The sequence below is a fragment of the Sinohyriopsis cumingii genome, chromosome 3 (assembly GCF_028554795.1).
Source record: "Sinohyriopsis cumingii isolate HCF-2022 chromosome 3, ASM2855479v2, whole genome shotgun sequence".
NCBI classification, from domain to species: domain Eukaryota; kingdom Metazoa; phylum Mollusca; class Bivalvia; order Unionida; family Unionidae; genus Sinohyriopsis; species Sinohyriopsis cumingii.
The window spans coordinates 135,849,335-135,993,513 of NC_142963.1; the positions used below are offsets into that span (position 1 = coordinate 135,849,335).

Sequence of the window (144,179 nt, forward strand, 5' to 3'; positions counted from 1 at the left end):
TAAGTCATCAATGAAGCAGCCGCTATTTGTCAGCATTTATTTCCCGGTTGAGTTAGGTACAGCAGCATCTATCGGGAATTTGTCGACGAAATTACCGACGATCACTAGAGCGATTGATCAATTAGATCGGCGATAACACAAATAACATGATTATACCAAGCCCCAACGTGGAGATGAAAACATAAGGAAAATAAATGTAGTTTAATGTTTATTTAGAAGGATCGTCCAAACGCTATTCTCCTTGCAAAACAATTGGGCGTGAATGCAATTGAAGTTGTTCGTGATAAGGGTATTGGCATTATTGGTAATGCCGCTGGTAAAGCATTTTCAACGATCAGGGACAGACTCATGGGATTAGTACAACGAAAAACAGAGGCGGTAAAACTGCCCAGCACCAAAGTGATGCCTGCCAGTGTCAGTAAAAAAAAAAGTCAAGCTCCAAATGAGTGGTTGAAAAAATTGGCTAGTGGTCCATCTATGACAAAAAAACAAGCCACAAAGAGAGAAAAAAGTGTTACCACAAGTCTGATAGCGTGAAATGGCCTGACTTGACGGTCATTTTAAGCAACAAATAATATAATATAATGTTCAAGCGTGTATCTGATCTCGCATTTCACATAGACGCGTCAGCACGCAAAGATTAATCGGTGCGTGATTATCGTTATGATGCGCTTGTATCTGACGCACGTGGACAAATCGAGCTACACGTTTATATAGAAGCAGATAGTTCTTGCCCGCCGAGACATTTATTGAGATGGAAGGAAATCATTTGAAAACGGATGATATAGCATATGGAATTTGAGATCGAGTTGGTTTTGTTAATATAGGTGTTATGGCGTTGTTTAACAGTGCCACGCACAACATCGACGGAACGAATATTGAACCATGTCTCGAAATTGTTGGCTTTGTCATGACTATATTGTGTCTGACAAGATATTCCGATGTATAAAGAAGTAATAGGATTTACAACAATTTATAAGAGAATTTATGTCTATGTTTTTGTTGAGAGAATCAAATAATAAACATTTATGATATAGCAATATCAGATGCATCCATGTCGTATATAAGAGTCATTTTAAACAGGTTAATATTTTATAATGGTAGCTATTTACGGAAGATCTGCTCCGCACAATGCTCCATCGACATTGATCGGTCAGCGTATGCGAAATGCTATGAACATGCTGATCTTATATGTCTCGCTGGGGTTGATCTGGATGAGATTGTTGATTTTAGGATCAGCATGGGCGGGTAAAGACGAGCAATATCAAGTGGGTCGATATTATCATGTGAGTCTCAGTCGGACGATAGAATAAAATTTTTAACGTGTTACTAAAGCCTGCGATATTATGTCTTGTAAACTCTGAATGATCGGTTATTGAATTGCTAATTTGAGAGAACCGGAATCCGACAATGTCGCTGGAATAAAGAAAATACTTGGACAACAACGACATCGCGATAATGACCACTTTTTAACAATCAGTGATCAACTGGCCACATTCAGATCTGAATATAATAATAATGTAGCCGCGTTTAAAAATTTGCGCCGAAAGATAAATAGAGTAGCTAATGATTTCGCTAATGATTTCTTTGGAAATCCCCTGGTCGCCGTCTTTAAGCTCGCATAAATCTAAGAAAAGTCAAAAATATTACTGATGGTGTAGTTCATAAGACTCCGTTAATCAACGCGGTATACACATTAACGTCTGGATTAACAATATGGTCACAATAAAACAACTCACAACGGTATGTTGACGTCATCTGTACCGATGTGTACATGCTGTCCGTATTGAACATATGGCGAAATTTCACTGATTGATTTTTTCGAAACCGCGTCAGTTGTGTTAAATCAGAATCCAAAGTAAACTTTCATATTGGAACGAGCAGATAAAGATAAAGACTTACCTGCAACGGCGTTTTGGTGGCGTCTTGAATTCGTAGCAAAAATACCTCATTTGGTAACTTTGCACCAGATTTATAGCAACAAGGAATCCCACACAATCCTACATATATAATCAAGCATGTACGTGGAAGGCATCGCTGGAAGAAATCATCGAAGGAACACTGCAAAACAACTAAGTAATCCTGTTTACTTACGATGTCATAATCCATTGATGTAACGAATACGTTTTTGTATTACCAACCAAGATTATAATTTATTAGACACGGGTGGAGAAGAGTTAATTGTTATTTTTTATGTGCGCGATAGGAACTGAAATGCCCCACCATGACACAATAATAGCCCATTCCACCGCTAGCAAACCTAAATAAAACAAATAAAATATTTTGTTCTCATTACTTTTTTAAGATGTTTATTAATACTTTTTTGACGTTTCTATTCCTTGGATGGCTTGGTGGATTCGGGAATCCTTTCGGATTCGAATACAATGAGTTTTAGCTGTCTCGCATGCAAAGTTACAGCCGCTCTATTGTCGAGACAGCTCTGATGATATTTTCTCAATGGCGCTTGCCAGTTGAACATCTGTAGTTATCTCCTGCTCTTCGTGTAATTCCGCCAATGACAGTTACATTTCGCGCTGAGGTAATTTGATAAATCTATATTCTTCCGCTATTGTATATTTGCCCTCTTTACGTCGCTGCAATATCATTTCAAACATCAAGTTGAGTTGCTGGAAAATCTTTTTTTTTAATTGTTCAATCTCGAAACAATCTCGTTAATATTTTCTTATTTCATTTTAAAGTATGATTTATTTCTTAAAAATAAAAAACTTTTATACAGACCAATTCGATAACGTGTTATTGAATCGTGTAAACTAATCCATGCGGGTATTTTAAGCATATTTGCTGAAAATAATTTGAACTTGTTTATGCCAATATCAACGGGACACCGAATGTGATGAATACTTCGCATCGTATATGTGTCAACACCTAGCAAAATAAAAATATAAAATATGCAGTTATCTCAGATCACTTTTGCGATTTGAGTGCACCGCTGTGTAACGTAAATAACATCTGTGTTTTCCTGTCTGCCCCGTAAAAATGTTATGGCTGTATTTGTTTGTTTGTCTAGCAGGACATCATCGTAAACCACTAAATTGTCGATATCCCTGTTAATATCATCGACGGACGGTGCATCATCGATGTTAGTGATAAATTCAGTAACATTATTGTCGTTCTATGGATTTTCATTAAATTGCTTAACTACATTATAGCATCGCTGTCATCTGCGGATGGTGCTACTAAATAAAGTTTATTCCGTTTGAGCCACATCATTGTCAGGTTGGGCAACAATAGAGTTTTAGTCAACACTGTCTGAGGAATTATAATGGCTCGAATTGAATTTGGTAACACTGGATAATGCTTGACAGGTTCCTGCGGATGGAAGTCAATCATGTTGATATTGTAAACATACAGTATTATTTATAATCATGAGTTTATATTGTGTTCGATGCAAAACGGTAACATATACAACTGGATTAACAACGTTGAAAAACAACGCGAGCGCTCTTACATTTAAGTGAGATGCGACATAACAAATATAAGTTTATGAGCAGCAATTCGAGCATTGTTATCGACACAGTCGTTGACGATGATATTCCTGCTACACTTGGGAAATTGCTAGGCACGCTGTGAGTGAAGTACCCAGAGAAAAAAGCATCTTCCGAGATATAAGTACTGTTGTCCTGAAACCAGACTTGATATTAGATTTAACGAATAAAATAAACCAAAATCTGGACATTTTTCGATAAATGCGAGTAATCAAAAGTGCCACACTCATGATGTCGCGAATGAAAACAAAGATCTATAACAACGACATATTGTGGAAGTCTATACAAAATACCACGTCCCAAAACGATTCAGGATGGACGGTTTGATGTCAGCACGCCTAACGTAGTTCATCAGGTAGATATCTTGTTTTTCCCAAATGACGTCATTGGCACATCACATACCGTCGGACATACAAATACGTGTTCATAGTCGTCGACGTTACAAGTGGATACAAAAACCGGAAGCTCTATCAACTAAAAAAGCAACTGAATTCACGGCCGCGTTTGAACGAATTTATTCACCTGTTGGTCTGCGATGGCCATATTTGCTACAGGTTGATCCTGGCAAAGAATTTCTATGTGCAGTATCATCTCTGATGCAACAAAAAATAAAATAATTATTCTCGGTATCTATTTTTGCCCCATTCGTGCTGGATTCCATTTACCATCTCGCTATCTAATTGGATCATTCACTGACAGCGCTGATTATATATGTGATTAATTATCATTGTTGTAACAACTCTCGGGTGTTTTAACATCAGCAGATTCCAAATAATTACGTGTTTGTTTATGCTTGATGATAAAATGACCCCAATGAGCCGGTTTTGTGTTTTCGATAAATGACTCAAAAAGATTCACTTTGGACTGACTAATATAAAATGTTTTAACCGCGACTCAAACAGCTTCGTTGGAAAATCGTTTAACCATCGATAAGAGGTTTATTGATGAATACGCACGCATCGAAGATCTAAGATGAGTAAACTGAGGCGAGCCACCGTCGTAGTTGCTATACTTTTTCCAGTGCTGAGATTTACAATTTCCATCATGGAAAACACATCACGTGTCATAGTGTCTTTTATTAGGAAATCTGTTTTCGCCTTGTCCATAACTAATCTTGTTCAATGACGTTTTTTATTAGATGACGACCCCTGCGTAAATTTGCCAATATGTTTTCTCCAGTTCTTTCTTATCAGTTGATGTTTCATCGCGTGGTAAGCAGACAGAATTTTGTGGTTTGCATGAAATTATCGCTGTTGTTACATTAGGCGATACAAGTTTAATTTAAACCAGTATGTGTCGTAATAACACTATTGGAACCCAATGTTTACGCAACAGTCATTGAGATTAATCTTCGTATCCGGCGGAATAAAATGCCGGTCGAGCCCGATTGGTATAACCAGATGAACATTTGACGTAAATTCGAATGAATCGATCTCCACAAATCCTGTTAGATCATAGTCAAGAGGCAATGGACCTTTTATTGCAACTCTGGTCATTTCATGCGTCGGATGACCAGATTGTTCAAAATACGATTTACGATCTCCACACCAAAGAAAACAAGCTGGATAAGTAACAACATTATCAACCTACATCATATTGTGTGTTCCATAAACCACTAAGGCCACAATAGACACAAGACAGTAATATGTTTTCGTGAAATTCTATTGGTGTTGGACGCCACTGAATTTTTGTTGTGCTGTGTGAGCGACTGCAGATGATATTGGAAAACAGTTAATGACTAATTCATCTATGTTGGTGTATTATTTTAAGGCAATTTGTTTCATCGTGTGTTGGAGCAATTCTATTCGATAAAGTACACCAGACTGCAGCACAAACTAATCAAACTATGGATCTAGATCAGTATGAAACCACCATATAGACACGGGATTATTTATACTGATGTCTTTACATATATCGCCGTTATAAAAACTGCATTTTTTTCTCGTGGAAATTCCGTTAAGTCTTGGTCCATACATGCGCGTTACGGTCTATAATCGTGATTGGTGTCCCAAGTTACTATAATTTCCTGAGTGATATAAAATCTAGTTTGTAATTGCTTTTTACCATTACTGGGCATTATAATGCTTTTTCAAACACAGAAAAATCATCTAGCTTAGATCCGTTGTAATTGCGTTTTACCATATATGGGCATTTTATTGCTTTTTCGAACACAGAAACATCATTTATTTTAGATCCGTCGTTTAAACAATTTTCCCTTTAATTAATTTTTTTATTCTCGATTCCATAAGTCCATTTCCACTCCTGGAGTTTACGAAATGTTCTCTTACACGCTGAGCCACAGTTTAATGTACCTGTTTTCATGGGTTGAAGAGCAGTTATTTCAGGGTCATTCAGGTAATAAATCTCGTAAACAACAGCGTCAGCTGGATATTCATTTTTGTAGTATGGGTTATCGACACCAATTAGTGTTTCTGGCTTTGTCTTTTTGGCAAATACGAATACGACAATACGAATCGACCCTGATATTTATTGTTTAACCCGTTCAAATTTATCACATACGATCTGTGTTGGTCCATCTTATCCTTGCTGTTCAATAATGAATTTTATTCCGAAAAAAAAATCATTTTTGTTCTTCTGTTGACGATCAATTATTTTATCAGCAGATCTGTGATTCATTGTTGAATAAATAAATATGCCATCGCCATTTTTTAAACGTCGACCAAATATAAACCGCGCAATCATTTGCAACTCAATTTTATTTACCATACTGATTATTTCATGTAATTTTAGTTCAAAAGGTACTTGTTTTCTTTTATCGTTCAGTCGATCAAGATCAAATATTGATGGTGATGGCTCAGTTGTTGATAATCGTGTCAACTTATCTCGTGTTGATTCTAAGGATCTGATTTTATTTTTAATAATTTTTAAATCCGTTTGTTTTCTTTCGCCTGTGACATTTTTATTCCTGTGAGATCTTGATAACTATATTGTAGTATAATAGTTTCCGTCCATATATCTATACAATATTATTACTTCTCTCTAATACAACAGCATGCCCTATCTCTTATTAGACTTTTCCTAATAGTGTAATCAAGCATAAAACATATAACACTTGCAAATTGCTCAAGCTGGGATCAACTGCTCCATGCGTGAAAAACTGTTGCGGTGATTGTTGTGTAATGCATTTATAGAGTATTTACCGTAGAAGTACCGAATCAAAAATATGAATCAATTGTAGTGCTGGATTCACGGGTAAAATGCAATTATTTGTCGCATGAGGTTGACGTAAATATTGTGCTATGAAGCGTTATTTTGAAGTACAAAATGACGGTGAAAAACAAACCAAAGATACAAACGACTATATTGAACGATACATTAAAAATTATTCATTTGAAGATAAATAAGTTGTACTTACGTTCAAGAAAAGGTTAAAAACAAAGTTGACGAAGGGACCCCGTACATTGGCAACAAAATGAATGGGCATAAATTGGTGCAAAGAAGAAGCTCAGCGCTTACTCTCTAGTTTTGCTGCTCGAAAATCCGAATGAAGGTATTTTATATAACAAAATTTGGCTACGATTGGGCCATTGACATAAAATAAAATAATAGTTTCTTGAAACATAACAAACACCATAAATTAATGACAATGCATCAGTCATCTTCTAACTAAATTGCTATAAACGCAACAGACATCCATAATGAATAAATTAATTTAAATGAATCGATGATCTTTTATAACAAAATTGATATAATGCATCAGTCATCCTAAAATTAAATTAACGAAAATGCGTTACTCGTCCTGTAATGAGACTGATGAATATGCACCAGTCATCTTCTAATTACATTAATACATATGCATCAATCATCCTATTATTAAGTTAATGAATATGGATCAGTCGTGCAATAATTAATTCAAAGAAAGTGCGTTAATCTATTTTATAATTAAATCAATAAAATCATTGTCGTCTTATAATTAAATTAAGGAAAACACACCAGTCACCCCACATTTAAATTAATGAAATCTGTCATTGTATAACTAATTTAATCAAAATGCATAACTCATCCTATAAATAAATTAATGAAAATGCGTTAGTCATCCTATACTTCAATTAATTAAATTATTGATTTCATGGCAGAGCTTATTGTACCCGTGTATGCCTTAATCATATATCCCTCTACACCCAGATAACAAATTGAATATTTTTAATCACTATTTATCACAAGATGGAAAACTAATAAACTTCCCATATCCATATTGATATGAAATGTAAATGAAATACCAATAATCCTTATAATGAAGTTAATAAAGCAGTATTATTCCCAGATTCAAAATAACTACAGCTGCAAAGCTCGCCATATTCAGCATAAGTCTTTATAATAGATGGACTCGTCATTATTTCAAGATTCAATATCGCCACCACTGTATACCTACACGGCGATGGATATAGCGGTAGTGATACCTGTCTGCTTTTCATCGTCGCACTATTACCACGAGTATCTTACTGAGGAATATCTTATTTATCGGGAATCGAGTAGTAACATAGTTATACCCATCTGAATTTCATCTGTCACACTATTATCACGATTATCCGTCTGGGGATTACCTTGATTATCAGGGATCTAATAGTAGCATAGTTATAACCATATGTATTTCATCTGTCACACCATTAATACTATGACAATACTATGATACCACCATTAAAAGGGGTCTAACACTATTACATATTTACTCATATGTACTTCATCTCTCACAATATTACCACAATTTATTGTAGTATGGGGTGACACCATTATCATGGCACCAGCCATTATCAAACATTAGTTCGATCCATTGCCACGAGTACCACACAGTGGGATATCACCATTACCTTACCAGAGTTACATTATAGGATACATGATTTTAAACCTCATTTTAGAAATCAATGCCATTGTAACGTTTGTTTTAAAATGTAATTGAAAAAGTGTTCCCCCCAAAAATAAATAAATAATACCAGTTCTTAAATTGACCTTGCATTACCAGATGACAGGAACACCTACAAAGACATACAATGTAAATCTAATCTCGTTTTTGTACTTAAATTAGTATGTATGTCAATACTTGTCTTGCTGGTTTAGCAAACGTTAGAACACATCACCAAAGTATAAGTGCTTGCATCAAAATAACTAACTAGGTTGTTGCAGTTTCAATAAAAGTGTATTCAATTCTCGTACAATATCATTATTTCTTAGTATGCCAGCAAGAAAAGATCTTCCTAGATTTACTTATAGTTTGACCAAGTATTGCACTGAGCTATAATAGTTTATTACATCCCTACATTTAGGTGGCTTGTACGGACAAAGTTGAGAAAAGATATTTTATTTTATATAGGCAGACAAAGATAAAGATAAAGACTGGTCATATTTCTTTTTTGGGGGGTAGGTTATAAAAATTAGCACCGATCTGTAGATGATAATTAATGCAAATTATATCATACAAGTTGGACGACGGCTCATATCGAATGAATCACATTTTTACTAGAAGTAAAACGCAGGTGGATCACATCAACAAAAGGAAAAACAAAATGGACCATTCATGAGAGTGTAAAGGTCTCGTAGACTACCTTAGGTTGGGATGGGATGCTCCCAGTATTATCTTTATTTATTACAAACGACCCACATTGACTCGTTTTTGTTAGAAATTGAAGTAGTGATAGAGATGCAAAGCTCCGAGCCCCCAGTCTGCCTATGCCGACAGTTAATTTACTGAATAAACAAAAGGTGAAATTTATATAAACAAAACATTTAATGCCATTCAATAACAAATAGTCCTTAATCAAATGAAATTCAATATTCAAAACCCTATCACTCGTCTTTCACTCGACCAACTGACAGCCTATTTCATCATCTGACTTAGTGTGATAGATTTTCCTCCTGTTGTGTGATTCTACTCATCCGTAGTGTTTCTTGACTGGTACCCATTACCCCTTCATTCCAACAACCACGTTCTTCACCCTTCCACTTCCGTTCCCTCCTTTTCATGTCTCCCTAAAATCGTCATGTCCGAAGCTCCTTTGTAATTCCTAGAATGACAATGTTTCCCTCCAATTTCGAATGACGTCGGAGTTGCTTATAACTTCCTTATGTAATTCCCGCAAGTTGGTTTGTCGACTACTCACGTTTAGTTTCAAGACACTATATTTAAACTTGCGATTCAAATGGTGGCCACGCCTTGCTCAATTCCGAGTGGATGTCGACTCATCCATTGTCTACATAATCAGAAGACATTGCGCCCTCCTCGACAGGGTGTCAAGTGTGGATTTACGACCCCCTCTTGATGTTCCTTTGAGACCAACACCGGCAATTCACGCCACTTACCTGTGAATCACACGCAGCCAAATAAGGCGCCAGTAACAAGTTCCTATGGCAATGTTATACACAACTGGCTTCCCACCGGTCCTTTTGATGTCGGCTTACATTATCGTAACATAAGCCGGCCGGCCAGTTGTGTACACATCGCTTTGACACTCATTGTTTGCAAGGCTGACACTCGCAACATTTATGAAGCGAATAATTAGCCTCAGGGTCTAGCATATACATGTTGCAAACTGGCTATTGTTACATACTTATAACGCGATAGAGAGTTAGGTATAATATACGAGTTTAGATTTCAGTTAATGACCTAGGTCAAAGGCGTTTACTCAAATTAATTATTCGTCATATCATACACACACGACCACACTGGAAAGTTACCAACAGGCTCCCATGTCATAGGCAGCCAAGATCAGTAACAAACAATGCCATTATCCTCATATTACAATTTTATATCACTCAGTTGGGTAATTATATGGGTGATGATTTGGAGCATACCATAAGCACACTGGCAATCATGCAAGCATGTACTGAATATTTTCTGCCCATTAATCAGAGTCAGTATTGCGCCGAATCCGGTATATGAAGGAGTCGCCTTAATTCTGCATTTTTGCCACGGTGTAGAACTGAGCCATATAAGCCATTGTACCATCTATATATATCGAGTACAGGTTGGTAATTGTATTGAGTCTGATTGTTTTTTCTTTCATAAGGGATGATTAGACACACATTCGCTAATGCAGCCGTGGTGAGAGTGTTCAAACAACGCCCCCAGTCAATCCTATTACTATTGATATGTCTCCATCAACAATTCCGATTGGTGTGCCTATAGAAGTCATAAATTCCATCACACCCAGACCAATGGTGGTTGTTGTGGCGATTGTGCAAATAGCATATACAAACACAAATACAAACATATGTTTGTATTTCCTGAACAACGTAATTCTATTGGTGATTTCATCTTCAGTTATTTTCTAACGTTGCTACATTGAAGGATTATCATTATTCTTGCATGAATAATGTAATCATATAGTTTGTTGACAGACTTGCCTTCTTTAAGTGTCACACTCACAAGCACTTAATAACCAATTATTCTTTATACAGCTACCAGTACTTGTGGCCTGACATTACGTTCGTATACACTTTTAAAACCGTATTTATTACACCAATCAATGGTGTCTTTAAAAATTGTTCTCGTGTTCACCAACAATTTCTGTTGCACTTATAAATACATCATTGTTTAGTAGCAGTCAACATTTTTCTCTTCTTGGTTAAATAATGTTAGTGCAAAACAATCAAGGAGGATTGTAACGGGAGAGAATTTGTCTTTGGACTACACTAACCGCTGTAGAAATAATCCATTGGTGATTTTATACCTGGATGTGCAGAAAACGATTAAGCATTTTCACGCGCTTATGCAATAAATCGAACCTCGCTTAGGGTTGAGATTGGTATATCATGGTGGTAACAATTGTTAATTTATATTTGATCCTTAACAAGATCATATTTCATTTTGTATATGATGGTGTGTTAACGACACATGTAAGAAGTAGATACGTATCAACAATCGGAACAAGGTCACTAGGTCACTATCGATGTTGCGATCTCCGGTTACGCGATCCTCTACGCAAATTCTAAAACCTCATCACAGCTTTCAGAATCGATCACTTACATACTGATAAAATCTTTTCTAAAACACAAACGTCAAAGACTATTAAAAACGCCTAATTACAAACAATTGTTCAATGTATCTATATTATTTCGTTCTGTTTGATCTTAAACAAGCATGGAAGCAAAAATGTATTTGATGACTTATTATTATGATCTGTTCTAAACAAATACATCCTAGATTTTGACATTTGTTTTCAGTTTCAGGACATTCCGATGATTGTGTTTTTTTTCTTTTAAATGAATGCTCCTAGACCCCATGTGCTAATGGACGCAAATTGGATAAGGCAACAGCATCCGACTTTATCAGTAACTAAAGTCCCCACCGGCATGGAACCCATAAATATTTACATGTAATGCCATCCGAAAGTTAGTAAGTTGTTTCAATCTGTTATTGTCAGCCAGAACCTTGACATCACTAATTTTGATATCTGCATACTGTTTCAATGGATCGTTATCATCATCGGCTGTCTCTTGCATCAGCTGAATTCGGCATCCTTTTTATAATAAAATTTTTTGTTATTAGGTCATCAAACATGTTAATTTTCGATACCGCATGTAGATATAGTCTTTGATACACGCAATCCACACAGCATAGTCTCTGATTTATATAATTCCATTGATTTCGGCCTCGGTTGTTTTACAACAGAAGCTCACAGGTTCAAAAAATTATATCTTAAATGTTCATGTTAGAGGTTTACAATTTTCTGGTTTGAAGTTCGCTGGGATTGACGAAATCAACAAATCAACTGCTTAATACAGTCAGACACGTTTTGAATGCAAACCTGATGAAATGTACATCAGGGCCGCAATGAGAGTTTGTAAATGACAATATACATTTCGTCTACTGTTAAGCGTACTTTCGAACTTACAAGGTAAAATCCATAAGTGCTTTCTGAGTTGGTCAACACTCTAGTGCCCACAACGTTATATTGCCGCATAGTGAGTCATCCAGTCAAGATTGCGACATCGATGGCAGCTAGTGCCACGGGTTATAAATAGTCAACCACTTCAAGTTGTGGTGCATGTTCGTACAAGTCAGCATATAACAGATGTTTGGGTGTTAACATACATGTCAGTTTCCCTTGTGTGGGGAACGCACGTTAATCCCCCAAAAAGACGGCTTGAAAATCCTTGACCGAGTTTGTCATAGCGAGTAAATGAAAGCTAGTCAACGGCGAGAAAACAACCGAATAAACTGGGGTCAAGAAGACCAAGTATTTTTCCTTTTTTACACCCCTGACTAGGATACTTTTAATGTAACCGAGAAGTTCTTTTCTTCGGCCTTTTGGCACCGATTAAGTTGCGACTGGGTCAACCACAAAGGGATCAGTCTACCAAAACTTTGTCAGAGAAAGCCTAAATGTGAACCCGCAGTCATATCCGATTTCAGTTTTATTTTCTCAATCTGCTTTGTGCTAAAACCAGCCTTAACCTCGTGATAGGACATTAACATTTGCAACCGTAAATTGTATAATTGCAATGTTATGAGTTTTTATATTTGCCTCAAAGACACTGATTCACACACAAGTGCTCTTCATCAGAAAAAAGTTTCGAGACCATTTCAGCAATATAATGATCCCACCTTAAACGTAAATACAAACATATGTTTACCACAGACATTTAAAGCAGCCCGAGTTGTTCCGATGAAAAGGTAGTAACCATGGTACAACATGCAAATCATACAAAATGCATGTCAGAAGTGCACACCCTTGTCAACGTTTTAATGCCGTACCAAGTACGACCTAAACTTGTGGTATCCTCATTCGACTTCATTGGCCCTGACATAAAGCAAACTTTCGTATGAGGATTCCTGAGGAACGGTTAAACTCAAAGAAACTTCAAACAATCATAGTTTGTGACATATAACAGCACTGCAATATTGTTTCCTCGATCCATATTTTGAAAATTGCCTCTGAATAGAGCTTCGATGGTGCACGTCTGTCCTGTTACTAAGAGCCGAAAGCATTGACACAGCTCCAAACTGTAAAACAAATACAAATTATCTCTCATGGCCAGTGAATGAATTAGAGGAGGCAATGCACAATGCTAATGTTGATAACACGACCTTGCCCGCTGCGACACCGATATTACGCCGAATTACATAGTTGTCGTAATGGGTTAACATATGTTCGACCTCGAAAAAATCTTGAGAACATCTCCTCAACTGAGTAGAATCGACCATGAAAACCTCAACGAGTTTCCCTCAAGTTCATATTGACGCTGTACATATCCAAAATTAAAATTCGGGTTGGTGTTAATGATCCTGTCTTCTTCATCTACATGTGCAGAATGCATGAATGCATACAGTTTATGATCTGCATGACCAGACGTGTTCTTATACAACATCATGATTACCAAAAGACTTTGCATAATCAAGGCTTTGTCTGGCGAGGCCAATGAATGTTGTGAAATGTGAACGTTATCAATGGTGCTTCGATTTCCTTCTCATACACTGAATATCACGCGCTGTAGAACAACGTCATCATGCCGTTCTTGACAAATCCAACCTGAGTATTGGCAACGGAATCGGAATTGTTTGTAGCAGATTTCGCTCCTTTCCAAAAAAGACATCCATTGAGCAAAATGCATACACCCTTTACGAGACAACCGAATTCAGCTTTTCCTTAACAAATATGCAATAGTTAAATGACATATACTTTCTTGAGGGTCTACGTTAATGATTTTCTAACAGGAGCTGGGATTATTCATGTTGATGTTAGTGTAATAGCATATAGTGATGCTTGAGCCACTAAACGCCTTAGAAGATCTCGAATCAATGTAAAATCACCTACATTTTCAAATGATCAACAACATTGTTTTTTGATGCTATAAGGAATACGCTTAGCAAGTTGTTTACGAATCGGTGCAGTGCGCAAGGTAATGGTCACGTGCACCTTGTATTGCGCCTGTAAGCAACCCACAACCACCATCAACAAGGCCAATTCCATAATAAATCACGTCAAGGGGTTTCAGGAGTTCAAAACACGCACGGATATCACAAGCCTACGTATGACTTTCATTGTATTTAAATATCTGGTAGATCTCTAATATATAGGTAGTTGTATTGTCCAGGTCTCAGCTTGTTCCAAAAGGGCGAAATGAATGTGTACAAACTGATTGCTATGACATGGAAGGTACACAGTGGATGCGGCAGTAATCGATATTACGTCACAAGGGAAGGGGCCAACAGTCGGGGCAAATCCTAAAAATAATGTTAAACTTGGGACTCGTACGCTTACGCTGAGGATTAATAACTACTAATGATGGCATCAAACGTCAGATTAGCTGAGTCATACCGATGATTCTGACAATTTCTGGTGGGAAATTGTAACTTGTACCAGTGGGATCTGCAAGCACAATTCGTTCGCTTGGGGAAATCTCATTATATTCTGACCAACTATGAACTGTTGTCAGCGACTACTGCACAAGATCAACCTGGTACATTAGAGATCTAATCAAAAAAGAAGCATTCAAAGTTGGCTGATGTTCGCGTGTGTACCGGCCATCAATGCGATACTTCGTCGGATATATGTATTTATTTATTGATTCAAGTTCGTATGCGTCATTGGGAAGTTAAACTGTTATCCAGGTACATTCTCGACCACTCTCTGCCAAAATTACGAGCGAGTTATTTGCGGAAGGAACCGAATTTTACCCAATCAAACATTAGGCCAAATGCGATAGACCATTAGCGAACCTAGTGTGATATCGAGTATGCGGGATTTTACAGAAAGCAATTAATCCTGCACCCAGAGAAAGAATCAGGAGATTGATTATCAAGGGAGGTATGAATATTAAGATTGTATTTGAAATGTACTGCTTGTGCTAATTCGATACAGGTATTCTACAGACATACAATGCTAAAGATTCTTTTGTAAAGTCACTCGTTAAACTTCTTTTGCGTATTTGATGATTTTGAAGTCGCCAACATTAATTAAGTACATGTTATGGAGCAGCCAGTCGTAATGATCTATATAATTACCAGCACTTTCATATTTGAGTTTAGTACGACTTTCTTGTAGGAGTAACTAAACAGTGAATTATATTGTTTTTGATACTAGCTGGAGTCAATATTGATTACGAGCGACGCCGCACCGATTGTTTTCGTACATGTCATCGGTTGTGATGTGCATTTTCAAGTCCTTAACCGTGTACAGCATCTTGATGACACCGTACACCGGTTTGATCGTATCATAATGAAACCAACTTATAACGGCTTTGTCAACTTCAGTGTTGATTTTGGTCTGTGTAATGCAATTAATCCGCTAATGACACGGTGATATCGCTGCGAATACCACGCTTACTTTGCTTTAACTTTGACATGATTCCCAAGTCATTGCTAATGTTACTTGATTATAATTGTAGAACTGCATCGAGTCAGTAAACAACTGCAGCTGATCCAGCCTAAAAGTTTGCCCATGTTGATGGTTATAACGCTCATTGCTGCATCATATGCTTCTGTGACTCCATGCACAATCAAGTTCTGGGATTTTTATTTTACTTGTCCAAATTCGCAACTGTAGATTGATATCGCTGTGTGTGGGTCCTATACAGAAGTCAATAACATGATAGTGTTCACTAATTATAAATTTACCGCGTTGTAAAAATGATCAAGAGAGATTCAGCAATGCGTGCTATGGGGTAAAACTATCGAATGTTTCAATTAGCTATACTTTTCCTGAGGGTGAGTAGAGCTATTATTGGAATGCACTTCGTTGTGTCCTTAAGTGATTTAAGAAACACCTCAAATGAGTTCTGCGTTTTGACCAAACTACAACATTAATCTCAGACTGACCATCCCATCAGACAACAGTATAAGAAACTGTGCATGGGACCTATTCAGCTACTTCCATTATATTTGTCTGAGCGACAGGTGAGTTAAGACATTCAGTGTCAGAGTAAATTACATAAGGAACTTTCATCTTTGGTGAATCTCCAAGTGTTCTTGTGAGGTTCTGGCATAGTTGTACTCTGCAGTTTGTCACAGTTCCAGTGAAGTCATGGTCGTTGAAGGCAATGTTGACAGGGGAACCTTTCACCCTTGTACTTGCTGTTTCGGTAGAACATCAGAGAAAGATTTTTATCTACACATACTGGTACAGCGTCTGAGCGATTGGTATCGCTCAGCAACACCAGATCAGTCTTGATTAACATATTTTTTCTTTGTTTGGTCAAGTGGGGATGGATCAAGCCTATAAAAATGATTGGTAGACACTTAGACATTAACGGCGATACCAGTATTAAGTTCTTCAAAAGAGTTGAGTGAGTTGGCAATCACCTGTACTGCATAATTTATGTCATCAAAACTTATTTCAATTAGCTAGTGCTGAAATTGAAGCTGTTGATGAAAAATGTCGCTCGCAGATGTCCTCTCAAACTCATTTAAAACATTCATTCCCATCACTTCCCACATATACCACTGCTCGCTGTGAACAATAAGCTCGTTTTGGAATAAATTTAAGTCTTTAACAGGGAAATATGCTATTGAATTGATATTTATCCGTCAAGAGTCCATCCTGATTCTGTGTTGGTGTATTCTCCAACGTCTGACAGTTCCTTCCAAAGCTTTGTCGATTTATATATTATTGGTCTCGGTGTCTTTTCGTTTCAGTCAAGCGAGTGCCTCTATGATACCATGGGTTAGCGATTTAAAATGCTCCATCGCTGTCACGGCTAAGCGGCATAATCAAAATTCACATGAAGAACTCTGATCATCTTAAACGCGGACGTCACCATGCGCTCTAACTTCGGTAGGATTCCTGGGTGCATCTTTGAACGATGTTTCGACAAGTCTTCACCCAACTCATATGCGATCGGAATAATTGCTAGATAATTGTATAAACAAAGTCACTTGTATGTAACTTAAACTCGTAGTTTTTTGTGACAGCATCAGTGACAAAGGCTGTTGTTATGGCGGTTGTAAATGCAGCGAGTTTGATTAATTGAATCACATGTTTGAAACTTTCATGAAAGTAATTCATTGTGTGATTGAAACATGTTGCTATTGGTTTTATATTAATATGATTAGAAACTGCAATTAATTAATTCACTGACAACTTAATCTTATACATAGCCTTTGTTTTTTTGTTACTATATAGGTTCGGTGAATCTTTGCCTGCATGCTATATTACGTGAGAACAGGTCCGCATCGTTGACAAAGGTTATGTTTCTACTTTACTCTGAAATTATAAGCACACGGCTGATTTTATGTTATTAAATATGACCCTTAAACGCTTAAGAGATATATGCCATCATTATTAATTAGGGCAAGTTCGATTTGCAACTCCATTTGAGTCCTTACAATGCCCAACGATAGACTGCAATGATTAAGCGCCGTCGTAATTGTAATTTGAACCAACATGTGATCGTGAGATTAAATTTCAGACTCATTTACAACCAAACCAAGCTTCAACATTTCCTAAATTATCAATTTGTTTGACTCTCGTATTAAGACACAAAATGTACAATTCCACGTTGAGATAATAGTTGGCAGGCAAGAATAAATCTTTTTTTGTGGGGTTAAGTAAATAATTCACTATTTGTCCTCTTAATGGACTGCAGATAAATAGGTTTAATACAGCCTTATATTCAATGCTGCTCTGCTAATAAATAGCAGAAAGATTGTACCAAATATGCAAGCAAATATAAATCTATGTGCAAGCACACATTGCCTACCTAGGACTGCACTGATAACTGCAGACTATACATTTGGCCAAATGGTGTGTCCATAACAATGGTAACTTTATTTACTATGCCAGCTTTGATGCAACTAATGTACATGTAGTGGATCGTCATGTTTGTATTCGCATATGTCTTGGATGTACTTGTGGTTGCCTTGATATTTACATATGTATTTTGGCCTACACTAAAGTACAATGGTTTTATCTGTAATACAATTCCAGTAAGAGTGATCAGCTTGTTTACCATGTTGGCGTTAATACCAAGCCTGACAACGGTCAGTGGATAATGGACGTTTACGTAATGGCGCCATATTGAAGATGCACCGGTGCCATACCCGAGTATATATTAGTCACATCAGCAGACAATCTAAGAGGCACATTTAACAATCGTGGGCATTGGCCACGAACAATGGACATACATGTACTTGTACATTGTACATGGATTTGCTATGTCCTTGTAAAAGTAGCAGACAATCTCAAGGATGTGGTTAATATAATAATAGCCGTTATTTCTTTTTGCAATTTTAGTATTTGCTTGTACACAATATGCAAATACGTTCTGAGTACATTACTTGCCAATACTAATAAGAGTCTATTGTTGTCACAGCCAGACTAGCACTTGATATTGATTTATCCTGAATTTGTCTGAGTCTCGGGCAATTTTTGTCTCCTCCATCACTCAAGGAAAACAATCAAAATCAAAATTGTGTACCACAGCACTGACTGATTTGAACAAATGAATATTATTGCAATATAATTTAGTCCAACAATTAAGTATAACAGCTTGTAGCCAGTCACAATTCAAAGTGATATTGATTGTTGTAGATACAGTGTTATTGATCTTCTATATGAATTCGATTTCGGATATCACACTGCTATCAAGAAAGTTTGTGTTTATTTAAACTTGACAAACTCCGATATAAGATCACTTTAAACAAATCGTTTTCAGTTTTCCGTTTTGCGGTCAATATGTATAACGGTAGTTGCTGGCAAATTAACTGAGGTAAATATCTAAAAAGCTTTCAAAAGAAAATCAAAATCATAATGATTAGAACTTACCATTATGAAAACATATTACTTACCTGTCCAAGTTTCCTCTGACCCTTGCCACCCCATTTTTGATATTTGGACATTTATGTTTGGGCATAGCCTATGTCCTTTGGACAAGTTAGAATTCGCTAAAACTGTGCTTTGTCGGCATAAGGGTAGCCTATGAACGTCTACGAAGTAGGTCTCAGTATGTTAGAAGAGCAGTCGCGGACTAGCCGGCCTAGAAAATTTAAACAAACTTACCTCGATCGAAACCTGCAACACAAAAACATGTTTGAAATACTGTTGTATATACTGTTGTGGGAAATCAAATCTAAATATACGTGAATGTTTGTAGAAAAAAAAAGAAGTAAAAAAACACAAACTGAAGGTGCAATTCTTCAATGTCAATGTATCATTCTAACATTAGAGTTCGCAGGCCTTCGGTTTCAATCCGATATATCTTCAATGTCAATCTGACATAATACCATTAGGGTTCAAAGGTCAATATCAATCTGACTGAAAGAAAAAAGTTGCTTTTTGCGTAGTAATTTTAGTCATTGACCACATTTTGTAGAGGTATTATCATTACCATTACCACTGCCTTAAAATGAAGAGGCCTCTTAATGTTGACATCAAAGGTCATTGTGATACAAAGAAAAATTTACTTTACAACATAACGTTTCATGTAAGGTAAATTCCTGAACCAAATATTAAGGACGATTTGTTCTTGGACTAAGAAATAAACCTTTACAACTTTGTCCAAAAGTCAGTTGCCATGATCACGATGAATCTGATAATACATTTACATATGCACATTGTTCAGTTCCAGACCTCGAAAGTTGAGCAAAGATCAAAGTCGTCAGTCCCGTCATATTTAAAGCATGTGACATAAAACGGAAATTTACGTTAACAACAAGAATGTAAATTACAATCATGAAAACGACCCACACAATTTAATTGCAAATCTACCGATATTCCATAGCATGTGTTGCCATTTTGACACTGGAATATTCTAATGCATTCTTACTATACACTCCTGCATAATTACATGGTTCCTGTTAAAAGACGTACGTGGTATTGAAACTATATGCATCATGTACTTTCTTACACCGCCAGCTAGCTATAATATGGAATATGTCTGCTATATTTGCATACATTCATGTATCTTATAATGCCTGTGCTTATTTACTATTTATAACTCAACTGAGAACAAACGATATTCGAGGAAGAATAAGTCCTACATTAAATGCTTACACACGGTGCTGTCATCAACGGTGTATATGGGTTAAACGTATGCTCTGACTTGAATTATTGTTAGATATGTCTTATAATCGATGATGGCAGTGTCAACTGATAATGTTTATTACTTCGTGTGTTACAAAGTATTTATTACAGCATATTTTGACTTGTCATCTATTGTATCGTTTCAGACGTTAGATGCTTACCTAACAATTTTACATAAGCACTGTCCTTTAAAATAACACTTATCTTCATTTTTCCACTAAAGTTATCGAAGAATTATATATTTCCAATCAGTGTCACATCCAATTCTTTCTTTTTGAAGGACTCTGGTAACAAAAAGAATCGCTAGGCAGCAAATTCAAGATGAGGCTGAGTTTGGTACTGTTTATAGGAAGCATTGTCATGACAACATGGTCAAAACTTAATATAGTCCGCCAGTTCGAGATTAATTCAACAGAAGGAGCATTTAGTCATATGGTACTGGACGGGAATACAGGAAACATTTACATAGGTGCAATGAACAAGCTTTATCAGCTTTCATTCACATTGAGCTTGAAAAAGAATGCAACAACAGGGCCGAAAAACGACAGTCAAAACTGTCAGCCACATAATATTACTGCATCTTGTGATCAACACAAAGAAACAATGGATGCTTACAATAAGGCCTTGGTAATAGATTACAAAAATAAGAAACTAATTGCATGCTCAAGCCTATATCATGGCATCTGTGAAAAGTACAATCTAAGTGACATCGAGTCCAGGAATCCAGATATTTGCGTTCCAGTTGTACCAAATAATGCCGCAAGCACCACAGTAGCATTTATTGCACCAGGACCGCCAAATCTTATCTCCCAGTCAGATGTTTTTTATGTCGCTGCCTCTAGAACCAATGCTGGACAGTCAAAATCCCGTGATTTGGTCCCTGCAATAGCTAGTCGCAATTTAGAAACGTTTGATTTGGTTTACGCAGGTAATAGTACAGGCTCATCCAAAAGAATTCTGGTGACGCATTGGGATACATTTCCAGTGTATTACATCTATGGCTTTAGTTCTCAGAAATTTAGTTACTTTGTTACTGTTCAGAAGCAGAACCCTTGGAGAGAGTCATACATTTCCAAGTTGATTCGTGTCTGTCAGGCAGATAAACATTACTATTCATATGCAGAAGTGCAGCTTAAATGCATGCACAATGGCACCCTCTACAATCTGGTCCAGGCAGCTTATGTTGCTAAGGCAGGATCACGCCTTGCCAATAATATGGACATTAGTATACATGAGGATGTTCTGTATGTCGTATGCAGTATTGGAAATCCAAATACAGCCATTCCTGGAAGTGACTCCGCACTTTGTGTTTATCCATTGAGAACAGTTCAGAGGATATTTAAAGAGAACATACAGGATTGTTTTAATGGAATAGGAAATACTGGACCTTCTCATCTTATCTCACCAGCCCCTTGCAAGAGAGCTGTAAGTTTGTTTTTCTTCCTGATAGCTTTACCATTTGAAATAATATTAAAGTCAAATAAGTATACACATGTTTATAAGTCTGCATGGGTAATCACGTTATCTTCATGAAAACTTCACACACTGGAAACAAGTTTGTGAACTCCACAAGTCAGTGTTAGATTTAAAAGAATAAAATGATTTATCTAGTGTAACTTCTTACAAATACATCATACGAGGTTATTATTATTATTATTATTATTATTATTATTATTGTTAGTTGTAGAAGTAGTAGTAATATTATTATTATTATTATTATCATTATTATTATTATTATTATTAAAAATATATCATGTAATCAGAGTGGGATCTAGGCTACATTTTTGCATCAATGTCACAAAAATGTAATTCATGGCATGCATAAATACAAGGACTTGTCCATAATGCATATTGTCAAAGGAATCATTATTAACGAATCAACCATTATGATATTTGTTCTGAACTCAGCGCTATGCCCATAACATACATTGTGTGGATGAGCGTTTGAATAATAGAAATCACTGACTGGAGGTGGGGTCAGTTAGATGGGTTGCATTCATCCGTGGTACTGACTATATGTAACACAGTGATAAATGATAACCATTTCACCATATGCAGATATCTTCCGACGAGGTGTTTCGCGAACATGGTGGTGATATTTTTCTCTATTGCGTTCATTGGACCAAATTATAATAAATTATTATCCGGTAGAAATTGTCCTTATTGGCTTCCCTCTCCTCAAACAATCCACGGCTGGAACTGAATGATTGAAAGTCTGGTAAACCATTAGAACTGAATTATTGATTTTTTCGTAATAACAATGGTGAGAACATTGTTACTAAGGGAAGTAAAAAATTTAAAATTTGATTACAACCATGGTGAGAACATGTCACTATGAGATCTGAATGAATGAACGTTTGGTAACGAAATATGGTGAGAACCTTGTCAAAATGAAAATGTGTAAATTGTCTCATACAGGATACGGCAGTCCAATCAAATATTGATGATTGTAAACTTATCACACTATATATGGATGTTCATGAAGTGGTTTTCATTTGCACATCATTATATGTTTGGTTTATGAGACGGTTTAGATTGCTATTCAAAGCAGTTTGACTAAGCCAATAGAACAAATCAGCAATGACATCAGTATTCTCACAACAGCGAAGCATTCTATGTAACTTTAAGTCAACTAGAAAAACATGTTAGGTATGCACATTAAACCTATCTTTCACAAGCCATCATAAACGTCTGATCTTGTCTGATATCAAATGGAGGATAGTTCCATTAATTGACTGTTGGGAGAAAGCAGATAAATACTTGATTTGGATGAATACATCATTTCCCAAGTTAATCTTTTTATATTTAATATTATAACATTGATAGAGAGAAATTGTTAGAATAAGAAAACATATTTTTAAGGTTAAAAACTAGTCACTAGTCAAACTTGTGGTGCCTGCAAACCTGATCCGGACCCTTTAAAAATATCACGGGGCCATATGCCTGACTCGTAGATTTAACCTTAAAAATGACCTGATATAGACCCTTTAACAATATCACGGGACCATTGGACCATATCCCTGACTCCTAGATTAAACTTTGAAAAATGACCCAATCCGGACCCTTTAAAAATATCACGGGTCCATATCCCTGACTCGTAGAGATTTAACCTTGAAAATGACCTGATCTGGATCCTTTAAACGTATCACGGGCCATTGGACCATATCACTGACTCCTAGACTAAACTTTGAAGACTGATCTATTTAACCTATTGCCTTTAGATTCAATGCTGTTATATCTTAAATGGGTTACTTAAAAACGCCTGATGTGGTGACACTTTTAATTGTAGCAGGATGTAACTTTTTCTGATAAAACTATTAACATATCACTAATCAAAAATAGGTATTATTTCAGTATTTCCATATCAGCGATGACTATTGTGGAAAATATGACATCAACACCCCCATTGATGGACGGAAACCCATACTAACAGATGCAGCCATTACCTTCAATACCACAGTATCCTCGGTGGCAGTCATTACGGAATTTCCTAATACTATTGCCTTTGTTGGGACTGTCAAGGGACATATTATCAAGGTATGGAAAATGCATTCAACCTTTATTTGAGTTCCCAGTTACAGTTTTTTGTTAAACAAAATGTATATCGAAATCCTTGCTCTTCTAGTGGAAGTGCGTTAGGAGTGGGCAGGATATGGGAGTGGGTGGCATTTTCTAAGTTGCTGGGTCGATTAAGCATAAAATTCAACACAAAACATTTATAAAGCATTTTCCACTCAAATCTATTAATATTATAACATTTTTCCTCAATTTTCACAATATTTTCCGTTTCATGTTATATATTGGAAGAAACCAACCAAATAAATAGTTTTAAAATCATTTCTCATCGTAAGTTTTTCTTTTCCACCCATATATAATTTATGTTCCATATTTACCTTTTTGTGTTATCATATAAAATTACTCCCTTTTTACCATTTTTAAAACAAGTTAAAACTAATGTTTTTGTTATCACAAAAGGAACAGAAAGAGTGGGGTTTGATTTATAGGGTGAAAAAGTAAAACATTTGGTTGAAAATTGTTACAAAATCATCTAGCTTTTGGTGTTTTTTTGTAGCATTAATACATCAAAGTAACGAAAGTAGAGTAAATTTTAAAAAAATTGGTCAAATAAGTGAAACATATTTGTAAAATGTTGCTTTAAACAGCATTTGTGGCAAATTATTGCACATGCTACCATTTACATACAAAATGGTGTAAAAAAATTGAGCCATGATTCCCATATAATATCATACTTTGCCCCTCTGAGAAAGAATCTTTTCTTGTTAGCAACATTGCATACGTCTTGCATCATCGACGTTTAAAGAATTTTGTGGATGGACTTATCTTGGTAAATGAAAGAAAGCTACTGATTTGTATGTCCAAAAGTCAAAGGATAAGTGCCAAGGTTATGGCAAATTTACTCATGCGTTTAAATTTGTATAAGGTAAAACATTGTTGTATATGACAGCACATACATCTTATGATCATGTATTTGGGCTAGATTCAAAAGAAATCAGCTGTCGAAACAGTAACTTGGAAACATGAATAACCGATTTTAAAAAAAATGAACAGTTATTATCGGAAGTTACTCTTTTGGGTTTTCCACTACATCTTATGAATTCCTTTTGTTTTTTGTTTTAATGTGTGTCTAAAATCAAACTCAAGGACGAAAATGTAGACTTTCATTTTTTACAGAATTTATATTGTTTTTTCTTTTCGCAATAAAATTACCGTTTTCCACCCGTAATATGTCTGTCGCTCAACTGACATCTGTAAATTAATTTTGTACATTCCGTCGAATACTTCCTGCGGTCTGTTGGTCGGTATAATATACAATCACAAAGATAAAATTTAGAGTTCTGGATCAAGTGCAGAAAATTATCATACTGATTGAAATTAATAAATCCCAAGGCAGTTTTCTTTCAGTATAACACTGACATCAAATTTGCTTTGTATATTATAAATGTAGGTAATGGCGTCGATTTTAGCAGCAATAATCGTTTCTCAAGACTTCACATCAAGTGGTGCAACTGGCACTGTCATTGCACGCTTTGTTATAAATAATGCCGTTTCTGACACATTAGTTTATGGTAATTTCTTAATCATGATGTCAATTTGAACATTTATGAATTGAAATCAGGCCACATGTACTTTATATTATTTGCGTTGTCATCTTTATATTATTATACCGACATTACATCACAGTTAGATCCATAGCTAAAGTAAAGAAAGGACAAATGGTGCAATGCGTCGTACTGGGTGTATTTAGAAGAGAGGTGGGTGTGAAGAATATGAAAGTAACGTAGAGAGAAACTAGTATTGGAATATTACTATCTGTAAGATTCGATAATTGATTATTTCTGCTCCATTCCAGTTCCACCAGGAATATTTGTTTCATACTAAAATGTATCTGAAGGTACTCAAGACGTGATATTTGTATGAAGGATTCATACTTCAGAATTCTTAACTAATGTTCCACAAGAGTTATTGTTTTCCAATAGGTGCACATATATTGTATTTAGTAGAGGAAAAAGGAATGGTTACTCGTTTCGGAGCCAATGGCAGTGATCTCCATTGTTTTGTTTTTGTTGGAAATGGATTTGTTTTAACAATTCTTTAAAGTGTAAAGTTTTAGTAATAATTTCATGATATATGCAATGGGGGCGTTCTTCAATTGGGGCAGGAGTGTTTAGATTTGCACAGCTACTTTTATCAGCATTTTAATCTGTCTCTGCGGAGTTATTGCATAACATTGAGCCAAAAGACATATGTGTTTCCTACTGCACTGTTTTTTAAATCATATACATGATTAGTATATTTAATATTCTAAGCACTTCATGCACTGGGCTAAAACAGCTCAGTTAGATGCATGAATGGTTATCATGATTCTTTGGGGAATAATGATCTGTATATGTAACATACTATGCACTTCAAATACTGGGACAAACCAGCTTAATTAAATGCACAAATCATTTTGGGAAACTTTCTTTTAATCCCAGTGGAGGGGAGAAGGGAAGTTCTAGTGACAGCACTGAATAACAAGGTCAGTCTCTCGACCGGAAAAATATTTTTATATCTTGGCATTGCGATGAAGAGCATCCCAAATCCGTGTAATAAAGAGTGCCCCGAGGTCATGTGAACTCAATCAGACTCTGACATCACTGATGTTTAAGTGCTAAGATTCAAAATTTCCCTCACTAACTGCTGCTATCAATACTTCTCTCTCAACTAGGAAATTGTCATCATTTTTCAAAACCCCCATTGTAAATCCTGTTAAAAAACTGACACTTGAGGCAAACGATTTAAAGAGCCACTACCCTGTTTCTAACTTCTCATTCATTTAAAAATTCTCAGAAGAAGCTACTCTATCCCAGCATGTATCTCATTTGAATTATCATAATCAGTCATGATATTATCATTGTACCAAATTGACTGGGATATTACTTGAATTATCATAATCAGTCATGATATTATCATTATACCAGATTGACACATACAGTACTTGAATTACCATAATCAAGTATGATATTATCATTTTGCCAGATTGACTCGGACAGTACTTTAGATGAATCCTTGTGATTGTGAAGAATTTTAGATCAAACCATTAAAAATGTTGAAAACTGTTTTGCTTTTAAATATAAGAGCGAGGTCAATGTTTTATATCTCCTATCCCAAATTGTATCTCATCTGAATGCAAACAATCTTTTTTGCATTGTATAGTCTGCATATAACCCTCACCATATAACTAAAAATTCACCTCTGAGAGTAGTTTATGACCTTCTTTGTGCTCTGGGTATTAGAAAGATTACTGCGAGTCCTGGTCCTCCTTGACTTCTCTGCAACTCAAAAGACTATAATAATATTACTTCACCATCTCCAGCATGTATTTGGTATTTGTAATAAAGCCTTACTATGGCTCAAGTCATAATTAGTCAGCAGGATACAATTTATGTCCATCAATGGAAAATATTCCAGCCCAGATGATATATGTTTTGGTATTCTACAAGGATCTGTTTCCTGGTCATGCTCTCTTCATTCTATACACTCATCCGCTCTTAAGTGTCATCGATCGACTTCTGGTGATACACCATTTGTAAACTGATGACTGTCTAATATACAAATCTACCTGCCCAAATGTAGTCGATGCTACTATCCAAGGCATAGAGAGGTGCATTTCTGATGTGAAATCATGGATGACATATAACAAGCTGCATATGAATGATGATGAAACGGTAAATATCCTGATCACCACAAAAAAATTATCATTCACATCCTTTACCTCATACAATAAGCATAAGCAATACCAAAATTAAACCCACACAGCCAGTATGAAATCCAGATGTCACTATTGGCAGTATTCCTGTCATTACACCAACATGTAATGAACATATGCAAGGCTCTACTCAAAATTTTCTTTCATCTAATGCCACTAAATCACTTTTGTTATTCCTTAGTATTTTCAATAATGGACTACTGTAATTATATATGGTTCATCTCAGTACATCTACAAGACATAGCTGCTCGAATCATGTTTAGAATACATACAAACTGAACATACCTTTCCTGTGCTCTGTAGATTTCACTGGCTACCCATTCAATCCAGAATCAAAACAAAATCTGTTCACTATACTACATTTCCTGTAATAGCTCCAGTTCAATAATACGTATATGACCTCACCCATGTGTACTCCACATCTAGAAACTTACACACCTCTTCTGACACGTGTCGATATTGTTCTTAAAGTGTTTAAAGGCATTTTTCAGGGAAAGATCGACTATACATGACAGCCAGAATGAATGGTGGAGGAAGAACTGGGGAAAACCCCGGAAACAAACACCGACCAACAAGAAGCTTTCGGTAACCTTTCTCACATATCCACATTAGCCGAGCCCGATACTCGAACCCATGCAGACATAGGTGCGATGGCAGTGATCCGTAACGGTGGGCACTTTAGATCACTCGGCCGCTTGGGGTCCGCCTTACCACACTTGTTTTCTCATTGTTTCGCAATGCTAAAATGAAGTGATATGGACAACGCTCTTTTGTGTAATAGGGCCGAGCTAAGTGAAATGAATTGCCCATAGACTTTATACACAAAAAGACAGTGTGTTCTCATTCATAAGTGCTCTTAAAACACACTTACATTGACTACAAGAACAGACTTGAAGACTTAAAACAATGCTCAGGATGTTTTGTTTTTAAAATGCCCTGTATATGGTGTTTATTTTTGTAAGCTGCTTGTTGTATATATTATTATGAGTTATCTAATACTCTAGAGCTTAAACATATTAGGCACTGTGCTAAGTCAAGATTATCATTATTATGTTATTATTATTATTATTATTATTATTATTATTATTATTGTTATTGTTATTATAGTTTCTTCTAGCTTTCTAACTATGGCTATTGCAGGAATTACGTGAATAACTTATTGAGATTCGTTAATATATCAACACCATTTTATATAATGACGGAAAGAACAGTTAAGTCGATAAATACATGTGCATTAAGTATTGTATACATTCCTCATTTTCGGGGCTTGAAATCTATGCTAGAACTGAAAAATACAAACGGATAAAAATGTCTGATTTGTTTTGTTGTGGTATGCTAATAGGTGAACAACATATTGACACAGAAAGAACCTTTACAAATCTACACATACCTATATCTACAAAACACATTTTTTCACATGACCTTTGTCTTCATCATCCTGGTCAATTAGTAAATAATAACGAAGTTGAATCAGAAGTAGGATATTGTAGAGTCATGTAAAATAATATAATTGCTACAACTGAAACCTAGTATCAGAGATATTGTAATTCATTACAAGGAGAAAAAACAAAATCCTCAAAATACATTGCATTTAAGGTTTACACATTTGTTGGTACATGACATTTAAGAGTCCAAATCTTAACTGCTCAGGTCCAGTTCAACTATAACATAATGTACCAGCATATCTTGGTCTGTGTAGTTGCCAGGAGTAATCAGTAGAACAAACAGCATAGACCCTGATCGGCAGGTGCATTATGCTACGGCACATCAAGATGTTTGTTGTTTGCAGACTGATTCGACTTATAAGTGAGTAAATACAGCACCTTGATCTTTCTGAATCAATGACAGGTTTTTCATCTGTATTAGACTCCTTGGGCGCCTAATGGTTAGAGCATCCACCTTGGATGTGGGAGGTCGAAGCTTCGAACTCAGGCCAAGTCACATCAAAGACTTATAAAAATGGTACATACAGCTGCCTTGCTTGGTGATGAGCATTAATAGGTTAGTGTTAGGACTAGTAGACATGGTGTCAGGATATTGTGATTGGGTGGGACATCATGCAACATGTCTGCAGCATCATACCCCAGTGCTAAACATCACTATAAACTGTCCCACTGCAGACATCGTAGTGATTTAACTGAAAAATCATTAAAGCTATGTTAAAAACCCACAAAACAGACACACACACACACACACACACACATACACACACACACCATCTGCATTGATTCTATATCCAGAAAACAACTGCTTGAATCATTGTTGGAGTTACTGATATTCTAAATGCCACTGATGTATCTAAAGCATCATGATGTTCTGAGAGAGCTTCTTCCAAAGAACTTCCCAATTTGTCAATAGATGATGTCCCCAGAACATCAATACTTATGGAGATGTCATCTTGCCACACAGATTATTATTATAAAACATTATTACCCTCAGTTTCATAAATGTTTGCCATGGAATGACTGAATATATCAATATCAAAGTCTCATTTTCCATTTCAGGGGTATATGGCAATTCATTTGATGATTTACTTCAAGCAGCATAAAAATAATACTTATAGTATTTAATAGCCATCTATTTACTTTTACTGATAGATATGCAGTCAACTCCGCTTATATGCATAGCCTCGGGTCCGGATTTAAGCTATGAATATAAACGGAGTATGCATTTAAGCGGAATTATGTATATTTACAATGAAAAACGGGACCATACTTTCGCTATGCACTTAAGCGGTCTATGCAATTAAGCGACATGCATTTAAGCAGAGCCAACCGTAAGTAGGTATGAGGCAAAATGGTCTAGCTAATCTACATGATTAGTCTACATTAATCCTACACCTAATTGGGAACCCATTCACACAACAGTTGCTGTCCTTTAGTTTGATACTCATACACATCAGATCTCTATCTAGTTAGTTTTATATTTTTTCTTCAGCAAACTACCCAACCACCCCTGTCTTTTGCTATCTCGGGCAAAATCACTGCTCTGCCACTCTCAGTAAATGCTAACAACAGCTGTTAACTTTGAACTCTTCACACTAGAGACCCCCCCCCCCGTTCGAAGTAATTAAGAAATGAAATATGGTTACCAATCCTGAATTTTCTCCTTTATCCAATCAGGTTATTTGTTATGCTTTTCTTCATTCTTGAAATACTACATTTCTTTCATGGACAATGAAAAAGGTATATTATTTAAAAGTGGTATATTTCTTAAAAAATCCTATAGACAGTAAGATAATTGGACTACAGAAAACCAGAATATGGACAAAAGCTTAGAGTATGTCTGTATGTACGTATGTATCTATGTATGTATGTATGTATGTATGACTGACTGACTGACTGACTGACTTTATTTCCTCTTAAAAAGAGATTACATCAGATTAAACAAATTCATGATAATACAAGATCAAAAAATAGAACAGAAAATTGACAAAAATACAATAGTAATACTGTGTCAGCTACCGTATTGACAAAACGAAATATCTCAATACCTGCAATTATGCAAATCTGCAATCATTTGGCGGAGCATGGCACTGATTTTTGTATCAGTTGCTTGATGATGATAACATGTATGAATGTATGTATGTATGCATGCATGCATGCATGTATGTATGTATGTATGTATGTATGTATGTTTGAATGTATGTGTGTGTGTGCGTGCATGCGTGCATGAATGCATGCATGTATGTATGTATGTACGCACGCACGCACGCCCGCACGTATGTATGTATGTATGTATGTATGTATGTAACAGCCAAGCTAGGTCTTGATAATATTATATTGGTGTATGCTTCTTCTCAGCTGACTAAGGAGTGGGGAATTGAGCAAACTCGAATTGTTGATTTCTTTCCAACCGTAACACAGAATGATTCAATGATTATGAAACCTTGACTAAAGTCAGTTCATAACCATGACAGTCTTGTTGTTTTGTATACAAGGCCAGAATACTATCATGATCTTGAGGTACAATTTGGTATATGATAATTTCAAACAAGACCAGGGAACACATTAGCACAGTAATGTTAGTTCATTATATTATTACTCCTTTAGATGAATGAAACTTATATAAGATTTACCATATTTGGATTTAGTTTTGAATGTAATATTTGAAATTTCAATCTGCAAGGAAAAACACATGCTTGAGTTAACACGTCAACTATAGCGTAAGATTTATTAGAAGTGAATTGATATATATAGTAGAAAATTCGCTCTCAGATCAGTGAGGGAAACACTCACAATGACTTAGAGAACTAGTCAATTATAAAATAGAAACATAGATAAATTATATCTTTATAGATTGCTAGATTAATCAAGCATTGTTGAATTGAATTTAGAATGTCAAGTCGGTGATGAAAACACTCACAATGACATGGACATTCTATTTCCCTAAGAACATTTTGGACCTATAACTTAAGAAAGGAATTATATATTTGTAGTGTAAAGAATCTTCTCTGATGCCTTTAGCTTCATAAAACTAATTAAATAATTAAATAAATAAATGAATAGATAATACATAAATAAATAAATAAATATATAAATAAATAAATAAATAAATAAAAGTATTGATCTGTGAGGACAATACTCACTTGACCATGTAACTGAGTTTCAAATAGCAAATGATATAACAATATCTAGTTTGTTTGTAAAAATAAATTTGAGATTACTTTAATGCACATAACTTTGGAAGAGAAAAAAAAATCGAAAACCTCCAAAATCCTTAAATAAATATTTGCTCTTTTCTTAAATTAACTGCAAACAAAAATCTACAGTCCAAATTATTGCAAAACGTTAAATAAATCATTAGTAGACTAAACAAAACGGAATAAACAATACAACATAAATAAAACTCACAATAACTGTGATGTACCGAGTTTGATTGCTGCTAGCTGACTGAACCCCTGAAGCAGCCAACAAAACCTTACATACTCCTGACAAAACCCACAACCAATAGATCCCACCAAACCTACAAATCCAACAAAACCCACAACCGTAATGCCCACAAAACCCAAAGTTCTAACACAATCCACAACCAACAGAACCCACAAAACCAACAGGTTTTGTTGGAATATTCAAACAAGAAGGAGGTAGTCTTGCATGCGAATATCAAGTCAATTTTCACAATGATTATATATATATATATATATATATATATATATATATATATATATATATATATATATATATATATATATATATATATATATATATAATTATATATATAGTCAACCCGATACTTTACTCATTATTACATTGAAACTCTTTTGCCCCAAGAATAAAACCAGTTTTATATTTTGCTGTACATGCTGTATAATGCTGTCGCTCATAGCGATGTTTCGGAAACTGTGTTATGCAGTCTTACAATACCGAGGTAGACCGCATGACAGGGCAGTCAACATGTGTATGCACAGGGGTTCGTTACAAAGAAATTTTGGAGTATCCGTCCATGAATCAAGGGATCGGGGTGCTAACCTGTAACAATATAACAGATTACATATTCTTACAGGTTAGAACCCCGGTCCTGTGATTTTCTCCACGATTGTACATTATGTACATCAATATTATTTGATTGGCCTTGGCCTCTAGATGAGTTAATGGTCAACATAATACGTATATATTTCTCTATAATTATAGATTATATATTACATATTCTGATAATCATTAATGGAGGTAAGCATGTATACATTTACCTGAGTATCGGAAAATTAGTTTTTCATTTGAAAATCATGATCTTGTTGACAACAGTAGTATAGTGGGGCACCCTAGCCTCAATGGGAATTAGCATTACAGACCCCCCCCCCCGGTAACTCTAGCGTCAGTGGAAATTTAACATGGGAAAAAATCATGGGCAACTCTAGCCTCAAGGGGAATTTAGCATGGGAAAAAGTCTTGGCCAACTCTAGCCTCAAGGGGAACATAAGATGGGAATAGAATGTGGGTCAGTTGAGCGACAAAGGGAAAAGGAACAGGGTCGGGACCCTATTTTAATACGGTCCCGACCTGATGGGTCTATGGAAACGGAACAGGGAAGAGGGATATAACACACACACACACACACACACACACACACACACACATACACACACACAATAAAATGGGGTAGGCAATTGAATGTCTATCTCTTTTCGAGATATAGGAGTGGCCCTGAAAAGGGCCTTTGGATTTCTTCATCTTCTTCTAATTTCTTCTATTTCTCCACCAGCTTCTTATTTTCTGTCCTACACTTTGTTTATTCTGTTCTTTCTTTTCTTCCTCCTTTTTCTTCTTTTTCTCTTCTTTCTGCTTCTCCTCCTCTTCTTTCTTCCTCTTCTCATTTTCTTCTTCCTTTTCAATTTTCTCGTTCCATGCTCTCAACCTTATCCTTTCCTCTTCATCCTCCTTCTCCTCCTTTACTTCGTTCAATAGATCACTTATAATTTCCTTTAGTTTTCTTAAATTGTTGATCTCCATTTTCACTCGATGGGGACTATAAGAATAGTGATCCTAGTTTAGGTTAACTAACATTTGCTCCATCATGCCCAATTGTCCAGGACGTCTTGCAATTTTTTCATTTTACCAAGGTGGTTCGAAGCCAACTTCTTTTATATTCTTTGTAGAATGGTGCGAACGACGAACGTTGTGGGTTCTTATACGGAAAGCGCGGACGTGAAGGAAAACATACCCCTAAAACCCAAAACTTATATTACCTAGATCATCACTTAAAAGAAAGAAAACATCCCATTCTTTTCTCATTTCATATTATCTACTATTCACATACGCGAAGCAGCAATAAACAAACCCAAAATCTACTATCCACACACGCAAAGCATTAAAATGAAACCCAAATCTACTATCCACACATACTTACTTGATCACTTACAAAGCCCAATAATCTACTATCCACACAAACGTACGTGAGCGCTTACAAACACAAACACATACACTCACACTAGGAAAAAAGAGTCAGTGTTTATATTCACACTACTCGACATACACACATTGGCAAATGGATTACTATATCTTTTCTAGAGTATTGGGTAGCCCTGAAAAGGGCTGTTTGTTTTGAACTCCAGGGCACCTGGTTAATGTTTGCACCTCCCCGGCCTAGCACCGCAAACGCATCTCCTACTCCAATCACCTTTCACTCTTTTTGCTGGGAGTGCAGAGGCGGAATGAGTGGCTTCAGAATCCCAATCTTCTGTCTGTGGGATTATGAAATTTCATTGTTGTGTCTGTGGTACAGCCATTCCTCTCTCTTTTTCCTCCTCTTCTTTTTTTCTTCTCTCCTACTCTTTTTTCTTCTCTCCTCTTCTTTTTTTTTCTTCTCTCCTCCTCTTTCATCCTTCCTTCTTCCACTATAGCCTCTGTGGCCAGCTCATTCAGTATGAGCCTGGTATATTCCAGATGCACATGAAGTTCAAGCAGTTTAGCTAGCCTTCTGCTCATTTTGTAGTGTTCATCAATCAACAAGGGTAGTTAGACTGCCTAGCGGTTTTCAATTTACACTAAAAGCGCGGACGTGAAGGAAAACATCCCCTAAAACCCAAAACTAATATTACCTAGATCATGACCAAACAGCGTGCGGACCTGAAAGAAACACTCACTCACTTTATACTAAACATCACTATTCTAAAACAGTTTCATTAAACTAATAATATCCTATCCACATACGCAAAGCAGTCAAATCAAACCCAAAATATACTATCCACGCACGTCAAACAGCAAAAGAAAAACATTATCATAATCTACTATCCACACAAACGTATTTGAGCGCTTACAATCACCCCCCCCCCCATACATAAACATATACAATCACACCAGAAAGTGAGTGTTTATATTCACACTACTCTACATACACACATCGGCAAATCGATTGTTATTTCTTTTCTAGAGATTGGGGTAGCCCTGAAAAGGGCTGTTTTTTTTTGCTTGCGTGAAGTTGAAGCTAGGGCGATGTTTTATATTCTAAGAATGCAACGTCCTCTGACGATAGGCCTTCTGACGATAGGTCTGCTTCTTCGGAAAAAAAGAAGGACTCTTTGGTATCGATACGACAGTCGACAAAGCCTCTGTCAGGTTCAGGTTGCTGCTGCTGCTGTTATTGTTGTTGTTGTTGCTGTTGCTGCTCTCTCTGCTGTTTCTGAAGTCTGTACTTTTCTGTCCATTCTTCTTTCTCCCTGTTAATTTCTTCTCTGAAGAGCTCTTCTATCAGGTCTTCAGTGACTTTTAACATTCTAGCATTCTCTATCTCTTCAGGCTTCGGTATCAGACTGTGTCTGACTCTATGCAAATTCACGTAGGCTTCGTTTAGCTTAGCTAGTTTGGAGCACATCTTCGTAGGACGATGAGTCGACAATGAATGGTTAGACTGGGAACTGCCCCGGATTTTAAAGTCAAAGCGCGGACGTGAAGGAAAACATCCCTGCACGGTTTTCGAGTCGGAACGTTTAATGAGTGTCATGGGAGGGATAGAGAGAAGTCAAAGAGCATGAATTAATATTCCTATAGCCTAACCACAAAGGCAGTTATTTTCAAAATACAACATGTTTTATTCAAAATCACTTAACACTAACAAACAACCATAACATTTTTAACAATAATCAAACAATATAACATCAAACATTTTTTTTCAAATCACAAATTTTTTTTCAACTAACACATTATTTTGGACAGGGTTGGCAACGTTGTGAATGAAATTGTGATTTCGACTGTTGGAAGTCATTAGGCCATTGATGGACACTACGTTTCCTAGCTTGAGACAAAAGATAAGCATGATGGTCACAAAACCATTTATCTAATTTCACATCGTTTTTAGAAGAAGAACGGGGATCAAAATGAGTCACTAAATGTTCTAAGGAATAGCCCAGGCTGCAATGATGCAGAAAATATACACAATATTGTCCACACACCAAGGAATCTGTGCCTTGTAATTTCACATTATTGAATCGGGTGGTCTGAGCATTTCTTCTCATAAAGTCAATGATATCGTCTTCCAAAGGAGGCAATCCATACGAATCGAAATATTCCACACATTCTTCTTGAGGAAAGTAGACGGCTATCCAGTGGGTTCCTGGGAGATGACTGTCGTCCGTGTTGATAACATAAGCTTGATGGTCTTGAGGTTTGCGATGAGGGAGTTCATCGTTAGCACAGACGACAGGATTCCAAGAAGCCGTATACGAACTGTGGTTCAAAAGATAATAAAATTCCCAGGTATCCATTTACTTGTGTGGTTTTTTTCTACTTCACAGGTAATAATAAGTGATGAATTCGATCCTGACATTTTGCTTGAAAATGTCTGACAAGGAAAAAGCGTTTAGCTCCGACTTCTTATTCTGGTCAAAGAGAGATTCGATGCGACGGCACTCCAGAGACGTTAATGGAGGAGAAGAATGTTTATCCAAGCCTTTATACCACTCGTTCAATACGATTTCTATCTCGATGAGACCCCAAGCTTTGTCCAGATATTCGTCCAATTTTTCTTCTTGACTCAACATCAGATATTTGTCGTGTTGAATTTGACTGGGATGATCGTTGTTACATCCATAGCACTCTTCCTTGATCAATTATTTCATCATATCTGTCAGGAATGTAGCAAAACAGGAGACTAAATGGGCTTCTTGTTCTGGCCATCTCGACTTCATCATGATAACTTCTTCGTCTTTGTCTTGGGATTCCTCTTCCACGGTCTCCTCACATTCCATGTCTAAAGTTTCTCCACTAGGTAAAGAGGGATAACAGTCTTCCATGGTTTCTAATAGTCTAGAATGACTTCTGTTAAACTGTTGATTTTTATCGCATTATCAAATTCTGCATACAGGAGGATGTTCACCGTCTCAGTTAGAGCTTCTGCAAACTGAAGTTCCACACGAATCTGGCCGGATTTTATAGGGTGGAAATGTACCTCGTCGCTACCTTGGTCTGGAGTGAAATCAAAAGCCCACAAAGCATAGCCTCCTGCACAATCGTCGTACGTAATGCCATGACTGGTGTTGGTCCCTAACTGTCCCGTGGCTTCGTACCGGGACAAGTACGACCTCAAGTAATTGTTCTTGTCAAAGTCAGGTTCGAAAGGTCGGGTACACAAGGTCTTGCCATCGAGACTGACTTCGATCTTGGACACTTTGTAATGTTTAAAGTCAAAAGGATTTTGATTGTGGACTCCGATGAAGGCTCTATTCTCGACCATACAAAGGATTAAACGTTTGGGTAACTGCCCTTGGAACAGATGATCTTTGATCATGGATCGCTGTCCAGCAGGAATGGTGAAGGTTTTCACTTCCACGCGTCGTATGGGATACTTGGCGGTCGCTCTACTTAACGTGTGACTGATGTCGTTTCCCACTTTAGGTAACACTTCCACACGTCGTACGTAGAGTATGGCTTCTTGGACAATGGTTTTGTAATTGTCACTATCAGCCACTAAATGGAAAGCGGCACTGCTACGATTCAGTCTCAGACGAACATTCACCCCGTTCAGCAAATACTTTTCTTGTAACCACATGTCCAAATGCAAACGATGCATTAGTTCTAAACTCTGTCCATTTTTGATTTTGTCTCTTCGTTCTACAAATCCCTCGTTGTGTGTTTTGGTTGTATCAATTTCGGTTTCGTCAAACTGGCCTGCATCGTCAGCTTCCCATACCACACAAGCATTGAGATGAGTGTTCTTGGCGTCTATTCCGTACGTCAAGAGATTTTCCAAGTACGCTCGATAAGGGTAAGTATCCATGCTGCTACAGACTAATTTGTTATTCAAGTATAAGTCCACTCCACTGAACAAGGAATGCATGAAATTGTTGAGGGGAGCTACTTTCCCGTCATCTATAACACCTCCTGTTTTATCTAGAACTTTGATTTTCAGGTACAAGTAACTGCTGTTCAGTTCGATGTAATCTTCAGGCTGTCCTTTGATTTCAAAGTCGATGGGAGCGGAATCCGTCAGAGGAGACAGGGTGAAATTCCACCCATTGGGATTCTTGCATAATCATCATGGTGTGTGGCATGGCAAACAGATCCAGTTCCGACTTGGAACAGGCGCAAGACTTTCGGTGCATCATATTTTCTGTTTCCCAACACTTTAATAATCGAAAACGTCTAAGTCTCGAACGGTTTTTCTTTTCTTTGTCTTTCTAGCTTTAGAACTGTGAAGTCTGGTGAAAGGGTGTTTTCTTCGTCGTCTCTTTCTACCTTGTCCTTGCTGTGGCTTCAGGGAAGTTGGAATGCCTGACTCAGTAGCGTGCAGGGCATTTATAGGTGTTTCTGGTCCGCCTAAAATGTCTTTGCCTGTTTGCAGCAAGACATTTTTGCCTGCCCTCAAGAAGGCTTCTTTAGGGTTTTGTTTGTCGATGATGACATTTTGGAGAAATTCTTTGCCGTGTGTCAATGCAATGAGACACCAAACACCACTTACGTAGAACCACTGACCTTCCACAAGTAACTGGCAAGATTATCATTTACACATTGGAGTCAAGTAATCACATGACAAACATCTTGCACCACTGCCATGGAAGTCCCTCAGATCTGTATCACAACATAAGCATCTTATACCACTCTGTCATGAAAGCCCCTCATGCCTTAGGAATAAGTCTCATATGAAAGACTAGAAGTGGGAGATAGAACCTGTGACAACTGGATTGAAAGTGCATAATGTTACTGCTAGGTCATCAGTGATTATGCTGATGCTGTGGACAATGCAGTTAACTGCAATGATATTGATTTCATGAGTACTCTAGGGAAAATAATTCCTTGGCTTTGATCCATTTTTAAAATATGATATAAACATGTTTGACATGCTATATCTATTTTATAATTTTATATTAGTCTTGCAGCAAGGCACACAATTATGACACCGGTAACTGAAAAAGATGTTCATACAAGAAATGATATAGTGTAAAAGTAACTGAAAAAAAGATGTTCTTACAAGAAATCACATAATGTAAAAGTAGATAAAAATAATGCATTAATTGTTCTTGTTTGTTCTGTGACAAATCGTGTATTATAAGTTTACCAAAACATTTACTGAAAACAAAATAACAAGGAATCATATCATCTGACCATACATATAAGGCAATATAAGATTTAACTATTGTTCTAATCAAAAGCAGCATGCCTGAACAAAGACATAGCAAGATATAGTGATCAATTTAGTAAACACACAGTTTAACAAGGATACAAATGGATGATTTTTGCATTAGAATATAAATATCTATAATACAATCTGTATTCAAGGATGTTAAATTAGTAGGTATTAAGGGGCTGAACAATGACATTCACATATAATAGACCACCATGAAAATTTGTGATTTCACAGTGTCATATACATAATTGGCTGCCAGACAAACAAACAAAAAAAAAAACAAACAAAATATTGATTAAAATAAATGTATACAAATAAATACATGCAGTAGATTATATGATCGATAAGAATTCAGAAGATTACTTCCAGCCAGCTTTCATTTAAATCGCTTCTGTCTCCAACCCAATATTAAAAACGCTTCCACCGCCCACTAACCCATAGCTAGAAATTATGTTAAAACATATTCTTATGTAGGCTGCGATGTTGTTCGATTAAAACATTTCTGACGGTGGATCATATTAAATTACTTCTGTTGTTGGTTGGTTGAATTTTAAAGTGCCTTCTCCCCTTGTCATACCAAAGACTTACAAAATAGGTACTTACAGCTGCCTAGCTTAGCGCTCAACATTGCGAGGTTAGTGTTAGGACTGACCGGCCTGGTGCCAGAATAATGCAACTGGGTGGGACATCATGCTGCATGTCTGCGGCATGATGTCCCAGTGCTAAACATCACTATAAACTGCTTCACTGGAGACATCGTAGCGATATGACGAAAAATTGTCAATGCTACGTTAAAAAGCCGGATCACACACACATATCACCTGTTTCACTAGGCACAATATATCAGTCACAAGGCACCAAGCACTGGCCACATACAGATGCTTTTTGAGTCAACGTACCATAATCTACACGCTAAAGAGAAGGGCTGTGTTGATATCCCATTCACTAAGTTACCATTTGAAATGAATGTAGATAGGGAGTTTGTTTCACTCACATCTAGGGAACGGAATTCGATACACATGTCCTATTGTATGCGTTCCCTCTTAATTTGTACTATGTGATGTGAGATCCACCACTATCTGGATGTGTCTTCTCTCCATCCCATGACGTCTTGGTTGTATTGTCCTTAGATCCAGGTTCAGCCAGATGCAGCATGTCTTAGGCATTCCCTGTCGACATGTCTATAACAACGGAATGACTCGGGCCACCACTATCTTTCCACAGTGTCGATATTGAATCAACAATCTCTGTCTCCAAGAGGGGAAGATCTAAGTGTGGTTACATCTTTCGGCATGTTCTTTAAGCTGCTTGTATTCATCTCATACATCAATAATGATCCAACTCTATACGTCCTTTTGAGTGTTTGTATTCATCTCATACATCAATAATGATCCAACTCTACACGTCCTTTAGACTGCTTGTATTCATCGCATACATCAAGAATGATTAATTTCTACACGTACTTTTGAGTGTTTGTATTCATCGCATACATCAAGAATGATCAATCTCTGCACGTCCTTTAGAGTGCTTTATATGTCACGTACTACATACGAATTGTCAAGCGTTGCATGTTCTCTAAAGTGCTTGCATTGTTTGTATTCCCTAGGAATGATTACATTCTACATGTTCTCTAGATTGCTGGCATTCCTTGTATTCCATAGGAATGATTAAATTCAACATGTTCTCCAGAGTACTAGCATTGTTTGTATTCCCTAGCAATGATTAAATTCAACATGTTCTCTAAATTTGCTTTTATTGCTTGTATTGACTAGGAATGATTAAATTCAACATGTTCTCTAGAATGATTGCATTGCTTGTATTCCCAAGGAATGACTACAATCTACATGTTCTCATAAGTAATAATCTTCTCCATGAATAATTAACCTATTCATGTTTTCTGGAGCGTATGTATTCATTGTATTTCCCTGGAACGATTCAGTTCTGCATATTATCTAGAGTAATTTTATTTTATGAATCACCCAGGAATGATTATATCCTCCATTTTCATTAGAATTTGTATTCTGTGTATTCCACCGAACGATTCAATTTTACATGTCCACTAGTTGCTTGTATATCGTGGATTCTTTTGGAATGATTAAATTTTACATGCTCTCTCTGATGCTTAAATTTCGTGTAATCCCAACGAAATGATTGAGTTTGTAATATCCTTTACAATACTCGCATTCCTTGCATTTCTCAGGAATGAATCAATGAATCAATTGTCCATGTTAACTAGGTTACTTGAAGTATGTGAGTTCGTAAGGAATGATTAAATTCTATATTGTTTTACATTGTTCTCTTAGAGGCTTGTATTCCATTTATTCCTCTGTAGAGATTAAATGCTACATGTTCCCCAGAGTGCTCATATGCTCAAGGAATGAATAAATATTACATGGTCTCTAGAGTGCTTATATTCCCCATGACTTACCAAACTATACGTATTGACGAGTGTAATTGTATTCCCCAGAAATGATTAAATTATGCATGTTCTACTATGTGCTTGCATTCCACATATTTTTTTAAAAAAGTATTAAATTCCTGATATTTTCTTCAGTGTTTGTATTCTTTGTCGTCTCGATAGTGCTTGGATTTCTTGTATTCCACAGGAATGGTTAAATTCGGTATGTTCTTTAGATTGCTTTGATTTCGTGCATTACATGGGAATGATTAGATTCTGCACATACTTAAAATGCTTGTATTTCTTGGTTGATTCAGTTCTACATGGTCTCTATAGTTATTGCCTTTCATCTTTTCCCCTGGAATGATTGAATTGCAGATTAGATTTTCTCCTAAGTATTTGTATCATTGTATTCCATAAGAATGATCACATTATAAATGCTCTAAATGTTTGTATTTCATTTATTCTTCAGGAATAATTACATTTTATATGTGATTTAGAGTGCTTTTATTTATTCTTTCAGTAATCATGTACAAGTGTGACAAGATGGCAGACTCATGCGGTGATTGCCTGACTCTCAATATCCAATATGAATGTGGATGGTGTGATGTAAACCAACACTGTACCATCCATAGTCAATGTTCATCCAAATGGCTCACCACAGCTGAGACCTGCCCCAACCCCAACATCACAAAGGTAGGATCATTGGCATTATAATCATGTGACTGGAGGTAGTTTATAATGGAAAGTCCACTCTACAATGAATGATGTGGTGTGTAATGGCCCAAATATGAAATAATGAATGTGCGATCAGTGGCGTTATAAGTGATATTATTGTAATTAGTTTATAATGGATCAGCCGGTATACGATAATATGTATTTAATATGTCATTTTCAATCTAAATATTCCCATCAGAGATGCTAGCTTTATACATATTAGATCAATCCATTCTTGTTTGAGTATTTTCGTTATTTTGACGAGTATTGGAAAATAACATTGAGTATTTCGGACATGCTAACTAGTATTGGAAAATACCATTGAGCATTTTGGAAATGTGACGAGTATCAGAAAATACTATTTTTTCCAGCAGCATTTTATCATTAAGTCTGCCCAATTCCATGTATCAAATCCTATCAATAAGGGCGATAACAAAGAGTTAAATAAAATTTCCGAAACAACAGAAGTACTCATGTAGAAACAGCAAGATATGTCGCTGTACAATTTGAGAAATAACAGGTACTAGCATCACATCCTGTGTTAGCAGAGGTACAATTGGAGGAAATACGGGTGTCAGCATGACAAATTATGGTCGCGGGCTTGCTGATGTAAAATTTATGAATTTACAATTTATTAACACCAGCTCATGTAGTCAAATTTTTGCCAAAGTTGCATTAATCCTGTAAACTCAAGTTATCTTTAAAGAAATATAATTCATGTAACACACAAAATTCGCAAGTGACTTTAGGCTGTAAAATGTATATCTTGAATAAAACCAAATAATTATATTTCAGATCGAACCGACCACTGGACCAAAGGCTGGAGGTACATATATCACCATCACAGGAATTAATCTTGGTTTACGTTTTGAGGACATCACTGGTGTGCATGTTGAAAATAGTATCACAGTCATGTGCACTCCTATAAAAGTTCAATACATTGCTCCTAGGCAGTAAGTACTGTTATAAACGGTCAAGTTCATTTAGGGTCAATGGCATGCTTAGCAGCTAATTGTTATGAAAGGTGAAGGACACTGAAATATATTTGATATATCGCCAATACAGATTACAACAGTTAGGATTGAAGATACCTCTATATATGCTGCTAGCTCTGTCAATAATAATTTTGACAATCTCAACTTTATTTGTATTCAGTTTTTATCCCTACTGATGTTACTAATGTAATTTGCAGTTTGTTACTACTCAATGATCTTAAACTAAACAACAAAAACGAGTGAAAGTTTGTAAAATTCAAGAAATAAATACCCTAGAATACAAAGTACAAAGTAATAATTCAAAACAACTTATATTATTGTGAAGCAAATCCCATATAGTCCTAAACGTTATATCACAGATCAAAATGTAGAGTTCCAATTGAATTCAGTGACATTCCAAAAAAAATCCAATAATGAATGTGTTGATGTGCCAATATTGTCAGATGTGGTATGTGCCAATGATAACAGTCGATTGACGTAGCACAATGATATAATCGAAAATGTCCAAGGCTGAATTAAAAAAAAATTCCAAAATAATGATTCACTCCATGATTTATTAGTGAACACTTTGTAATTCCAGTGAATAATTAGTTGAATAAATAAATCCACCCAATTATAAAACAAAACAAAACAATAATACTGATTCAGCTGCGGGTGTTGAGGTAGAACTAATTGTATTTTACAGTAAACAGCATTAATACAGAAGGATACGACACAATAATAGAGCCAGAATGTTGGTCAGTCACTTTCTAAAATATCAAACATTGTCATTATGTTTAGGAATTTTCAAATGAAAAAACTGATGTCCTAGACACAAATTCAACTAAAAATATTTGCCTCTATTAATAATGATCTAAATAGTTAGTATATAATTATAGGGAAAGATTATTTATATAGTGTGCTGTTTACAAAATAAATGTTATTCGTCAGATATGCCATTAACTTGAATTTGGACATAAGTCAGTTACAAAATACAAGTACACATAGCATAGTATCATTGTGAAAGCGAACAAACCATACAAATGAAATATATATATAAAGGTAAATTAATAAAAGCAGATTTCTAAATAGTTACCTCTGTTCATAAGTACTCCTAAACTATGACCACTTCAAAATGTACATTGGCCACCTCAGTCCTATATTTTAACCATATCTGCCTTACGTTTAGGTACATTTTGTGTTGTGACCTAATCACTTAGTCCCCATACCTTAAATATCTCAGCCCAATACCGTTAAAAATCTCAGCACTATAACTTAACTAACCAAGCCCAAGCAACATTTATTTCTGTATGTTACAACATAAAATAACTGAAGTTTTAGTTTTTAATTCTTTTCAAAAATAATGTTGTACATTTCAGGATAGTGTGTGTCAGTGCAGCAAGTCCTGTTACTGGAACTGGCAAATTAGTTGTCACAATCAACAACAAGTATAATGCGAAAGCCAGTCACATATTATTTTCCTATGTGGTAAGTTGTATGTGCAATTCCCTATTACTATAGGAATCAGACAACTGATTATTAATAAGGCAGGGTACCATCCTGGAAGGGGAGTAACGTTGCATTATATACGTAATAACTATGGTCTGTCTATAGGGATACTATCGGCATGGTATTATATTTCCCAGTTTAAATTCCAAGAATTGTATTAGTGGTTTAAGTTTATATCCAGATTCTGAGTGTGCATATAAATGACTTCAGTTTTGTTCGGCAGTCTAAAATCATCATGTGTACAACTTACAACTAAGGTAGCTATTAAAATTTTCCGGCTTTAGGGACATTCAAGAAAATGACGCAAAACACATACTGTTACTTCTTTAGAATGTTTGTGTTTACTTCAGTCGAGAACGGTATGAGTTATATAACACCTCTACAAGATCACAATCTCAAAATCATAAGGAAAACAAACGTGAATGAAACTTCAGTCTAAAATGTTTTGCTGCAATTATCGTTTGAAACAAAATGTAAGAAACCTATTGAACAGCAGCTATATATGCAATTTATACTATACTATAACACTCACATTTTAAACTGTTTGTGAATAACAGGAGGATATTCTGTAAGTCATGACAGTATGATACACGGGTTAGGCCCAAAGGAAATAAATATGTGTTGTGTGTTAATGTGTATCGTGATTTGCCTATGTATGTAATTTTGGGTGTTAGGTCTACCTGACAGACGTCTTTCTTGTAAGCGTTATGTTACATAGCTAATTTTTGTCCATCATTGTAGATTAGATATTAAGGTTATTAGGATTTGTAGGCAAGAATGTTTATTTGGATATGAGTTCGTGACGTTGGTATTCCCCCTGCAAACAATCTAGTCTACCGAATGTTGTATATGTTCTTTACTAACTTTTCAGCAAGAAACCAGAAATTGCTTACATCTTTCAGAATGTTTCATAAATGATTTCAATAGGAACATAACCATTATCCTAGTTATCTTATTGTGTCTTTAATTTTTGATTTACATCAGAAATAAACACAAAATATTCAACCTTGTCTTAAGATCTGACTAGCAGAGTCAATCTTGTAGTTGTGTCCAGTTTTTAGCTTGAAAGGACTTTTTATTTAAATAATTCATTGGAATTAAAAGGTGATATAGAATCTTTCCGGGCTGAATCAGTACGTTGTAATCAATGTGTACAAACACGATTTGGGTTGTTGGAGTCGAGTTAAAATTATTATGCATTTTCATAATGAGAAATGGATAAGTATAAGGTGCTTTTACTATTGTATCTTTAATCAGTGCTCCACCTATAATGGAATATTGTATCAGTACCCCGCCTATTAAAGTAGCTTTTATCAGTAACCTACTCATTAATGTAGCTTGTATCAGTATCCTACTAATTAAGATAGCTTTTATCAGTAATCTAGTAATTAAGGTAGCTTTTATCAGTATCCCTTCTTAAGGACAGTTATATTTCATAAAAGCTGTGAAACACATATATTTGATTTATCCAAATATTTTTGTTTAGCTCAATTAAGAAGTACTTGCGTTATGTGCCAAGTTATCTATTGCATAAACAGAGAACATTTGCTTGAAATAAATAATTAATGTGTTTCATACATTTGCGCAAACAACTCAGTATTTTCATAGCTGCGTAAACCATAAATGCAAATATTGAATTTTTTTCACAGTGGCGTGGGATATCTATGCTATACTCTCTGAGCAAGCACATTTTCTTTTATTTCGTGCTGCAGTGTATTGTCTAGCAATATTTATAACACATTGAATATATTTCTTACTATATCCAGCGCGATAATTTGGCGGTTAATCAATTCTATAATGATTGTGTATATTCACACAGTTAATATAAATACTAACACAATACCCTTGCCAGATCAAGGTATAACAGTATAAAAATAATTAGAAAAATGTCTGCACATTAAGAGATTTGAACCTGGTTTGTCTGCATTTGAGGATAGTTGCCACTAGACAAAACAAGTGTCTAGAAGGCTCAGATGTCTTGACCGTAATGTTATCGACACTGCAGTGAAAAAATATATATGATATTTCAATCCAGTGAATCATTGAAAGTATATCTCCTGAAATACCCTGTAATATTTGGCCAAGAACAATTTTGCTTTCGCAAACATTAATCCAGATAGTTATTATTAAAACCATTCTAGCAGGATTAAGCGAAAACAAAAATATCTTCAAGTACATTCATAAGTTTTGAGGCATCTTTGAAGATATATATGCATATTTTGATGACCTGATTAGATTTTCAAACCATTACAGTTATTTTTCAAGTTGTGGACAAAATCGTTGCTAGGTAGGAGAGGTTTGTATTAATAAATTTATTGGTTTTCTTATCACGTAAAACCCAAAATCTTCTTTAACTCGTATTATTTCAATGTTAGTGCACCTTTTAAGGTGAGTAAAAGCATGACAAAACATTTAAATTGTATTTTATCCTTTTATGTTGCCAAATATGGGCTCTAATGTACATTTCTAGGGAGAACAACGATTTAACAATATTTATATTCAGGAAACTTTTATTTGACGCGCGTTGCCTGAAATTAAGTTTTTGAATTAAGTGGGTGAGATTTGCAATCTAAATGGGACGATGCATTGCCAACATGACGGAAGGAATACATAAGTAGTGAAGATGGAACTATACGAACAATGGGAAAATACATTACAGACACCCTTGGGACACTTTGCGGACAAAATGTATACCTGGGGAACAATACAGACAAAAAGGTCTTGGGGTGTATAGGGACACTAGGAATTGGACAGGGAACAGAGAAGGTGACGTCACGGTTCTGACGATTAGCAACAATGTAGCAAGTGGTGTGACCGCGAACTACGAACGCTTTGACTTTATACTATCTACAAATATACAATTCACAAATGGGAAGGAGAACAAACTAAACACAAATATACTATCCACACACGGGAAGGAGAAAAAAACAAACCCTTACTTTACTATCAATAACCAAATTATACTATCCACACACGAGAAAAAATATAATGAAACATAAATATACTATTCACACACGGAACGAGCAAAAAGCAAACTAATAGCATACTATCAATAACCACAATATGTCACCACACACGATAAGGAAAAAAAACCTCAAATACACCATCCACACTGAAGCGAAGAGGAAAAACGCCCAGACACTCTACTATTCACATAAACGTACGCGAAAGCCAAAATAATCTACTATCCACACAAGCTTATGCTCATTTATACAAACACACACTCTACTATCCACACAAACGTACGTGAGCTCTCTCTCACACACACACACAATAAAATGCAGTAAACGAGTGAGTGTTTATATTCACACTACTCCACATTTACAAAATTGCCAACTTGAATAGTTTCTTTTCTAGAGATTTGCTTAGCCCTGAAAATGACTCTTTTATAAAACTTCAGCTGTTTCCTCGTTCATCTAATATCTTACACCCATTGAAGATGTAGCCACCGTGCTTGGGGTTTGAACTTCAAATCCCAATCCTCTGTACGTGACATTGTGAACTCTGGCTGGACATGGCAACTTGGCCTCATCAGGAGAATTGTGTATTTCTCCTTCTCCTTCTCTTATTTCTTCTTATTCTTCTCTTCCAACTTAATTTATTCGTCATCCTCCATGGTTAGCTCGTCTATGATTCGCCTGAAATTCTCCAGGTACATTTAGAGATCTACGATTTTTGAAATCCTGCTACTCATTTTTTGTTGCAGTTGTTTGGTCAACGATGGTGAGCCTAATTGACTATCTTTCCCTTTATATTTTTCAAGCACGGACGTGAAGGAAAACATCCCGTCTCCAAATCGTACATTGCTCATATCAGTACCCCAATAAACATGGATCGCGCGAACTTAAAAGAGAAACTCACTCACTTGTTACTTACAAACCCTAACTACAATCACAAACTCACTGACTAGTTGACAAGCTATGGAAACGAAGTGCTTATAAATACACTTCTAACAAAGGTAATGAAATGAAGTGCTTATAGAAGCACTTCTGCTTTTTCGTCTCATTTTCTAACATACCATTAGCAATTGAATTAGAATATCTTTTCTCTAGTATTGGGTAGCCCTGAAAAGGGCTGTTTTTGTGGACAAGGAGTGATAGCAATATTTTATTGATTAAGATTGCGTCTCCGTATAATGGTAGGTTTTAACAAAAGAATAGGGTCTGCTTCTTCGGAAATAGAAAGATAACTCTTTGATGTCTTCATGGCAGTCGACAAAAGCTCTGTCTGGTTCCTGCTGCTGTTGCTGCTGCTGCTCTCTCTGCTGTTGCTTCTCTTTCCATTCTTCTTTCTACTTTATGATTTCCACTCTGAAGAGCTTTTCTATCAGGTCTTCAGTCACTTTCAACATTCTGACATGCTCTATCTCTGCAGCTTTGGATATGAGGCTTTGCCTGAGACGATGAAAATTTAGGTAAGCTTCGTTCAACTTGACCAGTCTTCAGAGGAGGATGAATCTACAATGGGTGGTCTGACTGGAAATTACCCCCTTTTATACGGTTCAAGATCGGACGCGATATAAAACATCCCTATACTGTTTAGAATCGGAACACTAGAATAGTTTGATCTGAGGTATAGAGAGAAGTCACAAAGTATGGTTCGTCATAAAATTGCGAACAAACGACAGACACACTTTTTCAAAGCACAGCATTTGTATTCAAATAACTAACAATGAACATTCAACAATGAGCAATGTTTCAAATACAAACTTAAACATGTTTCAAATATCAAACTATTTTTTTACAACGTTATGAAGTGAAGCTTAACTTCCACTGGTGTTAGTCATTGGGCAATTGATTTTGCACTATGTTTCCTAGCTAATGACAAATGATGACCATAATGGTCGCAAAACCATCGATCTACTTTGTCATCGTTTGAAAATGAGTGAAAATCAAATAAGTCTTTAAATGTTCTGCCTTGATATCCTCTTCCAAAGAAGGCAATCCATACGAATCAAAATCCTCCACACAACCTTCTCTAGGAAAGTAGATCACTACTAAGAGAGTCCCTGGGAAATGAATATCGTCCGTGTTGATGACACAAGCTTGATGTTGTTGAAAGCTGGATGTTGTTGAGGTTTTCGATGAGACAGTTCATCTTTACCACATACGACATGATTCTATGACGCAGTGTACGTATTGTGGTTCAAAAGTTAATACAGTTCCCGGGTATCCATTTTTTGAAGTTCTTCTTGTTGTTTTGTCTTCATAAGGAATGATAAGTGTTCAATTCAATCCTGAATATTTGCTTGAAAATCTCTGACAAGTAACCGTTTAGTCGTTTTGTCTCCGCACCATGAGCCAAGATAGCTTCGATGGGATGGATCTCTAGAGTCATCATTGGGAAATAATGATTACGCAAGTCGTTATACCATTGATGTAACACGGCTTCGTCCGAGATGAGACTCCAAGCTTCGTCCAGATACTCGTCCTATTTTTCTTGACCCAGCATCAGAAATGTAACGAGTTGAATTTGACTGGGATGTTCGTTTTGACATCCATGGCAATTTTCTAGATCAATTCCATATTTTTTCTGCAAGGTGTTTGGCAAAATAGGAGACTAACTTGTATTCTTGGGCTGATCATCTGGACTTCCTCATTATGTCCATTTCGTCTTTGCATTGGGGTTTTGCTTCCACAGTGTCATTCCATTTCATTTCCATAGATTCTCCACCATTCAAAGAAGTATTCCATAGCTTCTGATAATCTGTCAAGACTTTTTTCAAACTGTTGATTTCTACGGGATTATCAATTTCGGATACATGACGACGTTCACTGTCTCCTTCAGCGCTACCTTAGACTGAAGTTCTACACGAATCTGGCCAGATGTTATATGGTGGAAATGTCCTGCGTCGCTGCCTTTGTCTGGGGTGAAAATAAAAGACCACAAAGCGTAGCCGCCTACATTATCTTTGTATGTAATACCATGGCTGGTGTTGGTCCCTAACTGGCCGGTGGCTTTGTACAGGGATAAGTACGTTCTCAAGTAGTTGGCCTTCTTTTTCTCTTCTTCTTGATTAACATTAAAGACATGTTCAAAGGGGCTGCCACTGACTTCGATTTTGGACACTTTGAAGTGCTCAAAGTTGAAATGATTTTTATCGGCAGTTTCGTTGAAGACTGAGTTATTTGTGATTTTAAGGATTAACCGTTTGGTGTTGTAGGGTTTAACGCCTTTTTCAGCACACAATAGGCTATACATGGTGGCCAGTATTAATGGTGGATGAAGAACCCGCGAAAACCCAGGAATAAAAGCACTGACCCACTAGATGCTACTGGCAAGCTTTCACACATACCCATATTGGCCGAATTTGTTCACACATACCCATATTGGCCGAATTTGAGACTCGAAACCACGCAGACAGAGGTCAGATCGCAGTGATCCGTAACGGAGAGCGCTTTAGACCACTCGGCCACTCAGGGCCCCGCCGACGATGAAACGTTTAGGTGACTGTCCTTGGAACAGTTGAGTTTCGATCATGGATCTCTGACCCTTGGGGATGTTGAAAGTTTTCACTTCCATGCTGTGTATCGGATACTTGGCGGTCGTTCTGCTCAATGGATGACTGATTTCATTTCCCACTTTAGTTAACAGTTCCACACGTCGTACCTCGAGTCGGACGTCATCGATGACAGTTTCGTATTTGGTAGCATCATCAGTTATCTAATGGAAAGCAGTGCTGCTACGATTGAGTCTCAAACGCACAGCCTCACCGTTCAGCAAATAATTATCTTTCAAGCACATGTCCATATGTTAGTGATCCATCAGTTCTAAGGTACCCTCTTTAAATAGTTTCTGTATACGGGCGACAAATCCCTTATTTAGACCAGCTATATCGGAAAATCTGCCTGCTCTTCCAGGTTTCCATACCACACAGGCATCCTGATGAGTGTTCTTGGCTTCTATTCCGTACGTCAAGAGATTTTCCCTGTACAGTCGGTACGGGTAAGTATCCATGCTGCTGCTGATCAGATTGTTATTCAAATACAAATCCACTTCACTGAACTAGGAATGCATGCCATTGTTGACGGAAGCTACCGTATCGTGGTCCTCTGGATTAGTAATGTCCTTCACATCTATCACGCTGATTTCAGGTACAAGTAACTGATATTCAGATTGATGTAATCCTCCTTCTGCATTTGATTTTACACTCGAACAGAGCTTAGGCCGTCAAAGAGGAAACGTGATGAAATTCGACCCACTGTGAATCTTGCATCGTCATCATAGTTAGTGGCATGGCAAACAGGTCCAGTTTCGACTTGGAACAGGAGCAAGATCTTGGTGCATCATTGTTTGTCTTTGTATGTTTTAATAATGAAAAACGTCTAAGTCTTGGACGGTTCTTTTTTTCTTAATGGAGTAAGAAGTATGAAGGAGAATGAAGGCTTGAGAAGGGGTGTCTGATTATTCGTCTCTTTCTGCCTTGTCCTTGCTGTAGCATCAGAGAAGCAGGAATGCCTGACTCGGCAGCGCCCATGGAATTTATAGGCGTTTCTCGTCGGCAAAAAATGTCCTTGCCCGTTTGAAGCAAAACATTTTTGCCTTCTCTCAAGAAAGTTTCTTTAGGGTTTCATTTGCCGTTGATGACATTTCGAGAAATTCTTTGCCGTGCGTTAACGAGGCATCTTTCAAGGTGTGCAATCCTCGTGTCACCATCGGTTTCAAAACTGGGGTCACCGAAGGAAAGGCTGATTTCAACATATCTCCTTAACCGTGTCCTCGCTGTTGACCGACACCTCGATACCCTGGATACATGACATACGAGTCTTTAGAGAATCGTTTTAAAAAATGGAGTTTCACAGTGACTTTCCCTTTGGTGAATAGAATATTTTGTCCCAGATCTCCTTTTATAGCAATGTTGACAGTGTCAAAATCAGACTTGCTAACTGGCACATAGTATGGATGTACAAATTCGAGGTGAACTTGACAGTTGTTTCCACTGTCCTCGTCAATGTTCGTGGCAGAATCTACATTCAAAGGAATGACACTTAGTAACGGTATGGAGGTGTGTCCCACCACGTTGAAGTCCACCACATCGGAGTACACAAAGATCAAATTCCGTCCTTGGTTCATTTCTACCGAGCAACAAAAGTATATTTCGAAATTCAGTTTGCTGTCAATAGTTGGTATGGTGACCTTTTCGCTATTCTTATCCATGACCACATTGAGGACCCCACACAAACTGTCATATAATTCAAGGCAATATATAATACCTACCAAGTTTTCCTCCGGAAATTTGATCACTTTATATTTCTCCATGGTAACAGGTTTGTTTAGTTTGGTCAGAACTTTGTTGCATTGAATCTGTCAGCAATCGTATCCACCAGATGTTGACCACTAAATTATGGCCTGGGTTAATTTTGAATTTATAAATGTACAATGTCGGAGCAGTAGGAGTAGTCTGTGATACTGCTCGATGTGCAGTGAATTTTTTATGTTGCTTAGTGGTAATCATGGCTGATTGCACTCCATCGTCCAGAACATCGACTTCAAAATTGTTTAAGTTTCAGTGATGTTACTAATTTGTGTAGGGTAAATGAACTCCACCAAAGCCACTTTTCAATGGCCTTCGTGATCTAATTAGATGGCCTGAGGTAATTTGGCCATGTAACAACACAAAGTGTTGTGGGGAAACACCTCCATGGAACTGCCACTAGGTAAGGTTAAGTAAAATTGGTTATTCTTGTTCATAATTCCAGAGTTATGTTGCTGTCCAAGGGGTTGCTCGAAGTGTTGTTGTTGTTGTTGGGGTGTTGACTGGCGTTGGACGTATAATGCCCCTTCTTCCCGTTCGAGGAGTATGTCAGGGAAGGATTGGGAAGAAGGCAACATATGCATCTGATCAATAAAATGGTCTACAATTTTTGTGTCCTTGTTGCAAACCCAAATTATAAAAAGCTGCACCCATGACACAATACACCACAAAGATTTTGCAGAAAAAGTAGATTTGCGTTTTAGGCACACGTTCTCCACACCACACTCACAAGGTTTGCTTTTGTAGCTCTTGCAGAGAAGAACTGGCCGAAAGAGTGGTCACTACGGTGGTAGCGGTAGCTGAGGCAGTGTGAAATTGCATGATGGTCACTTCTTTTAATTGTCGATGACCTGTGAAGTGTCGATCCTATAATCAAAACTGGGAGGATAACCTTTCCAACTTACTTTGACTTCTTTGACATGTCGTTTTCCCACTTTACGTTTTCTTTGTTTGAGAATGCTTTTGATGTCGTACACGTCGTCTTCGTTTTTGGTCACACCTTGTAATTCTGGTAAGTAAAACGTTCCTTTGTGCACTTCCCTTTTCATGTCTTTCATATAATAGACGGTATGATGACGGCCACACGCTTGTCTTGTGACAGAAAACAATTCGTTGGTCCAGTTGGGTGAGTAACTGTTGTCCAAAGAGCATATGATTTTGCCAATATGCACCAAATCTCCTACAACTAACACTCCACTTTTCTTGGGGACAGCTACTGTCGGGGACGAACCAAATAGACGCTCGATACCAAGAAATTCGTTCTCAGGAGTCCCTTCTTTGGGGGAGCGTCCGATGCTTCGATGGTAAGATTGGTTGTACGATTGAACCAGATGCGGTAAGGCATCGATGTACTTGAGAGTGTGGTGATGCATAAAGTATCTTCACATGCGTTCTTTCAAGGTGCGTTGAAAACGTTCGATACTGGTTTTGGTTTCAGGATTCTTGGTGGTGAAAAAAAGAATGTCACGTTTCTTTAATTCTTTTTGGAGAGCTTGTTTCAGAAATGTGATGCCTTTGTCGGTTTGCCATCGAAGAGGGTGACGACCACATTGTACAAACACCAGCTGGTGCGCTCGCACTGATTCACTGCCTTTTTGAGTCTCTTCGCCCTTGTGATATTGTTCTTTCTTGGTAAAGTGGTAAATTTCGTACACTTCGTATCCCAAGTCCAGAGCAATGAACAATTCCACGATGACCCACGTTCTCATCAAGGCTGTTCTTCCCAGGTGTGCTGGCACGTTTAGACACAAGTGCGGCACAAGTAAAACATCAGTTTCCCTTGGCAGCGGTGAGGTAACACGGGATGGGAAAAATTCTTGGGAGACAAGGTTCGCATTTTATCAATTATTAGTATTATCGAATGATGTCCAGGTCGATGTGTTCGATCAGCGATTGCGGGTGTCCTGGAGGAACGCGACTATATTTGCACACGTAAGTATACAGTGAACACACGCCCAAGTATTTGATTTCTTCTCATTTCTCTTCGTCAGCGTGGTACATCATACATGTGACATTCGTCCATCCTCCGTACAAACTATCGCTCGGGTTCAGGGGGTCCATCAGCTTCTAAATTTCCACCATGGGCTTAAACTTGGGATAGGTTTTCAAACGGTGATCGTACTCGGGTTCCCACATTTCTATCACTTGGTATCCTTGCTGCTTTAACTTCAAGCGCCTCTGACAAGTGGCCTGGTACAATTCTTGCAAGGTCATTTGTAAAAACTGATTTTGAGTGCCACGTTCAGGGTAACAGAGGGGACATACGTGAAATAAGCATCCGTTAAACTCGTACACGATCTTGGGATTTTCTAAGTCCCAACCATCCACCATGTTCTGATCATCGTTACGCCCCCTTAGTTGCGGGCGTACTGAATCCGTTTGTCTTCCTTGTCGCACAAGTAATGTAGCCACCGTAGGGCTTTGACCAAGTTCTGACGTTTGACAAAGTTGGTCGTTTGAGGATGGATGACAGGCTGGATGTTTTCAAGCATGAAACGTTGGCGGTACACTAAGGAACACGCTTTGGCAATGGTGCATGCTTCTTTCAAAGGATCGATCCCTCCGTGTTCCATGAACAGTTCTCGAAATATTCCACAGCAACGCCATAAAATCTCCACATCGGAACGACATTTCTTCCTGAAAGTCGAAGGGGTCCGAGGCGTGAGCCTGGTACCAAGAGTAGAAAGCATATTGGTTGGCTTCAGTAATGCAAAAGTGCGGCAAGAAGTCTTCTGTGCCAGTTCTGTCATTCCAAATGTTTTAGGCATTCGACGCAAAGGCATGGCCAAGTAGCTCATCGAATCTTTAAACTGTAATTGTCCCACTTGATCAGTTCAAAGTCACTTTAGGACGTTCGGTAGTTTGTTCCGTACATTATCTCAAAAGAAACTGACCATTGTATCCCGAGAAATTGTAAGCCATTATCGTCACATGGCGATCTCCGTAACGTTCGATGTCTTCTTGGCTCCACGTATCTTCAATGCCATCTAAGATCAATTGGGCGACATCTGCTAACGTGTTCGGTCCCCTAAAGATTTTTTTCACGTCCTACAGGAATCTTGCTGTAGTGAGGGCAAAAACTATAGATAGGCTCTTGGATGCTCTTCTCGCATGCTCGATGTGCTCCGCGGAAATTAGAAATATGAATACCGGTCTCTTGCATGGAGTCGAAATCGAAAAAAAATAAAATTGCCTTTCTTATGGTCATCTTCCTTCTCTTGTTTGGAATGGTGTTTTTGAATGCAGCAATGGTGTTTCAATTGCACGATTTGGTGGCAAACGTGACATCGTTTCTTTCCCGAACATACGTGTGCCTTGTCATTATTGCTACGTATGCCTTGTTCACAAGTAGGGCACAATCTCAGCAGTTGACAAGCACTTTTCTGTTGTGAACCTTGCATCTTCAGATGATGTTTGCAACAGGCAGGGCTGACAAAAGTGCGCTGACAAGCAGGGCAATGCACTCGTTCTTGTCTTTCGTCCAAACAGGGTTGAGAGCACATACCTCCTGAGCATTTTGATCCACAATGCTTGTGTTTGTCTCGGTTGCTATAGCCATAGTCACATTTCTTACAATAATAGCTGTCTCCTAGGAATGCGGTGATAATGGTGATGGCAAAGAAATGTTCATCGTGATAATATACGTGAATTTATTTTCCGTCTTTGATGTCTTTGCCGCAAAACAACAAAGATCCGCGCACTTCTTGAGGGTGTACTTTCAAGGTGTAGAGTGGAGAAAAGACGTCTTGCAATTTGTTGCATTTCAGGAATGCAACAAAATTTGTCTTTGGATAGCCACGCTTGCTGTAACAGGACTTCTGCTTCTTTTTTATTTGTTTGGCACGATTAGTTTGCCGAGCTCTTTTCCATTCTACCGTGTCGTTCTTTTTGGAATACGTTCGTCCATCCACGATGGCACGAGCTAAACACGTGTGGTCTTGAGGGTTGTTAACTTGAACGAGGCTCTTTTGGTGCTGAGTAGGTCATCCACCGATAACACATTTTAGCCTCCCGTCCCTTGGGGAAGAGAAACGTTGATCATGAACAGGGTCGCTTTTCCATTGGTGATGTGAAACATGCCGTTGGATTGTTGCACGTGTTGAGTCTTGCCAATTACTTTGGAAGGTATTCATTCTGATGGGCTGATAAACTCAACCCAAACGAGGGACTTTAATTTGTCGTGATGAATGGAAAGTCTCAAGCGATCGTCTTCTTTGCTTTACATTGCCGTTTCAGAGTGGTTAGTAAAGAGTCCCACACCTTTGTGATGAAACCCTCTGCTTGCTCCAGTGGTACGTTGGAAATATTTAAACTTCACCGTGTACGTGGAAGCCGTAGTTCTACATTTTTTAGAGGAGCGTTTTTCCGCCTCTCAAATATGATAATACTTTTCAGGGTTTACTAATGGTGAACTTTGGCTCGCTATAGAGTCTCTGGGTCTAAATTCTAGCACACTCATGTCATTTAAAATTCACTGACATGAATTTGTGCCAAGACTTAGCTATTGTACGAGGCAATGCATCGTATTTCTGCCTCTTACTTTCTTCTCCTTTCTCCACTCTCACGCACTCACACAAGTACGTCTTGGGTAAAAAAGGGCTTTTGAGTTTTAATTGATTTTGGCAATTGAAATACTATCTCTTTTCGAGAAAGGTGGGTGGCTCTAAAAAGGACCGATGTGTATTTGTTTGTTTAAAAAAAAAACACAGGAACGGGACGTAATCATCTTTAACTGCCTTAAGCCTTTGCCACGGCCAAGGCCAACTCCTGTCGATGATGATTTGGTAGAAATCACTAGGGGTGGTATTGCAAGCGTAGTAACAGGGTAGGGTTGTTTGGCTCGGGAAGGTCTTTTTAGCAAGAGGTGTAATAAAGAAATCTGATTCATTTGTTTAACACTTCTTAACTCTGCTACAATGTCTAAACGTACCGTTACCGTTTGGCTTTCACTATTCTTCTTCTCTCCTAGACCTTGTTTCTTCTCTGGTTCTTATTCCTGTTGATTCCTTCTTGCCTATTCTTATTCTCGCTGTTGCGGTTGAAGTAGAAAAGCTTGTTCTGTTTCCCTCTGCTGCTGTAAAAAAAATTTCAGATTCTTTGTTCTGCCTCTGTTTAAAATCCTCGACGAATATCCACTAAATCCCAATTAAAATCAACTTCTTCTGGAAATTATCCTGTGTTGACTTTGGTAGCCGCTGCTATACCATCCCTTCTAGTCTCCACGGCTCGTGCACCCCAATTCATTGTCTTCTTAGTTTCTGTCATATTTGAAAACTGTGTCACATGGATTGACTCCGCACAGACGCTAGCGCATCTATATATTTATATGACGTCACATGTCAGTCTCTTCGGATTCGAAAGCTGGCTCCTTGTTGTGACTGAATTTTGTAACGCGTGTTTGGATTGGTGAATAAACTCAATTCCCCTATAAATAACGGCAGTTCACTGCATTCCCTTCACCTGTTCACGTAACAATATGTGGACCAATGTAGAAACAGCTACTCTCGTATCGTTAATGCTGTTCCATACGGACTTACCCATGTATGCCAGATTATCATGGACAATTATTCGGATCACCGATACGAGTATTTCGAAAAGTAGAATTTATGTGGAGAGACAAGGCTAATTGAAGAGAGTCCTTATCTACAGACCAAAATTCATAAAAAGTTTGAGGAAAAGAAGACCTATACGATGTTCTCTATGTTAATGGAATGCTGTTGACATAAGCACTAAGGCCCTTTTCAGGGCTACTCATACGCCTCAAATATATTTGCTTTCTTGCCTAAATATTTTTTGATGTGTTTTATGGTTGTTTTTTCTGTTGTGTGTTGTATGAGTTATCTCTGTCTCTGTCCCGAGAGTCCCATTCCCGTTGTTTGCTCCGATTGAGGTCAGTCCCGTGCTTAATTGTTGCTAATCGTCAGTACCATGACGTCACCTTCCCCTTGCCATTCCTATTGTCCGTATATAGACCCAACCGTTTTGTTCGTATAGTGCCCCAGGTATACATTTTGTCCGTAAAGTGCCCCAGTGTGGTCTGTAATGTATTTTCATATTGTCTGTAAAATGCCCCCCCCCCCCCTTCGCTACTTACATATACTTGGTGACGTCATTCCCATGGCTCGAAAATATGTCGCTTTGCAAATTATATCAACTCTGACAAAAATCCCCACACCTTATTGCAAATTCATACCTTTTCAAACACAAAATATACAATTTTAATAGAACATATCATCAGCTTACGTGGTATAACTTCTGGACTGCTACTCTGGCGATTTTTGTTTTAAGATTTTAATTTTTGGACAGCTCCTGTCGTAATATTTTAAGGTGTATGGGGGAAAAATATATATATCTAGAATAGTCAATCCATGATACAAAGATGTTAATATTACACATTAAAAATGCATTTTGCAAAATTCCTTGCACATAGCTTTTTGAATAGCAACCACGCTTTCGTTTTTGAATTGCTCCACACCTGGATCATGAGGCTGACTATTGAGTGTGTGCCTGTGTTAACAGAAGATGGCCAGAAAAGGAGTAAGTGTAGCTACTGGCCTGGTATTATCAACCAGAGAATTAGTACTGGTGGCATCCGCTTCCCAGCAATGTAGACAATAACAGATCGTTATGTATGACAAAGAAAAATACATTCATGTTGATGGACGTTCCTGAATGCAGACACATTAATATCATTTGTACAGTGTAAAATAAACATTAACACCTGCTATATAGACTTTAGAATTTTGAAAAGCGCAAAGTTTGCATGTGTTGCATTTATTAATGTGGTGTGGTACAACACAATCAATGTCAAAATAATAAAATAAAATAACAGTTTCAGTGATGTAAATAACTATGTAAATATGTGTAAAATTAATTTGTGTGTGGCATTTTGTTGTTTTAAAACTGTTGATCTAATATAATGTATGAAATACATTTGTTTTGAACAAATTATTTTGGCCTTTGAAAGGTTTCTATAGGGTTTGACAGGTATGAAAATGAAATTTGGTAGGATTATATTATTACATTATATTGTTATACATAAATGCGAAGATCATATACTCCGTCAGTTTCAATAATATTTTTACATAGTATTAAATTATTTGGATGATAGACTTTTTGTTTTTATCTTCAAACGATAACAAAGACATATCAGACACTTTTGGCTGCATAATTGTCAACAGCTGCAGGTTTTTTCTTCACGTTTGTTATTTGCATACATTTCGTAAAATCCATGATAAGTTTTCATGATTTATTTTTGATATGTTAACTTACTATTTTACCCTAGACGCATGGGTTCACTGATGGCAACTAAGCTGATTTGAATTTAGCAGCTCAGAGAATTATGCTATCTTTCAAGAAAATACCACAGGTGCAATTAAACTCTGAAATTTAAGCCATGCAGAAATGTATGAAATCATCTGGTTTTCTTCTGTATTATCAAGCAAAAGCATTTTCTTCATAATCCATTCGCATTATTGGAACACTGTCGTGGAACAAACAGAAAGATCTAAATTCTGTTATTTTTGCATTAGTTGATTTTTGCATCTTCACTGGTACAAATTTATATTGGTTTTCAATAATAATTATTGTTTGTTTTCAGTTCTGCTGTTAGTGTTCAAAGATTTGTTCGATCCAAATGTATCTTCTGAGTTATAATTGCAACCCAAATGAAAATAGAGTACAAAAATGTATTCAATCAGACGTTCATCAAAGTTTTTCTTGGCATGACATAATCCAAACTTGGTAATGAGTTTTTTGTTTGCACATTCAAGACTGTTGAAATTCATTTATAATCTACAATTTTCTACTTTTTGAACATTTAGAATTATTTGGGATTTAATTCACTATACATTAAGAGTCTCTTCAGTGTTCCCTTTGTTATGTAGAGAAGTAGATAACTCGCTGAACATTACTTAAAATTTGAATTCACTTCTTTCTCTTACATATTTTATGCCATAAAATGTTAAAATTCCATTCTAATCAGCAGGTAGTGACTTCTGTTTGGTCAAGAATGAAAATGGCTATGTTATGACGTCTAATATGACTCCAACAATTGGAATCTTAAAACTCCTGTGATCACTATTTCTCCTAGATAGTTAGCCATATTAACATTGTGCTTTCACCAAGAACGGTGTTTGCATGTCTAGTTGGTACTAGAAAAAGCGTAAATCTCATATTGAACATGGTCACCATTGTATCCATCTTGAAAATATTGTTAACGTTTCTCCTCCGAACTGGAAAGTCATGTCAACATGAGGGTTCCTCCAGAAAAACTATGTGATGCCTTGACGGTTCTAAATGAGATTGTACCAAGTTATTTCCAATATGTCCAGCACAGCAACTGATTTGAAGATCTTGTTCTGACTGGAGAATATCACAGATAAGTTTAACACACTATACTAAAATGAAAGAAATGTTCTTGTCTTGAATTTTTTGAAAATGCTTTTCAGCCACCATTTGTGATATTCTTGTTTAAGCTATAGGAATGGTATTTCTGAAGGGCACTCTCTTAAACAGTTTGCATGAAATGAAAATCTCGTAAGCTTATATTTCCGTAATCCATTGATATATTCTCATTATACTTGGCATGATACGTGTTTTTTATCATGATATACATATCCACCTTGCAAGTCAACGTGAGCCATAAATGTTTGTTAGAGTCGCGGTTAGATTTTAATTTGTTTTATGTTCTAAATCCCTTGAAACATTTAGTTCATACTTGGAATGAATCATTATCTAGCACTAAACGTTTGACATTGTTTTAAGGTTATACATTTACAGCTAAATCGAGATCATAGGTTCCAAATAGAAACCCTGGCAAACTTGTCCTGATCTCTGGCAAATGTGAACATTTTGTAAACAGAAATCAAATTAAATCAATTTCCTTGCTTTGGCTTTATAGTGCTGTCTACTGTTAAAATGTGGTCAAAATATGTTTAAGAATATTTACACGTTCAGTTATAAATTCTAAAACTTGTTGCTTCTAATCAACTTTGACATGCGAAGATCAATCTCCCAAAATTTATATTTCAGAATCCTATCCTTGCGGAGATCAGCCCCATCTGGGGCCCTAAAGCAGAAGGGACTCTGGTGACCATCAGTGGGAACGACATGGATTCAGGCAACAAAAGAAGAGTCTGGATTGGGGATCATCAATGTAGAGTCAAAAGGTACAATGCGGCACCCTAAACCACAGATACCCCTATATCCTGTGTCACCTCCAGCCTTCACCCCTAACCTGTCACACTTCGACTAGAATGCTTTTGTTTTTTTATATATTTTTTGATTGAATTGTAGTTTGATGCTTTACATAATAGAATAAACAAACAGGTTATTTTGTACCTGCCGATGCAATTAGAGTAAAGCGAATAGCCCTAGGGACACCATTTTATCTCACCTATTCTGGCACAATGTGACGATTCGAACTTGCACGCTTTCTGGTGTGAGCCAAGAATGCTAACTGCTCAGCCACCACGTATCCGTGTTTCTTTGATACAAAGTCAACTGTTGCAAATTATATTTACCTTTATGTTCAGCTCAAGTATATATAGATCATATTTAATCATTGTACACAGGCGTTGGGGGTTTCCTAATGGGTTTCCATTCTTTCTGCACTTATGCATTACCTTCTAAGGTAGACAGATCCATTTATATAAGATTTGTATGTGCTTTTTGTTGAAAGATGTGTCAAACTCGATGAACAAGTATGTGGGTTCAAGCTCATAACCCATACTTTGCTGCAACATTTTGTTTTGGAACTGTGTAGGTTATGTAATCGAAGATTACAGCACACCTGTACATTCATATTTATGCCATAGCTTAGTTGGTTCTAACAGAACATGGTGAAATTCAGACATCCATTATTGGCAGATACAACATCATTTGAAAGTCTTGCTATTGCAGCTTCTACTAAATATATGGCAATACACTAATCAGCATAGGATTTTTACTAAAAGATGTATTCTATTTTGTAGCCGTTCCTAAATTTAGATGGTTTTCATATGACTCTTTCTGAGCAAACCTTTATATTGACAAAGACTTTCCACCAAAAGAAACCTTATGACGTCAAGTTGTCCTCAAATGAAAAATGATTCCACCTTCAAATTAAATATGGTTGCAATTGCTGCCATTTTGAGAATCATGCTATAGCTCTTCCTTCAGAATGGATGGTCGTTTAAACACGTGTATACTGAAATAATCTTATGATATCTAGTTAGTCCTAATTAAATTGGTGCTCCTCAGAGTCACTTTGAAACTCTCGCACACTATTGCAACAATTCTGAATGAACGAACGATCCTATCAGTACGGTCTTTTCATTAAAAGACCTGTTATGTTGTCTAGGTGTGAGTAAAAAAAAACTGGCACCCATTCGACCCCCATTATGGCCACCACCATCTTGAAAATCTTATTACCATTACTTCTCCTAGATGGCTGTTCATATTGAAATGATGCTGTCATCAGAAGACTTTTAATGATATCGTATCAATCGTAAATATTATTGTAAGTTTAACTCTTATTTTCAACACGTAATAAGTTATACATCACGACCAGTATACATGATGGTGAAAGAAACCAGTAAACAGAACAACTGACACTCCAGAAGCTACTTGCATGCTTTCCAGAATAAAGCTATTAGCATGCTTTCTAGAATACCCATATTGTCCATGCCCAAGATTTGAATAAACAGACGAGGAGGTAAAATGGCAATGATAAGAACTCTAGTCGTCAGTGGAAATATGGTGCATCGGATATCAATTATGGTCACTATGGCAGTCATCTTGAAAATCTTGTTTTGTTACTACTCCAAAAAAGGAAAGTCATATATACACATTTTTCAAAAGAAGACTTTGTATAATATCATTTTGATTCCAAAGTAAATGGTTCTGATCTGACATTCAAAATGTTCACAATTATGGCCGTTTTCAAAGTCTCGATATTGCTACTTCCCATAAATGGAAAACCCTTCTGTCGTGGGATTTTCATCAAGAAGAGTTCTTAGAGTGTGCTAAGTGAATATAGTCCCTCAACATGACCATCATGGTGCCATTTTTAAAACAGTATTATCTACATTAATAACGAATTGATGGTGTATCAAAATGGGGTTTTAATCAAAATGACTTGTTATCATACCTACACGGTTATAAATAAAAATGGTACCATTCATCCATTAAATATGGCTATCATAAAGATTCTTAGCAATGTTGTTTTCACTATTCCCCTAAATACTTTGTGGTATTTATATCCCATTCTCATCAACAGATCTATAATGTATCTACTGGCTCCTAAAGGAACATGATGCCAATATGGCATCCATTATGTTCACCACATCAGCTTATTTAATACCCTTGCTATTTCTGATGAAAGTGAGCAGTTGAAAAACAGAAATGGTCTTTCCTTGAATTCCTTGACATTATTTTACGCCAGTCGAGGAACAATTCTTTCAAGAGCACCTCGAGTAATGCTGTCAAACATATCTAACATGCCTTGAGCGGCAGCCTTTTTAATTTAAAAAAAACCCCAGGCCTTCTATTGAAAAATGACTTTCAAAAAGTAAGTCTGATCAACGATTTATGCCTTTCTTTTTGGGTAATGTTTATCAGACGTGATTTTAGTAATCTTTGACGGTGTGTTAACTATGTGTGCATGTATTGATTTCAGTTTTAACAGCACAAAGCTCACATGTGTCACCAGCATGGCATCGGACACGAAGGTGGAGACAATCCGTGTGGAGTTTGACAATCAGATGGTGACAAGCAACATCACTTACAATTACACCGCTGACCCCACCATTAACAACATTGAACCAAAGGTAGCTATTGTCAGGTACTTAGCATCGACCTTTAGTCATTTTTCCACTTTCCATTGCTCTCTTGCTGTCATGAGCATCCTTTACAAATTCCTGTATTGAATGTACAATGTTCAATGCAACCTCTTCAACATATAAACACTTTAATGGGAGAACAAAAAACATAACTACCCCCCATGTATCAGGACTGTAGTAGTTGAATGTGGACAATTATAATTAACATTAGCCTTTAGTGCATAATCTCGGTCGTACTGGGGGACAAGGCTAAATCATATGTTAAGATTGTCCATTGGTTTACATGGGAGGGGAATTATGTGGACAGGGGGAATTTAACAGGAAATTCTTTCTCTCTAGACTTCCTCAGATATTTAGGTCAAATGGGTCAATCTGCAAACTAGGGAAAATAAAATGTTAAAATTGTCTTTCTTTATATGAACACAAAACCAGACTTTACCAATAAACACACATTTAATAAAGGAAGTGGATTTTAAATAGTTTGTTCAATAAAGACAATGACTAAAACAACACATTCATAAACATACTCAAACACAAATGCTGTGCAAATTATTAGTATATATCCATTCTAGAGATGAGGGTGGCCCCATATGGGGCATTGTTTTAAAAACGATATACATGTGATAAATTGTGTCAATACAATGTTTTCACCAATAAGAAACAAAGTGTCACAGTTCTGTTTAAACAATTAACACCTTTTAATAATTAGAAGAGGCTTCTCTTACTCAAATCCTAAGAGGGTAGGTAGGGTTAGACATGTGTTAGTTTAACTTAACCATATCATATCCCTCTCCTCAGATAATTATTAACAACTTTTTAAACATGAACATATCTATAAATTGACAAGGTTGGGGAGTCAAACCTGATTTACAATGATCTATGGAGCTGTCATTTTGCCATTGACTCTAACATTGTCCGAAGCTAAAAGAAAAGATATATTATTTTAAAAAATCATATTTATACTTTATCATTGTTTCTAGAGTATTGACAATCGAAACAAGTTCCTAAATTTTCCAATTGATATCCAATATTGAATTGATGAAAAACATCAGAAAGTATTATCCATACAATTTGGAATCAAATTTTAGTTTGTTCTTTCACCGTCCTTTTCCTGGACATATTTAATAGATCTAAAAGAACTTCGACGTTTGATTATGTCCTGTCCTTGCTGAATCACAGAGTATGAATTGATCGATGGCCAGACTGGTGAAGTAAATTTAAAGGGATATATGACTGAGGCAAAAGTCCTATCCATTTTGAAGCAAACACATTTTGTCATGATCTCGTGAAATTTGTTTTGTACATTGCCTGTCACGGAGAACGTTTAAAAAGGTCCTTGCGTCAAAGCTGCATCATTTATAGCATGCTATCCTCGAATCATCATCGGTTTTAAGATGGATGTTACGGTACGAAAACCTACTTGAACATATCTCTTGAGATGTGTCCTCGTTGTCGAGTGCCTCCTTTGTATACATAGTACATACAACTGTGTTTCCAAATTGGAGAGTTGTTTCAAAAAATGTAGTTTCATCATGGCATTTCCTTTAGAGAATGTTCAGATCAAGATCTCGTTTAATGCTAATGTTGACACGGTCAAAATACCAGTGTACTGATTGGAAGATAATAACCATGTACAAATGCATGGTGAACATGATACACATTTCAACCCTCCTGGCAAGCAGCGAAGACAGAATCCACTTTGACATGACGTATGATTCTGTCATGTCCTTGCTGTGGCACAGAAGAGGAATTGACGCCTTGGCCAGAATGGTGAAGTAAATGTAACGGGATATCTGACCGAGGCTAAGGGTCTTATACGTTTTGAAGCAAACACATTGTTTCATGTTCTCGTGATGCTTGTTTTGTACATTGCCTGTGAATGAGAACGTTTAAAAAAGTATTGTCCTTGCGTCAAAGCTGCTACTTTAAAGCATGCTATCCTCGAATCACCATCGGTTTTAAGATGGGTGTTACAGTGCGAAAACCTTCTTTAGCTTATCTCTTGAACTGTGTCCTCGTTGTCAGGGACTCCTATGTTTCCAAGTTGGTGAATCGTTTCCAAGAATTTAGTTTCATCATGGCATTTCCTTTTGAAAATGTTGTTCAGTTCAAGATCGCGTTTAACGCTAATGTTGAAACAGTCAACATACTAGTGTGGTGACTGGAAGTTAATGCGAATGTACAAATGCACGGTGAACATGATACTCAGTTCAACCTTCCTAGCAATTAGCGATGACAGAATCCACTTTAACATGAATTGCTGGGAGTAACGGAGTGGTTGTTTTTCCAACCATGTTATACTTGACCAAATCAGATTACACAAACAATAAATTCCCCACTTCATTCAATTCAAAAGGTTAGAATCGATCATTGTTGTAAATATCGTTGATATGAGTCAAAAGCAATGTATCCAAAAAGAGAAGGAAATAAACCAGGACAAGAAGGAATGGCCTTTATTCTGCTGTCAGAGAAACGATGATGAGCATTTCTTTTCTGGCACTTAATCGGTACAATTCTGCTATCTTTGCTAGGGCCAAACTGATCTCAGACTGTTACATTATCTTTAATTGGTTTGGTAATGATGCGCATTCTAATAAGACCCATATGACCTTTCAATTCATAAGACTACGATGGAAGATTGGTTGGTGATTCCTGGGATAACAATCAGAATCATTTTATCCAATTGTTCTTGAGCTTGTTTGTTCAGGATATCCACAACAAAGTCATTTTGACTGTAGTTGATATTTCGGGCTTGGGGTATGTAGTTTAAACAAAAGCAACTATTCAATGAACTGAATAATTCAATTGAATGGCCTGTTTTAATCTGGTCATGCATCAGCATAACGTATTAATGAGAAACACTAATATTGTTGTTGTTGGTGCTATCAATGGTGATGTTGCTGATAGAATCCACCACACAGATTTTACAAGAAAGATCCGAGTCTTAAATACACATTATTCCTACCACACCCAAAGAGTTTGTAGTTCTTTAAAAGAGGAATTATGAGAAGGATAGGGCTTTATAGAGTCGATGACTTGGGATGGGGCAATGCAAAACTGAAAACTATTTGCATAATGATTACAATGCATATTCACTTCTTCAAGTAGACGTTTGCCACTTTTTGCGTTCTTTGATGGAAATTTTGAGGTTCTTAACATTTGTTTTTCTTAGTTTATAGGTGATGTTCCAAACAATCAAGTAAGCACTATCTGTTCATGCTCTGAGGGGTAATTTCATTCGGTTTATGTCTATTGCTATGGTGGTACGATTGATTTTATGCTTTGACAAGAGATGGTAACAGGTCGATGTATTTGAATGTGTGTTGTGTATTTCCACATACATTCTTTCAAAGCACTCTTAAAACATTTGCTTTTGTCTCACTCATTTAGTAGTGAGAAAATGAATGCATTTTGTAAAGTTAATTTTGAAAAGCTTGGTTCCATAATTTGGTCGTTTCTTTTGTTTAGCATCATAAGGATGGTTACATATCGTTTCAAAACTAGTTTTAAATATCGCAAATACTCATAACATGTTTTATAAGTCTAAGGAACTGCCCACAAAATTGAATGTTTGCTGTAAAACTGGCATTCTGAATGAATTGTAGTAGTCAAACTAATGTTTAAAACACGTCTATGACACAAATCAAATATTTATTATCACAGTTGTACACTGTCAAATCTTATCGGCATTGATGATTAAGAGTATTGGCTGTGGTTTCACTTCTGGGAAAAATGAATAAAACGGGTTGTGTAACGTATGCTAATTATTCTTGTAATCTTTGTTCCACACCTGCAAACATACAGTTCTAAGTTTGGTTTGAACAGCATGATACAATTTTTCAAGTCCGTACAAAGCAATGGGATATTAAGACTGTAGTCTCCTTTGTGAGGTTAACTGTGGTTGTTATTGCTACAGCTCCTTCCACTGTTCAATATTGCTAATCGGTTGATATTCGTGTGGAATTGTTTTGGATGAATCTCGATCGATCCAGTGAGCAATAGGAGTAGGAGACGATTGAGGATTGTGGGATGCTGACTTTTTTATTCCTTATTTTACTTTTCTTTTCCCTTGGTCTTCAGCTGAAGAAGGGTTTTAACATCTTTTTTACCCAAACTTTATTTCTCCTTGGCAGGGGTAATGGTTGGTGAATATAAAGATGCTGCATCATTACCACATTATTGGAGCAAGATAAATATGTCGTCTTCTTCTTCCATCCTTTTTATATCTTGGCAACTTTTTGCGAGCTTTTCATGGTAATCTTGAAGTCTTTCAGATTAGATTTAGCTGTTTTATGTAAAACTTTCTGGTGAGAAAACTGCAGATGTTGGAAAACTTGTCCGTAGTGTTTCTGACGAATCGATTCATGTTGTAACTGTTATATATCAGAACGATTTAGATTTGGAAGTTAATGAGTTGTCCATCGAACTATATGATCTAAAGGTACAAATATGATGTCTTTCGAGAAAATGGTGAACGTTTTATCTTTCTTACTCCTCATTATTCCTTGACTCTTCCTAAACTTTGTCCAGCAATCGATCCTAACAACGTAGCCGCCTCTTTTAACATGGGTCCTCTGAGCTGGGGTTTAACTTCTCCTAGATGAAATACATATTTTTTCTTTTCACTGACAAGGTGTTTTTTCACTGCTTGGCAAAGAACGTTTCGATGTTTTTCCATTTAATAAATTCCTGATTGCATTAACATCAGGGATATAAACATACTACCTCCCGAATCAAGCCACAATAAAATAGAGATTCATCTTTTTTATGTCAACACAAATGGCAATGGCCCTTGTTTAATATCACCCCTTGCGATCACTTGGTTAGCCTGTTTTAAAGCTTCAGTCTCATAAACAATATTGATCTAGACACCTTTTTGTGAATGCAGAATTCAAACTTAGCGACTTAACCACGCTACATCGTTATACATTTTTGTTGCATTTTGTTTAATCTTGTGGTTACAATGAATTACGTCAACAAAATGTATTAAATGCAACTAGTCAAACGCTTATGCTCTATATGCTGCAAGAGTGTATATACTAAGGTTTTGCAAACGTTGACGAATGCGAAGAAAGAGGGTGACTTCGACTCAAAATTTAAAATTCCTACAAGTGATTATGATAAAATGGGGGAGAGTACACCGTTTATAGGCAGCCCAGGCAGCGTAAGTTACCCTGCATATCCGAGCATGTCTTCAGGCCTGCCAGTCTATTTGCATGACATTTTTTAACGAATCCAACAAATCTAACCTTTACTACCAAATAGCTGTCTGAAGCCATCCAAAATCACCCAGCCGGTAAAATCGGCTGGCCGTTCATCCCCTCCAGCCGTTTCAAAGAGGGTATCTTACTGTAAGATAAATCCTTGTCACCAGGATTTATTTCACAACTTGTCTTTAGTGAATTACAAAGATTTTACTTATGGCTTGTGTCTGCTAGCATACTTATGGTAACATAAAGTTACAGTTACGGGGATCTTAGTAAGAGATCCATTCATCTAGCCAATTATATTGCATCAATTCTTTCCAAATATCGAAATCATAAAGATATATTTTTGGTTCTAACATGCTTACTGCTATATACATTCACAGAGACCGTAGCGATACATGTGTTCATATTACCAGGTATATCACTACGCATATCACATTATGTCGGAGAATTTCATGATAGACCCATCCGTTCAGCCATCCCCATGGTATTGCCGGTAACAGTACCAACCAGACCACCTCAGTACGAGCAGTACCCTTGCCGGCAATATTATCGGCAAACCAGCCATTTGTACCGTTTAACAAAATCGTCCAAATTATCCTTTTTTATCTGCTTAAATACAGGGTACTGACTGTAATGTATATCGAGATGATGCCATTGCCTCGTCATTGCCACATGGAGTGGTTTATCCCTAAATTAAAGCTGATAGTTAACAGTCTGGTACAAGACATATTCCACCGCCTATCAAAATTTAATTCCAGGTATTATTGGAACAGGTTTGAAATATTGGCCATGTCTTTAATCTTAGATTTGGCCTAGGTGACGAGTTTCTATGGGGAGATTGGGCTCAGCCAACCAACAAGCTTGGGAGTAGATAGACCCGAATTGCTCGGGTCATTGACATAACAGCTCACCATTCGATGACGATTGTGTTGATTATACCTGACAATTTTAAATTGGTAATGCGAATTTATACTCCACGAAATGTGAAGAAGAAAATACTTTATTTCGCTCTGGCATTAAGCATGACTCCATTTAACTAGCCCTTTCTGTTTGGTAATAGATTTGAAAAAGGTAGGAGGCAGGCAGCTCAATAACTATCCCTGCAACTTGCTGCTCCATATTTATCCATGTATTAGACACCAGTCGTCCCAATGACCTCTGAAGGAAAATAAGAAAGCCATGCATACAGGTTAATTTACCTTCCAAGTGCGATTCAGCTAAAGACCTTATACGGGCTGACGAGCGCCAAAACACTAGAAGGTACACTTACAGGGTAGTTAAGACACAAAGTTACTCCACCCCAAGCCTCCCACTGCTAACGTAACACCCCCACCGACCACAGACACTCTATTAGGGGGCTCTGAACTCCTGCGATTTTGATCACATTGAATCAACTTATTGCCGCAAAACAAAGGGTGTTCCAAGTCATTTTGGAGGAGCTTCGGATTTTGTTTATCCCATCGCCTTCTCTGTTTTCCTCTCCCGTTGTAACTGATACACAATCAAATCAGGAGGGCAAAACACTGCAACAAGAGATAATGTACACCTCGACACAGGGGCAGTATAAATTGTATGAAAACCTCAATCTCTGGGTTACACTCATGGCTGCTCCATACCAAAAAGGTCAACTTCAAGTTGAGTCGATGATATTCTCCAGTCGCGTCAACGAATTCATTGCTCCGCGTAAATTCAATATAGAGACGGTAACATCAATACGTCTTTCAATCCAAAGAGACAAGTATGCCATCAGTCTCGCTCTCACATATGCCTATTCATCTGGTTTTGATAAGGTTTCTTTGGTTTGCTGAACTATATGCCTTTACCAATTTTGAGTCTTTCTAATCAGGCTAAATATCAACTGTTTTGGTTCATCTACGGCAATGGTGTCATATAAGGACGATCTCCTTCAACAACTTATGGTGATGCAGAAACACTATATTGTCTCTTTTGAATCATCTCGGTTTTCTCATGAATTGGGAGAAATCCAACTTTCACCCTTCCCAGTGTTCTGTTCGCCCGGGTATGGAAGTTGTAATCAATATCAATCACGTATGTGTATCTCATGTCTGCGTCAAATGGATTATCAAACCCGTACAGTTTTTCCATCAGGACAGTACTTTCATCCAGAGTTATTGTAACTCCGCAGGTTATTTAATGCCCCAGCAGATTTGATCATGTTTGTCTGCTTTCATATGCTACCAGATACATTATTTTCCTGGCTGAAAGATGAACTTGTTCAGTCCAGTGAATCTAAACGTCCATATCATGAGCAAGCTACAATTTTATATATTTTTGTATCCGTGGCATGGTCACGGTTGGCCAAAATCAGGAATTATTTTGACGAAGCACCAAATGGCAGAGACGTTATATAAAGATGCCAGTACATCCGGTGGGGACCCCATCTGTTGCTGGGCTTCGAATATGGTCAACAACAAATAGGGACAGGGAGAACTGCGGTATAACATCAACCTTCACATAGAAGCTATTATAAATACCTTTCAGTTCTAGAGATACAGACTGTGAGAGATGCAGTCCGGATTATGTCGGACTATTCCGTAGTATTGAATTTACTCCACAAACAGGGGAAAACCAAACCGCCCGACATATGCATCTTCGTTTCGTTATTTCTTCGCCAATGCTGCCAGATCAATATAATAAGCACACACCTAGAAGTCAGTGTCAGTCAGCTGGAAGGGTTTATAACATTTGCCTAAGTTAATTATGTTTTTCTGAGAACATTTACCCGATCACATTACTTGCCTAACTATCCCGCCATGCTAACATAATCGATATAATATCTCTCGGCTTAAAGGCTAGTGACAACTGGTGGTGGCCAAGGTATAAAAGGGGTAAAAGCCTTTTCCGTTTGTCTATAGAAGACAGAAAAAACTAAATTTCGTCTTTTATATAGGGTTAGATTTGGGAGGTAGGAAGCTTTTATCTTTAATTTTAATTAATATCTTCTGAGAAACAGAAATAACTTAAGAAGTTTCTTTTCCTGATGACTGTATCATGAACATAGGTAACAATCCTGTACACAATTAAACAACATCGACTTGACTGGACTATGTCTCTACTGACAAAACATCCCAACATTTTACCGTTTTTTGCAGGAAAGTTGTGTCTTGGGGTGATGAAGAGAGTGATTCTTAGTAGCATCGTTTGTTTCAGAATCCAAAAAGCATGTTGGTGTTATAATCTTCTTTAGACTGGAATTGATCACCACTGATATTCAGTAGATTGCATAAACTTCACTTTGGGCAGCACTGGACGATGAGAAATAACAGAATTGAGGCCCTTCTGAGTTGTGGGTTATTGCTAAATGTCTGACCATTTATACAACTTAGCAGTGATTAATCCATTTTAGCATTCTGATAGCATTGGTATAATTAACGTCTATGTTCTTGCAGATGCAAACGTTCTTTGCATTTCACTTAAATCTTCACAAACCCTCTGCAAATATTTTGCTGAAATTCAGGAGGCAAACAAGGACTATTTTCTTCTAAGGTATGTGACATGAGGATCATATGAAATTTTCTTTCAAGAGTTCAAATTTGACCGCATGATTCGATCAACAGTTTGGTGTTAGAATTTTTTGTCTGTACATGGTATGCACTTGTACTTGTCATTTCTGATATTGATGTTTTTCCTTTTTTGGAGCCAATGAGAAGAAAACTAACAACAGTGTCTGCTGGGTTCTTGTCAGTCCATGCGATTAAACAGTCCCCTTTGATGTATACTTGATCCCTACCAGACTCATATTAGTAAATACAAAAATCGGTGACAAAGTAAACTGAAAAAGCTGGATTCATTTTGAAACGTTGATCGTAATTAAGCTATCACATTTATAACACTTAGTGTCCTTGGCTTCTTCATCGACATGGTTTTTTGTACAACTCTTCTATGGTGAATGCTGAGAAAGGGCACTTCAACTTTTTTGAGGAAAACATGTGATGGATGTGTTAAATAAATATCCCTGGAGTTTATAAACGATATGGGGCTTTTCTAAATCCTTGCCATCCACACTTTTCTTCTTTAGACCGGTTCTAACCTGTTGTATTCATTTAGTTTCACTTTCATACAAATATTGCAGCCTGTATAAAGTGTTGGTGAAGTATCAATGGCTGACCATGAGGTATTATTGAGGGGATGTGATAGCTAATTTGTTCATGGACATTAAGTTTTTTTTCTAACCTCAAGTTTTGAAACCATATGTCAGACAAAATCTGGCAGCAAAACTAGCTTCGGAATTGACAAAGTATGGAAATAAATGTTTGGTCGTTTCCGTCATGCCAAATGTTTCAGATATTCTACTCAAAGACATGGCTAAGGAAACATGGAATCTTTAAAATTAAGCTTTGCATTTGAGACAGTCACTTGAAAACGTTTGTTTGTACATGTCAGCTATATTTTCAAATTGTTTGGAAGCCACTTTTGTGCATCTCTCAATGCAAAAATAATATATACTGTACGAAAATACCCAGCAAGAAAATGAGGTTGAATGTTTCATGCCAGTTAAAAATTTCACTAAAACAAAAGAAACGTCTTCTCTCTGCTGAATGCAAGACGCCATAATCTGAATAAAGTTTAACACGCATTTTTATTGTTGGGGCATTTTAATTTTGATCTGGTCATATATATATATATATATATATATATATATATATATATATATATATATATATATATATATATATATATATATATATATGAATAAGTGCATTGTCTTATGCTATCATCTGTTATGAAGACAACTGAAACAGTATGTGTGCGAAACTACAGCCATCAGCCATCATTTCCATCATGCTGTTTTACCCCATACTATATGTAGCCTTTGAGAAGGATTTATAGATAATCATCAGTACTACGGACATGTCTATCTTTAACAAAGAATAAATGTAGAAAATCTGGAAATGTATGGAATGGCAATGTAAAGAAGATTGGAGAGTTTTACAGTGAAGATATGTGGTATGTGGTGACCTTCTTCCATTGTCACCAAACCCCAATGTCCTTTTTTTAGATCAACCCAGATCACTAGAAAATAGACATATTAATAACCATTGCCAAATTGTTGTGTTGTATGTCTTGTGTATGTTTTGTTATGCATTTGCTGTGTACGTATTTGCCCTCCGAAATCCTAAAACATAAAACACCATACCCTTTTTCTTGTATTTGCATGTGCGTCATGTTTCATAAGATTAATGAACTTGCTATTTTATCACTGACTCTCATTAACATCACACAAGCCATGAGTTCCGTTCTTATCTCAATTACACAAATGAATGAATTAAATTCATTACAATGTTTAACTAAACTTTTACAGCTAATATAAACATTCAAGTCCTTAGCATACATGAAATCTCACTTCATGGCTAAACAATGTTAATATTAGTGAATACGCACTAAAGTCTTTATCATACGTGAAATTAAGATCGGATAATTGACACGGATTCTCATAACTTATATGAACTAAAGTAATGTATGAAATTCTTAGAATACCTGATTCCAATAACAATCAACATGACACATTCAAACAATTCATCAAACTGGTATAAAGATCATTGTATAAATTAAGATAGATGAACTTAACACACTTACACTCATGTCAAGAAAATTGATATTCGGATTGCGACAAATTAATTCATGCAAATAAAAGAAAATAAATGCAAGCAAATCATTATATTGGCATCAAGTAATGACATGAGATTTTTGCAAATACCTTGTTTTTTCAAGATTTGGTCGCTTCTACTGCCAGAAATGTGTTCGTTGACTTTCCAGACATCCGGTCTCTCTGATTAATGTTTTTCAAGAGAATTTTTTCTAAATTCAATCTAGGATTCTCCTATATTTTTTGCTCTTGCAAGAAAACCTAGACTAAATTTTGCGATGGGGCATATTAAAACCAAGAAATTTAGTGTGCGAAACAATTTTCTTATTTAGAGTAATCAATCAGGATTAAATATATATACCGTCTTGAATAACCAGGCGCCTAAAAGTGCAGTCTGCCTGACTTGTAGATTTCGAAATAACTGATTCTGGACAATCTCAACTCTGACATTTACGATACAATGATCGAAGTTAACCGTTTGCTTCGTCTATCTGACCGGAAAATGAACAAAGACTTAATTAAGAATTACTTCTTCTCACGACACAGATATTAAAAATCTTTGCAGTATGGCGATTTAACATGCGCCTGTCTCCATAAATCTACTTAATGGTTCTTATGTCCAAAATAATATCCTCTCTATATATCGACATAAACATCCTGAGAGTATAAGCAATCCTATTATTTTCGTTGTATTGAAGTTTGTTTCTTTGTATTGTAATCAAAAAGCAGTTTATTTATAGCAAGGTCTGTAATTGTAGAGGGATAGTGTGGATTGCATTTGAATTTTAATAATAAAAGCGGATGTTGCATTGTAGGTTGTGCTTTTGGATCGTAGTAAAAAACGAGTTGCTGCATACAATATGTGGTGTGCTGCAATGCTACTGGATATCAAGACCGTGGATTGGATTGAAAATGCGTGCTGGAGTGTATATGACAATAGTAACATTGCATGTGTCCTTGTTTTTAGAATGACCCATCCGACCTCAAGTTCTAAGGTTGTCTAAGGACAAGATCAATTCAATATCAGATCAGATACCATGTCCCCAGAATGTCCCATCTGACCTGAAATATTAATTTTTCAATGACTCCCGACATCCCCATTCCACTGAAATATCTGACATAAATTAAGCCATAACTTGAAGTTTTATAAATTGTGAATTTATATTATATTGTATATTACTCCTTGCCTCAATGAATAGAAATGCTGACCTTTTTGTCTTAGCAAATATATATGTAATTATTACAGGAGCATGTATACATTGAAAATATATGTAATTATTACAGGTGTATGTATACATTGAAAATATATGTAATTATTACAGGTGTATGTATACATTGAAAATATATGTAATTATTACAGCTTTATATATACATTGAAAATATATGTAATTATTACAGGTGTATGTATACATTGAAAATATATGTAATTATTACAGGTGTATGTATACATTGAAAATATATGTAATTATTACAGGTGTATGTATACATTGAAAATATATGTAATTATTACAGGTATATATACATTGAAAATATATGTAATTATTACAGGTGTATGTATACATTGAAAATATATGTAATTATTACAGCTTTATATATACATTGAAAATATATGTAATTATTACAGGTGTATGTATACATTGAAAATATATGTAATTATTACAGGTGTATGTATACATTGAATATATATGTAATTATTACAGGTGTATGTATACGTTCAAAATATATGTAATTATTACAGCTTTATATATACATTGAAAATATATGTAATTATCACAGGTGTATATATTCATTCAAAATATTGTCTAGTCTATAAATGTACAAAAAGTTGTGGTGGAATTTTGCTGACTGATATTCTTCAAACATATTCAACGATATCTCTAGTGCTACGTTTTTACAAAAAATGCTAACTAAAGCTTGTGTGTATATTACAGTGGCGGAATTATGATTGATGTCACAGGTACACAGCTGAACACAATTCAGGAGCCGAAAATGGTTATATGGTATGGTAACACAAAACTTGAAAGGGTAAGCTGTATTAATGAACAAGTCAAGAGTATAAATGGTGACACCGATCGATCGAAAAAAAAATGTTTTTAGTTTTACCGGTTGTAGACCAGAACAAATTATGGGATGATCAGTTGTCTATTTTCCGTCATGTCACACGCTAATATCTGTCACATATTTGCCATCACTACATCTGTTGCTACTCCTCCTAAATGGAAATTCGTATCATCGTGAACTTTTCACCAGAAGATTTATTGTACTATCTAGTTTGTCATGAATGACATAGTGCCAATACGATATAGTACGGTCTACATGGCAGCCATCTTTAAAATCTTTTATTCCAATTGATGGTAGAGATGGATGTTAAGAAAAATATTTTTGTAACGCGGTATACCGCAAAATGTCGGAGCGTACTGCGATACGTACCACAGCATGCCACAATTATATTAGGACCCAATAACTCAACGTTCTAGGCATGGGCATGACACGTTTTTGTTTAATTTCCGTTAGTCGCTATTTGGAAAAAAATATCTTGCTCTGATTTATAGAAAGTAAGCACCATATTATATCAATTATACTGTAGCAAACTAGCACCATGTTATATTCATTATACTGCAGCCAACTAACATCATGTTATATCCATTATACTATAGCAAATTAGCACTATGTCATATTCACTATACTGTAGCAAACTAGCACTATGTGATATCCATTATATCATAGGAAACTAGCACCATATTATATCCATTATATTATAGCAAACTAGCACTATGTGATATCCATTATATTATTTTGGATATAAATAGTAAGTATCTTGAGATGAAGAACAAGAAATTGTTTCGGTCTGAAGAAGGTTACACGCCCAATCCACCCTGATAATTAAATGGTGAGTACCTTGTAGTCGGTCAATTTGGTATATGTATAATATTTGCTACAATGTTGCAATCTTAACTGAAGTTTGGTGATTAAGCTTAGGCTATAGCTTATACTGTGACAGCCCAATACTACAGACTTCCGATAAAACAATACATTTTGCCATACTTTTATTTACATAAAAATTGGGGAAACATTGAGTGGGATGTCAAAACCATGGGAAGATATTTTTCAGGGAGAGGCATAAACAAATAAACACAATTACTCAACAAGAAAGCAAATATTTGGTGTACTTGCAAAATACCATGTGTTTAATGCTATCTTTCTTCCGGTTTCCATAATATTTCTGAAAGTTTGGTTTGACTCAAAATTGTTTTCATAACATTCCATTTGGCCAAAGTAGAGACGTCCATCACCGGCAAATAAAATGAAATTAAAACAAAACAACGAACTTGAAAATAACCTAATAAGAACTTATGTGAAGCAAGCTTGCGTATAAACAATACTAAAGCTTGGACAATACAATCAATATTCAGATAGAACAAATGGGAACTAACAGTGATAAAGGCTAACTCCCAATGTAGCAAATGTCATTTAAAACTATAAATCAATGCTCAGGTAAAACAAATGATGCAGACAAAAGTGAAGAAAAAACTAACAAAAGAAGAAAAATAAATACATGAAACAAGCAAATGTTAAATGAAATAATTGTATCTTAACAAATAAGATCAATGCAAAGAAACAATAAAAGCATGTAATGATGCAGACACATACAACACCCTTGCAAAAGTACTATTGGCAACTGAACGAATCATAATAGTCAAATGATCAAGTTTATAAAAAACAGAGCCCACCCCACATTATAAGGGGAAAATAAATTTACTGAGCTAATGAGAGCATATCATTGAGCATAAAGTCAGACAAAATCACTCAACTAAGACAGTTAAAAAAGCAGTGATTTCTTCCCAGAGGACAAAATAGCTGTACAGGTAAATCAAGACCATAGCCCACTTCTATGACCCCAGTGCCATTGATCTCGGCAAGATTGACCCTCCAGTTGACTAGGGCAAATTCATGTAACACATACACTTATTTCAAAGGGTTTGTAGTGTAAGTATGTCTTTCAAGTGTTTATTTTCATTCTCAAGTTAAATCGAATTAATTCATTAGAGTCTTAAGAAATACTGAATCATGAAATTTTGTGAGAGACAGAGAGACATACAGAGAACCAGATAAAGAGAGAGAGAGAGAGAAATCGAGAGAAAAGTAGAATGTTATATTGTCTGTCCTGGATTATGGTTTTGCTCCGCATTCAGGCCATACAGATGTTCCCTTACTTGGAAATTTAAAAAAGCATGGTTTGGTGAACATACAACCCTTTAAATTATGGTTGTCAAAGGGTCATAAATGTAATTATGTATGTAATATTAATCATTAAGTTGTGACAGATACAACCTTGTTGGATAAAATAGATAATTATTTCTGTCATGAATACTCAAAGCACATTATTGATATCATTAAAATCATAAAAATATAAATCCATTCTGTACTGACACAAACACAGTCATACCGGTACAGTGACTAATATATACCGTGGTAGGTACCACCTGAATAATATATTGCAGTAAACCGGTATACTTCATACAATTCATGGTCATATCTTCATATGAGTTTCACCAACAGACTTCTTACAGATTTTGGTCCTAAATAGAAATTGTGCCAATATATCTAACATGGTCACAACATACTAATTTTGTAATATAATACAGAGAATATCAGATATGTATTCAGCACTCCGCAGTTAAAAGGGCAAATAGTCGCAAGTTCGAATCTTCAATTCCTTGAACGTCTTTTCAGATAGCAAAAGAACACTCTCTTCGAGGAAATAATGCAATACAAAATATTACAAGTTTTTTGTCATTTAGGTTTCTATAATTTTCCAGCATAGTTATTAACCATGAAAATATATGGGATACATGAAACAGGAATCTCACATAGTCATTAACCATGACAATGTATGGGATACATGAAACAAGCAGCTCACAGTTAAAGACTAGGTGCAAGTGATAATGTTGAATTGTTATGGTGAGATTTTGGATATGCGAAAAAAGTTTGGAACTTCGTTTTACTTGTCAACAATATATTCATTTCATTAATTTTTATTTTCAAGTCAGAAAGCTTTTTATAGTTCATTTCAATATATTTTGCATTGCCTGCTTTAGTAAACAGTAATTCAATGGTATAAGTTTATACCAGTAACTTTGTCATCCTTGATATCAAGAGTGTGCATTGCAGTTTCTTAAATTCACGTTACTCACATAATAAATTGTAGGTGTGTCGGCTTCGTTGTTTTTAAACTGCTACGAATTATGATGAATTCGTGACAATGCACATGTTTAATTTGTACAACTTTTATAAGTACTGTGACATGAGCTGGTTTTGTTCATAATATGGTAAACTTGGTTTTGTTGACATTGGATAAAACCAGACTTGATATAATGAAGCACATGTCAGTGACATTTTCTGTCTTGTATAGTGTATCTGACCTTGCGTATAATGAATTTCAGACCTATGACTGTCGTGAGTCCCTTGAGTATTGTGATATAAACGAAATCCGAGCACAAAATGACTCCATATATGTTATAGCATATATAACTTCATAAGTAAAATAAAAGTGTCACATTAACCTTTTTCTTTGGTTTCACAGGAATGTAATGTTACAAATGCAACACTGATGCACTGCTATTCTCCGAAAGTGAAGTCCCATAACAGCAATTGCAACACCAACTTAGCCATGAAGGAACTGTACAACTATGGATTTATTCTGGACAATGTCCAATACGTTTTAAATCTAACAAAGAAAGACAAAGTTAAATTTAAAACCTTCAGTATCGTGTCTGACCCAATTTTCCAGCTACTCACAGGAACTTTAGACAAAACCTACCAATATGAACCAAATAGGGACTTGATAATCAATGTAAGTATACTTTGGTCATGTTATGCCTCACCTCAAATGTTGTAGGGATATATAATTTTACCCTTGTCTGCCCATCCATGTGTATGAAATCATTTTAAATCTAGACTTTCTCAGGCAGGGTCATCTTTTTTCCATGGTTATATTTTGTTTTATTAACCTCAAATGCATTTACAAAGGAAATATTCTTCAGTCATCTGTTCAGCATGTACAAATGTTCGAACATTTTTATATCTGATTTTTATTGGTAATATTTATCGGGTTGTTAATATTCATGTGATTATCTACATAATATTAGTTGGTAATAGTTAGTGCTGGTTGGTTATATGTGTGTAATTCTTTATTTAATATTGCTTTGTATTATTTATGTGTTTATCGATTGTTAGCTTGCAATATATACCTGTTTGTTTATTGTGACTTTGGTTGGTAATATTTATGTATGTGTTTATTTATTGTTGATTGGTCATATTTGAGATTAGTTGGTAATAGCTATGTGATAAAATATATTGCAAGCAGATTACGCTAATGTCAACCAGGAGAAATTTGCAATAATTGCAGACTTTCTTGTTTCTAAGATTGGTCATTGGTTTGTGCTATGTCATCATATGGCCAAAAATAATAATTTTCTTTGCAGTCCAAAATTACATTAATTTGCTTCATTTAGTATCACAAAACAAATCAATGGAGGACAATATTTACTAAAGCAACAAACCTGGCAACTACAGTAGTATGCTGGCATTGAGATAAACAATGCAAACTTCCTATGTTTGAATGTACGTTAAAAAACGAAAAAGCATGGCTCCTGTTGTTTTCTTTTATTTTGTACATGTCAATCAGCTAGAAATATACCACCATAAAGATATGATTTTATGTACTTGATTCACCAAGTTAGTAATCTCCCATGAGCCTTCGTAATATGATTAGTGTTCAGAAAACTCAACAGTAAAGAAGTGCTCAAATTCATCACCATGTATAAAATATATGAATTTATAAATCACACTATTATACCCTATGGATGTCATTGTCTTGTATCTTGGTTTACATTAATGTATTTATTGTATCCAATTAATGTCATTGTCTGGTGTATTGGTTTACATTATTGTATTCATAGTACCCTCTTAATATCATTGTCTGGTGTCTTGGTTCACACTCTTGTGATTTATATGAATGTCACTGTCCGGCGTCTTGGTTCAAAGCCCGAGAATGGTTCCTTATAAATATTACACTTCCTTTGTGAAACTATCAAAGTGCATCAGTTTACAACAGTATTATATCCAATGACAGAGTAACTAAAATACTATGGATTATTCAGAAATTTGGGTCATAGTCTAGTGGAGCATGAGCTGGGATTTGCATATATGACAGATTTGTTGTACAATCGAACATGTGTCAAGCAGTAACTTTAACATCAACTATTGTGTAACAATGTTTACACTCTCTATCCTATCGTTCTTTACTGAATGAAGCCATTAAAAAGGGAATAATTATAAATGATCATCCAAATCAATTCTATGATTGAAATTAAAACAGTTTATTCAGAGAAACGTATCTTGAACGACAACGACAGGTTTCTTTTTTAAATAACGTCCAGATAAGAAATGCAGCAATTCAGATGCTCCACAATGAGAATTACTCTTATTGATGTTCTTCATTGATTTACCATGTCACTTTGAGCTATCAACCACCTGTATGGTCACAAAAAAGATGCTATGATATAACGCTGGATCTACTGGCCATGAGATTAGCACAACATTAAATCAATATTTGGTAAAATTAAATACTTGTGACATGAAGATAAATGCAGGCAAACCAAACACAATGGTCACAGGTCGTCGAGCAAGAGTAAAAGCTGAGAAAATTTACTCCAAGCAAAAAGGATGGATAGACAACTGTCTAAAAATGAACAACTACTTGGTATAGTGATGAACAATATTTTGTCAAGGACAAATATCTGACATGATACACAATACAAAGTTAAATAAAATCTTATCCCCATCAAGAACAGCGACATATACTTTACAATACATATACCATGAGTGACTTAAAATATTGTTGTTCTGTCCCAGATAACAATATAATCTAAAACCAAGAAATATTACTAAAACTTGAGGAAAGGGAAGCTACAGTTACTCTTGATGCTAAGCAAGATACGCGATTATTTTATAAAACCATAAAGTGGCTTCTATTTCAGCAGAAAACTCAGGTTCAAAAGAGTTTAATTGTCTATATATCCTTACATGGACATTATCCTGATTATATTAAATGTAACTTTAAATTTGATGACAATGTTCGTATGTATTTAATATAATCGATTTAAAACAACTTTTTATAAGAGGTTAGCATTTCATGGATCCCTATATAAAGTCATCTGACACATACCAAACTTATTAGTCAACATATACAGGAACAATAATGTGGTATGGTCTTCTTTAATTTAGTACTGCTAGTCTTTAAAACATTGTTATATCCTGTACTCACCTATACTATTTTAGTTATTTCCCTACTTATCTTTGCATGTATCTTGTATGCATCCATCATTAAAGCCTTGTGTATAATGTATTGTAGCAGTACATCAGTTATCTAGTTTGTAAAGACATCTCATCTTGTCAAAAGTGTTCATTTTATATATTTAATGAAATTGTAAAATACCTTATGAAAAATTAGACAGATGAGCTTCATTTTTAAATAAAGTCTTTATTATTATTGTTGTTTACACATTTGGAACTCATGACATAACTCATTTTTAACAGACACAGTCTTGTTACGGTCTCCACAAAAGTTTGACAATATTAAAATAGGCAGTGGTGCAAAGTTGTTAAATTATTTTGATTATTTGTAGGATTATGATGATATAAAATATTTCTTACGAAATAAATGATCCATTCATCCTATCATTTGTGAAAGATGAGAGACATTATTGGAGTAAAGTCCGTGGCTAAACCACTATATATGTAGAATATTATTATGTCATTGGATGAAACAGGTGCTGTCCAAGGAGAAAACAAATTATCTTTTTACTATTCTTTGTATCATATATAAACTGGACGCCTTGTCCCCAAACATAATGAGAAGAGAAAACCCCATCGTAAAGAAAACAAAGAAAATGTCGGTGTATAAATGCTCAGCCTAGAACTTTACTCCCAATAATGCCTCTCGTCTTCACAAATGTTTGGATTAAGACCCTGTTATTTTCCGTATACGCTTTGGCCTTACATGTATACAAAGCATTTTTAAAGTTAGACAACGCTATATGCTAATCATCAAAAGAGAAAACTTATTTTAAATTGCTTAGCATTCGTTAACCTGTAAATCTGAATCAAAACAAATTCGATCGCTTGTACATATAGTGCATTCATTCCCTGTCATATATACGTAAATACTGAAGACAAACTAGTACAACAATAAGACATAAAACGTTTAGTAGATTCCCAGATATGTCAATGTTTAGTCAATATAATGCAACAACATATTCATTGCACACAGCTTCTCATGATTATAACGAATCAATAATTATCGTTGGAAACTTACTGTGCCTTGAAGTTTCTAAGTGAATAAGATATTATATATGTACATGCAATACATATTTATATAGTAATTCTAGACAATAATATTTCATCACTGTAAGAAAATTAAGACATTAAAGGAACATTACACAATATCATGATATAAAACATGCATTTGAATTATAACACGTTTCTAAGTAACTGATGGAATGTTCGCTCCCACTCTTCTCATATCAACATAAATGTTTCTTTGTTTTCTGATTGCATTACTATATATTTTTTGATATTATAGTTGTCTTTTTTCACCCCTAGAATCAAGGCATACACACACACACACACACACACACACACACACACACACACATATATATATATATATATATATATATATATATATATATATATATATATATATATATATATATATATATATATATATATATATATGTGTGTGTGTGTGTGTGTGTGTGTGTGTGTGTGTGTGTAATTCTTGCAACTCTATGGTCACAAACTAAATAATAGATAAAAGCGAAACCAACAAGTTTTCTAAAATATGTAACAACAATTTAATTATTAAAGTTATAAATGAATTTTATTAGGAACTTGAAGTATTGTGCTTTGAATTGCAATATCCTCATTATAAAGGTCTATGAAAGTTCTAAGTGGATGAATCGTTTCTTATAAATTTTAAAACCCCCAAATATTCTGACTCGCCAAGAACCGTTACGTTGTCAAGATAGCGTTATCTAGAATTCTTTTGAATAACGTATAACTATTACAGAATAATATTATAGTCCAAATAATAAGCAATTTATATTTCCACTGGACTGTCTAATCAAGTGTGTTCCCCTCAAATAATGTCTAAGTACAACATAAAACACATCTGCAGACTTAAAACAGGAACACAAGACGTGATAATGACTTCCAAATCGGAATGAGTATAATCGCCGCGTTCTCTCCTTACCAATGTCATGTGTTGCAAATGTGTTTAACAGTAGACTCCACATGACAAATAATATGAACAGATATTTAACCTCGCATATTTCACACTAGATCAAATTGAAAATATATTGGAAGAAATTTCTGAATCCGTATTGCATGCAAAACTAATATAACTTCATCAGTGTATGTCATTGTCAAACTATCTTTTGAAAACGTTTGATGCCAAAACCTTTATTTTTTAACTTGGTCTATTTATGACTTGCATATAAATGTCGATAAAAATTCTTGTGATTCCCTGATAACATTTTTCAGAGGATTTGTTAACGAAATACATTTCTTTTATAATTTTGTCAATAGGTGTTAAGGATCTCTTTTCCCAATGTTTTGACCAATATATGATCATTGCTATTTTAGTTTCAAAATTCATCTTTACCATATCACCCAAATCCAAAATAAATGTGATGCCCAATGACGTAAATTCAGTCACACACGGTAATTTTAACCTATGATAAAAAGTGTATGCACTGTACGTTTTCTTCCTATCAAAACGCTCTTGTTGTGGCAATATTTAGTGTCAGTCCTGAAATCCTTGCATAAATGGTAATACTTATAAAGAGAATTCCAAGGATTCCTAGCACATATCAATAATTAATGTAGTAGATCTGCAATATGTGACAGTACTCATTTTGTTTCTTTGGCATGATACCTTTAATATGTTTATTGTTGCTTACTAGTATAGGCAAAAGTTATGCCCTTAAAAAGAAGATATCGGGTTATTCATTTTCATCTTTAATTAAATTTGCAATTTTTATATTCACCTAGTCTATATTTTCTAAATGACACCAGTCTTAGTTCGATACTCATTTTCTTCAACCCATTATACTGGATTTACTGGATCTAACAATACTTCACCGAAGTTTTTCGTGTCTATTACTTTTAAGCTCTCTTTTTAGACTCCAATATTTCTAAATTATAAGATCCTGTGGAATCATTCACTAAGGACTGTAATTGTTGCAAAGTGCATTGTCTTGTTTTTATGTACACGTCTGTATTATATCAAGCCTACGGAATAGTACTTCCACAAATATTTGTCCCACAGCCAGTTGAAGCATATTGTAATTATAAACTCTTCATGCAACTTTCGATTTCATCAATACATTTTATCAATTTTTATTGAATTTCCTCAGACCTTAACTTTTTATGAAATTATTTGAACTGAAATGTAATATTATCATGGGGCGGTCACACCTATATTTTGGATCAATTGTCGCCTTTACTACTTTTGGCATAAGATATTCAGACACAAGAAGTGTATCAAATGTAGCTTGTTTGAGATCACTTTCTCTGTCCGTGTATATCTCTTAAATCCATTTTGTGTGTCATAAATTAAAGAGCATGAAAAAGGTCTCTTGTGTACTTAAAGTGCATTACTACCATTAGGGTTATTGATATTTCTATAATTATTTGAATCTAATTATGGTTCTATAACCAAATTAATGTCTCAACATATAGTAATAGATTCATTTTCATAGCAATGCACGCTATCCATTTTAATATTGTACAATTGTGTGCAATCATTATTGATTCTAAATGTGAATATAATTAAAAAAAAGTTAATTTCTCCTATTTCAATATCTAATGCAATCAAAGTATCAGCAGGATACATTCGTTTATATCAAAGTTGTTGATGAACAAAATACAAACTCCTCGAGAGGCCTGAGCATCCAAGTGGTCTAAAGTGCTCGCAATTACGGATCACTGCCATCTCACCTCTATATGCATGTGTTCCAGTTTCGGACAATGTGGGAACCCGAGAAAGCTTGCCAGTAGCTTCCCATGGGTCGGTGGTTCTTTCCGGGGTTTTCAAGGAATTTTCCTCCACCGTGTATAATGGATGGCATGTGTAGCTTATCCTGTGCTGACAAAATAGCGTTAAAACCTCAAACACCTCGAGCATTTGACATGTAACAGTTTGACATACATGATATACCCCTACTATCTGAAATCTCATCCTCTGTAAAATATCTTTTAAGCAACGTATACGACCTTGATTTCTTCAAAGATGATTAAAACTATCCTGACGTTTCTCAAAATCTCCCCAGCAGTGTAAAAAAGTATATACAGGTTTTGAAAAAGATATATTTATACTCACACATACAGACATTCATATATATTGCTTTTCAAAAATAAAAATTTAAAGCAATAATGTAAGATCTAGACTGATAATAATTATTATTTGGCAATATTTCTCAAAGTTTATAATCGCGATAGCAAATAGATGTTGGTCCCATTATACTATGCTTAATTCTAAACAAATCAATGGAGTTACAAAATAAAGCAATTTCATTAAATATCCCTGTTTGATTAGCGGAGGATAAAAGTACCATATAAGTCAGCAAAATTGTGATCAAATAGACTTAAACATTGACAGGCAAACGCCCGTATGATTTTTTATATTCAGATGAAGAGTTTCGACAAATCATCAATTTCTCTAATTCTGCATTTTTTAACAATTCATGAGTTTGCAAATATGTTTCAATCAAATATTCATGCTGTTTCGATACAGTATTTCATTCAATTTATGAAAAGATTTTGTAGTTTGCTTTGTGAGGTCTTCCCTTATGAATATATGTCATCCTTTCAACATTTCCCTTTTCCTCAGGATATCACGTTGCTTTATCATTGAAATGAGTCTGCAAAGCATCGGTCTAATGGTATTGTTATCAAGTATGCCAAGTCCATAGGCTTTGTTTTTTTCACTCTCATACGATCATCCCGTTTACTATTTTTCACGTTTCTAGCACGCAGTTTTTATGTTTACCTTTAGTCTATATTATAAGCTCGATAATGTTCAATGATTGTTTTCTCTTTCTCCAGGATTTTAGTTCTACTATTCAATTCTTATTCTCAATTTTACCGATTCATTCACAATTTTAGCCGATTCATTCTCACAAACACTGTTTATTTCATCCATGAGTATTGACATCTTCTTCTCTATATCATCCTGTATTTCTATCTTTATCTTTTAGAGTAATTATGTTAGCATTCGAGACAAGAAAACTAATTTTGGAGTCTGTATAACCTCATGAACTGGCTGATGTTTTGTAAAAGGGATATAGTTATCAGCCTCTTCTTTTATACTTCTCTTTATCTTTGTGATTCATTCAATATGTTTGCTGGTCGTGACTAGATCATGAAATTATTCTGTCACGTATTGATTACTAGCTGCCATTCGGAAATTTTTACACCCGATTTCTGCATAATTATTCATTATTTCTTGACACGTGGTAATGCAGACAAATCAGATGTTACAAATTCGGTAATGATATGTATATGTGTGCTTATTACGTAAAGCGGAGTTAACATATATTTATTTAATGTACTTGCTGGTGTCACACATATAACATATTCCAGCACGTAACTTAACGTATATTTCTTACCTTACATTCCTTACATACGAATGCAGGTCAGTTCATTCATACTAATGGATACATTTAAATACGCATCTATGTTGCCTTTATAGACTTGCCAGTGTACCCATCAACCGCCATCTTAATACATTGGCTGAGCAGAATAACATTCTTAACACACTTCATTTAGAACTCTTAGAAGCTCCAAAGAATAATTAGACTTGTAGGAATCATATAACATCAGTTTAATTTTCTCTCCACTGAATCTGAAGAAATAATATTCACCGGCAACATCCAATTTCATTCTTAATAACCTGAAATATATACTTTATAAAGAAAATGAAAATACACGTATTCAAAACTGAGTTTACGTCTCAAGTGACACTATTTTGTGATTTATCTGGATTCCTATTATATAACCACTTAAAACACATACTAACAAGTGAGGGGTTCATGGACCAGTCGTTATCAAATATTCTAAGTATTTGAAATAGCATTGCTTTGTCAGTATCGATGCGTTACACTATACAATGTACTGTCAATTACCAAAGAATAAGTGTGAACTAATGTTACCTCAGAAAAATAAAAAGGATCAACTTCCCTCATCTTAGACTACAAGTTCAGGCGTTTCCGTGCAAAATTGTACAGCTAATGGTAATGCCAGCAACAGTTGTTTTTGATATTCCTTGGTTATGGTGTTATCACCTGACAAAATCACTGTTACTAATCGTAAGAGAAATTAAACATGTCAAGACTAGAGGAAACCATAACTGTAATGTCCGGTGTGGAGCTATTGAAAGTATTTTACTTATATTATCATCAGCTATTGTATTTATTATTTTTGCATTAAGATTAAATATGAAAAATGGATGAGATTGACTAAATGCCATTAAACAGGTAAATCATCATTTCTTAAACATCCTGCGCCTTGAAACCATCCTAGGAACTCATTTAATTAATGGTTTAATCAGGACGCAAAACGATCTATATCAGGAATAAGACACTCTCTTTATGCACACACTTTCAACAAATATCTCTGTTTAGCATCCATTTTGTAGTGACGGAAAACAATCTGGAAAGTAAATCAGTCAGTATATTATGTTTATAGGTATTATGTATTGCTCATATGAATATCTTCTTTTCCTAACACAGTTCTTAAATCTATCTGCCAAACTGACCCAGCTGAATTCACGGAATTATGTCCATAACATTAATATACGAGATAGTTGCTAGATTGAATCTCAGTATATCTGAATAGTAAAACCAAACTGCTTTATTGTGATGACTTTTACCATTCACATCTGTAACATTATAGGTACTGTCATTCTAGTTCATTGATGCAATGTTTATCTTTTATTATCAAAATTGTTGCTCTGACAATAACTATGTATTGTATCATGCTCCAAACTCTAGGCAATTTATTTGAAAGTTAGCTCCAATCTTTGTTCATATATCAAAGATTCACCTTTCTTGACAAACCATATAATCTCCCCGAACAGAGAGGCTGCCTAAGTATAAATAGTAACATCAATCCTCTCTTCTCCCATAAACTTCTATTCTTGTTCCGAAATGTTTAGGTATTATCATTCTAGTGTATTAAGATTGTGTTAAAATAATGATTTTTATTATCAACTATTTTATTATCAAAATTGCTGTTTTCACTAAGTCATTTTATTTTATTCCATATATCTTTAGTGTATTTTTTCTTCCAGCAAAATATACAATCAATTGTAAGCATACCAAGGAATAATGCAACTATTTTACTATCACCGAATTTTTAACAAACGTTTTTTGGCGAGATAATCAACCTTTCTTCCACTTTCAAATTTAGTAAGAACAATCTTTAACTGCACCAAGAACAAAGAAGACAATTCTTTAAATGGAATTTAGGTTGACTCTTGTACGGAATTCCCTCTGTTTTCTACCCGGAGACGTTCTAAGGTTCATGGATTGCTTTGTGAAACTCTTTCATATTGTACTTCAGTGCTTTAGCTGGACCACATTTACGTCCATGGTTTTAATTTTCTTCTGCTAGTGAAAAATCCTTTAAGTCTAAATCACCATCATTAAGATTATTGCAAAGATTACACTACTTTCTTTTTAAGTTTTAATATACAATGCACCTCCTTCTAAACGATTCATGGTTTTGCACCTGACCCCTGAGAGTAATATCGGAAATGAAGCTGTTTGCTTCAACATTTCTGGTATTTATGCTCTTTAGTAAGTGTGCAAATAATCTCTGCAGCAACATGGTGCCTTAAAGCACTAAAGTCTTTGTCATAAAAATGTTGTTTGCTTATATCATTCCATATTTCTCGATTGACATTAGTGGCATGGCCCAAGTAATTAAAATTGTCTGGGATCTTATACGTTTCTTCAGTTTCACTTGTTGCACACAAAGAAGTGCATAACGCATTCGTCAACCCAACCAAGGATATATAAATGGGCTGCAATTTTGAGGAATCACTCTATTATGACAACTCTTACATGTTATTAAGATGGCTTATAAAAGGACCGTTAGCATCTGGTCCTAAGCTATACAATGTCCCATTTATTTTGCACTTAAAGAAAGTTTACTTTATTGTTTTACATTGATCAATGTCGCGTTAATTCATTTTGAACCTATCCATGTAATTCTGATAGACGTTCACCAAACTCACCATCGATTTCTTGCATTTAGCCATCGTTCATGTAACCCTAGTTTATGCTACAAAGTCTGTTATATCAGACAGGTCTGAGACTAGACTTGTTCAAATATAGGATATTTTGTGTCTGTTTTAGCTGCAGTAACAACCGTGCATGTTGCTGAGGTACGAATCCTAATTGCAGCAGACTTCAACTTGATTTCTTATATTTCATTGTTTTTCCGGCTTCTTAAATCATTTCACTTTGGAAGAAATTTCCTCAACGCCATAAAGGAGCAGCTATTTGTTCTTCAAGAAATACCAAGAATTTTGAGTTGGCTTTGAGGTCCATAATTAAGACGAATTTATTTTGTAGCCATTTCAAATACACAAAATGAAAATACAGCGATTAACAAATCTAGCTTAGACTAGATCCTTAGCTGACTTCGTAAGAACCACAATAATAAAACAGGTACCTATAAATTAAATATCTTACCATTCCTTTATATCGCCAGAATGAATATGAAATGCATAGTCCAAGTGTCCAGTTTATATATGATACATCGTTTGACTGGTGATATATTTACCTTCTCTTTTGAAGAGGCATGTTTCCTCCAATGACAGAATAACATGCAATATAGGTGAAACTGTAGGTTTGATGGAAAATAATGTATTTCCCAAGACAGTTGCGTGCTTATTTACAACTGATTAAAGCAAACCTGTCCATTGTATAATTACCACCAAATACACTTGAAGCTTTAATATCAAATGAGTTGTTATATCAAGTTTTTATGTCCAAATTATATGTCCTGGAACACGTCTAAATATTTGCAACGCATTAACGTATAAGTTCGGCAAGTAATGAGTGATGTTACATGAAAAAGACAAAATATAGAACAGTCTTTGTTTTGAATAAAAATTCCAACATAAATATGTACTTCACACATAAAAGCGATAGTCATTTTCTACATTACAAAACAAATATAAAACGTAACACTTTTTAATCACATAAGCACTTGACTTCAGCAGATTCAGCAATATTAAAGATTCCATAGAATTATGATTGATTACTTGACTACTGTGACACATGAAACCCGGGAAATAATTATGACGAATTTCCATTTTTATATGAATGTTTGCCTGACAAGTATTTTGGTTTGACTGTGCCTTTTGAGTGAAAACAGAACCAGTCTCAACATAGCTACATACATAAAGCTGCATGTGCTTCTTCTATGTTATGGTAATCAGCTTTCATGTGGAATGTGAGTAAACGTTGGACATTGGCATGAAGCATGGCCAAATGCTATAAAACAACATTCCTTTAGCCAAATACACCAAAATAATGGCTTTGTATAATGCATCCAAAATCAAAATTTGCATAAGTAACTTATATTTAATACAGCTAAAGCAAAGTATGTAAAAAATCATACACATGGCAAATAAGGAAATTGCATTCCCACCAAAATAGCATTATCGAAGGTTCTGGTGATCACAAGATTTGTATAAACTATCTTTATGTTGATTCATTGCATTTCATTTTTTAATAATTTTTTAATTCTGAAAATTGAGATTTTAGTCCCAAATTACAGATTTTGGTCCCAAATATTGCAGATATTGGTCCCAAATTACATACATATGGTTTGAAATGTTATAATTGAAAGACTAATATTTGAAATCATCTTTTAAACTTAAGATGAATATCTGTACGGTCAATTAAAGTGACTGCAGCTAAAGACAGAGCTCACAGAGACCTCTGTTTTGTGGAAATGAGTTAATTTCTTTTGCTAATTTGTACCATTTCAGGCCACGTGTCTGAGTAGGAGTGAAGTGGCAGCACGAGATGTGAAAGTCTCAATTGGAAACGGTTTCTGTAGCGAAGTAGCTGTGTTAGAATCCCAAGTCACTTGTAAACCGCCAAAAGATCAGCCCAAATCCAAACAGGGGAATGTCAGTCCAGAAGTATTTGTAAGTATCTAATCAAATACAGGCTGTATGGATTACAATCTATCTAAGGGACAATATTCAGGTTAACCACTTCTATAGCTCCAGGTTCAAAGTTTGCTTACAACAAAACATGTAAGTATTGGTCGCTGTTGGGATTCAATATCTTTTTCATGTTCTGGATTAAAAGCAAGTTACTATACAAAGTAAGCAAAAATACTCACTTCAAGCTGTACTAAGTTTCTCTTCTTTATTAATTGTTACATACTGAGTTCCTGCACACATTTAACATCACGTTTCATAAAATTTCATTTTAGATGATCTTTATGTTTTTATCTAGGTCTATATTGGTGGCAATTCCTTCGGGCTGGTTGGATATTTGCGTTACGATCCACAACCGGTCTTTCCCACACCAATTACTGGTGTAATGCCAATAATAATTGGTTTGACAATGGGTGTTGTGATCCTTGTCATCATTTTCTTTGTCGCTGTCCTGGTATTCAAGAAGCGTGAGAAGAATATGGTCAAGATGTGGCAGATACCGATGGAAAATCTGGAATCAAATGTCGACGGGAATCGTGAAGAAGGTATTTATGATATTCAAGGTCACTAAAGAATATAAAAATGGTATCTGTGGCACTCATTGGAGGCATGGAGGATCGGTGGTTTGCATGCTGGACTAGTGATCAGAAGATTATGGGCTCCAAGCTTACCCATACCAAGCCGTGTCAGGTCACTGTGATGTATCTATGAGCAAGAGACGCTGCATCAACACTGTATAAAATTGTATGCGTGTCTTTAGTGTTAGTGTGTCATTAAAAGCCAATTTGATTGTTTCGCTTTTCATACCAATATCGATGGTGAAACCTTGTTAATCCAAGCATTTCATACTTGTATATCTAGTGAAGCCTTGTTGATTCAGGTCTTTATCATAGGAAAGACTCTGCTTCTGAGGGAATATTTGCAAAATAAGTCTTTTAAGTGATTAGCTATTTAAATTTATCAGAACTATATGAAAAGGTTCTAAAGATAAGAATCATATTTTAATGTCTGTGTTGGCCTTTATTGAAGAACATTATACAGTCGTCCCTCTTTATGACAGTGTTCAAAGGGAGCAATGGAGTATACTGTAGAGAACCCACCTTATAACAAAGTACATGATAAAGTATTATATTCATATATTACTACCCATAGGAGTCAAAATAGAAATTACATACAATATAAAAGAGCGACATCTATATTAAATAAACATACAACTTTAGCTACCACAAATTGAAAGGTATAGTTGTGTAAAATGTGTCAGCAAATTGTATTTGTTAATTAATTTCAGTCAAAAAGAAATTTGTATAGACAAAGCTACTGATGATGACGTCATAGCCTGGATATTAATACAATTTCACAGCTTTAAGTAACTATGTCAAGCATAAATAACCTGATCACAGACGTTCATGCACAAGTGCTTTAAGCTATGCAAATTACCGGCATTCCAAGACATATTTTGTAATACATATTCATAATGCATACTTCATTTCATTTGAATTAATTCTGTTTGATTAGCAATCTCTTTGCATTCTAGTTGTTTCAATTGGTTTGGTGTGTTGTGCATTATTTGATCCAGACAGCCAGACATTTGATAATGGTAACAGTCAAGAGTATGGAAGACCCGAATCCAGTTTGTGTGCAAGACATTTTAAAGAAAACCATAGCAAAGAGATTTTGCGTGTACCCTAATTCGAGACCAAGAAAAAATAGTCCTTGACATTTTCAGGGCAAAATCGTCCTGAAAATTGTAATGTTACACAACTATCAAGGTGCACGTTTGCTTGCCACAATATGTCACCCTAAGTGTAAGCTGTTACTACTAATGAAGATAATATGACTTTCGACAAGAGTTCTAGAAGACTAACACCCGTAATGTCAGCATGATCTACGCCATGCAACAATTTGGATACTAATCATTAACTTCATAGTAAACAAAAATGTGGCAGCAGTAGGTAATGCTCTTTGAAGTAATTACAGCCAACGCCGCTTCACTTAAACTTGAAGCACTACATTTAAAGATAAATAGTTTTTGTTGGAATTCCGACCTCAGTCTGTTGATCTGTTGAAACCATGTACAGACCTTTGGTTGCATTCATTACATCAGTGGAGGCTAGGATGATATTAACACCTTCGATTAACTGTCCGCTGGTCCTATCAAACAAATGGCATCAGCTCAGTTACGTTGTGATGACATACCTGAATATATTCAGGAACTAAAATATTGTTTCAGCGTCAAGCAGCAGTTTAGTCCCAGTATAAGTCAAGCACTTTTACCAGTATGTATAGGTGAAGGAACACGGTATATTGACCTACCCATGCTGTTATGGAGACGCGACATAATGAGGTTACCAGTATGTATATGGTATGGTACAATGCAAGTTGTATATCAATATTATGCAATTTCTCGACATTTTCATAAATATTCATAATAAAATGTTTTTCAGGTAATGTTCATAACAGCTCATCAGTCCTGGTGCATTAATTATGTATGTTCCATATTTTAAAGAGTGTGCAATTTTGCTTTTCTTTTACAGACAATACTGGTACTAATGTGGCAAGTGCGCCAGTTATTGACAAGAGCACACTTGCTGTGCTAATAGATGCCAGATTGATAATTAACCGAAATCGCTTGCGTCTTGGAGATAGTATTGGAAAAGGTTTGTGATGAATATTAATATATTTGTATAAGTAAATTTCAACCGTTCTAGAGAGACAGCTTTTCTACCAGAAGAAATTGCTTTTTCTAGACAGGTCATTTCTCAGTTGGCATAACATATTGTAACTACACGTTAATATTCCAGAATGGAGATAATAACAATCTTCGTTATCGTTCAATGATAAATGAGCTTTCATATCTCCACATTTTGTGATTTGTCAAAACAAAGTCTTAAACGCAATACCAGCGTGACTTGTATGCCTGAAGCCACTGTAATAAACAGTCTCAAGCTCATACTAAAATTCTAGTTTTAAATTTTGCTCAAATGCGACATAAACATTACTGTTTTGTCGAAATGGTTTGCACAAGTTAAAATGTTAGCTCAACTTTGTGATATATTTTTCGATTATAGTTGCGTGTGCAGCCTCTAAGATTGATATGCATGATGGTGACTATATCATTTTGGTTGTCCCTTCAGCATGTTCACTGAAAGTATTTTTAAATGAGTCACTTTTGCAGAAGAAATTCTCTAGACTTAAGTTATAGGAATCAATATGCCAGTACTAAATACAAAATTAGCTAGAATTAATAACTCAACATAGTTTTCCGATAGCTGCATAACAAATAGTGACGTCATATAATTTAAAATACTTAACTAATTGTGTTTAGATTCATTTTACGAACATTATAATCAGTTTCTTATGCAAAATGTAATGTACATGCAGAGAGACAGAGTGTGTCAAATATTAGATTATAACACTGCCTCCACCCGAATCAATCTTGCAGCTGCTGATATCTTACAAGTAAGCCATATTGTACACAAAGCGGTCCTAGTGTTATCGTGTACTTGCTTGTCTGTAATACACTTTCTCTTGAAATTGATGACAACATAATTCACAGAATAATGTTTTGACTGAATTTAGAGATTAAAAATAACGATCGCTGGCATGAGTTTATTTGTCCATTTGTTACATTTTTTCCAGTAGCATCTACATTTCCCTTTTCAGTGTGGTGTCATTTATTTGTTTATTCATTGCGTGATTTCCACAACTGACTGAAGTTTCTGTAAGTCTCGCATCTGAATGTATAATGACTGAGAGGAAAGCTATATTTGACAAAAATGCCTGTATATGTCTGTCATAACTTAATTTCGTTTTTGAAGTAGTAGAGTGAAGATTAGTTCTTGTACTTCTAAAGCATTTGACAACTTAAATTTTAGATCAGGTCAAGACCATTAATTATATTATCTTCATTTGAATAAAGTTTATCTCTTAATAACTGCTATAGTTCACAAGCCGGCTTGTTCTATTAGCTGGAAAAAATATTTCTTTATTAGCTGATGATGGGATTTTGCTAATGTTTGCATTAAATATACTGTTATGCAACTGTACTAAAATGTTTATATTTGGTAAAATAATTAATGACATGAAAAAGAGGATAGAAGAGTTAAAGATATAATAAACTATTAATGAACTATTACCTCGATAAGTTAATTAACTCATGTCAAATCCTTATTTCATTAACAAAATAGTATTAGCAAACAAACAAAAACAATCTTCATTTAGGTAAACTATATGAAATAGCAAACTACACCAGTTCATATGGGTTCTAAGTATAAAGGCTTGCTATTTGTGCCATAAGCTTTATCATTACAAGTAGTCAAGTTTCTCTTGTAGGTCTGAGTTTCCATGAAAACCATTTTATATATTTGGACATCATGTTGGGGTGTAGGGTCAGAGTATATTGCCTATTGAAAAGTTATAATTCACCAACACCTTTAGGTGTTGGCATAGGGTGGCCGTTTCCTAGCAGGCCTAACAAACTTGAACGGCTTTTCTTCAAGATATAACTGCATCAAATCTTTAAGAATATGATTGATGTTCTCAGAAATTGCAATTAGACGATTCATTATGTCTTTAATACACTGACAGATTAGGCGAAAGTACATTGCTGCTTAAATTTGACCTGGATATTGCCATCTGCATTCGGAGTCGCATGACCATAGGACTATACAAATCTCGCGACCTACATGTAAATGACATCAGATGTCAAACAGCTTAGTGATATCGTAAATAAAGAAATTTCCAAAGTTGTTGTTCATCTTGCAACAAATGTAGAGTATGCGCATTTAGTTCTAGAGCCCCGTTTTAAGGAATTTGTAGATTTGTGTGATTATTGGAATTCGGCGCCATGGAAATATTCCTAGCCCGAAATAATCAGCCAATCATTTGGAGCAGTTGTCACTGAGTGAAGTGTTAGTGAGTTTACATGATGCCATGGTTCACTAATAGAAACCGAATAAATATCCGTGTCGTAAGACAGTCTATATTAAAATCTAGTTTTATATTTTGGTGGTGTGACTTCAAAGGCAGTATTTACGGTAGAAACCCTGTACAAGGGGATAAATGAGAAGGGATTTGGCAGATACCATTTATGTTGTCATGTGGGCAAAGTTGGCACAGTTATATTAGCGAAATGTGCCTGAAAAGCATACATTGACTGGCCTAAGATGGCGGAGTTAAAATAGTTCCAAGTTTTAGGGGTTACTTACATATTTTCTAAGGTATGAACTGTTGGCGGTACGGAAACATGATGAAGATAAAACATATAGACGTGCGGTTGATATATATTTGGCAGGTTGTGCTATATGTGGTTTTGCATTAATTAGAGGAAATTTTGGAGATATAATGGACACTTCGTGCTTTCTAATTTACAACTGAAGTTGTATGGAAGTCTTTGGAAAGTTAGGGTAAACTTATGACTTCTAGATATAATGCGCCAGGGTTTGACAATCGATCGGTCAAGTAAATACCCGTGTGCGTGTAACAATATAATCGGAAAATAGTATATAGAAGTCACGTAATAATTGTAAATAAATAAAATAAACAATTAATGCTCGAATTATTTAATCTGATAACAATGACAAATGACATGTTGGTATTGCAGCAGGGTGAACGGAAAACAAATAGCAATCTCAACAAGTACTGGGCACGTGTCAGCGATGTTTTCGTTGGCATCACGTGACTATCGCATTGACATATACTGTCTGCTTGGTAAATATGCTTTTCTTCAAGTTTGTACAACATCTACAGATTTCCAGTGGCAGTTTTTAGAATAAATATTTAAGAAGTTTGTGTTTTAACATTTTTCTATAAAGATTAGTTGACTTTCATTTATGTTCGATTTGTTTTCCTTGACCAACACTAGAACTGGTTTTTTGTTGAGATCACATGATTATATGGCCTTTGATGTTATTGACATTTAGGTCGCGAGATTTTGTGTAGTCATGTGACTAGGAATGCAAATGGCGAAATCCGAGATAAATTTTAGCAACGTGTTCTTTTGTTTCGTCTGTGAGCAGATTAAAGATAAAATGAATGCAATGCTTGTAATTTCTGGAAAATTAAATCATATTCTCATTGCTTTCATGCAAATATATATCAATGAAAGTCGTTCAAGTTTGATAGGCCGGCTAGTAAACGATTACTCTATGCGAACACCAACTGGTATTGGCAAATTTCAAATTTTCGATAGGCAATTTATTCCTGAGGTGGCAAAGGTCAGAGGAAACTCTGAATATAGGTAATGGTGATTACAAGACAGACCATTTGTATTCTTACGGTATATAATTCTTAACAACTTTTCACGGATTGTATAATTTTCTAATTGTAGACGATAGTTTATAAACGGTTGATTGGTACTTTTTGCATTATCTATTTAGAGATCAAACGCATCTGATGACATTTTTAAATTGATATGCCCAAGAATGATAGTTATCATTAAAATATGACTCGATAATACAAATATTTCTTTACCAATTTACTACGTAATACAAAATGACCCATTAACATATCGCTATGTATTACCATATCACTAGGTAATACAAATATTCCTTTACTAAATCATTTGTTAATACAGATATTTTATTACATACCACAGGGTAATACAAATATCCCAACACTTTCAACTACGTAGTTCAATCTAACTTTTAAATTGGAAATATATTATGAAATTTTATCATAATATTATCATGTAGGGAAGAGTCCTTGTCTGCACATATTCAGTTTTCAAACAGCTTGTGTACAGTGGAAACACATTATCCTTTAAAAACACAATGTAAAGGATACTTGACATATACAGGATAAAGGACTTTGATTTATTCTATATACATGCAGCATAGATACGGTACTTTGATTTATTATATATACATGCCACATCAGATACGGTACTTTGATTTATTCTAGATACATATCGTATAAGATACGGTACTTTGATTTAGACTAGATACATACTGTATAAGATACGGTACTTTGATTTAGACTAGATACCATACCGTATAAGAAATGGTACTTTGATATAGTATAGATACATTCCGAATAATACACGCTAATTCGATTAGTGTAAATACATACCGCATAATACACGGTAATAATATATGGTACTTTGATTTATTCTAGATACATAGCTCATAAGATACGGTACATTCATTTAGTCTAGATACATACAGCATAAGATACTGTACATTAATTTAATATCCGTGCATGCAGCAATATATATGGTACATATATTTAGTATAAATACATACCGCATACGATATGCATCTCTGATTTAGCCTAGATACATTCTGCATAAGATATAGTACTTTAATTTAGACTAGATGCATGCTGCATCAGATGTGGTATTATTATTTACTTTAGATATTTCTTCTTTTGTTAATTTTTGCTGTCTTGCATACAAAAAATGTGATGCCATGTTTCATCAGTTGTAAGCATGATATTAACCTTTTCAGATAAAATTTCTAAAATATATAAATCTCATGCTTATAATGTTGCATTTTTGCACATATGGGTTATCAGATATGTCAAATAGTTATGGATCTTCAAATCACTAGTGTTCAGTTTTGTGTTATTCAAATATTTTTTCTTTCATTAATATATATCCAATCATGATGGGAAAACTTAGAAAATAATAAAATTATATATATATATGTATATGTATATATGTATGTATATATATATATATATATATATATATATATATATATATATATATATATATTCTCTGATATTCATTGTTGCAGGTCATTATGGCTGTGTCTTTAAAGGCTATCTAACTCTGCCTCGCGATGAAGGGGACATCCTTGTGGCCATTAAAACTCTTCACAGTAAGCACTATATTATTATATGACATAAGTTCATTATTCCCCCACCCACATAAATGTTAGATAGTATGCCCATCACCTAAAAATGCTGATACTTTTCTTTTAATCACTACACTCCCGTAATATTTACAAGCATTAATACCCTTCTGCCCCGCAGTGGAAATGACTCTTTAACATAGTGTTTTATTCCAATAGCATCGAAGAGTCATATGGATCATATTAAGTAAAATCAGTATCATAATAAATCAATATATTCTCACATTTTAGAGTTGCACTTTGTTTCGTTCAGCTGGTTTGTAATGTATAAGAGACCGAATCTTGTAAATGTAACTAGCATAGCGGTTTTTGTTGATCACCTTGACACGTGATATATATATATATATATATATATATATATATATATATATATATATATATATATATATATATATATATATATATATATATGTATATATAGTATGGTCCTCATCAAAGGATGTTTATGTCGATACATTCCATCACTGTTCTAGTAGTTTTTATTTGATTTCTTGCCACACGTGACTTATGATCTAGGGATCTTCATAGCATTTTATTACTGGTGTTGTCACATTTGATTTAGAGCTGGGTGTATTGTATGACATTATCTTGTAAATTACTTTCATAGTTTCAAATGCAGTTATATTTGTACATATTACAATGCTAATAGTAAGATGTTGAACACAGTTACCTATGCAATGTTGATAAAACAATGTTACCTATGCAATGTTGATAAAACACAGTTACATGTGGAATGTTGATAATACACTGTTATCAATGCAATGTTGATAATACACTGTAACTTATACAATGTCGATACAGCAATGTTACCTATGCAATGCTGATATTACACCGTTACCTATGCAATGTTGATAATACCCAGTTACCTATGCGATGTTGATAATACACGGTTAACTATGCAATGATAATAAAACACTGTTACCTATGCAATGTTGATAATACACTGTTACCTATGCAATGTTTATAAAACAATGTTACCTATGTAAAGTTGATAATACACTGTTATCTATGCAGTGTTGATCATACACTGTTACCTATGGAATGCTGATAATACATTGTTACCTAACCTATGCAATGTTGATAAAACATTGTTAGCTAAGCGATGTTGGTTAAAACTTATTGGCCTTGTGTAACTGCGTCTTTAAGAGACGGATGATACAATTTTGTGAACGAGGCTTGTTTTTTGTTTTAAACATCACTGACAAACTGGTACTTATTTTGGCTATACTGTGGAAATGCCCATGTTGACAACTAACGTATCTCCATGACTTTTAGACATTGTGATTTTTGTATAATTATCAGGACCCAACGTATAACATGCTCTTGTGAAATCTAGACGTTCAGTTTTCAATGAATTGCTCTGAAACGCATTGCATACATGGTAATACTCATACGATTTGCATCTTTACCACAAATGTTAGAAGCTACCTGTTTGAAATTAGTTACAGGTGATGCAATATATTGCAGAATTGTATGATACATGTAATGGATTTTGATGCATTGTAGCTGTATTGTCGAGGAATCCAAAAAGTTATTCATAGCCTGATGTGCATCGTATATTAATTAGCACAAGTTTTCTTATCGGTACTACTGCTAAATTAATTAGAAGATTATCATAAGACAGTACAATCGCATCTACAGCAAATTCTAATCAGTCGCAAATGAGGAAGGGGCTGCTTAAACCGTAGATATGACCACAAGAGTGTAAATGTTAAAACAAATTGATATTGCTACTCGTCCTGAATGAAAGTTCATTGGGTATTCACTAAACCATTTTGCATGAACTCTTCCTGGATCTGAATGAAAATAGTACTGACTTACTTCTTGTAATGCCTAGTTGGTCCTAAATGCAGTTAGTGCCAATTTTATACCAAATATCGCTGTAATGATCATCGTATTCTTTAAAACCTTGTTATTGCTACTCATCCTTAATGTATGCTCATATTGACATGGAGTGTAAACCATATTTCCAAATGATGTCGGGTTTCTCATTCATAAAAATGATTATCATCCAAAGATATACACATTGACCAGTCATCATGCTTTTCAGAATTGCTCTTGTATGTACATGGCTTTTGAATGTCTTCCTGCTTGAATCAGCTTGTTTGACATCAATTTCTTTTGCAACTGTACATTAAACTCATCTACTTAACTGGCTAGTCTCACTGCTAGTTGTAATTGAAAAGTACAATAGACGCGTCTCATTCTGTAGCTAGTCTGACAGTTGTGAGTGAATGCGACTATTGAACACAGCCATTTCCATCATGCGCTAGCCTGACTGTTAATTTAGATTGAAATTTTACAATAGTCTATTATCGTGGGTCTTTCTGGTTTTTACGTTGTTATCCCAGCTTGGTTATACACCATTTATACTGGCAGTCATGTATATTCCCAGCTTCGTTATGCACCATTTATACTGGCAGCCATGTTTAATTTATATTGTGCTATCAAATGGTGTTAAACCGTACAACAACAACAACAACAACAGTAGCATCATCTCCGACAACAGGGTATATGCCATGTGTATAGTAGTGGTGAGGGCATATGTACTTTAGAAACATAAATATAGTTTTAAATTTATTGCCATTTCTGACCTGGAGTAAGTGCATTGCGTATGATAAAATCTCGTGAAAGCAACGTGTTGTTATTTCGTCACCATACATTTACCAAAAGGTAAACTTATACATGTGAGAAAGCTTGTCAGCAACTTTCTATGGGCAGGTGGTTCTTCCCGGGTTCCCACTGAGGTCCTCCTTCAGCAAACAAATGGTCACCATGTATGTGCTATAATGTGCTGAAAAATAACGTTATACTCTACAAAAAACACATACAGGCACACATACTTAAATTTGTCCAATTAATAAACACTCTAGTTGTAGATTGAAGACAGTATTGTTAACACTATTATTCTAATAATAAGGGATCTCTTATATATATATATATATATAGATATATATATATACATGCACACACACCAAGAGTGGAAGAGACAGAGACAGAGCAAAAGAGAATGCTTATGAATGGTAATTGCTTCAAAGTTTTTCGAATAATCATATACGTTGAGATATAGGTAGAATAGCAGACGTGCAAAATAAGTTTCATAGTACATGTATTTATGGGAATCTAGCTATTTAATTATGATCATTGAATGGAATATGATTGTCAATATCTCACAGATAATCCTTCCGGATCCTACTTAATGCATTATATTATAGGAATTGCTGAGATTAATACATGTATCGTTTCTTCTCTCTTACTTGGAGATAAAGTAAAAATGACCAATAATGGAGTTGAAAGTTTGATTGTTTGTTCGTTTTGTTTTACTGTAGCAATAATCGCGTAAACAAAGGTAAAAAAAATGAAATGCATTATTTGTATGATGATTTGTGTATGGTTTAGTACTAAATAGTACATTCTTCAGATCCATCCATCTGTGCATGTCTTGGTGGATCCATTAACGTATATGTCATGTCATGCATAGCAAAACCTTCATTCATAAAATGTTGATATATGTACATAGATTCAGTTTTATATTCACTGTTCACAGAAAAGAATCTACGTGACATCGACGTCGATGCATTTCTAAGAGAAATTATGATAATGAAGGAAATCCACCATCCCAATGTGCTCCGACTTTTAGGGATATGTCTAGGACTAAAGGACATACCGATGATGGTCCTTCCGTTCATGGAGCACGGTGATATCCTAACCTACATCAGGGATGAAATGAATGTAAGCATTTCGTCTTAACCCTAAAATTATCTTGCTTGGCGGAATTATTGTTTATAAATTTTGCACAATTGAATTTTTGTACAATCAACAACGACATGTTTTATGATCGCCATCTGTAGTATACAACAGCTTTGAAATCGTCCAGGTTAAATTTTAAGATATTTGACAGTTTTGTAGATATTGCCAAGTAAAAATTCAAAAATAACCCCATATAAGATGTATTGCTTACTGTGTAATTGATATTCATATAGCATAATATCATCCATTTACTTTTGAACATTGACTTCCTATATTTATATAAGATTTAACCTATGTAACATTACAGTTAGAAATCAAAACTGCTATCAGCAATGATTCCATTTTGTCTTCTACACGGTGTTCAAAGGAGTCAAACCCCTTTAATATAGTTCAAACTTTTTATTTTTCTGTCTTTTTGTCTTCGAGACCCCAACTGTTACAGATCTGATTCAATTTGGGATTGGCATTGCGGAGGGAATGGCATATCTATCAGATCACAAGTTTATCCACAGAGATTTAGCGGCCAGAAACTGCATGTAAGTCTCTGAAACTATATACAACATGTGTCTTCACTATATTCGCTAAGAGGTTTAGATTCTATTGCAAGTTTAAGCTTTTAAAAAATGTAAGAGAGGAAAACCTTTGTTAACAGAGATGATTTCAAGATATGTGATTGTCCAAAAATGCCACGATATTGCTCTGCTTTAAAAATATAAAGAAAACAAAAATATGCTAAAAGCTTTGAGAAGTACACACAGACTTGTAGCTAGTCTTTGAATACAATAGGCAAAAAATTATAATATCGGTGAAAACTAAACGATTAAGATAGTGTTAATTAACTGGCTTAAAGCAGGATTTACTACACCTCTCCTTCGGTAACTCGCACACATTAGGGTCCAAAACATCGATCGTACTATGAGCGTGTTATAGAGGGAATGGTGGATATTACAATCGTGCTTAATTGTAAGATTTATTATAATGTTTCTATAGTTTTAAAATACAGTTTTATTGTTTTGTCATTTTCATTGAATAGATAATATAGTGAACAACATAACCTGTGTATCTGATTTATCAGCAGCATGTAGACTTATTATAAACATATTGTAGTACGTATTAAGTATGCTTTTCGATCCTTCTGTGGCACTGTTACTTTTAAAAGGTTGGATGAAGAACTAAATGTGAAGGTGGCAGATTTTGGTCTATCCAGGGAAATTTACGAGAGGGAGTACTACACCAGTGGCAACACGAAAACCAAACTCCCCATGAGGTGGATGGCACCAGAGAGTCTGGAGAAAGCAACTTACAGCACAAAGTCAGATGTGGTAAAATTGTTATTTACCCATGAGTAAATTTATTACGTTTGCATATGCGGAATTGAGCAACAAGCCAATATGCATGTATAAAGGTCTCTTTTAGACTGAACCTTACTCAGCTAGATAGTCATCTCAAATGTACTGGCTAGGTTTAAGATAAAAAATATGAAATAATGTTCACAAAAGAAAACTCAAAATATATTATTAGGATACATAATCGCAAGGTACCAGTCAAAGTCAGGTGTGCTGTTTAGATCCCAAGTTCAGAGCTTAAGAAATAAAGTCAAATGCAGTGAGTTCCATTTATTTCCGGTTTAAGAGCTATCAAACAAATATTTATAAAACAACTTGACCGTCTTTTTTACATCTTTAATTAGAAAATATTAAAAGTTATTAACATTTTGCATCAATTTGTTGAATTTCGTTTCGCCTTTGTTTAAAATAGTTTACATTTAACCCTCAGAAATATACTATCCTGACAAACATTCGTTTCTGAAATTAACCATCACAAGTTTACCATCTTGACCTGCGCTCTTTTCAACAGAGACAAGGTCATGCTTGTTCAGTACAATGATATTGTTTTACAATGAAATGTAAAGATGATGACTCATCAAGCATGTTCTAAGAGCATGAACGTCTGAAGAAGTTACCTTGATAACGAGTACAGTGTTAATGTGTTATCATAATATTTTTGTACCGCAGCTGGTTGTGCTAAAACGTAAAAACCTGTTGTTTTTGTCACCAAAAACAATCTAGGTCACAATGAACTAAAGTTGTATACAACAAATGAAACTATACTGTACAAAAGTTATTTCAGGTTCTCTACAAATAAAATAAAAACAAAATATATATACCACATTTAATTTTTCCGTGTAAGATGATCTCGCTAAACCGTGTCGATGACAATTTTTTTATGCTGCATACTGCTCGAGATAGTGCTAATAACTGCAGCTGTTTCCCGTAGTCGGTGATGACTTTGCTCGTCTTGGACTTGAGGGGGGCTGTCGCCTTCTTGATACCCTCATGCATGCCTCTTGTATCACCGGTATCTGCAGCTGTCTGTATACTGGTGCAGAGGTTCAGCCAGTAGGTGTTTGCGCAGTGGCAGGCGGTATGTTGCTCATTGTTCCTGGCAGTCCTATGGACTTGCAGTGTAATAGGGATAGCTGCAGCCTCGTATGATAGGAGGGCTTTCCTCCTTGCCTCAGTCAGGGGCTGCATCTACTCCCATTTGTTTTCATACCTGTCGGCATTTTTGTGCTCCTACTTCCTGTATGCATTTATGGCTACATTGTACACAGCGTCACGGATGCAGGACAACTTAGAGTTGATGGTGTCATCAGGTGTCGGTTAGTTGATAGTTTTCTGCGGTTTGCTGATTAACTGCTGTGTTTGCTCTGGGTTACATGCACATCAGGTATTGATTGATGTGCGAACCTTCTTCTTGGCGTTGGCAGCTTCTTGGTTATAATTCGCACCTTCCTGCCCACGAGGGAATGGTCAGTGTTGCAGTCAGCACTGTGGAAGCTGCGGGTGTTGAGGACACTGGACAGTTCCGCATGCCTTGTGATGAAGAGGTCTGTCTGGTGCCAGTGGTGAAAACGTGGTTGTCTCCATGACACCTGGTTGATCTCCTTGCATTTGAAGAAGGTTTTGGTCACACATAGGCTGTAGGAGCAGCATATATCCAGCAGTCGCTGACCATTCTTGTTGATCTTGCCCCTTCAGCGAGAACCGAGACTTGATGACCAGGCGTCTTATTCAGCTCCCACAAAAACATTTTAATCTCCTAGTAGGAAGAAGCCTTCAGTGCTGCAGATACTGAATATTGCCTGATCCAGAACCTCGTTGATCTTCTCTCTCTCCTCGTTGGTGGAGTAGAGGGATGGGTCATTCACGCTGTCGATGTTGACTGAGCCTGAAGATGTTGACAGCCGGAGGGCATGGATTCTCTCAGTACCTGACGACGGAGGTTTAATGATGGCGACTTGCGTGTTATTTACATCAGAGCCGACACAATGCTGCCTAGGTTTGTCCAAGGCCTTCCCTTGACAAAATAGCATGTAATTGGCGTCCCTGATGGTGCCACTGTCGGCCAGTCGGGTCTCCTAGAGGCAGGCAATATCGACGTTCAGTCGGGAGAATTATCTGTCAATGACGGCAGTCTTCTATGTGTTGGCAATCTGATGCAGATCAGAGGTGAATCCATTACACATGATCCTGATGTTCCAGCTTGTGAAACGAAGAGCTGGTGTCATATCTTCTTTGAGTACTGTCTGGTGCGGAGTTTGTATCCCACTTGTTGAGATGGTTATCTAAGTTCCACGCATCCAGTGAAGCAGACAGGCCATGGCAGGCAGCACCTTACTGACCAGGGGTTGCCCAGCTTGAGGTGGACGGTAGCTGTCCAATGAGACATCATGATCTCTCCCACTTTCTCCCAAGCTCTACGCCAATTGTGCTTTGACCAAGAACCAGTAAACTGATACTTCCCTTGTGCTAACGCCTTATAATGACTCTGTAGTGTCCTCCCAATAGATCTACTAATCTGGGTAGGGTGGTATGGAGAATCAGCTGTTGTCCATGCAGCAGATAACCCCTCTCCATGCAGCTGGTGAACCCCAGGGACTGACGAATTCCAATACAGCTTTCCTGTCGGGTTTTACTCCCTTAGCCTTTCCGTGAGTGGGTATAGCCGCAATGGATCATATGTTTGAAATCTAAGTTTTCCTTTACCTAGATGAGCTACCATCCAAGATTTTTCCTTAATAGTGTTAAACAAATTGTCAAAAGTCTGCAAATCTGAGCATGTTATCTTTGTATAACCATAATAAACTATTCAAAGATTATTGTCTGTAACAACTGATAAACTATGCAAAGCTCATGTCTCTAAGTGTAATAGTTTTTGTGATATTATCCTTAAATATGTTATGGATTGACAAATTCATAGAGATTGGTATGCACTCGGTGCACTCACTATGGAGACAAAATAGTGATGTCATCAATAGTTTTAGAGTTATGGTGTGAATTGAAACGTGTGAAAAACCTCATCAAAATATTGAAACCGAATAGACACATCTTGACCACTAGTATACTTTGTTTAAAGCTTTTAACTGATGTATCTTAAAAAATTGTCAAGTTTGGTTTCAGAAACGAAAGTGTGAATGATAATGGACAACCAGACAAATGGGTAAATGTGTGGTAATACCATAGTGTGATACTCACCCAGAAAACAATTATACTATAATTGTTCAAGTTTCTCTTGCCAAGGTATATTTTGGCATTAATATCAGCTGAAACGTTAAGAAATACACCGGGAGAAGTTTGAAGTAAAATTCTTTGGTTGTCTTGTATCATGGATAGAGACCGTTATTATCTTACTTTTGGTTAAAATTTACATTATATATTTATGAGGGGTATTTAAGATGTTCTGAATGTGTTCTTATACTATAACGTTTTTATTATTCCTATCTCCAAATAACACACGATGTGACCAGATATGTTTAAACTAAATAATTTCAGCTGAAACAATGATTTCCCTTTTTAAACACATAGTTAAGGAGAAAATAGTTTTGATGGGAGAATACGGGCAGAGACCCCAAATAATTATGTAAATATGATTTATCTGCATTTTTGTGATGGTGTTAAATGCCTAGACATCCAGGTACCTGCTCAGACATTTGCTAGAATTATTGGTCATTGTAATGCCATGAAATTGTGGCCAACTGTTGTGGAATACTGCAAAGTCATCTGTTATGCACTCCTACCCAAGTTATCCATTTATTCCATGAAAACATACTGGCACATAAATCTGACATCAAGACAGACTTCTTGCAGCTGTAAGTCATTAGAACATTACCACATCTTTTATACAGCTATGATTTATTTACAAATGTTTTTGGCTGATTTATGTTATCAATTACTGAGGGTCAGATGACCTTTAAAATGCTTCATTCGGATGGAAATGCATTTTTCCAATTTATTTGCAAAATGAATGTGTTGTGGTGCATGTGGAGTAATTTGAAGGGAAATGCAGATATTCTGTTCACTAATAAAGGACTGAGTAATACAGTGCACTAATATGTATAATTTTGTAATACCCTAATATATAATATCTTGCATTTGTGCCATAATTTGTATGCATGGATATATATTGTCTTCTTAGAAATCATCTTCATTGCTATTTGTGTACTTGATACTGACTGCCATATTTATAAATATCACCCACATATATCTGAAGTAAAAAAAATGACAATTGTGTAAATTGTATTTTCTGTTCTTTGCAGTGGTCGTATGGGATAGTTCTTTGGGAATTGATGACAAGGTGGGTAACTCCATATTATGAAGTTGACAACTGGGACATCGTGCGGTACTTGCAGAAAGGGAGACGACTTCCTCAGCCTCAGTACTGTCCAGACAAATTGTAAGAAAATGTGGTTTAATAGAGAGGCATACTATTTTCAGTGAACTATCAGCTTGTAGAAAGGGATGACACTTTATCTATCTTTACCTTTTATTAGGAACACATTAAGCCACACTTCAATTTGATCACAGTCAATGTCATTAAACCTGCTGTTCCATGTTCAATTAGAGAACGTTTTATAAACAGGCCACCGAAGAGGCAAACATCCCAAAGAGGAAAGCGGACCTACGTAAACGTTCTAAAAACAAGCAAATGTTTTCTAAGTGATACTGACTGCCATACTGGTGGACAAGTGAACAGCTGTCGTAGTTACAGGCAGTTACTATATCCATTAGCGTGAACCCCCACAGGAAAAGGTGCCATCCACAAAACACACATGAAAATGATGTTATTTTCAGTAGGTCCTTTTCACGTGTCATTGGTGGGGACGAATACTTCAAATCCTTTTCTACAGAGGAAAGGGAAAGTCTTTGCACTGAAGTTTTGATATCTTACAAATTGTTTTCAAGGGCCTTCATATCAAATTACTGGCCCTTTCCCCATTGTAAAGAGCTGTCATTGTTACAAGCATCCCCGCAGACCCATTCAGAACTGTCTTTTTAAAGGAATCCCAGGGGATCCATTCAGAGCTGTGTATGTTACAGGCATCCCAGGAAACCTATTTAGAGATATGATTGTTAAATATATGCCAAATGACGCATTTAGAGTTTTCATTGTTACCAGCATCCCAGGTGAGCGATTCCGAGATGTCATTGCTTCAGGCAACCAATGGGATCTATTTAAAGTTGTCTTATCCCAGCCCTCAGTTTCACAATCAATCCATGGGTTGATTATACAGCTGCCTTTGTTACAGACATTTCTGGAGACCCAAGCAGAGGTGCCTTTTTATGGACATTCTATTCGATCCATTCAGTTCTGTCTTTGTTACAGCCATCCTGGTGGACCAGTGAAGAGATGTCATTGTTACAGGGAACTGTGGGGTTCACTGAATGGCCCTTCACATAAATGCACCAGTCGTCTGTTACATATAATTACTTAGTGACACCCATGTTCAAACTGGTTGTCCTTTTACATCAATGCATCAGCCAACTGTTACATAGAACTACTTAGTGACACCCATGTGCAACCTGAATGACACTTCACATCAAAGCGTCAGCCAAATGTTACGTAGAACCACTTAGTGACATCACGTGCAAACTGAATGACACTTCACATGAATACATCAGCCATCTGTTACATATAAGAACTTAGTGTCACCGATGCTGAAACTGAATGGCCCATCACATCACTGCATCAGCCAACTTTTACATATAAATACATAGTGATGCAAATGTGCAAACTGAATGGCACTTCACATCAATTATCTGTTACAAAGAACTACTTAGTGGCAATCATGTGCAAAAAGAATGGCCCTTCAAGTCAATGCATAAATCATATGTTACATATAACTACTTAGTGACACCAATGTGCAAACTGAATGGCCCTTCACATCAATACATCAGCCAACTGTTACATAGAACTACTTAGTGACACCGATGGGGAAACTGACTGGTCCTTCACATCAATGCATCAGTCAGCTGTTACATAGAACTACTTAGTGACACCCTGTTGTATGTCACCGCTCAATTGGCGTAGAGCAAGACGTCAGGGGTTGCTTCTGACGGTGGAAGTGACCAACATGTTTTACTGGACAGCTACCACCCGCCATAAACTGGGCAGCCTCCCATCGAATAAGTTGCCGTATTGCCACAGTTCGCCTGCCTTTGCTGGGTGCGTAAGACTTAAGGTACATGAGCACCTGAGAGTGGGCTGCAACTACAGCACCAAAAAATAACAGAAGAAAGCCAATAATGAAACCTCCAATCCTCAAGTTAGTTACCTGGAATATCCAGACCATGCTGACTGGGTTTTCATATGATATCCGGGCAATCAGATATGTTCGAAAGACTTCAGTCATTAACGACGAATTTGCAAGACTCGTGGTCGACTACCAGTTTCCCGGCCCCTCAGAGAAAAGAACAACACATACTTAAAGCAAGAAAGAGCGTTGGCGAAGCCAGAGAGCTTGTGTCGGATTCGCTGTCAGGAACACTCTGCTGGTGATGATAGAATCATGCCAACAAGGAAGTGGAAGATTGCTTTCCTTCCTCCTCCACACCACAAATGGATCTGTCAAACTGATCAGCGTTTACGCTCCCACACTAAGCACCTAGGCAGAAACCAACAATAAGTTTTACGATGAGTTAAACTCGCTCATCGACACATTTCCCAAGGAAGAGAATTTTATTTGGCTGGGCGACTTCAATGCTAGGGTGGGTGCCGACCTTGACTCTTGGCCCTCCTGTCTTGGCATATTTGGCGTTGGCAGATGACTGAGAATGGGCAGCGCCTTCTAGAGATGTGCTCGTACCACGACCTCAGCATCACCAATTCATTATTTCAGACCAAGCCATAGCCCAAATGGTCTTGGAGGTATCCCCGGTCTAAACACTGGCACCAGCTAAACTTGATCATTACAAGATGGTCAGCCATGAAGGGTGTGCTTTTTAAAAGTACCTTCCACAGTGCTGACTGGGACACCGACCACTCGGTGCGCTGCAAAACGAAGCTTCAGCCGAAGAAGATCCGCCGCTCTAGGCAAGAAAGTAACCACGCATATATGTGAGCAAAATGTCATATCCAGACAAGGCTGAGGAATTCACCTATGCTCTTTCCAAGACGTTTGATTCCGAACCTTCCAACGGCAGTGCCAAAGAAAGATGGGATCCTATGAGAGAGACTGTGTACAGCACAGCCACACGGATCTTTGGTGAAACGCAAAGAACAATGACTGGTTTGAGGCTAACTCCGCCACACTCATGACAGCCATAGAAGAGAGTCACAGTGCTCACCTGCAATACAAGCGATCCCCATGCCAGAAGACACTACAGGCATACAGGTCTACCAGAAGCAAAGTGCGGAGATTAGTACGGTAGTGTGCCAATGAATACTGGCTTCAGTTCTGTCAGAGCATCCAGTCAGCAGCATATATCGGAAACATTAGAGTCATGGACGACGGCATAAAGAAAGCAATGGGTCCCAAGAAGAAAGTGACAGCACCACTGAAGTCTGCCACAGGCGATACCATCCACAACAAGGGCAAGGTGATGCAGCTTTCGGTGGAATACTACTCTGAACTGTACTCCAGAGAGAACCACGTGACCAATGATGACCTCAGTGCTCTTGAAAACCAGCCTCTCATGGCCGAACTAGATGAGAAATATACTGTAGCCGAACTAAGGAAGGCCTTAGAAAAACTGTCCTTGTGTAAAGCCCAAGGGAAGGATGGCATCCCATCAGAAGTTATCAAGAGCCGCTGTAGCGTGCGGCTCACACATTTGCACGACCTTCTCTGCCAGTGCTGAGATGAGGATGCAGTGCCTCAGGACCTGAGAGAGACACCAACATCGCAACCCTATACAAGAACAAGCGCGACAGAAGCGACTTCAATAACTACAGGGGCATATGCCTTCTCAGCATCGTGGGTAAAGTTTTCGCACGCGTCATCCTGAACAGACTGCAGCTGGTTGCAGACAGAGTGTATCCAGAGTTGCAGTGAGGGTTCGGCGCAGAGAGGTCCACAGTCGACATAATCATCTCCGTCAGGCAACTGCAGAAAAAAGCAGAGAACAACACAGACAATTCTTCCTGGCCTTTATAGGCCCTACCAAGGCGTTCGATCTGGTCAGCATAGACGGACTCTTCACAAAGCTGCTAAGTATGATCCAATCCTTCCACGACGACATGAAATGCACAGTGCAGTACATTGACCTAACATCCGATCCGTTTGACATACGCAGTTTAATGAAACAGGGCTGAGTTCTTGCCCCCACGGTTTTCAGCATCTTCTTCTCAGTCTTGCTCAAGCACGCCTTCGGGACGTCCACAGAAGGGATATACATGCACACGCGATAAGACGGCAAACTGTTCAACCTGGCACGAATGAAGGCAAAGAGCAAAGTGCATGAAGTCACCATCAGGGACATGCTCGTCGTTGATGCTGTTGCACTCGCCACCAACACAAAAGCTGAGCTACAGCCCCTGAAAGACTGCTTTGCTAAAGCATGATATGAGTTTGGGTTGACCACAAACCTAAAGGAAACAAATTTGATGGTTCAGGATCATCATCAACAACTACGAACTTGAGGTGGTCAGTCAGTTCGTGTATCTCGGCTCTTCCATTAGCAACAACCTCTCGCTCGATGGTGAACTCAACAAGCGGATCGAAAAATAATACAAAACACTCTCCAGGTTGTCACAGAGAGTGTGGAACAACTGCATGCTGACATTGAACATCAGGATCAAAGTGCACCGTGCCTGCTTGCTAAGCACTCTCTTGTACGCCAGTGAAACCTGGACTATATACGCCTCACAGGAGAAAAGACTAAGCGCCTTTAACATCCGATGCCTCCGACGCATACTCGGGATCACCTGGAGCTATCGCGTAACAAATAAACATTATGTCACGACGGTTCGTTAATATGCTTTATAAAGGTTTTCATATTTTTTGTAATGCTACCCAAATTCAATGGCTGATTAGGATTATTTAATAGAACTATGTGTTGTCATCATGCCAGGATACTCTCTGTCAAACGTGTTTAAATCATATCTTGCGAATTCTAATAAAATACCATTTGAAGACCTTTTGGGATGCGGGGGCACCAAGGCTGCATTATTTGATACAAGAGCACCAGTTTTTATTCAGACTTGATATCGTTTAGGTCAGGACATTTACTTTAACACTTGGTCAAATTCATGTCAGCACATTTACATAGTCATGTAATGGTGTGTTCAATTAGTTGTTTAGATCGTAGTGGGTTTGAAGGTATTCTGTTTTAGTAACCACATTTATTGCTGAATCGGTATCATTTATACGAACTTATAAGTGTTTCATGCCAGGATATGTTGTCTCATGGTCATCATGTGACACACAAGCACCAGTCTCAGGGCCATACAATGACCTAAATTGGCCCTATGGCCACGAGAGCTAAACATATTTTAGTCCATGTGACAAATCAACAGTAAATAGGATCTAACTTAGTTCACTTAGACCACTGGCCTTGATAACTTATAATGATTTTGTATGTGCATATCACATTTCCTTTCTATAGTCCATGTGAGAAATCGACAGTAAAAAGTGTCTAACTTAGTTCACTTAGCCCTATGGCCAACTGAGATAAATGAGTTTAGGCTGTGCAGAAGAAATTTCATTTGTTTAGCACATGCTGTCAATGGAACCTGTTCAGACAAACATCTATGGAGCACAGTCTGACAGTCAGTTTGTTAATATAGTTATACCCATTGTAGTTTGACAAAATTAACATGGGTAAACTTTTGAAGTTGTCACCAAAACCATATTTTACCCTCACCTTTGTTACCAGAGGACAAAGAGGACATTGTTTCCATTTTGAAAACATATGGAGAGATAATGCCTTTATTGCCTTTTCTCTCTCCAGTGCAAAACTCAGATAATGGTGTATGTTATCACAAGGAATACAGACTAGACAGTGTGTCAGACTTTAACAAAGGTATTGCAGTATCAATATTTGAATAGCAAAATATATAGCTGGACAATTAATTATGTATGTCTTTCACACTGTCTGTATCATGCCGTATGTCAGTAATGTTTAGCTAATGTTCCTATACCATCCTAGTTTAAACCATTACATACAATCATAAAGATGTTTGTATTAATCATCAACTCTGCATGTCACGTGGGATAAATCTACTTGCTATTGCTAATTTTAGTTAGTTTGCATTTTATGCACTATAATTGTGACCATAAGAGTTCAGAAACACCTCATGGTATCCAAACAAGTATTGTCCTGGCAGGTTCCATGACTCATGCATGCCAGTCCACCACATAGCAATACTCACCGCAATCAAATATGACCGATGTACTAAAACTAGACAACATTTAAACGAATTCTACTACACAACAAAACTGTTGAGCAAAATCTGACCAATTATTACAGAAATTATACTGCGATACGTGCCTTTTGGAGAACCAAATAGTGCTAATATGATATCCAATATGGCCCTCATTCCTATAACTTTTGAACAACATTCAGAAAACGTTTAATACACCGTTCAATATAATACTTTTAAAAATGCTAATGCCGAATTAGATTTAACTAATGCTGCTAAACAAAAACTGTTCAATGTTTCTCCTCAAAACATGCTCAACTGGATTATTTTCCAAATGAAAAAATTAATTGAAATATGTCATCATATATGGCCATCATTGCAAAAGGAACAAAGGAATTTACACAACTGTTTCTCATACAGTGTCCAATAGAATTTGACCAACTTTTACAGAAAGCATTAAGATAAGGCCCTTCAGAATGCTAAAGAATAATGATGGAGTGTCACATTGACAACGTCGAAAACATTGGCGAAATTTTAATTAATTTTGCTTATGACATAAGCAATGACAAACACTGGAAGAAACGTATACAGACCATGGTTTAGTAGCCAAACACTCTTTCATTTGATTGTTATGCAAATATCATTCACTTGGGTAGTATCAGATAGGCTTGTGCCTCTTGCTTTAGTATCAATTAAAAGCAACAGAACTATATTTCAGGTACGTTATCATGCAGACATGTTGGCTAGTTGACCCACAGGATCGGCCTACCTTTAATGTGTTAGCAAGGGAGATAACCGATATGTTGTCTGTTGCGGAACATGACATGCAGCAAGGTTTGCTGAAAATAGACATTCATTGTTCTCGTTTTAATCAAGCTGACTTCGCAAAGTTCCATTACGCATATGATCCCACCTACCTGGAGCCGTCTACAAAACATGAACGTATAGATGGTGGTATTAGTGGAAATGACTACATGGAAGTATCTGATGACACCAGTGATGTGCAAATTGATCCAACGGATGGTACACATGGTAAAAACAAAACTGAGCCTTATGATTACGCTTATGATGACACCTACCTGAAGACGCCTAGACAAACTGAACCTATAGGTGTTGCTAATAGTGGCAACGGCTACATGGAAGTATTTGATGACACCAGTAATGTGCAAATTGATCCAACTGATGCTGCTAATGGTAACAACAAAACTGAACTTTACTAATATTGAAAGAAAAACTTACCATAAAAAAGAACTAGCCTTGAGGACTATGAACATGATAACTATAAAGGGATGACAAAGATAATCCTTTTAACTTGACAAATTCTTGCCGACAAAAGTGAATGCCAAGAAACTGACAACATTAGGAAGAGGATACATGAACATGGAGGACAGATTTATACGGGATTCATCAAAGTCTAGAGCAATGAATATTCACAATTGTTGTATATTTTGAAAAGTATGGTTTTCTTCTAATGATCCAATTTTTGAAAATTTATATAATCTTTTGCATATAATATGTCATATAATGTTAGATATTATATTATGTACAATATATTATTATTAGTATTGCTATTATTATTATTATTGTTATTATTATTATTATTGTTACTAATTTTACATATGAAAACATGCACAAATATACCAAAATCTAAAATAATAACAAGAGACTTTAGTGGGGTCAATATCTCTCCGATGGCCAATATCCCTATAAAAGATTAATGCAAAATGAGTTGGCATACAAATATTGATGAGTATGGTACTTGCGGGCGATACATTTTTTCTGTTTTAGGCAAATAACAGGCATATTTGACGACGCATTTTGTTCAATGTGGTATTGTTCTTTTTTTAAGACTGTATCATTTTTGTAATGACAACCACATTTGATGACGTTTGCATACAAAACCCCACTCCACCCCTACCCCCGATGCAGAACCATAAGATAATCTCAGTTTGCCTCATGGTCATGCGGCCAAAATCTCTCTAGGAACAATCAGGAAAAGATCGTTTCTTCACAATAAATTAATGATATGGCACATTTCCGCAATATAACTATAAAGAATAAATTATATTATTGCAAAACTTTACATGTAATTTAGAGTCAAACTTGCACCTCATAAACGTGCAGTAATACCTGTTTAGTTCAGATATACTTTTATTTTGTCCGTTATTGGTAAATATCATCCTTTATATTCTGGATCCATTTGCAACTATATTTTTTTGTATATCTTTGTATCCTCAGTATATCCGACCCAGTTATACCTGTATTTACATTGTATCCTCAGTATCTTTGATCCAGTTACACCTGTATTTACATTGCATCCTCAGCACCTTGGATCTAGTTACACCTACATTTACATTGTATACTCAGTATTTTAAATCCAGTTATACTTGTCTTTACCTGTATTTACATGGTAACCTCAGTATAAACGCCAATTTACACCTGTATTTGCATAGTATCCTCAGAGTCTTAGATCATTTGCACCTGTATTTGCATTATATTATCAGTATCTTAGATCCAGTTATATCTGTATTTACAATGTATCCTCAATATCGTGGATCCATTTACACCTGTCTTTACATTGTATCCTTAGAGTCTTAGATCCAGTTACACCTTTATTTACATTGTATCTTTAGTGTCTTTGATCTGTGTACACCTGTATTTGCATTGGGTTCTCAATATCTTGAATCCAGTTACACATAACATCTGGAAAATTAGTATGCATATACATCTTATGGAGGGTAATTTGATCACATCAAAATTAGGTCAATCTCAACTAATATCCAAGTTTGAGTGAACAGCTTTACGAATTACTCTTCTTGTCTTTGCCTGACACCATCTTATGTTTTATTAATTCATCGAGGTGAAGAACATTTCCTTCACTACTATAAAGAGAAGGTTATAACTTTTCAATTTCTGTTGATGACTTTTTTAATCTTCCATTTAGATTCAGTTTTCAATTTCTCTGAAGTCAGTTTTACTTTCTTCAGTTAACAAAAATAAAACATACCTAAGAGTTATTTCCCTAACCAGTTATTGGTTTTCCTATAAACCTTCAGTTGATGTTAGTATTTAGTATATGATGTAACTGATAGCCTAAAATGTGTAGCATGTTTTAAGTCTTTAACTTTAGGAAGGAATATTGTTAACTTGCGTAGTGGATTTTCTGCTTGGAGTTTTAAATTGTTCTTAAATCGAATCTCAAACTTCTATTCAAGGAGAAATTTACTGAAACCTTCTTCATTCATTGGACTGGAAGATACTTAGATGCTTATTATACCATCAACGTTTTAGAGCAAAACGGGCCCGAATTCGAACTACACATACGTTTTGAATATAATGTGATCAAAGGAGTAAATATATGTTGTTAAACTCTTTATAAGCTGAAGACTCCATGGTTTCATTTGAATGGCTTACACATAAATAGAAGTCAGCTGTAAGTCTAATAGACGGACATGTGAAAGTAATTCCAATAAACATGTATTTGTGTATTGTCGACTATGACATGCTAAATAAAATGGACTAAAACAATAGGGTTTTTTAATGTCCAGTTCAATGATCAAAGTTGAATTTTGTAAATACTTTTCCATTTTAATTAGCTACTGTTTTATATTTTATTTTGCTATTACGTTTTCTCATGTATTGCATGTTATATTCCTAACAATACGTATTATTAACTACACTAGTCATGGAATAAACTAACCTATGTAAGGTTTGAATTCATATTCAATTTCACTTAGTTCAGTTCAGTCATCAAAATTGGAATTTGTAATTTACCAATAGTACATATTTTTAAATTAATGTGTTATTCTTTCCATATTATATTTTCTTATTTAAGTTTAACACCAGTTGCATGGAATATATGTTCACATCGACTGGTCTTGGATCAAAACAAGCCTATGCAATACCCTATTAATTTATCCATTCTCTAGATGATTCTGGGGAAAATATAAAGCATCACAAGGGCTTATTCTCCCTTAACAGAATTAATGCTGCTCCGACATAGAATATGGGAGCAATATTTCCATCAATTTGACAAATATTTGTATAGCTTAATAATACCTGCCACAAACCATCATTTATTTGATGAGCATAATTTTACCATAATATTTGTTATATCGTGGACAAAAAATAGTATCTATACTTGATACTATATTTTGTTCAAATGATGTAATCTAGGTTTGAAGAAGTGACTTATATTGTCATTGGTCGTAATTATGCCATAGTTAGATGTTATTAGTAGAAGTAATTTAATATCACAGTCATTATCTTTGTAGCTATTTCATAACTTTTCTACTTATATTGAATATAGACCTTAATTTAGTTTTATTTTTAAATGGCATGTAATTGGTCATTAAATTTTACATTTAGTATTTTTGCATGCTTTTGTTGAACATTTTTCTTTCAACTGTAGTTTAGTTAATATTAGTTTACATCATTGAATTTGCTGTCAATATATTTTTTTTGGTAAAATATAACTTGATATTCTTGATGTGTAAAACAAGCATGCTAAACCTAGTCAAGACAATTCTACTTTGAACCAATTTGTTTGCATGCATTTCTTTTAAAACTTTATTTTCATAATGATTTTTGTTATGATATTTGTAGAGAAGCAAACTAATACATTGATTATGACATACTTTATAGTTTATAAATATTACCTTGTGTAAGGCTGCATCACTTACACGTGTAAAGGGATTAGTTTACTATAAATATTTACCAAGGTATGAAGCTGTGGAAACGAACATGCCCATTGATATCAATGATGCAGGAACCACCACTCCTTTCAATGAAATGATATAAAACATGCCCATTGATATCATTGATGCCGGAACTACCATTCATTCTAATGAAATGATATAAAACATGCAAATTGATATTCGATCCAGTTACACCTGTATTTACATTGCATCCTCAGCACCTTGGATCCAGATACACATACATTTACATTGTATCCTTAGTATCTTAAATCCATTTATAGCTTTCTTTACCTGTATTTACATTGTATTCTCAGTATATACGACCACTTTACACATGTATTTCCAATGTATCCTCAGAGCCTTGGGTCCATTTACACCTGTATTTACATTGTATCCTCAATATATTGGATCCATTTATACATGTATTTTCACCGTATTCTCGGTATATACGACCAATTTACACCTGTATTTGCATAGTATCATCAGAGTCTTAGGTCCATTTGCACCTGTATTTGCATTGTGTTCTCAGTATCTTAGATCCAGTTATATCTGTATTTACAAGTTATCATCAGTATATTGGATCCATTTACACCTGTCTCTACATTGTATCCTTAGAGTCTTAGATCCAGTTACACCTGTATTTACATTGTATCTTCAGTATATTTGATCCATGTACACCTGTATTTATATTGTATCTTCAGTATATTTGATCCATGTACACCCGTATTTACATTGTACCTTCAATATCTTGAATCCAGTTACACCTATCATCTGGAAAATTAGGTCAATCCCAACTAATATCCAAGTTTGAGTAAACATCCATAATAATTACTCTGCTTGTCTTTGCCTGACACCATCTTATGTTTTGTTAATTCATCGATATGAGGAACATTTCCTTCACTATAAAGAGAAGGTTATAACTTTTCAATTTCTGTTGATGACTTTTTCAACCTTCCATTTAGATTCAGTTTTCAATTTATCTGAAGTCAGTTTTACTTTTTTTAAAGTTAAAAAAACCCTGAAACATATCTAAGAGTTATTTCCCCTTACCAGTTATTGTTTCTCCTATAAACCTTCAGTTTATGTTAGTATTTAGTATATGACTATTCACAACGATGTCTTTGATAGTCTAATATGTGTAACATGTTTTAAGTCTTTAACTTTAGGAAGGAATATGTTAACTTGCGTAGTGGATTTTCTGCGTGGAATTTTAAATTGTTCTTAAATCCAATCTCAAACTTCTTCTCAGGTAGAAGTTTACTTAAATCTTCTTCATTTAGATTTTTTTCATACTGAAGTAAGTTAAAGGTTAAGGTATTGAAGTACGACTATGTGAAAGAATGAAAACCTGTTTTGTCCTTAAGGACGACATTCTAATGTGATCCTCTCTATGAATGTTTGAATATAATTTAATTGTATTTGACCAAGAATGAGAACAAGTTAGGATATTTAATCTATTTCATTCATACTGATTCTAAAATAGTGTGAAGATATATTTGAGTGATATCGGTAGAAAACTGTGTATGTCGCTGTTCTTGAAACAAACGTAAAGCAGCTTATGCACATGTCCAGGCAATTCATATGCATGCTTTATCACCATGTACGTCTATGTAGCAGTATGAAACGATATGATGATGATTTTAATAAGTCATGTAAAACAAACAGATCCTTTTTTCAGTACATGTACTCTTATATAAAATTTGCTTAGAATACATCTCTTACAAAAGTCAATAAAACATATTCGCTGTGGGTTTTAATAATACTGGTCTTGAAATGACAATAATAGCAAAGTTTTCCTATCGCTAAGAGCTATTGTGTTCATTTACTTACAGCAAATTAACATAAATGATGATTTCCATGTATTGTATTTTTGTCTTTTATATAATAAATCTTTAATGTGATCTAAGTTGATCATGTTCTAGCAATATAGAAGGGTGAGTGAAGGTGTGTCAGGACTGTATATGTTTTATATAAAATGTCCGACAAGTAAGGTTACTGAACTAAGTCATAAAAGTAAAGTGGGATCATACGTGCTTACACCCAATATATACTTTGCAAAATTTAAATTTAAATATCAACTTTTAGAGCAGAACAGGCCCGAATTCAAACTACACACACATTTTGAATATGATGTGATCAAAAGAGTAAAGACATGTTGTTAAACTCTTTATAAGATGAACACTCGATGGTTTCATTTGAATGGCTGACATATAAATAGATGTCAGCTGTAAGTCTAATAGTAGGTCATGTGAAAATAATTCCAATAAACACGTATTTGTTTATTGTCGACTATAACATGCTAAAAAAATGGACTAACAAAACAAGCTCATTTAATGTCCAATTCAATGATCAAAGTTGAATTCTGTAAATACTTTTCCATTTTAATTTGTTACCGTTTTCATATTTTTTTTTTTTTTTTGCTATTACGTATTCTCATGTATTGCATAGTATATTCCAAACAATGCGAATTATTAACTAGACTAGTCAAGGAATAAAATAACCTATGCAAGGTTTGAGTTCATAGTCAGTTTCACTTAGTCCAGTTCAGACATCAAAATTGGAATTTGTAATTTACCTTTAGTACACTTTTTAAATTAATTTGTTATTCTTTTCATGTTATATTTTCTTATTTAAGTTTAACACCAGTTCCATATAATATAAGTTCACATGGACTGGTCTTGAATCAAAACAAGCCTATGCAATACCATATTCATTCATCAATTGTCTAGATGATTCTGGTGAAACTGTATAAAGCATCCCAAGGGCTCATTCGCCTTAAACAGAATTAATGCAGCTCCAACATAGAATATGGGAGCAATATTTCCATCAATTTGACAAATATTTGTATAGCTTAAGAATACCTGCCACAAACCATCATCTGTTTAATGAACATAACTTTTACCATAATGCTTGTGCTATCATGGATAAAAAATAATATCTATAATTGGTAGTATACTTTGTTCAAATGATGTAATATAGGTTTGAAAAGTGACTAATATTGTCATTGGTCGTACTAGTACCATAGTTAGAACTTAGTAGCAGAAGTAATATAGTATCACAGTCATTATTTTTGTAGCTATTCCATAACCTTTCTACTTATATTGAATATAGACCTTCATTTAGTTTTATTTTTAAATGGCATGTAACTGGTCATTAAATTTTACATTTAGCATTTGTACTTGCTTTTCTTGAATAGTTTTCTTTCAACTGTAGTTTATTAGTTTACATCATTGAATTTGCTGTCAATATATTTTTGTAAAATGTAACTTGATATTCTTGATATGTAAAACAAGTTTGCTAAATCTAGTCAAGACACTTCTAATTTGTACCTATTTGTATGCATGCTTTTCTTTTAAAACTTTATTTTTATAATGATTTTCGTTATGATATTTGTAGAGAAGCAAACTAATACATTGATTATGACATACTTTATAATTTCTAAATATTATCTTGTGTAAGGCTGCATCACTTACATGCGTAAAGGGACAGTATTTACAAAGGTATGAATCTGTGTAAACAAACATGCCCATTGATATCAGTGATGCAGGATCTACCAGGCATTCTAATGAAATGATATAAAACATGTGAATTGATGCCTTTAATGCAGGAACTAACAGCCATTCCAATGAAATGATATAAAACTTCTTTGCTTCTGAGGACCTTTGATAAACATTGTTTTCAACATATACTTTGATAAGAAGCATCCTCGGTTAGTCAAACAGGTTTGCATGATAATGCATAGTTTCTTAGTCTTTATGGTTGCAACACATGTGGCCTATGCACATGTCCTGGCAGATTGTCTGGTTGCATTTATCCATTTTTGTCCCCATTTACTTGTCTGTAGCAGTATGATACAATATGAGGATGATCTCAAGGTTGCTTGAAGTACATCGGCAACAAGTCATGTTAAACGAAATGAGTCATGTTATTAAAAGAAGCAAAGGAAACACAACGCATGAAACTATGCAAGTTTTTATAGGTATGAGGCCCCGTCGGTCGCTTATAAATGTAAGTATACGTTACTAATTGGTTAACAATCCGCAAAGGACAATCTAGTGGGAGTTAATGCGTCCTACCTAGAAACCAAATGAGAATCTTGATTAAATAAATAAATGTCTCTTGTATTACAGGCTTCATGTGAGTAAGTACATCAATTTCATATCAAATCGTCACTTAACATAATCCAGATAAATGTTTCAAATGATTAAATAAAATTAGGATAAATTGTACAGACAATAATGCAATGCGTAATTCATTGGCAAGGAAGAACAGATCTAACTGTATCATCAACCCTTCAGTGGTCAGCAGGGGCCCAGATTTCAGCCACACAAAATGTTTGGTTTTGTAATGTGATCATTAGTTACAAGGGTGAGTTCTTAAAGCAGTGCCAATATTTGGTTTCTTACCAAAGTGTCCACGAGCAAGGATGGCAAACGAAGACATGATGTCATCATTGGAATTGTATACTTTACGTAAAGATTCGACTTGAATTTGTATATGAATGACTTAACATATACATAGCTGCCAGGTGTAAACCTAACATGTAGATTGGGAGTGGGATTGAGTTTAAAATAGGTTCCAATAAATGGCATTATTCTGGTTATTGCAAAACATTGCATGTTTAGAACTTTTGGTAAATGTTGCAACCTTACTCAATGGTAATTTATAGTTTGGTAATCAAAATGCAATTTTATAAATTACGCTTAATAAAACTTTTCAACTTAATGTGTTATTGTGTTTCTCCTTTTTTGTTATTAAGACTTCACATCTATTGCATGTTATATTGGAAACAGTACTCAGCTAGTCAAGGACCATTACGTCTTATGCAACATCCTATTCCATCATTCATCATCCAGATGATTTCCATGAAATTGTATGCACTTATCCCTTGGTCTCATAGGTCCTAAATAAAACTGGTGTCTTCCAGACATAAAATATAAGTGCCATGGGTGGACATCCTGGTGATCATGTGATCGCTATCAAACGAATTGTCATTGGATCTTCACCAACAGTCTGGTGATGATTCCTACTTGGCTATAGTTGAAATTGTTACTGACCTAACACCCAATATGGACACCTTAGAAGTCATATGTCTAATTTATACAGCTTATCCTTGTTACATGATGGTCGTATATATTGTTTGTTTAACGCTTAGTTGGTTCTAAATTAGAATAGTCCCTGACGTCTAATTTCCTTGTAAATGAATATGCTAGTGATACCTAATAATGTAAGTCCTTGTTATTGATTATCCGCCGTAATAGATTTTGATATCAACAATGGTTTCTAAAAAGAGCTGTCTTGTTACGTTATGATAATTGCAAATGAAAATGATGCGTGTCTAATATTTTCGAAATATTATTACCAATAATATTGCAAACTGATGGAGATATGATGTGTGTTTTTAAAAAAATTACCTCACATCTAATTTGTTTATCAAACAATGGTGCTGTTCTGACATTAACAAAATTGTCACAGTGGACATCTTTAAAATATTAATGTTGCTTCTCCTGACTATACTGTTATATCGACATGGGGTTTTCAAAAAAAAAGCCCATATCATATATGAATGTTTATAAATGAAACGGGTGCTAATCTGACCTTGAAATTTGGCTGTCACTGAAGTCATATTGAACATGTTGTTATTGCTAATTATTGGTAAGGTACAGTCATATTTACATGGTGTTCTTACTTAATATTGGTCCTCAGGTAAAAGCAGTACCAATCAAATATGTCCACAATGGCGCTAATCTTTACGTGCATAATTATAGATATTACTGGATTGATGGTCATATTTATCAGATTTTCAATATGGCTTTACCTGGTCATATTCAGCATTTGCTTATAGCAACTCCTCGTTGATGAGTGGTCATATCCTATCATGCCTAACTGATCCCAGTGCCACCAAGAAAACCATCTTGAAAATCGTCATGTTTCTCCTCCGTAATGGATGATCATATCGGTATGAAATTTTCATCAAAAGACAACGTATGATGTCTTGCTCTTACTGAATCCATTGTGCAATCCAACACTGTATCAGAAACATATCGCTATTGCAATTGCTCTGCATTAATATCGCCACAATATAGCTAATTCTCATTCAAGGATGGACCTACACACTTGTGATTTCTACTAAATTATTTTAATGACATATATCTCACGTAAATGAAATTGTTGGCAATCGCAAAGCCATTTTGACCGCTACAATGAACATCGTTCATCTATTGTTATCACTAATAATGGTGTTAAATCAAAATGAAGCATCCAATATAGTGGCCATATCAGCCAACCTAAAAATCGCCTCGTCACTACCCCTGTTGAGCTTGTATCATAAAGATTCCAATGACCTCTTGTTGGTCATAAAAAAGAAAGGTGCATATTAGATTTACAATGTTGTCAATATACGGGCATATTGAGAATATTGTATTGCTACTCCTCATTCACAGACTTTTATTGTATTTTTTTGTTCACTAAATGACTTTATATTATGTGTGAGCCAAAATTAAAATTATTTTAACTCAGCAAACATCCACATTGGGTGAGAATGTCTATATGAAAATCTTGTTATTTGAATTCTTCTTGAATGGATAAACATGTAATTTTCAACAGAAAAATTGTATAATGTCTTAATGGTTCTGAATGAAAATGGTACGAGTCTGACAGCAATATGGCCAATACTATGGCTATATTGAAAATCTTTAACTTGTAAATGCAGGTTGCATCCATATTGAAATGTCATATATATATGACCACCATGACGGTGATATGAGCAAATGGTGTTACCCTTGTCTGTACTTCAGTCTCAAATCTTGGTTTTGTTATGTATTCATCTTTTCTCAGGCAATGCGGTTGGACATTCGTGTTCCTTTTACACATTTACACAAAAAACCCGTTCATAGTTTCCCATACAAATGCTGTATACTATAAATAATGTTGTTTGTGCCTAACGTAAACACAGATTAATACGGCAGTCTGTGTGTAAAGTATCGCCTTTCATGCCACCGAAACAAAACTATTTACAGGAAGAAAGAAGAAAAGGAATTGATTGAATCTTGACTAAAATGGACAGTAAACAAACTGTTATGAAGTCATTTCAGACACACTAAAATATGCCAATCTGCGTTCAGATATGACTGTTAATGATAATATTTGACATTTAAAAAGATTATATTCAAAAACTGATGAGAAGAAGACTACACAATTTGAAAGACATTTGAGTGCTTTTCAGACAGTTACAAATGATGTCAATATGCTATCAAATAGACTACCTTTTTTAAATATGAAAAACTGTTTATATAACTACATCTCATACACCACACAACATAATATGGCCGCACTGGAAATAAAGCATTGAGGCACCTTTTTAACGAATCTTTATATTCTTAACAGCCAATAAACAGCATTTGACCATCTGATCAATCAATAACTATCACAGCTTGAAGGCTTTTCAACTGTACACAGTTATTACGTTAATTTTAACTCACGTTTTGCAATCGTTTCTAGAGAGAAAAGTAGTATAATAACTCTACAAAAAGTGTCAGACAGAATTAAAACAACTTTAACAGAATCATAATGTAATAGAGCATATCAGTACAGTAACGGATAATGTGCTATCAAACACTGATGCAGACAAAAACAAATGAAAATCCCTCAAGCAAATTTGCTTTTGAAATAGGCAATTGCGACCACTGGCAGAAAAGTAAATAGACATAATTTAATTTACCACTGCTATTTCAATTAGCTGCGTGGCAGATGTCATCCAGTTGAGCAGTCTCAGACCTTATTGTGTTATTTGTCTTAAAAGGAATGATTTAATGCAGGAAGGTTGGCAAGCGTACGCCTTACCTACATTTTGTATTCTGAAGACACACGGAACCAACTATAACACCTGAACCAGTAGGTGGTGCTGTAATAATAAAACAATTTGGAGAAGAGCTACATGGATGTACTTATTGCCACCAAATATGAACAAATTAGTTCTTCAAGTGGGATCCCAATAGTAAAGGCGAACATGAGTCGTACCATGATGAGATAATTGTTCTTCACATCAGTGCATCAGTCAACCGTTAACTAGAAATATATTGTGACACTCATGCGCAAACTGAACCACAGGTTTGCCCTAATCATGAGGATAATATTGAAACTTACCATGTCAAAGAACCAGCCCTTAAGGACTATGTACATAATGGACTCCTGGAAGCAAGTAGTTCAAAATATGCGACAGAGAGTCAGTCATTATGTAGTGTTATTAGGCAAGAATACCGGTTAGCACATACTGTCAAAGACCATAGCAACTGCATACATGACGTAAGCTGCATTGAAAATCATGGTGACATAACTAGTGCTAGGTTAACTGATCTAGCAGTTGATGCTCTGAAGTATATATTAGTATTCATATACAGTAACAGCAATGATACTTCACTTAACAATTCATCACATGAAAACAGCTGCATGGAACATGTTTGCAATGCAGATTGTGATCGCGAAGCTTACAGCTAATAGAAAGAGCTGCCACTACAATGGAGGTAAGATTTAAATGGCATTCATCAAAGTAGAGAGAAATAAGTCATCAAGGCTGATATCTAATAACCCCATTCTTGTAAATCAATAAAACCTGTATCAGACATTTTATAAAAATTTTGTATGTACAAAGTATTAGCATTATTATTATTAGTAGTAGAAGTAGTAACGGTATTAGTTGCATGTACAGCTTAGAAATAAAAATATGCATCTATATTATTCAAGAATTAGTTTGCAAACAAAAACATAAACAATAAGGTGCCTTATTCAGCCTTGGATTATTCAACTGGTTGACATCCGTGTAAAAGCAAAATATCGGCATAATTTATTTAGTTTGATGCTTTTTAGAAATAAGATATCTTATATCATCATCATGTGTATAAAATCGAGAAACCTTCATATCAGGATGCATTCTTTCCATTTAGGTATGAATTAATTCAGATTGGCTTGTTATTACGTTTTCTTAAAAGCTTTTTATATTGTTTGTAATGGTACCCACATTTGATGACTGATTAGGATTATTTATTACCAGCATGTGAAATCATCATTTCATGATACATTCTACCAGACCCTTTTAAAGTATATCGTGCAGTTATTATGAAAATACCTAAATTTTTCGGTGGTGTTTTGTGTATGGATGTCCTAAATGCTACAATATTTGATACCATATTTTATTCAAACTTGATATGGTTTAGGTCGGGACATTTACTTTCAGAGTTGATCAAATTCATTTCAGCACATTTTAATTAGTCATTTAAAGGTGTTTTCAAGTAATTATTTAGACTGCAGTGGTTTTCAAATGATTCATTTTTAGTAATGGTCACAATATTTGTCGTGGGATCGTTATCAGGTATAAAAGCTTATAAGGGTTTCATACCAGGATATTATGGTACAGAATTGTCATGTGACACACATTCCCCAGTCTCAGGCTCATACGGTAACCTAAATTGACCCTATGGTCCTGGGAACTAAAAATGATTGTATCATGTACAGAACACATTGAACAAGATGGCCGCTATCGTTTAATCGGACTGAAGCAGCTGTTCCGTTTTTTATTGCCGTTTTCATGATATTTGTGCTTGTTGCCTGTTTCATCGACGTGATTGTTTTCATTACGTATTAGCTGTTAATCCGTATGTGTTTCTTCATCTCCTCGTTTTGGAAATGAGAACAATTCGACTTTTTCTCAGCTGTCTTGCTCCACTGGTTTTGAACAAACCGCCATCACGTGATACTCGCCAGTCAACCCGTTTATACTACGATGGACCCTCATTAATTGCTTTAAATGATCACTCTGTGGCTCTCAACACTACATTGCGCTCAAGACTAAACGAATTGGGACTACATTCTTCATTACCTAAATGTAAACAGAAGCGAAAAAACAAAACGTTGTTTCAAAGCTGGCCGACGTAGAACAGGAAGGATAATTCCAGTTATCTCCCTTATTTCGGCTCAACAATTTAAAAACATTATTATTTCGGATAATCTAATGCAAATACCGATTAATTCGTCAACCTTTGTGTCAACTATCCAGGAAATAGCTCTGCGTATTGCATTATTCCATTCCCATTCAGTAGGACCAACGGAAAAGCGAACAGAAAAAGTTAATTTTATCGATGACCAGAATATTGACCTCTTTTTCCTGACAGAAACATGGCTAAAAACATCAGGCGATGAGCCCAAGTGTGCGGATCTAACACCCACTGGTTACTCCATCAAGTCGTTCCCTCGTAATTCTCAAGGAGGTGGAATTGCTGTTATCACAAAGAACACCATGATTAAACATCTTAACCACACCACAACATTTAATGTCGACCACACAACGTTTGAACTAGTCTAAACCACACTCACACAGGAGCAAAGGTCAGTCCATTTGTTCTGTCTATACCGCCCTCCTCCTAATAGAAAAAACAAGCTGACTGACTCTCTCTTTTTGGAGCAGTTTCCGAATCTCCTGGACTAAGGAAATTCGATAGGTGGCAACCTGGTTATTCTTGGAGATTTCAGCTTTCACTTTGACTGTCCCTGAAACCCAAATACATAACAACTCATAAATTCCATTAATGTTTGCAACCTTAAACAGTCAGTTAACCAACCCATCTGAAAACACGGTCACATTTCAAACTGGATTCTTCATAGACCTTACGATAACATTATACGGTCCTCCCTGATATCCCATGACCTTGCATCAGATCACCTCTGCATAATACGCCATCTTGACGTATCAGTCGCTAACCTTCCACCTTTATCTGCTGCTAATAGATACCACCCTATGATAAATATAATCAAACTAATGCACGTCATCCAAGCTAACTTAACAACTTGCTTACCTCCTACCGCAAAACACCTCGATAACTGCATGCGTTCATTGATTGACAAACATGACCAGCTACCCAGTCCAGAGTATCAATTCAAAAGTGTTCTCCATGGTATAGCAGTGTTAGGGACCAGCTTCGCACTGCTAAAAGAGACCGCCGTAAAGCTGAGAGGCTTTGGCTTTCCACCAGACTCACTATTCATAAGCAAATCTATGAATCCGCTACGAAGAATGTCACAATATAGTCCAAGCAACTAAATCAGCCCACTACACTAATAACATGATGGAAACGTTCAGCTGCAAAGAGCTCTTCGAGATTACTAATAAGCTAATGTCAAGGAACAAATCTACACCACTTCCAACTACCTTCTCTCCAGTCGATCTTCGGGACATGTTTGCAAATTTATTCCGTGACAAAGTACAAACCATTAGAGATAAGCTTGACACCGCAATGTCAATTGACTCGTCGTCAACATACAGTTGTGATACAGAATTTGAGCGGCAACCATTAGCAGCATTTGAACCTGTCTATATGGATTTTGTACGTACAATCCTGATTAAGAGTGTACCAAACTCATGTGAACTTGATCCAATTACAACATCGCTGCTGCTTGAGTGATTATATCCGGTATTGCCTTTTAAAAACTGCCATTGTAACGTCTCTGCTGAAGAAACTAACACTAGACCATAACGATTTAAAGAACTACCGCCCAGATTATAAACTCCCATTCATATAAAAAATATTAGAAAAAGGTTGTTCTATCCCACCTTGTATCTCATCCGAATTTAAAAAGTCTTTTTAGCAAGGTACAATATGCATATCGCCCTTGTCACAGTACAGAAACTACTCTTCCAATAGTAGTTAATGACATTCCCTCTGTGTTGTATAGCGGTAAGATTACAGTCCTCGCCCTCCTTAATTTATCTGCTGCATTTGACACAATAGAACATGATATATTACTTCATCGTCTCCAGCATGTATTTGCTGTTCATGATACAGCTTTAATGTGGTTCAAGTCCTATTTAGTCAAAAGGACACAAATTGTATCTGCAAATGGAATACACTCCAGCCCAATTGATCTGTGTTGTGGTTTTCTACAGGGGTCTGTTCTTGGACGTGTTCTCTTCAGTATATACACTCGGCCGCTCTCAAGTGTCATAAATCTACATCCAGTGTCTCTCCAGCTGTACGCTGATGACAACAAATATACAAATATAGCCATCTAACTGAAGTTGATGCTACCATCCGAGGTGTAGAGAGGTGCATTTCTGATGTGAAATCATGGATGACATGTAACAAGCTGCAGATGAATGATGATAAAACTGAGGCCATTCTGATCACAACACAAAGACTTCTCATTCACATCCTTTACCTAAAACAATAAATATCAGCAACACCAACATTAAATTCACACAGTCAGTACGAAACCTATGTGTTACTCTGGACAGTACTCTCACATTGCACCAACATATCATGAACATATGCAAATTTGCATATCTTGAGATGAGATGCATCAACTAAATTCGCAAATATATTTTAGTTGATGCAATTAAAACACTTGTGTGTTCATTAGTACTTTCAAGACTGGACTTTTGTAACACAATTATGTCTTTTTCATCTCAATATCTGCTCCAGAAACTTTAAAAAGATCAAAACACAGCTATTCTGATCATACTTAGAGTGCCACGATCACAGCGCACCTCCCCGTTGCTCTGTACCCTATACTGGCTATCAATTCGATCCAGAATCAAATACAAAATTTGTTCTCTGTGCTACGTTTCACTGTCGGACTCTAGTCCAACATACCTATCCGACCTCACCCATGTGTACACACCACGAAGATAGTACGCTGCTCTTCTGACAAGCGTATACTCATTATTCCCACTATGAAAACAAAGTCATATGGAGAGCGTTCTTTTGCATACAAGGGCCCAGCAGCGTGGAATGTATTGCCCACTGAACTTAGACACAAAGACACAGTGATCACATTCAAGAGGGCTCTCAAAACTTACTTATTTCGACTGCAAGGACAAATTTAAAGTCCTAATAATGTTAACTACCTTAACAATTCTCAGCATGTCTTTTAATGTTTTCTAATTGTATGGTCTTTGTTTCGTAATCATATCATTATATGTTTTTTTCTTATAGGTGTCGTCTAATGTTGTAAAGTGCTTAGAGCTTCTAAAGATTAGGCGCTATACAAAGTCCTCATTAGTATTATTATTATTCCCTTCCTTTAGTCCATGTGAGAAATCAACATTATCAAAATTAGGTTCTATATTGTTGAATAGATGCACATGATTATTATACCTTGTGCATCACAAAGGTGGTGCCATTTTAGATTTAATCATTCCCGTTGTATTACATATTAGTTAAATGTATCCCAAATCTCTTGGATCCATTTACATCGATACTGATATTGTATCCTCTTTAACTTGGATCCATTTACACTGATACTCTTATTGTATCCTCAGTAACTTCGATACATATACACCCTGTACTCTTATTGTATTTTCAGTATAATATATCCAGATACACCTATAATCTTGAAATTAATATGCAGTTAATATTCAAGCACAATATTTTGATCATAGAAAAATGAAGTCATTGTCAGCTAACTTGTATGTTCTGTACACGCTATGCATGTAAATTATTCTTGAGTTAATTCGCCTTATTATTGAGTGAGGTGAAAAATATTTCCTGGACCATTATGCATGGAAGGCTATTATGTTCTTTTTCCGGAAGGCGAATGCATTGTTGTTAATTTTGTTATGCCCTTTGTGAAATTTGTTAGAAACAACCTTGATGAACCGTTCGAGTTGCCACCACCACCATCAGTACCACCTTCCGACCTTACCGTTATTACCAAAAGACACTTAAAACATTGTTTCCATTGTAGAAAGTTATGAAGAGATCTTGTATTTAGTGCTTTGTCTCTCTCCATTGTAAAATCAGGTTATGGAGTGGGTCCTCGCATAGGATACTGACTATATGATAAGTAGGTTCTCTGGCCTAAACAAACGTATTGCAATATCAGGATTTGAGTTTTAAGAAGCATATCAGGATAATTATGTCTTACACACTGTAGGTATCATGCTCTATGTTAGTAATGTGTGCTGTCTTAGTAATATGTGCTAATGTTATTAATGTGTGCTATGTTAGTAATGTGTGATACTGTTCTTGAACCAACCAAGGCCACTTATATAAAATACACTCTTCACGATGTTTGTATATATCATTAACTCGATATATCATATAGGATGCATCTACTTGCTATTGCTAAAGTTAATTGGTGGATGCCATCAATAAATGTTGAAAGAACTCAACGAATATTGACAAAATTCAGTAGTATATATTTAATTGTAAAGCCTTTTACAATCTGTAGAATAGATGCTTATATGCGATCAAATACACCTAGAGCAGATTTAAAGGCATTCTACTAAACAACAGAACTGCTGAGAAAAATCTGACCAAATTGTTATAGAAATTATACTGCCACAAGTGCCCTTTGGAGAAATCATTGGTGCTCATCTGGTATCAAATATGGACCAAATTGCTAAATCATAGAAAAACATATATATAACGTTTAATACTCCATTCAATAGATTAATTTTACAAATGCTTTTGGTTAATATTGCTACACAACCACTTTTAAATGTTTATTATCAACAACTGCTCAAAGGGATTTACTTTTCAACTTTGAAAGTAATTGAAATTTGTGATGATATATGATCATAATTACTTAAGGGAGAAAGGTATTTACACTACTCTTTCTCAAAAGTGTCAAACAGAATTCGACCAACTTTTCAAGAACGCAATCTTGGATAAGGCTATTCAGAATGAGAAAATAATGATGTGGTGTCTCACATGGATGATGAAAAAAAAAATTAAGAAATTTAAACAATTTTTCTCATGATATATTCAATTAAGAACACTGAACAAAAATTATGCAGACAATGGTTTAATAGCCAAGTGCTCTTTCATTTGATTGTTGGGCATATGTGATTCAGTTGAGTAATATCGGATCATCTTGTGCTACATGATTAAAAATTCAAGTCCAAGAAATATCTCTCTTGTTCGGATATGATATCATGCAGAAATGTTGGCTAGTTGACCCTCATAATCGGCCTACCTTCAGTGTGGTATTGACCAAGATAACCGATATGGTGTCTGTTGCGGAACAATACATGCAGCGTGGTTTGCTGAGGATAGGCGTTAGTTGTGCTCAGTTTAGTCAAGACAACTCCGCAAAGTACCATTACATATATAATGACAGATACATAGGACCGTCCACAAAAACTGGACCAATAGGTGGTGCTAATAGTGGAAACGACATCAATGACGTGAATATTTATCTAATGGATGGTGCTAAGAGTAACAACAAAAATGATATGCATACCATAACAAGCTAGAGCCACCAACGCAATCTGGACCATAACATAGTGATTCTGACAAGTACATTGAAGTGTATCCCCCTCGGGTGCTACAATAACAACAAGCATGAGCTTTACCATCACGAGAGAGGTTTGTTAGACGTCGATAAACAAGGTCAGTTACCTTAAATTAGTTAGCGACATTCACGTGCAAACTGAGCCACTAGGTAACACTAATATTGGATAAGAGACTCACTATAGCAAATAATCACCCCTTAAGAACTATGAACATGATAACTATACAGGAATGACAAAGATAATGCGCTTAACTTGAAAAACACTTGGCAATAATGTTGGTGTTGCTGAAAGCTTCCAACATCGGGAATAAGTTCTATGCAAAATAAGCAAAGGTTTAACGGGATTCGTCAAAGTCAAGACAAATGAGTCTTCACGATCATTATAAATTTTGATAACGTATGGAGGTAGTATGATGATTCCATTTTTGAAAAACAATATAATGTTTAACGTATAATGTTTCATAAACTGTTTGTTATTCTTTCATGTACAATTACCCTTTATTAATGTTATTATTATTATTATTATTAGTAGTAGTAGTAGTAGTAGTAGTAGTTGTAGTAGTAGAAGTAGTACTAATATTTTCAAATGCTTCTTAGGTATATAAACATGCAACGTTAGGTTATGAAAAAATTGTCTTTGAAATATAATTACCAAATAGTACCTAGAGACCTAAGTTTGCACAAGATCTCACACTGGCCAAGGTTTTTATAAAAGCTTATTGCAAGAACCGTTGGCATATCAATATTGGTTTGTGTGACACTTGCTAACGCTACAATTTTGTGTCCGTTTTAAATATCAACACACATATTAGGTAACATTTTGTTCAACGTGGTTTTCCTCTTATTTTGTGTAAGTCATTTGGGACTTTTTATAATGTTTGTAATGGCAATCACATTAGATGACATATTGGCATTTTTTATAAACTTAACAAGCCATCATATTGGGAGTCTTCCTGTACAGTTTCATTCTTCAATTCCAATCTGCTATTTTTAGATGAGGTCATTTTGAATGTTATTCAGTTGTTTTATTTTGCAAGAGCTACAATATTGCATGGTGGATCTCCATCATTAGTTTCAACTTGAACAGACTTTATGACAGCATATTTTAATGAATATGAGCACATCCTTTTAAATGTCTTTCTTGAGAAGTGACTTGAAGGGTTTCAATGTTTAATATAGTGGTACAAACTTAAAATATAGTTTGTTGCCAGCATGATCTCTGTCATACCTGGTCGGAGTTTTTCATAGTGATTACTAGGAATAAATCACGTTTTAAGATGTTTCTGTTTTTAGTAATGGATACATAATTGTTGGCAGAGATGTATCATTTACTTTCATACCAAAATAGTTTGTTAAAGTCGTCATACAATACCCACTAATGCAGAACCATTAAATAATTTCACTTGTTCTCATGGTCATGTGAGTAAAAACTTATAGTTTTTTGTGCACAACAAAGCTCCTTTCATCGGGACTTGTCGTCGTTTGTAAATATTCAGACATTATTTTAATCCCTTGTAACAATCAGCAGTCAAAGTATCATTACCTTACAAATGGTATGGCACCTTTTCTGCAATACAATTGTACATAAAACAATCAGAATTCTTACAAAACCTTTCAAATTTGACTTAAGTTCCTTTATTCGATTATCTAGACTTGCACCTCATAAACATGCATTATCACCCCTTTTAAGTTAGAGAGACTTTCATTGTGTCACCTATTAGATAATAGCATCCTCAATATCATAACATAATTTGACCCCAAATATACAAGACTGCATCTGCGCTGGTGCAATTGACATTCTAAAGTGGATGTCATTACACACTTAATTACAAACAGAGTTTGAAAACTATCACACTTGTCAACATTTGACAGAAAGCATCTCAGCCTAACAGCCTTTATTTCCTTATTTTATGAATCTTGCTTTTCCACCATTAAATATGGCAGCAAATGCATGAAAGCATCAAACTGAAACAGACTCTTTGAAACTATCACTCATACGGTTTTACGGCTAAATGACAAAGAAAGAAATGACATATTTAAATACCATTTTAAGAAATTTATATAGATATTAAGAATCCAATAAATAAATACAGAAAATAGCATTTGAATTTGTTTCTCAAAAGCTTTGAAGATAATTTGACATGAACCAATACAGCTAAAATGTACTTTAAGTATTTGTGAAAAAATGCTAAGGTGCGATCCAGTATGGATGCTGATAGTAAAACTAGAATCTGGCTATAATTGACCTCTCCAAGATGGCTTAGCATAATTTGACCAAATTTTAAAGAAACACCCATAAGACCTTTGAATTTCTATTTACCATCAAATGTTGTTAATCCTACGATAACTTGAGACATTTTAAACAACTGTTTTAGTGTCTTCATAAGCAGTCAAAAAACGTTAAGACATTATAACTAACACTGATCACGTAGACTGGTTGTTTGTCATTTTGGTGAGCTTGTAAGCACTCGTTTTTGTTTGGCCCTTTCATTATTATCACTTCGGTCAATATAGATTCGGTGTCTGAAAATTGGAATATGAAGACGATCAGATGATATGATATATTTTATCCAATCAAGCGTTTTGCAAAATTGTGATTCGAATATATGTATTCAAGTTTGTGTTCATTTCTTTAAATTTCTTTGAAGTCACTTTTATATTTTAAAATTAAACTAAGACTAGAAAATGAAAAAACAAACGTCATGGCAAACTGCAGACTGATGTTAACCCAGTATTAAAGAGAAATAAGCAAAGGAAATACAACAGCATCATCAAGCCATATATAAGTCTTTAAGTCAGCAATTAAATGAAGATTTAAGTTCAAGTTTGTTCTTTTCAATTTCTTTAAAGTCAAGTTTGCTTGCATTCAAGTTAAAATAAGGCTAGAACATGACTAAGATTTATTTATCCTTACCAGTTAATGTTAACTATACAATTTCAATTGGACCCTGCCAGTTAATATTGTCCATAAACGTTCAATTGGGCCTTAGTTAAGTTTACTATACATTTTGAAAGTGCCGGTACCAGTTAATTTTGACTATACACTTTCAATGTGCCCTTACCAATTAATGTTGCCTATAAACTTTCAATTTGTCCATAACCGTTAATGTTGCATGTAAATTTGCGATTCGCCCTTACCAGTTATGAATTACTGTAAACTTTCAATTTGCTCCTACTAGGTAATAATGTCTATAAGCTTTAAATTATCCCTTACGAATTAATGTCGCCTATAAACTTTCATTTTAGATTCGCATTAAACATCTCATTATTCAAAATTAGAAACGTCTTCACCTTAAATGTGAACCAGCTTTTAAGTCTTAACTTGAGAACGAAATAAATTAACCCCTTTTTTAGAGGATTTCCTGTTTGGAAATTTGAAATTTATCAAACATTCAAGTGCGACCTTCAACTCAAGTCAAAGGTCAATGTATACTTAAATAGTGTGCATCCAGATTTGTTTCACACTGAATTAAGTTACAGATTGGAACACTGCCGTACGTATATGTGCACGAATAATTGCAAACCAGTATTGTCAATATGGTCATCATTCTGGGACCTTTTCGATGAAAATTTGAATATAATTATATGGTCTTTAACCTAGGATGTCACAAATTTCAAATTTGTTTGCTTTTTCTTTGCTCCTGATTTTAAAATATGGTGAAGAGATATTTGAGTGATAATGACTCCGAATGCAGATGTTGCTGTAACGTATGCAGTCTATGCACAAGTCGAAGCCTTCCGTCTGGTTGCCTCAATTAGTTTTTACCAAGTTCGTGTAGGTAGCTGTATGAAACAATATAATATTGATTTTAACAGGACATGTCCACAAAAAAAACTGATTGTTCTAATAATAACAATCAGAAGACATACGGTAAATAAAACAATTGCAAGTTGATGCAGGAGGATGGTACTTTGTCAGTGGGCAATTTTTATTATTTAGTCAAGGGACATTACAATAGGAGGTAGTATATACTAACTAGAAAACAAACTAGGTAGAGAATGTCAGGTAAACAAAGTATTGCTCTTTTATTAAAATCATACATATATTGAATATAGTATTACCTTCAGCAGACATAATACAGACAAAGGCATAAAATGAGTTATCGGTTATTAAATTATAATAAATATGTCACACAATACAGAAAAGATTGTCCCTTTCTAAAACATAATATGTACAGTCAATAAGGAAATGAGTACCATGTTCAAAAGCAGTGGAAGTGCAAATTTCACATTACCTATCAGAGTTTTAAACATGTCAATACACCAGTCTCAGTTTTTGGTACATGTAGGCTTATATGTTATATAGTTAGAATATATCTTTACAAAGGTCGCTTATACATATTAGGTATGAATCCATATAATACTATCGTAAACTGGAACTAAGAGGCAGCGTTTTAATAACGCTAAACAAAATTATGTTCATTTATGTACAGCTAAATAACATACATCTTGATTTTATTTATATTTTAGGTTTGCTTGCGGATTTATTTGCTGTTCAGCTACCCATAAGTTTTGGATTTTTTTCTGTAATCGAAAGAGTAAAGACGTCTATTTAAACATTTCAAAGGTTGAAGGCTCGATGGTTTGGCTTGAATGGCTTAAATATAATATTAGATCTTGTGGAAGGTTGAGTTTATAATCAGTTCCAGTAAATAACATTTACTTTTTTTATCGTAAACCACAACATGACATCAGTTTGATAAATATGGCAGACTAACAAGATAAGTTCGTTGTATGTCCAGTTAAATGATCAAAGTTAATTTTGTCTAATATTTTTATTTAAATTTATTGTTTTCAAAAGATGTTTTCAGACCAATTCCATATTATACCCTAAACAATGTTACTATTAAATACACTAGTCATGGATAAAAAAAAAAACATGGAATGAGATGATGGCTTGAGTTTAGAATTAGTTCCATTTCAGTAATCAAAAATGGATTTTGTAATTCACATTTAGTACAATGTTTAAATTAATTTGTTATTCGTTTCATATTCTATTGTTATTTACGTTTAATATCAGTTCCATAGTACAAAAATGTCCATCTACTGGTCATGGATCAAAAGAAAATGTGTATTGTCAATAGGAATCTGGTGAATCGGTACACTCGCATCATTCGTTCTAATCTGAATTAGTGCCGCTCCGATATGTAAACAATATTTACTACACAACAACAGTTTACAAATATGTTTATCGCTTAAAATCTCCTGCCACAAACCATCATATATTTGATAAAATGAATTAGATTTAATCCGTTTAAACCGGTTTTGAACCAACATAAACTGGAATGAACCGGTTTCAACCAGAAAGAACCCCGTTTGATCCGGATGGAACCGGTATAAACCGGTTAAAACCTGTAAAAAATAGTCCAAAGTGTATTTAAACTATGAAATCTACTTGGATTAAACCGGCTTGAACCGATTTTGAACCAGGGTAAACTGGAATGAACTGGTTTGAACCAGATGTAACCGGTTTGAGCCTGATACTATATTTCAAACAATGAATATTATTAACTACACTAGTTATTAAATACAATAACCTATGCAAAGGTTTGTGTTCAGAGGCAATTTCATTTAGTGCTTTTCATTGATCGAAATTGGAATTTTTGGTTTACCTTTAGTGCACATCTTAAATTAATTTGCTATTCTTTTCATCTTTATTTTATTATTTATGTTTAACACCGGTTTCATAGTATATAAGTTTACATCTACTTGCATTGGATGAAAAGAACCTATGTAATACCCTATTAAATTATCCTTGGTCCAGATAATTCGGGTGGAACTACAGAACATCCCAATATCACATTCGCCCTAAAGATTATTAGTGCTGCTCCGACATACAATAGTGTTCTTTTTGTAAAGTTCACCTTTCTGAGTGCATTTCACATTGGTCTGCCTTACATTCGATGCCAAAAATTATACAGTTAGGACACAAAATCGTAATCCGACCACGACCTAATTTTTAGTGGTAAAAACTTGGGTCTCAAAAATATGTTTTTCCCTCTGTAGATAGTACTGAGACACGAACGTCCAGATTACTTTAATAATGGATGATGATTGGTAATATTTATGTTTTTACCTTTTTGAAATAGATTGGTAATATTTTATGTTGGTTGTTAATATGGAGGCTACGCAAATATGCCAACTATGAAAATTTTACAATGCGTCACACTTCTAAGATTTGCCCTTGATTTTTGTTATATTTTCTGATGGCAAATATAATTATTTGTACAGTTCAAAAAATATTATTTTCCTTGTTTTGACCTCCGAAACCTAAATACGGAGAATAATATTGCTACAGCAACAAAATTGGCACCTACAATAATAATCTAACACGGAG

At 35.5% G+C, this 144,179-nt stretch overlaps 3 protein-coding genes across 3 annotated transcripts; all 3 read left to right on the forward strand.

The window, feature by feature from the left end:
• The first annotated feature begins 20,803 nt into the window (after positions 1–20,803).
• On the forward strand, positions 20,804–106,217 carry LOC149803925 (hepatocyte growth factor receptor-like). The gene is made up of 14 exons (XM_089954007.1): positions 20,804–21,907; positions 23,837–24,019; positions 43,720–43,877; positions 45,278–45,386; positions 62,695–62,831; positions 65,321–65,485; positions 78,233–78,326; positions 81,886–82,155; positions 94,435–94,596; positions 94,913–95,159; positions 96,149–96,244; positions 97,149–97,271; positions 102,351–102,434; positions 106,015–106,217. Exons 1-14 carry the CDS (start codon positions 20,804–20,806, stop codon positions 106,215–106,217), a joined length of 3,135 nt encoding a protein of 1,044 aa, XP_089810133.1.
• Positions 106,218–106,649: 432 nt separating this feature from the next.
• Positions 106,650–107,566, forward strand: LOC149803926 (hepatocyte growth factor receptor-like). The gene is made up of 2 exons (XM_089954008.1): positions 106,650–106,753; positions 107,377–107,566. The coding sequence occupies exons 1-2, from the start codon at positions 106,695–106,697 to the stop codon at positions 107,564–107,566; spliced, it is 249 nt and encodes an 82-aa protein (XP_089810134.1). The 5' UTR covers positions 106,650–106,694.
• Positions 107,567–109,026: 1,460 nt separating this feature from the next.
• Positions 109,027–119,080, forward strand: LOC149803927 (uncharacterized). The gene is made up of 3 exons (XM_089954009.1): positions 109,027–109,107; positions 111,817–111,953; positions 118,579–119,080. Exons 1-3 carry the CDS (start codon positions 109,027–109,029, stop codon positions 119,078–119,080), a joined length of 720 nt encoding a protein of 239 aa, XP_089810135.1.
• Positions 119,081–144,179: the final 25,099 nt, after the last annotated feature.

Coding starts and splice junctions, on each gene's coding strand:
- LOC149803925 (XM_089954007.1), top strand. CDS start 20,804: ATGAGGCTGAGTTTGGTACTGTTTATAGGAAGCATTGTCATGACAACA. Junction 65,486..78,232: donor CCAAAGGTAGCTATTGTCAG/GTACTTAGCATC, acceptor TGTATATTACAG/TGGCGGAATTATGATTGATG. Junction 78,327..81,885: donor GTAACACAAAACTTGAAAGG/GTAAGCTGTATT, acceptor TTGGTTTCACAG/GAATGTAATGTTACAAATGC.
- LOC149803926 (XM_089954008.1), top strand. CDS start 106,695: ATGGCATATCTATCAGATCACAAGTTTATCCACAGAGATTTAGCGGCC. Junction 106,754..107,376: donor TTAGCGGCCAGAAACTGCAT/GTAAGTCTCTGA, acceptor TACTTTTAAAAG/GTTGGATGAAGAACTAAATG.
- LOC149803927 (XM_089954009.1), top strand. CDS start 109,027: ATGGTCAGTGTTGCAGTCAGCACTGTGGAAGCTGCGGGTGTTGAGGAC. Junction 109,108..111,816: donor GCATGCCTTGTGATGAAGAG/GTCTGTCTGGTG, acceptor TGTTCTTTGCAG/TGGTCGTATGGGATAGTTCT. Junction 111,954..118,578: donor CAGTACTGTCCAGACAAATT/GTAAGAAAATGT, acceptor ACTATATTTCAG/GTACGTTATCATGCAGACAT.